Raw genomic sequence first — 105,552 nt, 5'->3', positions numbered from 1 at the left:
GAAGGGGGGAAGGGGGTAAGGCATGGAGGGAGGAAGCATGGATGGAGAACATGCTGGGTCGGGTGATTGAGTTGTCTGACCTTTTTGTTGACCATGTGACCAAGAAGAGGAGGCACCAGGGATTAAAGATCGAAGGATAAAAGAGCAGGACGGACACCCATCGTCACAAGGTTCTACTAAGAAGCACCAAGCAGCTCGGAGGAAGAGACCAGGAACAGTCCTTTTGAGCATCTGTGAAGACAGGTGAGGAAAAACTGCTTACTTATTTCAGTGCTATTACTACTACTATTACTATTACTACTACTACTACTACTGCTGCTACTACTGCTGCTGCTGCTGCTGCTACAACAGCTACCTAGTATTGCAACTGCTGGCACTAACTTCAAATGCAATAGTTGTACAGTAGTAGAACTGAATATGGTGCTTGGATTGGTAAAGTGCTTAAAGTAATAGTATGCATGGATGAATCTAATTAAATCGAAATTTCTGCAGAGACTAACATTTTAACAGTTGGTGAAACTTAATTGGAAGAAATTAGGGAACCCTACTCTGTGTATTCATCTTATGCTGGTAGATCAGTATTTTCAACAGATAGTAAAATTGCTCGGTAAACCGGTTAAATGGAGCATTTAATTGTCAGTGTAAATGCTGAACTGCGAATGTAAAATGGTTCAGGAATTGAACTCTGCACACTGAGAAAAGGCTGATACAAAGAACCATCGAGAAGAGAACAGGTGCTGGCATTTACTAAAGCTTGGAGAAAAGAGGATTGACTTGAGGGGCAAAAAATCACGGGAGCAGATGGCTAATTATTTGTTGGCTGCCCTCTGGCTGTGCCCTGGCGCTGTTCCACAGATCTATATACAATACATCAGTGTGATAGATTACTTATAGGAGAGTCATTTTAAGTCTACCCATGTGACTGTTGGATCTGCTATGAGACACAGGTGGGGCTAATACTTGAGCAACATAACGTGACCTGCAAGATTGCTTTCAGACTCCCTGATTCCCCTAATGGGATTACTATGGTCACTGGTCAGGAAAGGATAGAGACAGAGTAGAGCTTAGGAAAGATACTCTTTAAGAAGATGAAGAAAGAAGAAGGTGGACAGACAATGATGTGATCTATTGGTCACCCATGCACTTACGACTGCCTGCTCTCAATACCATGACATGATGTTGAGACCTGGCCATCGGGGTCTAACCTCATACAGTAGCTAGATTCACACCTGTGGGACCAAAACTAAACTTAACTAAACTAATGAAAATATAATTAGAATAGTGCATAATATAGACTGATAGACAGCATTATAATGAGCAGAAGAATATCTTGGATTGTTGTACCATGCTATTTATACATATTGGCCTCCAACAAAAAACAACTTACCAGCATCACACATACTGCCTCCGAATTCATTAGCCTTCCTACACCCAAACTCTCAGACTTGAACGACAGAGCCATCACGCTTAACACCCACAATATCAAATGACACTGATCACCCCCCCAATCATCACTTCACAACAATCACCTTCTGGATGGAAATATAGAACTTTGAGATGGGACATTTCTCGCTTTAGCAGGAGGTTTGTGCACTCAGCCATTGCAGCATTAAACAAACTGCTTTACGGACATGTTGCTGTGTGTTAGGAAGGAAGTATGGATGTATTTAGGAGATTCTATTTATTGTCTTTACTGTATGTTGTGTTGGAAAGAGTTGTCCAAGAGAGTTTGAAATTATTTGGTGTGGAAAAGGTTGAGGGACATAGCCTACTTACTATAAACAACGGAGGTTAATCCCTCATTACACGGGGCATCTCCGGTGTCTAAAAGTAGCAATTAATCTGCCATGAATTAAAATGGCATTAGAGCTAGCATAATCTGTCTGTTAAACCTAATCTGCATCATCCTCACTGATTAGCAGTGCCAGTGGGGACTGGAAGGAGACAGTTAGGGATTAACAGAAGGCTTTACAGAGATGGACAGAAAAAAAACCCAGATGTAATAATAATAATGATAATAATAATAATACCTCTCCTGTGTCTTTTAGGAACTAGCAACAGAAATGAACACCGCAAACCCAGCAGGAAGCGCACTGGCCGCTACTGGTTCCGCTGCTCCCACCACACCCAAGAAGGGACCACCCAAGTTCAAGCAGAGAGCAGCTCGTACATTCAAGAGCAAGGCCCCCAAGCCTGGCCAGAAGGGGTAAGCCAGCCACTGACTCTGCCTCTCTCTGTCTGTGAAACCACATGCCTCTCACTCTTTAATACATTCACCGTTCCTCATATAAGACACCAATAGATAGACTGAGGCCAATTCCCACAGAGGTCTAATTCTCATCACAATCATCATCGCTGACCCTTCTCTTCCTTTTTGCTCTGTTCAGCTTTGGCGACGACATTCCCGGCATGGAGGGTCTTGGCACAGACATCACAGTGGTCTGCCCATGGGAGGCCTTCGGCGACATGGAGCTCAGCGACCTGGCCAAATATGGAATCATCTAAAGCTGCTGGCTCCTGCCTTGCCCGCACCTCTCCTTTCCCTAACCCCCCTCTCTCTCTCAGTCCGGCATGCTACGATAAGGCTGCCGGCCAACCCACTAATGCCCCTCTCGTCTATCTACTTTGCACTCCACTGAAGTGGATGAAATGCATAAGAATATTCTTATGTTTATATTATTATTATTATATAATACTGTTTACAGTGTATAATATATACTTTGAAGTCATATGGCGAGAAGAAAAACCTTGCTCCCCACTCCTTTTCCTGCACCTGCTCCTCTCCTCATCACCTCCCTTCTTCCATCGATACCACTGGACGCAAGCAAAACACTAGCTACTACTAGCCTGTATTTGCTTCTAGCTGTCTGTGAAACTGTAAATATTTTTGTTTTCCGCATTTAATAAGAAAAATGTTTTACCTTTTATATTCCCCTCGTTCGTTCCTTTAAACATGGTTCTGTCTATTTTTATGCAGTGTTTTTTATTACTTGTTGATGAAAATTGTTTTGAACAGACAGGGAAACAAAGGGACACAAGAGTGTGTGATGTATCGTGACAACCAACGCTACAATGCATTTCCAGATCATTATGGCTGAGGAATTCCCTCTCTGTTGCAAACACAAAACTCACTTGAGCCACTGAATGTGTAGCCTTCTGTGAATTGGTCATGTCATCTTTAGCCAAAATAAATGGTGTCAATTTTTAGTACTCATATTGTCCGGTGTCTTTATCTGGAATCTATACAAAGCTGGAATGGATCACATCCAAGAAGGCCTGAACTTAAAATGTACAATTTCAATTTGATGAAACAACCAAATGGAATCACAAAACCAGAACCATTACACACCAATTCACCTCGCTATACAAAGGGTAACCCCACATACTGCAGCACAGCTGCAGTTTCTGATATGATACAATGCATTGCCCGCCTAGATAATGTACCATCACACTCTGCTGCATAAACACTCATCCATGCCTTCATTACATCGTTACTTGATTACTGTACTGTAACAGCCTTCTGTATATCACCACCACCAAAGTCCACAACAAACTACGAAACTCCACTGCCCATCTTCAGACCACATCAACGAAATGACAAAGACTACATATTTCCATCTAAGTAATATTGCCAGGATCCGCCCCATTCTGTCAATGACTGATGTTGAAACACTCATCCATGCTTTTGTATCATCTAGGCGGGTAGACTACTGTAACACTCTTCTCTCTGGACTACCTAAATCAACCACCAACAAATTACAACTCATTCAAAACACTGCTGCCAGGATATTAACCAGGACATGAATATTTGATCACATCACCCCTGTACTCATCTCTCTCTACAATGGCTCCCTATACACGCCAGATCTGATTTTAAGATTTTACTATTAACCTTCAAAATAATACACAACCTAGCACCACCCTATCTATCATACTGTACCAAGTTAATCCCTATATTCCAGTTAGATCCCTAAGATCAAGCAATGCTGGTCTGTTAACTGTCCCAAAAATAGATAAAACGCCAGTAGGTGGCAGAGCCTTCTCTTATCAAGCCCCTTGACTCTGGAGTCCTCTCCCCGTCCACATCCGACAGTCTAGCTCAGTCATCATATTCAAGAATAAACACACCCTTTTGCTTCAGCCTTTGACATCACCTAGTCTAAACCAAGCACTACATCCAGCTTAAATTGTTTACCTTGTTTTTATGTGTGTGCACTGTGCACACCACCCCTGGCTGCCACAGCAGAACCTCTGCCCCGAATTTTCCAGATCAGCCTGTTAGGAGACCAATTTTTGCTAAACAATTCAATCCTACAGATGTTGTCCAAACTTCACGCCAATCGGTACACAGTATCTCTATAGTCTTGTGATCAAGACGGATCTGTCCGATTTTTCATATTCTATCCTGATTGGCTAACATTGGCTTCCAAAGTTTGCAGGAATGATCCGTTTTGAACAAAATGCCTCAAACCGTGAATTCAGCGTGCGATTGCCGTGAAACTTTGCACACACATTCCCACTAGGCCAAGGATGAAATGCCACCCTAAATGTTTCAAATTGGCTTCATGGTGGCACTATAACAGGCTGATTCGTGTTTTTACCTATAAGTGCACCGATCCCTGTAAAACTTTGCACGCACACTCCCTAGAGGCCAAGGAAAAACCTCTGCCCTGCATTTTTCACATCTGCCTTTAATAGCGCCACCAGGAGGCCAACCTTTGCTAAACAAATGACAAATGACTCCTACAGATTTTGTCCAAACATCACACAAATCGGTACGCGTTATCTCTATGGTCATGTGATCAACACGGATCCATCCGTCTGATTTTTCATATTCCATCCTGATTGAAAGATATGCATCTCAAGTTTGCAGGAGTCGTTCGCTTTGAACATAATGCCTCAAATCATGAACGCAGCGTCCGATTGACGTATAACTTTGCACACACATTCCCACTAGGCCGAGGAAGAAATGCCACCCTTTTCACATTGGCCTATTAAATAGCGCCACCAGCAGGCCTATTTTTGCAAACATTTTTTTTAATATTACTCCTACAGATTTTGTCCAACATTCATATTCCATCCTGATTGGTAATAACTTCATTAACATTGAACCTCAACTTCAGCTTCTACAGATTCCACTCACCTCTATAATGTCTGAATTCAGAACATTGCTGGCCCGGCGGAGACCTGTGCTCCAAGGAGCCCTTTTTCTAGTTACTGCTTGTTTTTATGTACAGCCGTTTGGACATGTTTTGTGATAATGGGCTACAATAAAATTCGACTTGACTTGACCAGACCAGTATCTACCCTCTCCAGAGACCACATCACACCAGTCCTCTATGACCTTCACCAGCTTCTAGTCAAACACAGAATAGACTCCAAAATTCTAAAACAAGACCCTCAACAACCTACCATAGCTCCCCCCGAACCACTCTGACCTCCTACAACATCCTGTAGGACCTGGGGAGTTTGACGTATTATTATTAATAGCAAAACAAGTTCAACATACACAAATAGCAGCAATCAACTGGAAAGCGGCACTCCGCAGAGCATATGTGATATAAGGCAACCTGGTATAGCTCGGCCATGAGATCAATTGGAAGTGGAGTGTCTTCCAGACAGACAGACAGACAGACAGACAGACAGGTCACACACATCCAGACTCACACGCACACGCACGCACACACACACACACACACACACACACCCACACACCCACACACACACAGGCGAAAACATAATCTCTGCCTCCCAGGCTTCCTGCGTAGCAGAGGTGTGCTCCTCAGAGGGGACACAGGTCCCAGGTTGGACATTCACTTCACATATATTCACTGATGGGGACATTCAGTTCCAAATCTGTCGACTCAGTCAGCAAATTGAATCACTCCCAAATAAATACATGAAAAACAAATCAAAACTGGTTGCTAGGGTTATTCCCACAAATAACACTGATGATCTAATATCAACTCAGAGACACCCATTGGCTGTGCAGCTACACAAAGACTCCTCTATTTTCTTTCCCCAGTTTAATACCCAGCAAACATTGTGTGAATGAATACAGTTTGTAACACCTCCGGGTTTTCTTAAATCATGACACCATGCTTGAATTCTCACTAATGTTAAGCATCGCACACGCTCTAGGCTTTAATGCCCTTGACATACTTTACAGACTCAGAATACATGATGGCACATAACATTACACTCCCCTCCAGGCTCCAAGCAAGCTTGTTGTTAATTATTTAGTTGAAAGGCATACCCCCACTGTTATTCTCTATCACAGATAAAGCTACAGTGATTCTCCACCATTCCCAACCCTTCTGACGGAATAAACACACCCTGTAAACTCCCAAATGCCTGTACAGACATGAGCTGAAGTGTTGCGTACAGACTTGCAGGGATGATCAGTGGAAGGTATTCTCTATTCCTGATGCAATGCTCCCTAGGGCTCCTCACTATTTCCATGGGCTGTTGCAAACAGCTCACCAGTAAACTATTATGACTACTGGTTTGTCTACTGACTTGTAGTGTTGGTGACAATAGGCTGAGTCAGGTCTTCTAATCTCCACTCCCTATTCTCCGATTCACCTCTGAGGGCCTCTAATATGGGGCTGAACAGTCACCTTAACAGTGATTTGAAGTATAGCTTTACAGATTTAGTTCAGTTTCTGTGTTTACAGTTTAAATTTCAACCAATCTCAAAATGACTGGTTGTCAAAATGTGTTTTGATGCTTTAGAAGGTCACTATGATACTGAAGATTATGATGTGCAGTGATTGTGGGAGGTTATGGGAAATGGGAGTCAAATATATCAGGGCGTGGAGTTTCTCCTTCCCTTTCTCTCAAGCCCCCCCACACCTGCGTGTGTGTGCCATTGCCTCCAGGTCTTTGAGCCCCACCTATACCTTCCGAGAACCTTCTAAGAGAAAAAGAGAAAGGGAGAGAGAGACACAGAAACACACAGAGAGAGAGAGAGAGAGAGAGAGAGAGAGAGAGAGAGAGAGAGAGAGAGAGAGAGAGAGAGAGAGAGAGACAGACAGACAGACAGAGAGACAGAGACAGAGAGAGAGAGAGAGAGAGAGAGAGAGAGAGACACAGAGAGACAGGCAGACAGACGGGGTGAGGGACTGAAAGTAGAAGCGTAGCCAGGGGGAGGGGAGGGGGGTGCAGTAGTCGCCGCTCTCACCTGTTGATGTAAATCTGAGAGAAGTGAAAACAATCCTCTCCTCTCGCATCAACACCCATTGGCTCAAATCTCTGCACTGTTTCTTTTCCTCCTCATACGGTCTTCCGCTTACCTCGGAGCTCACAGAGATATGGGCACATCCTGGAGACAGAAGGCACATGGCTGGCTACACTCTCACATGAGTGGCCTCTGATGCCTCAACACTTTAGAGTTTATCGTGAGACTACTTTGTAAAACTTCAAGACGAGTTCTGAAGAAAGCAAGTGGAAGGAGTGGAAACGGGGCCGTGTGTTGACTTACATCCCTCAGGACAGAAGGTATGTCATCTTTTATACACAAGCTTAAGTCGGAATTATACTTGGTTGCACGCAAGTGCCACGCACCAAAAATAGCCAATCTACAAACTTACAATGTGTCGCAGCGTGACATGTTGTGAGCTTGTAGATCTGCTATTTTTGATCTGCGACACCCGCATGCAACTAAGTATAAATCAGGCCTTGATTTTTTGGGGAGAAATCCATCTCCCAAGTCTGGGAGATGGATTTCATGGCTTGAACTACACAGTAACTAGTTTAAAAGCTGTATTGACTACGGGACTGTAATATAAGTTGTGTAATGCTTGTGGTCTTTACTACTGTAATCATTTGGGCACGAACCATAATGGGTATGTGGTTTGGGCTTGCTGTGTCAGCTATTGCTAGTAAAGCTAATATAATTCCGCTGAACCTCACCAACAATCAAATTCGGAACCTTACTGACAATCAAAGTCCAAGATTTAAGTTAAAAACACAAACATGAATATGTAAATAAAGCACTCTAGCTGAACATTTTTCAGTCAGTCATGTTTTTATAACTCCTGTATCTACTATGCTCTCCTGACCTACTATTTAAACACACGACTGGCCCAAGGGTTAATTTCTGGGCCTGGGCCATATTTACCCATTGATAAGCCTCTTAAATGTCATCTTTGGATCTCTGACACAGAAACAAGGGCTCTGTTATGAGCTAGAGGAAGTGACAATCAGCTATCAGGAGTGCATATCTGTGGCCTCTCTCTCTCTCTCTCTCTCTCTCTCTCTCACTCTCTCTCACTCTCTCTCTCTCTCTCCCTCCACCCCCCCCCCCCCCCCCCACACTTCCAATCTGTGTACAGGCCACAACCTCCATACAGTATGTTACTGCCAGGGTCACTCTCTATCTGTTCATCTGCCTCTTTCCTGGTGTGACCACAGCTTTATGATCTCATGTAACAGGGACAGTTAAGTTGTCCTTCATGGCTGTTTACACTGCCTGTGTCCCAAATTCACCTTGTTACTTGTTATTCCTTCCTTGTTAGCTCTTGCTCACGCTGTTCTCTCCCTTGTTCTGGCTTGTTCACACACTCTCTCCTCTCCTCCCTGCTGTCTCACTCTCACTGTCTATTGGCTCAAATCCTCTCTCTGTCTCTTTCTCTCTCTCTACGTCCCTGCCTTTGTCTCCATGCTACAGTATATGTTCTTAGTCTGTCTCTAGTGAGCCTGTCAGTATCTCTCTCCCTCTCTCTCTCTCTCTCTCTCTCTCTCTCCTGCCTCGTGACCTTCTTGCGATCCCATCGGTCAAAGTGACACATTAACATATTTTGGGAAACTTGCACTTGTGACACACAACTCAAAGGATTCATTAGCCAAGCAAAGCTGTCAAAGATACATGTGAGACATGTGTTCCATTATGCTGCTTGTTTCAGGCAACGAGGACCCGCCACGTCAAAGGACCAGCTTTAAGAGGACACTTGAAAAGGCTGAACTTACTCCTAAAGCGGATTACCAAAACAAGGATGGCCTTCTCATCCCAAAAGCACAAATGCCTTCCCCTCTTCCTCCTCCTCTTACGTATAGTTTGCTACCAGACACAGACTACCAACAGTACCACTAACAGCACCATCATCCCCACCACTGCAGCCTCACCTACAGACACGCCCACTGCCATCAACACTTCCTCAAACTTTTCCCAGGATGCAGTGCCAGGCTGCGGGGCGGAGCTGGACCCTGCCTTCACCTACCTGTGTGACCGGCAGGCAGCATGGGGCATCGTACTGGAGAGCCTGGCCTCTCTGGGCTTCCTGGTCAGCGCTGGTCTCCTGGTGGGCCTTCTCTTCTGGACCCTGTGGGTCTGCGTGTCGACGCGGTACCAACGCGGGGGCTTCGGTGGCACAGTGGCTTCCATGTGCCTGTTCCTGTTTGCCACGGCGGGGATCTTCGCCATCACCTTTGCCTTCATCATCCGTCTCACACCTGCGACCTGCCCCACCCGGCTATTCCTGTTCGGGGTGTTGTTCTCCCTGGCGTTTTCCTGCATGGTGTCGCGCAGCCTGGCCCTGCTGGGCTTCGCCATGGCGCGGGGCTGGGGGGAGCCTGCTCTGGCCCTGGGGCTCTTCGTCGTGCAGGTGGTCATCGCCGTCGAGTGGCTGATCATCGTGTTGGTCCGGGACGGCAAGCCCTGTGCGTACAGCCAGGGGGAGTTTGTGATGCTGCTGATCTACGTGCTCTTCCTCCTGGCCCTCGGCGTGCTCCTCTCCCTCCGCAACCTGTGCCACTCGTGTTTCACCTACAGCTACAGCTACACGGGCGGCTCCCACCGGCAGGGCCAGGTGCAGGCCACGCTGCTCTGCCTCACCCTGCTACTCTCCGCCGGCATCTGGGTGGTGTGGATCGCCCTGCTTACCAGGGGGAATGCAGAGATGGGCCACCAGCCGCAGTGGGACGACCCTGTGCTGAGCGTGGCTCTGGTGGCCAACGGCTGGGTGCTGCTGCTGGGGTACGGCGTGGCCCAGGTTGCCTTCCTCTGCCGGGGCGAGCGCAAGAGCAAGGAAGGTCCCCTGAGTTTCGCCGGCTGGACGAGCCCTGATGCTGAAATCCCGGGAATGGCCAGCCAGAAGGAAGGCAGGGAGAACGGAAGCTTTGAGAACGACGCCGACCCCAGGAGAGGTGAGAACACTGAGGGAGAGAACCAGGAGATTTCATTAGCTTACCACCCTATAGTGTGTGTGTGTGTGTGTGTGTGTGTGTGTGTGTGTGTGTGTGTGTGTGTGTGTGTGTGTGTGTGTGTGTGTGTGTGTGTGTGTGTGTGTGTGTGTGTGTGTGCGTGTGGGGTAATTTTATTATCAATATTTAATTTAGTGTTAATTTAACTTACGTTAACGTTAGAATTGAATTAACACTCAGGATTTTACAGTGTAGTGCCTAAAAGGAGCCAGTTTCATCAGAGAGACAGAAGGAAATGAGAACAGTGATCAGTCGGCCAGTAAAAAGGACACTAGAGACCAAATTGACAGTGATTCATCCTCTGGGCCAGGATCATCCTTTACGCTGAATGATAGCTCTGCAAAGCCTAAATGAATGAGCTGAATTCCACTCAGTCAGCTCAGCTCTCACAGTGGGCCTTTCTGATGAACGCTATATAATGAACAAATAATTAACTGACTACATCATGCCAGCAGGCAGGAGAACCGAGCCAGTACTACGATCACCATATGAGTCGGGATTCTCCATGACAGTGAGTAATAAGCCATTACAATTAACAATCTAACTCCATACACTCAGTAATTAAAAACTATGACCTTTTTTTTTACAACTGGAGGCAATTATGGCTAAGGCATATTGGAAGGTTAATGAAAATGCAACATATCACTGTGTTAATTGCACTAACATGATAAATGTGTGTGTGTGTGTATATTTGTGTTTGCCTCTGTGTGTTTGCGTGCTTGTGTTTAGGAAATAGACCCGGACAAAGATTACACCATTCCTCGCCCCCAGACCACCAACATCAGAGAACCTTATGATGAATACTATGGACGCCCTATCTCTGATTAAGATCACACATATTTTCCTATCTGCTCTCGCTCTCCCTCTCTCTCTCTCTCACACACACACACACACACACACACACACACACACACACACACACACACACACACACACACACACACACACACACACACACACAGTACTGAATGATAACACGATACCAAATAATAAGATACCAAAGACAAACAAGAGGCAGAACCAACTCATGCACTATAATGTACATAATGTACTTGGCACAACATTTTTAAGCTCTCTTACGTTCGTTCTTGTACAAATATAAATATATGTTTGTGTCGTCCTCTAATGAGAGGCTGAAGAGGGGGAAACATGTAGTCTACTGTACTTACACAAATAAAGGCATCCTGTACTTGAGGATGTATCATCACAGATAGACTATATGAGCCTAACATTTGCCTGTCAGAATCCAGATTAGTCCAACGTTGGCCTATCAGAATCCACATTAGTCCAACGTTGGCCTATCAGAATCCAGATTAGTCCAACGTTGGCCTGTCAGAATCCAGATTAGTCCAACGTTGGCCTGTCAGAATCCAGTTAGTCCAACGTTGGCCTATCAGAATCCAGATCTGCTGCACTCTGTCGAAGAGACAGTCAATGTGTGTGCACACGCGCGCTATAGCTGCATGTTGCACTGAGGAGTATAATGGTGCCTGGGGTGAGAGAGGAAGCATGAAGCTGTCACTCTGAAGGTGCCAAACTGCTGGGAAGGGCAGAGGCATGTATGAAGGGTGACGAGAGGAAAGTAATATAAATGAAGGTTGGACAGAAGGGGAGAGGAGGAGAGAAGACAAGAGGAGATTGGAGAGGAGAGGAGATGGGGTAAATCTTGACTTCTTACTTATAGACGGATTTCCGCGCGACGTCATCACAGAGCAGAATGCGCAATCTGCGCATGCCCGGGTGAAGGCGCGTTCGAAAATACAGCCCTGAGCGGCAGTGAGCGCACTGGCCAATACAAACTAATAGGCGAGTGTGCTCCGGTGCGTAATTTCCAAACGCACCCATAGGCTTCCCCCCGCAGCTGCGCGGTCATATTCCTCTCATGTTTACTAACAGGAAACCTCTCTATACTCCAGCGTACGACCGGTTCGTAAATAACAGATCAATAAGTTAAGAGCTTGTAGATCTGTTCTCCTGGTCAAGTGACACTGTCATACTACGGAGTATAAATTAGGCTTAAAGGGCAAGAAGCAGAAAGAGGAGAGCAAAGTAACGGAGGGAAGGAGAAGAGGAAAGTGGAGGATAGGAGACAATGAGATATTATGTCATCTCTGTGGGGCTCCAGTCATTGTTGCTTAATGTCTTCATAAAGAAAGTTACAATGCAGTTGTCATGCTTTTACAGCAAGACAAGTCTCATTAACAAGGCAAACTGTACCCAAATGGAATGGGTTTTCTTTACGCACCTATTTTAAATGATACATTTCATTTTTCTAATGGATTTTTGTACTACATGTGGCTTTAACAAGTGTTATTAATAAAATGTTCATAAATGAAAGTGCATATTTGCTTGTTATCCTTACAAAGCGATGCCTAAGCACCTACCATACACAAAGACCACAGATGGCTCAGCATGGGCCAATTATTGTTTCTCAGCCTGAGCAGGTGTTATGCCTCCTGGCATTCATTGCAAATTATGGGTCGCATTATAATGGGCGCTATGTGATAGTACACCACAATACCCACTAGGTGGCAATGCTGAGGCATTTTAAACTGCTACTGTGCAGTTCAGTCACAGAAATGGAGAAGCAAATTTCCCAGGATTGAGTGAAGGAAGGGAATGAAATCCTTTCGATTTCAGATGGAGATTTCTGCTGTAATGCATTTATGAAGTTAGCTATTTATTTTTAACTAAGACGCCGTGTTTGAGATCATATACAATCAATCATGCAACTATGCCATCCTCATTAATACAATGAATGAACAGAATACTTTGACATTAGTTTCGTGACAAACACCAAAATGATGACGCTGTTTTGCCCCATAATGATAACTTTACCCTCACTCACCGACTGAAGGTGGTGAGTGAGGGTATGACCATTCATTTGAGATTGTAGAATCTTTGACCAAGATGCAATCCTTCTTCCCACTTATCTGATGGTATTCAACCAATTCTTTCAATCAGTCCTACTTCAATTACTCTGACAAAGCACACGCCATCAAATTGGCAATTGGCCTCTTGTGCATTGGAGCAAGCAATTAACAGGGATATGAGGTTTCCGCCACATTTAAACCATTTACGGCCATTAAGTTCAGACGCAATTAAAGATAGTTCCAGATTTCTCCCTCAGTAACAATTAGAAAAGTTGTAGTGGTCTTACCTCCGTCATTGTGGGACCTTGCAGTAGACTGGGAGGCATGCGTTACAGACCTTTTCTCCGACTATGTGGCATCCGCTTGCGGTTAGGGTTAGGGTGCGGGTTTGGTTCGGGTTTACTGTTTAATGTCGGAGCACTGCGCTGTCGGAGGAATGCGCTGTCGGACTAACGTATTGCACCCGATTAGACTTAACTTCACTAGAGCCAAGTTAACTACACCAGCAATGTCGCCAGGCGATGTGGCGTTAATTGTGTGCAATTGTTGCCATTTCACAAGCTTGTGCTTTCACAGATTTTATATAAGAGAGAGAGAGAGAGAGCGAGCGAGCGAGCGAGAGAGAGAGAGAGAGAGAGAGAGAGAGAGAGAGAGAGAGAGAGAGAGAGAGAGAGAGAGAGAGAGAGAGAGAGAGAGAGAGAGAGAGAGAGAGAGAGAGAGAGAGAGAGAGAGAGAGAGAGAGAGAGAGAGAGAGAGAGAGAGAGAGAGAGAGAGAGAGAGAGAGAGAGAGAGAGAGAGAGAGAGAGATCTCGTTTAGGCCTATATGGCCATTAAGAAATGGCTCTGCCAATGATAGGCAACCAAAAACAACTTTCCTACCACTTGCCCGAATGGACAACAGTGAAGGGAAAAAAAGACAACAAGACAATCATGTGAATGAAAAACTGTAGGCGAATACACAACTGCCAACTCAAACGTTTATCTGAGAATGCTCTATCACTCCCTGATAAGCACTAGTTAGGTGTGCTTTTGGCCTACATTGTAGCCTACAACACACAATACTTGAGAAAAGCACCAAACTGTAGATAAGTTAATAACCAGGCAGTCACATACCAATATAAAAACCAAACAGTTTATTATATACATTCAATAATAACAATGACAGAACAAAAAGGCAGACACAAGGATGGCAAAAAGGGAAAACAAAAATGGTGAGAAAATACACATCACTTTTCATAAAGACATAAAAGAAATAATCAATAATCACTTGGATAAATGAGCTTTTTCTTATAGCAATGATGAGCATGTGAAATCATATAAAAATCCACATGCAATTGAAACCCATCTATTAAGTCCCTGTACAAAAACTTCCACTGGATTGACTTGAGCACAGTGCAGGGAGTTTAGGAGGCAGGACTAAACTGAACTCAACTATTTTGCTTCCTCCTGATGTAACAGGAAGCTGTCAGCCATTTTTGGAAAACATTTTGCAACCGTTTTTGGAAGCAAAATGTTGCAAATTAAGGAGAAAACGGGGACATAATGTTCTCTTAAAGACCAATTTATACTTAATCGTATGACGTCACAGGCCGAAAATAGCCGATCTACATGCTCACAATGCGTTGGCAACGCGTTGTGAGCTTGTAGATCACTGAGAAAGGGCTGCCAGAGAGATGTTGCGCTTTCTAAAGCGTATAGCTATCCAGCATCCATTTACAACGCCCTGCTATCAGTACAGAACCAATTCACACAATTTCAGCTGAGCTGTCATCGGGGTGGCCCACTACCTCCATCAGCTACTTTGATCTTTATTTTCATAATAAAAGTAAACACCAAGGGGCCAGGGGGTCCAACGTTCCAAATTAAACTCTGAGCATTTGATATGATGACTGGTGATTACAGCGACCACAGAGGAGAGATAACCTGCATTATTAAATTGAGCTAAATAGGCTGTGGCTTTATGTAATGTGGCTGCAGGATACTGTCTCCCACCCCCACCACCCATCTACCCACCCAGACACGCACATTCTCTGGTGGACCATTACTGAGCTCCACTGTCTCCCCTGCCACCTCACATCACATAACCTCCTCCGCTGACTTGTCATCTTTCTGGTCCTCATCCTCCAATCCCATCCCCTCCATCCTAAACCTCCGTCACCCCACTACCCCCACCCCCCTCCAGCACTATGATTTGAGTTCATGCACCAATGATACATTTCTGTCACGACGCCCTGCCTTTCTCACACAAAAACATGCATACTGATACTTCTGATAATACTTGTTAAGAGGAAAAACAAAACAAACGAAAATATAAAATATATATATATATCAAAACAAATATTTTTGAGTCCTCATGATCTCATCATAGACACTCACTGGGACATCCTCTGCAGAACATACTTGATCATATGAAATAAGCATAGCCTTCATCATTAGTGCTACACCTCACCCAGGGCCTGTAGTGGCCACTGTGTCCTGTACTGCAGAAGGTAACATTGTTATCCTGTCAGCTCATGATTAATGGCTCTGCTTGTCACCTTCTGCAATGTCCCTCGACGGAACCACCCACGCACTACTGCTCCATTGTAAAAAAAAGAAAAAAGTAAAGGTGGCCACAGCTGGACTTGAGGATACATTTTTTTTTGACATTATGTGGAGGGACAGTATGTAGTCTTCAATTCGAACTGTGGCTTGGGCCCTATACGGAAATGCTCGTCAAAGTATTGTCCACACTCGGTCTCAATGTCCACCACAAACGCATTACAAGGTCACGCAGTCTGTTCATCCTCAATCATTGACAAGTTCGTTCTCTTTAGCATGGGGGGTTGGGTGGTTCCTATAAATATGTTAAGTGGGTTTTACAAAAATGAAATCTAGGACTTGCTTTGCTTGCGGTTCAGGACTCCAATATGTTGCTACAAAGAATAAAGCCTTTTTCCTCCGTCATCTTTAGATCCTGTTCCTATGACATTTCCCAGGGCGCTTTTTGAAAAACACCTTGCTGACGCGATCTGAAATAATACAGCTTTAACCCACAAGTTAAAACCAACAACATAAAAGCTAAAATAACAACTAGAAACAACCATGAAAAAAGTGTAATAAATGTTGACCAAAAATGTGCTTTTTCCAGAGAATCTTTGGAACCAAAAGACAAATGATAGCAATAATAACATACTGAGAGTATATGGATATATAATACATAGGACAGAGACTCCTATACATGGTTTGCTTACCACTTCCTTTACTGTACCTTTGAGCAGAACAGTAAGGATGAGTTTGAAACTACCTGGACCGCCTAAAACATTCCTACAAGTGTTTCTGAATAAGGAGGGAGTCAGGTCAAGATTGCAATGCAATGTAGAGAGTATACCCTTAAAACTAGTTCCAAGGGGGTAAGTAGTGTCCTATTGGCATACAAAATAAACTAAAATGAGAAAAACACAAGAAATTGTTGTAAATTGTCTTAGTTCTGCTTAGTTCTGTTGGACGGAGAATCCAGTTCCCCTTCCTTGAGAATAGTACTTCAACTAGAAGATTGTGTCTCCTAGTTTTAAAGGGCTCCATTGCATTCTAATCTAACTTACTCTATTGGGATCTACCATTTTGGAGAATTCAATTCAGTCAACTCGGTAGCTCTGCCTGAAGCTTGTAGGCCTAAACATCTAAATTCACCAACAGGGATACCCGTTTAGCTGACTGGCTGACGATTTCCAATGCATCCGTTGCTAAATTTAATTAATGTACATTTTATGGTTATTAGACATCCAGCTGAACCTGAACTGAACCTTAATTGCTATGTTACTCCCTACATTTGGAATGTGTGACAGTCTGGTAGAATCTTTGACCGAGTGTTAATAAAAAATAAAAAGAGAAAAATAAAGTAGATAAGGAGCACCTGATAATCTCTTGTGGGTTGAGGTGTACTGAATTCTAAGGGGGAGAACTAAATACTATTCAGATTAGAAATGCAGACAGACCAATTTGAAGGCTCCAATGTCTAAGTGTTGTCATTGTATTCGCAATAACAGCAATGAAATAACTGTAATACCTAAACCAGCAGTTAAGTGGACTATATGAAAAAGGACAGATAAGACAGTTTTGTTGCGTCCGCCTGATCACATAATGACATTGCTAAGCAAATTCTTCTCAATGGCAGCAGAATAAAAACAAATAACAAAAGAAAAGAGAAAAACTGAGGTAATGCAGAAAAACTTCTCACTGGTTTCTTTTTTTCCCATGTCGTTTTCACATACTTTTTTTTCCTTATTTTTTAATTTGTTTACAGTCAGGAAAGTTGTGTAGTGTCAGAAAAAGGACAGAAAAGGACTTCTCATTTCTCATGTAGTTGATGATCTCCTGTTGTCCTGGCAACACAGCACTTTCTTTCAGTTACTTGTCAGTTGTTAAGCGGAGAGGAAATGTCTCCTGTAGAGTCGGCCGAATGTTCTCACTCCAACGCTCCAAAAAACAGTAATAAAAAGAAAAGCATTCGTCTGTCTCCGTGTTGAGCAGTCCAAAATGTACTTGTTTCGCATCATTATTTTTTAACACAGGTGGGAGGTCTCTACTGTAGGAGGGATAGATTTTGTTTACTTGTTGTTTTTTTCAATCAATGCAATTTGTGTAAATAAAAAGTACCTTATATTTCAGGGTAGTAATTCTGTGTAGTGTCTATCAATCTGTGCAGTTCAAGGGTTACGGGAAAATGATGAGGAAATGGAAGGTCGGGGCGCTATGACGTATGCGTGTGCGTATATTAGGTCTGATTAGGTTAACATAGGGGCAGTGGATATAACTGCGTAGAATTCCTAAGAGGAAAAAAAGGTTTGTAGTGTGAAGGGCCACAAAGGCAAACAGCAGTCTCTCTCCCTCTCGTATGTCCGGTAGTGTTTCTAAATAGAACCATTTTAGATTGTGTCCCGTACTGTAGTTGAGCGTCTTCAAAAATAGCCTCATTCAGCTTTCTATGTGGGAGATCCACTGGCAGTTTTCATTGTAATTCCTTGTCACCGATAGACAGAACAGTACAGAAACTGAGTTCGAGTTGATGATGTGGCAATGACCTCTCTCTCTTTCCAAAAACACATGGTTTGTCACTACCGCCAGTCCACAGAAAAATGGAGGGTAGCTCTTGCCAAACAAAGAGCTTGGAAAGGGGGAAAGAGCAATGTAGAATTCCTTGGGTGTGATGTGTGGTTTAGTATGGAGCGAACCTACTGTATCCCGCCCGGTATAAACTAGCCTGGAAGAGACAGAGGAAACGATATGAGAAAACTTTAGGGGTTATAATATCTGCTGTGCCATCAAGTGAAAACCTTTTGAGTGAAAAGTGTACTTTCAGTAAATCCTCGGATTTAAATTATAGTTATGTGGGTCGTTCCAAGTTGAATGATCGCGGGTCTTGTACCATCTTATACCGCAACACTAAAACATCTTAACTCATTCCCTGCCTAGAACGACTAAAACGACTTCTGTCCCATAAGCCATGCCTGCCTAGAACGACTAAAACGACTTTTAATTATTATTCTTTTTTTTATCTCTTTTTTTTTACATTTTTTTTTATTTGACCTTAAGACCAAGGAGATGTGTTTTTTCGAAGATCTAGACTCCCATCCACTTCCTTGTTAACTTTAAACTTAAAAATTCTGTATCTCGGCTCCTGAGTACTTTTTTTTTTCAATGAAAAATCTTGGCAGTGGGCAAACGTGGCCAGAAATAATTCAGGCAGTGAATGAGTTAATGGACTAATCCAAAAGTCAAATGTTGAGTTGTTAGACAACTGATTTTCATCGAACAATGGGATACCATGGTATTACGTATGTCTGGCATTTACATTTTTTACTGAAATACTGTACAGTAAGTGGGAGTTATGTCACAACCTTCCCCATACTAAAATAACAAATCGATATGTACACGTACAAACACACAAAGCGGTATGTATGATTAACTTAAAGCTCTATTTTGGTATACAAACTGAATATTACTTGGTTCCTTTGAGGCAACCAGGTATAATTAATGAACTCTCCAAATGTGTAGATACAGCAAACTCAGGCCCATGACTCCCCACTTCTACACAGCACTTACAGCTTCATCTTGGTTGTTGTGCATAAAGGTGTTAAGCAGTTGTAGTTTTCTCACCATGGCTCCTACTCCGTAAGCAGCTGCAGCTGGGGTTAAACCCATCTGGTAGGGGTCTGTGGTGTACACCCGCCCATAACTAACAACACAAGAACCACAAACACATTTGACCATTATTATTGTCATTACAACCAAAATGATAGAATCCCATCGCCAGAGATCAATGCAACCATGCAATCAGAGGCCTGTCAAGACAAACTGACATAACAGATTTTCACTGTATACAGATTGTTGTATAATTCTCTCTCTCCCTTTTTCTCCCCAATTTAGTTATTTAGCCCCCACTGGGAGGATGTCTTACTCCTCCTGCCCAACACTCACCGCTGATAGGTGTCGCCCCAGCCTGTAGGAGTACATGTAGTGAAAAGTAACCCCCTCCCCTGAACACGGGCAAATCGTGTTCGTATAAGACACTCAACACAGCCAGAGGCACTGTGGTGGATTTGAACGCCCAGACACCGTGGTGGTGGGCAGTTACTTTTACCACTGCGCCACCCGTTCTGTTTGATTTTGAGGAAAGCACTGGATTCATTTCATTTCAGTATCGTATAAAAGTCAAGAGACTTTAAACTTGCTTGGGATAGGTAACCTAACACGCTAAAATAGAGCTGTGTGTTTTTTTTTTATTCGTTGTCATCGTTGCATTGTAATGTGTGGATTGAGTTAATGAGTTAATGAGTTAATATAGCATCAAAATCTGTTTCACCACTTCAACCCCATTATACTCTACATCGAAGGATCTACGGCTCTACATTGGCCATTGACAGATGTACAAGCTCACAATGCATCGCGTCGTGAGCTTGTAGGAAAAAAAGTGATTTTTTTTTTTGGTAACATTTTAACAACACAAATCTTACCAGGGGTCCCTGGCACAAAATATTAATTTGGTCATCCCTGACATGAAAACTTTTGAGAACGACTGCTGTAATGAGTCCATGTTTCTGTATAATATGGCCAAAGTATGGCCCTAACTTTTAAACTTCAATGTAAAACAGAAACCATCTGGCCATTTCCAATCACAGTGAGTGCCTATCAATCACACTGCCTTGCCGTGTTTATGGGTGTGTGTGTGTGTGTGTTGGTAAAATTACTTCCATCACTTTATGTTTTCAAGTTGTGTGTCCTGAGGTGAACTCACCTGTCACTGTAAGCGGCTGCGGCCGCAGTTGCCTGGGTTACGGCGGCCGGCTGGGCATAGCGATAGGCAGCTGCAGCAGCCGCGGCAGCAGGGTAGCCTCCCTGGAGATGCACACACACACAAACACAAACACACACAGACTGATTACAGAGCTGACTTAACGGCGTAACTGACAGAGTGAGCCTCCCTCTGAGGTGACAGACACCAGGCCTATCTCTACGCAGTAAAATACTCACTGTTCACTTAGCTCCAACACTTAACAAATGTAACCAAATGGACCCCAATCTCGGAACTAAATGAACACTGAGGATGTTACTGCGTATCACTGAACAGAGATATAGTTTACGGACATCTATAAAATGGAAGTTAATTCATTAACTGAATGGAGTTTTAATTTAACCGTGGATTCTTACAGGTCAATTTTTACTTTAAAAATGAAACATTTTTTTCCTTCTTCTTTTCTTTTTGTTTTGGTGAAATCCTAACTATCTTCTTGACTTTAAATAGATTAATGAAGTTAGTACGGTTAAGGAAATGTGCTAATTAAATGTTAAATAACAAGATGCATCAGAGTATTAACATCTCGTTACCGGCATAATTGGGTGGGAGGGACGAGGATTGTATCTACAATGGATACTAGAGAATACCATACTAAATAGGATAGAAATAGCAGGTGGGGCATTTTTCACCATGAAAACGTGTTAGGGTGCAATATTATTACCATTATTAATTATTTATTCAGTTCTGTCACATGTTTTTAGAAGACAGACAAAAGGAAAGGGTGAGAGAGGGAGAGGGAGAGAAGGGGGATCATACACTCAGACAAACACACAACAAGCTCACTGTGACTGACACTCCAATCACTGTCCTTGCATTAAGATTGCATGCATGCCCCGGGTTATAATGCAGACCTATCAAAACGCAACACCTCCGAGTTTGGAATGGACGTGATCAGATCAGAACAGGACATAACCTAACATAACATAGCATCCCAGCATTCTCCTAGACACATCTGCAGGATAGGGAGAGGAGGGTGGGACGAATGAGGTAAGGAGATAAGGAAAGGAGAGAGAGAGAGAAAGAAAGAAAGAGAGAGAGTGTGTAAGGGGGTAGATGAGTGAAATAACTTGGATCCAAGTCGAGTGGAGGATTTGGAGAGAGAGGAGAGAGAGAGCAAGAGTTGTTGGAGAGAATAGAGAGAGAGAGTAGAGAGTAAAGGGGTGGAAAGATAGCACAGTAGTAGGATGCCCGCATGCAGCAGTGGATCGACATGCTTCAATACCCATTCTGGGAGGGCAGTGAAAGTTTGGGAGAGACAGAGAGGATGAGGGTTATGTCATTCAGGAAGAGACCATGTTCTCCATTCTTAACACCAGCGCCTTAGGGCACAGAAGTACAGAACATAATCTCACCCGGGGCTATGATCGATTGGACCTCGTAGTCCATGTTGAAAAACTCCAATTTTGAGAGAGAATGATGTGAGAAACTTGGGGGTTCTGGTACAGTATGTAGTCTATCATTGCCATAATAGCCTCCAACTTGAATGAGATGATGCCTGGAAATTATACTTTATAATTTAAGACCACCACCGCAGTGTTTTTCGTGTGTGGGTTTTAATGCCATCCTTAGCAAATCAATAAACAGGATGGGCATAACATTAGGATGACTATAACAAAATACCCAGCCGAATTTGAGAGACCAGGTTCTCTTTTGAACTAGAACTGGTGGGATAAGCAACCACAAACACTCCATTTAGCAGTTTAGTCAAAAAACAAACAAGCAAAAAAAGAAAAGCCTTCGCCACAATTAAAAAAAGAGTGCAGATTTCAGTGAGTTAGTAAGAAATATGAGAACTAAATGATTTTTTTTTTAAACAAAAATCAAAGCAGTTGTCATTTTTCAACCAACTAAAAAGAATGTGTTCCAGATCAGACCAGAAGATGATTCAAAAGACCAGAGGGAGAGTAGCAGAGTAAAACAATGCACACTGTGGGTTTTGGATGTTGAGATGACCCTACCTGAGGCAATCTGGGGCTAAGGACTGAGTCCTGAAACACTAGTCTATAGAGAGAACAGAAACAGCCGTTGTCAACCTGAATACACATACACACACACACAAGCACACACATATTCATACACCCACACTGACGCACACTGTCACATCTGCCCATAGAGCAGCCTTTGTATTGGCGGTTGAGACCATACCCTTGTCTCCCATCATTATCATCAAGTGTTCAAACTCTTGATGAGTTTCCTTTTTTTCACTCTCTAAAAATCTAAAACAGCCTATTTGGTCCGCTTGGCTGTGATCAATCTGTGTGATCAGGGATGTGAGTGTGATTGGTGCAAAAGTCGAATGTAATGAGGGGAATATGTTGTGTGCCCAAATAGCCAGAAATTCGGAATAAAAATAAATAAATATATTATAAAGAATTGGACAAAACCTAATTCCTGGGTCTTGATAATCGACTACCGCTTGCTTTTGAATGGTTGCTTTATCACAGGAGGGGAGGGGTGGGGGAGGGAGGTTCTCAACCGCCTGTAAGGTGGGCAGCTCTGTGCAGCACATGACCGGACGCACATGCAGATATAAACCTCCCCAAAGGGAAAAACAAGGGGAGGAGGACAAGGAGAAGGAGGAAGACACAGAGAGAGAGAGTGATGCTGACAAAGAGGAGGTGGTGGTGGTTTACTCACGTATAATTCTGCCGCTCCATAAAAGCCACCATCCTGATACACCACACTGAGAGAGGAGGTCACACAGAAACAGAGGGAAGAGAGAAGAGCAATGGAAAGGAAGGCACAGTTGAAAGAGGGGGTCGGAGTGATGTGGGGGTTGAAACAGATGGAGAAGGATGGGGGTGGTGGGGGGTGGAGGAGTGCATCGTCCCAAACCAGAGTGGATGAAGGTGACATCACAGCAAGAGGACAAAACAGAGCAAAAGAGAAAGAAGGAAACAAAAGAAAGAAAGAGTTATTTCACACCCATGCAGCATGCAGAAGAAGTACAATTTCCATCCATGTTCCACTATTGCAAACAACAATCAAAGGCCATTATACAGGGCGAGAATGGACCCCTGGGGCTTATAAATAAAGTACATTGACCAGCATTAAACTGAATTGAAACCATACACTGCTATTGTTCCCCTGCCACAGGGAAATCTAGCCGGTGAAGGCCACTTCAAATAGATTTCTTTTTCATGAGGAAATGGTCCTTCAGAAGCGAAGCTGTGGATTTACTGGGCATGTTGAAGCCAATAGTGGAGCAGACACGGAGATGGTAATTCCTGCAGCACCCATCATTTCATAATTGCTTAGCTTTATCTGAATATAATAACAGTACGCAGTCACAATCTCATTAACCAATCAACATCTGTTTCGATTTGAATATCACAGCAGTCACAACCAGCCCAACCCGGCAGCAATGGCATGAACAGTACACACAGTGACAGTGGAAAAAAACAAACCAAAACAAGATCACAGTAATATGAATAATTTGTGACAAATCCGCGGGTGAGGTGCCTGGTGCTTATGCATAATGACCGAGTGCAGTTTGTGTGTTCATGGGTATTGTGCTTTCTGCGTGATTATGGAAATCGGCAATCCACAGTGCAATCCTGTCAATAGGGTACATTCCACAGGAAAATATCTTGACCTGACTGTTAAAACTGTGGTTTGGATGAGATTGATAATACCTCAAGTGCAAACAGCATTTCAGCGGTATGAGCTACAACCGTACCGAGACCTGGTTAAATAGGAATTGGAAAACGGTTTTGAAAAATGGCTTTTCAAGGCGGGCTGCACTTCAACCATATAAATAAATAAAAAATAAATAAATGAATACATAAATAATCCACAAAATGACGTACAACATCTCATCTTTTTTTCCCCACTTGGGAAAACTGCTGGCGACCTCTATATCTTGTTTTCAAACATTGATTCAGGTTTTCTTTTTGGCAACTACAGATAACACACGCACATTTGTTTACTATTCTGACCAGGTCTGTTGTGCTTATCAACTCAAGCTCTGAGAAATGATGAAGTAATGTGTGTGTGCGTGAGTGCCGTGCGTGCGTGGGTCCCTATGAAAGGCTAATAACATATCTCTCTCTCTCTCTCTCTCTTACCCGGGGTAAGCAGGGAGGGCTGGCTGGGGCACGGCAGCACGCACCGCGCTGTAGACAGGCCGCCCCCGGCCCCTGAGGTGGGCCCCACGGAACGCTGCAGCTGCTGTAGTGGCTGCCGCTGCAGCAGAGGGGTAAGGAAACCCTGGAACTGGAAGAGGAGAATAGGTGGAGGGGAATGGAAGGAAGGAAGGAAGGAAGGGGGGAGAAGTGTGGAAGAGGTATGGAGATGGGAGGAGAGGTTTGAATGGAAGGAGGTAAGGAGGTGATAAAGGAGGGAAGGGAGGAAAGAAAGAAAGAAAGAGGAAGAGTTAAGGAGGGGGGGATAAGGAAGGAGGGAAGAAAGACGGAAAGGATAGATGGGAGTTGGATTACCAGTTTGGGGAAGAGGAAGATGGAGGTAGGAGAGATATGAAGGTATGTAGAGAGGGGGGTACAGAAGAAGAGACAGCAGGAATAAAGTAAAGGAGAGCAGAAGGAAGCAGACAGGATATATTAATATAATATGGCCTTGAGGCTATAACAAAGGATATCAATAACAATGTGCTGGTGGGGAAAAACACTGGATAATACAGCACATTCATATAAATTAAAGCTTTGAGTGTGAGCATGATTTAAAATCGAGCATTTTTTGAGACAGAATGAAAGGACAGATCTGTGTGAGTACAGCAGTGGCTCCCAACAATGGTCCTCAGGGCTCTGCTGCTGCTTTTCTATGCTTCAAGGAAGTGAATTGCATGCGTTACACCAGGTGAATGTTTGTTAGAAAACCAGCAGTACCAGCAGCAGCAGCACTGGTGCCCAAGAACCAGGGTTGGGACAAAAAATGTGGGAAATATAGGAGGGAGAAGAGGCAGCCCGATTTTACCTGCATAGAGTTCTGGTCCGTACATGGCCTGCACCATAGGGCTCAACTTCCACCCCGCTGACAGGCACAGAGAGACAGGAGGGAGGGGAGTGACAGTTAGTAAGCCTGGGTTATAGGGAATGTAAGGATACTAGAACAGTATCCAGTATACCTGGACAAAGCCCGCTTTTCCTTTCATTCATGGTTACATCTCATGGCAACGTTGACGTTGCCATTCATAGTTATTGCATCTGTTACAGGGAAGCTACACGGGAGAATGGTAGCAGCGTGTTTGGCGTTAGCGTCAGAACTGGAGCACCAAGGAATGTTTGTTTTAATAACCTGCTTGAAGCACCAGATGCGTGAAGTTTACCTCGCCAGACGTGGGGTTTAGTAGTTCACACATTCCGACAGTTTACAGTTAAGATAACATTAAGGGTCAGATAAGTTGTCACCCACTGAGTTGATTTTGAAACAGTTCACAGAAAGTTTGCTTTAGAATAGTTCACATGTCACATGCCCACATATGAGATTGGTTGACAATCATTGTAAATCATGAATTCCAATTTTGGGGGAGATGGTTGAGGGGTGCCCTGTGTGTCTAAGTATGGTACAGTATATCTCTAGTGTGTGCACTACTGCTAAAGCCTAACCACCTGGCATCCCTATTTTGGACAAATAAAAGAACATGTCACAATTATTATAATACGTTTGTTTAAAGATTTTCAAAAATAGCAGATCTACTAGCTCACAATGCATTGGCTATTTGTTGTAAAACACAATAAATACGGCTGAAGTGGCAAATGTATTCTTCAACTATGGTCGTTTTGTTGAACATATATTATTTCTGACAAGCAACAGTCACACAATGACAGTGTCGTCTTCTATGTAAAAGCCTACCTCCTACTCCAAGCAGGCTACAGCTTAAATAATAATGCTAAGCATTATTTTAAGATAATGTTTGAAACGAGGAATGAGCAAAGTAAAATTTCATCAGCTACACAAACCTTTGACATTTTAAATGGAACAGTTGTTTTTCCAATGTTCTTTTTTATAATGTGCAAGCTGTAAAGACGAAATGGCACATCGTGCCCTAAGAGCTGAATCTTTGCAAATGTCTGACTCTAGTCACTCCTGGGATGTTGTCACTATGATGTGACATCAGCCAAGTGGCAGGTTTCCAACTATATTACACAGTTTTCATTCAGAGGATGATGCTTGGCGACACTGCCAATGTCCAAAGGCTCCAGTGAAATTTGTTCTTTATATGACTGTTTGCCATCTGCTTCTCTGCATGCATAAGGTTTTGGATGAAAGTGCAAATTTCACCCGCTACAAGCCAGGACCTGAAATGGGTTGCAGTGTTCGATTCTCTCGGGTTTGCTCTTATTGAAATAAGTAAATGTCTCTTCGAGTTTGAATTAGAGAAGATCAACAAACCTGAAGCCGTCAGTTCTTAGCATGTTAGCTTCGCAGAGCTACATTTCCCATCCAAATTAGACAACAATATCTATAATTTACTAACTTAACCCCAAATAACCAAAAGTCAGTTTTTTTGGCATAGTGTTGATTTAACTCCAATCTGGGAACCCATTCGGTAAAACAAAATAATTATCATAACAACAACAATAATAATAATAAGAGTTCAACATATTTCAATCAACACAGGATTATACTGTGCGAGTTAACCGTTTTTTAAGCTGTATCTGAGACTGGACACCTTGGCAGACCTATAGTTATTGTTAACTCATTCAGTGCCATTGACGTGTACCGTGCATTTTTTCCAAAGCCCAGAGTGCCAAAGACCCAAACCGTGTTTTCAGTGTTTATGCTAGATGGCACTGTCCCCCAACCTATGAATGATCCTATGACTTCTGGAGAAGAGTAGATCGGGAAATAATGTTATCACTACAAACCCAGCCCGCCCCAATCTAATGTTAAAGAATTTAGAATAAAACAAAAGTCTTTGTTTTTTTCTGCGTTTTTGGCGAGAACAAGCTACTGCATATTCACAGGCAATAACTAAAGAACGGAGGGTCGCAGTGACACGCTTTCTTTCCCCGATGGAAGTAGAGACACTCATCTTTCGCGACACTCATGTGTCGATCGTCCTGGAACAAAATATTATGTGGCTCTTGAAAGATTAGTAAAATGCTCAAAAACACTGGCACTGGCTGACTTAATTAATAAATTAGTTCTGGCACTCAATGAGTTAAGTGCGTCAGTGTTGTTAATGCTGGTGTTTTTACCATAAGGCAGAGTGCTGAGGGCCTCTCCGTTAGGGTAGGGGCTGACCATCTTCTTGTTGGTCATAACCCTGGCCGTGGCATTTATTCACCTGGGGACAGACAGGCAGAGAGTCAACCGTACAGACAAAAAGTAGTGCTTAATGGAGGAGAGGCAGCCATAATGCATACTCATATCAACATACGTCAACAGTCATAAATCTTAACTTGACGTTTCCCCACTTTACATAATCAAAGCCTACCAATATATGGCTGTGAGATGGTGGTTGAGTGGTAGTCTATGTATAGTATCTCTATGTGTGGTGTAGACCTGCATATCCAAGATGTGCACAGATTGAGATGTCTCTCTAAGGCCTGCATTTACTGCAGTTGGATCATTAACAGAGAAATCAATATGTCTGAAACTTCACAGTTTACCAGTACCACGCATACAACTCCCTCTACACTTTTGTGATTGCGTGTGTGTGTGTGTGTGTGTGTGTGTGTGTGTGTGTGCGTGCGTGCGAGTGTGAGAGTGAGTGTTTAAGTGTGTGCCTATACACATGAGTGGGAGGGTGGGTGGGGTGGGGGGTCGTTAGGGGGATCTTAGTCATCATGCAATTAAAAAACGGTGAGCTACCCCAATAGAGATTTGATGATTCATTCTAGTGAGACATGAAGGGCACCATGGGTGACATTGTTTATAACCCTGCTGTAACTCAAAGGGTGGAGGGGCAGGGACAGAGAGAGAGAGAGAGAGAGAGAGAGAGAGAGAGAGAGAGAGAGAGAGAGAGAGAGAGAGAGAGGAGAGAGAGAGAGAGAGAGAGAGAGAGAAGAGAGAGAGAGAGAGAGAGAGAGAGAGAGAGAGAGAAATAGATACACAGAGAGGTAGAGAGACAAATAGAGATGGATGAAGCTGGGATGAGGAAAGTTGAGGTAAACTTGGGTACACAGGCATGTTACAGCAGGGAGAAACTGAACTGTACTTATTTTTTTTGTGTATGGCATGCACAGGTAGAGGTATTGAGTGTTTGAGGTTGAGTTTTGAGTGCACAGGCAGGCTCATATTGTAGCCGTAATGCTCCAGCTTTTCAATCCAAGATGGCTGATAATCTCTTCTCCGAGCTTCAAAGGCTCATACTCAGGTCCCTTGATCTATCCCCTATCTCCCTTTGATGGGCTTTATGGGAGGGAGATTGGGGCTCTCCGTAATAACCCACACTGTCTAAGTGTGCTGTTGAAGCCTCATATCTGACTGTGTGGCAAGCTAAAGATTAATGACCTTTTGGTTAGCGAGAGCCAGGAGAATGAATGAGAGTGAGAGTGTGTGAGAGAGAGAGGGAGAGGGAGAGAGAGAGAGAGAGAGAGAGAGAGAGAGAGAGAGAGAGAGAGAGAGAGAGAGAGAGAGAGAGAGAGAGAGAGAGAGAGAAGAGAGCGAGAGGAGAGCGAGAGAGAGAGAGAGAGAGAGATGGAAAGAGAAGAGTTTAGGGAGAGAGAGGAGAGGTGGAAAGAGAAGAGTTTAGGGAGAGAGAGGAGAGGTGGAAAGAGAAGAGTTTAGGGGGTGTGTGTGTGTGTGTGTGAAAGGGAGAGTGAGAAAAAGAGAAATGCAGAGAATTTGGGTGAATAAGTGAAAGCGAGAACACCATATTTGTGTGTGTGTGTGTGTGTGTGTGTGTGTGTGTGTGTGTGTGTGTGTGTGTGTGTGGTGTGTGTGCGAGAGAGAGATATAGTTGCATTTAGATAACCATTGTGAACGAGGCTGAGGTTTGTTGTATTGGCCCCGGCTGGGATCTGTATTGGCCCTCTCTGTGAGTCATGTTCTTTAATGGGCCGGGCTTCATTCAAATGGAAATGAGATTTACCTCATTCCTCCTTCATTGCAAATGAGAAGTTCACTGGAAAATGATTCAATTAACCCTAGCCCGTCTAGATAGCTGATGCAACTGTCCACGGGTGTCTCCACGGGTGTCTGAGTGAAGCCATCTTGAAATATAAAAATTAAGTTAACAAATTCAATTAATGCCAATGAGGTTTTCAATATCGCTGCAGGACTCGTTCATGTCTTTTGTTTCATCTTTGGTCTGAAAAGCCAGTGTTTTTTTCTAATGTGTGGGTCATGAAAAATTATTGCAATTAGATCTTTCTGAGAGGCAGGCATGCAAATCAAACAGAGACACTTATGTAATAGGCAAATATTTTAAAAAGAATATAACATTGCATTTTTCCCATTCCACCTTTGATCCCATCCCAAATCCAGCTTGACCCTGGACAAAATGAAATCTAACTCCCATATGAAACCAGACTTGTGGGGTTTACGTACCTAAAAAAAAAATCACGAATAAAACCAAAAGGAAAGGGAGAGAAAGGGGTGCTAAAACATTTGTTTCATAAAATTAATAATCGTTTAACACAGAAATTACACTCAGCCAAATGGGCGCATCACATGACCAAGAGTGAGAGTAAAAAAAGAAAAAGAGAAAATAGAAAACAAAAGTTCAGCCAATCAGCAAGCGTCGGATGCAGCATAGAGACCAATCAAAACAATCGCAGCACTCCCATATCAAACACATAAGAGACGGAAAGGGGACAGTTCAGATGCAGGTGAGAAATAGAGACAGACAGAGCCAGTCCACATACAAAAAAACAGGGAAACAAAAGAAAATGGAGTGAAGAGTGAGAGAGAGAAAGGAGAAACATTTTGTCTACATAAGCAACACCAAAGAAACAACCAATAAAAAGTAATTATTCACAAAATAAACAAAATGAAATCAATCAATCAAGAAATAATACCAAGGTGCGTCATTCATATAAAGCAATTAGATTTGGTGACCATTCTCCTAAAAATGTATTTCATGTGGAGGGGGTTGGGAGACAGAGCACCAAAGAAAGGATGAAGTTAAGAAAAGACAAAGAGATATTGAGAAAAGATAAAGAGCAAACCTCATTCCCCCAAAAAGTAAAGAAATCAAATAAACACGAGACACTCTGCCAGGCATTAATACTGTGTCACAACAATTCACAACTAAGACTAGTACACAACTACTACTGCAACTACTACTAGTACTACTGCAGCTACAAATACACACACAATCCATGACAGGGAAACAAAATCAAGTCAACAAATAAAGAAATGAAACAAGATAATAAAAGAAAGAGAGAGACCCAAAAGAAGATCAATGTAAACCCCATATCGGTTTAAAGATGCATATGGTTAACACAGCTATGACATTTCTGAGCCCATTTGGAACGGCCTAAACTGATTTGCCAATAGTTGCATGGTGTTCCATAAATCAACGCGTAAATAGTGAGGCAAATGCACGCTATAATTATGTGTTATCTGTTCTATAATAAGGGCAAGATCTCAAAATGTGTAGTTTGGACATACTCTAGACTGTCTTGATATCCCATAACTACCGCACGATAATATAAGCGAGGCTGATGCAGGCTAGCCAAGCGTTAAACATTTAGTTCACAAGCCTCGACTCATTCCCTTCCTGAGTTTGAGAGCCACTCAGCTATCATTAAACATTAGCTCACAGGCCTGCCCCGGACACATTCCCATCCCAAGTTTGAAGCCCACTTAGCTAACATTTTTTGACCCATTAAAACCGGGAACGCATCTGTGTATCAATTTAAACCATTCTTTTATACTTTGGCTGTACAAAAATAGCAGATATGCAAGCTCATAGAGTGCCGTGCTATGAGCTTGTAGATCTGCTATTCTTTTTATTTAAATCTTAAACACTTGCACAAATATTTGAATATATATTTTTTTCAAGTGAACATTTGTACATTTTTGCTTCTGGGAAGTCCCTGGAACAAAATATTTTACAAATGTTTGCTTTAAAAAAAAAATCACGATTAAAAACAAAAAGCAGATCTACAAGCTCATACCGCGGCACCGAGTGCCGCGCTATTCCGCGCTATGATCTTGTATATCTGCTATTTTTTGAATAGCCAAAGAAATCTTAAAATGACAGATGCGTTCCCAGTCTGAATGGATTAATGTACACTGTAGCCGGTCGGCTGACATTTGCCCCAACCCATCGAGTGGCACGGCATGCTGAATGTAAACAGCTCAATGACACAAAGGAACTCTAGATCAGAGAAGCGTGATTTGCCCTGCAGCTTGGGGTCCGCATTCAAGTCAAAGCAACGGCAGGCATTACAACTCAGCGCCAGAACCGAAAGCTCAATATCATCATTCCTGCAGATTATTGTTATTAATTAGGAAAATAAATACTTATATCGACTCCGATGAAGAATTAATGAGAGGGATTGCGGACAGCCGTGTCATTGCAGAGACGAGGGTGATTACATTTTGTTCATTCCCAGTGAGGTGTTAATGAGATGGGAGGGGAGGGGGGGGGGGGGGCATGGGGAAAAATATTATTACTAAAAGATACAAGCTTGTCGTTGATGTTTTGTCCATCTGTGTGTCTCTGCTATACCAAATGTACAATACAAGATATCATTAGCTCTAAAGTGCATGTATAGGTAGGGCAAAATGTGCACCTACACACTCGTTACTTGTTAGGATGTAATCTATATGTAAATTATAACAACAATGGACAAAACAATCTAAATCGCTACTGTGTTAACCTTAAAATATGTTACAATATGATATATGATTGTATTGTGCCTAAAGCCCATTGCAAGGGGGTGGGGTGGAGGTGGGTTCAATTCAGTGATTGATATTTTTTGTGCAGTACACAACTTACCGTTGCCGTAGAAACAGCGAGTGGTTACCGTGGAGACTGACAACAACACACAGAAGTCGTCAGGGAAACAGAAAAAAATATATAATAAATAAAAGGAACAAATAACCCCAAAATAAAGTAAGGTCCCCCAACCCGCCCACCAACGTGAAATAAGAGTTGACAGCAGCAGTGTAACAGTTTCAGAATAGGAGAGCGAAAGGCAGAAAGAAAATGGGAGTGATAATTTTTTAAATGGTAGACAGAGCTTAGGGTCACTGGTTCTGCTCTTTACTACTGATGAAGCTTGAACCAAGTGCTGTTTAGACCAGGGCGTCTTTACTTTTACTCAATAAAACACAATATCCCTCAAAAAAAGGAAAGGAGTGGGAGTCAGATACCCACCAGGTTACCCTCTGTCATAACCGTAGAAAAGGTTGTTTGGGTTTTTTCTACACTGTCTGGAAATAGCCCTAGGTTTACCTCAGCCTGGCGGTCTGAGTGCTTTGGTTAAATGGAGCAAGACAAGATTCTTAGGTGGTGAAGTTACGCCACAAGAGAACAGTGTTTATTTGGCAAAGGGTCATGGATAGAAACACGTCACTTCCCACTGGTTTCACAAGTCACCACAAAGGAACATACTGTAACTTGAAAAATAAATCAAAGTAAAATAAATAAATAACACAAAAAAGACCAGAGGCAGATAGAAACAAAAGTGAGGATGGCGGTTAAAGGTAGGAAATATAGGTAGGTTTAGGGTAACATGAAAATTACAAACTTACAACTATAATAATTTAACAGTGGGTCACAAGACAAAACACAAGGCAAGGACTGTGAAAGAGGTGTGAGAAGAAGGTAGCGTGGACCAAGAGTGGTGAAAGAAAGACAAACTTGACTGGCATGAAGAGAATGGAGGGACAGGAAAAACAGACTGAAGTTTTCTGGGAGGAATAAAGACAAGAGGGTTGGAAAGGGCAAAGTACAAACCCTTTACCCTTTACCGTCAACCGCTCACACTGAAACACACATTGTGCGCACGCACACACCCGCACACTCAGACTGACACCATTTCATTCATGGATCAACCTTTACTGTAGAAAAGTCATGCAAGCTACAAGGAACCACGACTTCAGCCCGATCCAAAGCTAGGCCCAGTACATGACATACAGCCCAGATTAAGACAGTCATCCTCCACAGGACCGGGAGGGACACATCGCATCAAACAAGCCTTCACCGCAGCACATCTCAAAATCTGATAGAATCTAAATTCTCATCAATTTCAAACATGCTCTCAACTCAAATTGCAAGATGACATGCTTATTTGTTGTTGTGTGAAAATGATGGATGTATAAGGGCCAGGGCCAATGCTGATGAAGGCTGAGATGAAGGCTCCTTTTGAACGCTGGGAAAAAGTGTCTCCCTGTTGTGTGGAGTGACTGACTATAGTGACGGTGGGTGACAACGTCCACAGTCAAACATGCAGGTGAATCGTGCCGAGAGACTTCCTCAGTCAGACTCAACTTCAGTCTCACCCCTCGTGTCACGCGCGCACGTCCATGCAGTGGTGGGAAACACACGTGGCTTCATGACAAGGTCTTTTCCCTCTAAACAGCGCCCCCAGCAGATGAGACAAAATGCATGCAGAGCTGTGCTGTGAGGCACTCGCCTGACTTGTGTTGTGCTTTTATTTTGAACAGGTCTGACTAAAACTCTGCGCCGCGGAGGAGCCATCACTTCCCATAACACTCCAACCACAAACACACACCGACCACAAACACAGAGTTACAGAGCCAGGAGGTTAGTTGGACGACTTGACGGGGAGCCTGCAAGCCTGTCAATATTGCTAAAGGGATGAAAGATGCGACTATGCAAGACACACAAAATGAAGTTGAAGGCATTTTCCATCGTCGGATTTTGAAGTATCCCGCAGTCCAAGAGTCTGAGGTCAATGACAGACGAAATGTTAATGTCAATGACAGACAAAATGTTAAGCCTAGCATTGCTTGACCATTATTATTATTATTATTATTATTTTTAAATCATTGTTTCTACCACGGTTGACGTCAGGACACAAAAAACACAGAGAGACGATGGGGTAAAGATGCATGGAGGTGTGCATATCTGCACGAGCACAGATCATCATCATATCTATATATAGGCCTACAGGACTCTATATATGGAAGCATTGGAGATGAGATGATGTCACAGACAGCAGGAAGACATATAGTGAATTTGAGTTGGGCCACTTACATGGAGACATTGGAAGCGACACAGGAAACTGACTTCTTCAAAGCGCAGAGTTTTACTCCAGACAAAAAGAAGTACAATGTAACTTTAAAAAGACAACAATTCTCTTTTTTCGGTTCTACAGGCTACATCCATGCATACTTGAGGTTAGTGAAACTATGAGAAACCACCAAGTCCCAATGGCATGCGCTACCCAAAATAGTCAGCCAAGAATTAGAAATAACACTCAAGTTAAGTAGTCGGCATTGTAGGACTAAATTAAACATTAGTTTTTTTAAGTTAATAAAAAACAACAACAACTATGCAATCATCATTGCTGTAGAACTGTATCAAGGACAACCAGGTTCAACAGACTTCATGCTAGTTTAAGAACAAAATGTTTTAACATTACCATCACCAAAAATAAATACGAATAAAATAAAATTGAACAATAGACATGCAATAAAAAACAAATTGTCTGACAACAGGACCGTAGTTATCTTAAGTATCCATACTAAAATACCAACCATGCATAGCTATTTCAACTAAACCCCATGCCAGTGGATAGCAAAATAAAAATGAAAAATAGAAAGACTCACTCATTACTAGTAAAACAAGAGGCATACAGTAGGCCTATATTTCAGAGTTTCTGAATTATAATACAGTGATGTGATCTCAGCAGCTGTTTTTTTTCTTTGTCCCCGACACCATAGTTCAATAAACTCTGAAATTATATGACCGGTAAAGCCAGAGCTACAACAGCAACATCTACCAGAGAAAGGGATAATTGCCAGGTAGCGTTGCCTCAAAAAGAAAGACATTCTAGTCGTTTTTCCCCCTCCATTAAAACAACGTAAGAATTAACACATAAAACTCCATCAGCCCTTTGTCTCGACCAGCTCATGCACTGATACGCACGCACAGAGAAAAAGAGAAAGAGAGAGATGGACCTGGCAGATCGCCACAGGCCCCACCATGCAGATGATGCATGACTGGCCTAACACGACTACTTGAGTACAACAGTACATGCAGCAGTGACAAACAACAGGAAAGGAAAAACTGCCCCACTTTATTATTGTAAAAGTAACTGATGTCATGCAGAACAACTTAGTTTGTAGACAAACAGAGAGATAGAAAGTCAGAGGTTATAGCAGTACATTTGGTGTGGGCGGGTGAGGGGGGGGGGCAGTACAAGGTTGTTGATTCAATAAAGATGCGTGACTGATGCAGGTTAGATTGGCCCCATCAGTATTCATTTAGCTTGCTGATTGACTGAAGATGGAGGTGGCAGGGGGGGGGGGGGGGCGGGCTGGGTTATGTTGTACCACTGGATGCAGGTGGCTGTCATCCATTCGCTACCACACACACACACACACACACACACACGCACACAACCAAACAAGGGAGCCCAAGCCAGCCTCATCTCTCATGCAGGGACTGACCTAAGCATGCACACTGCACACGTGAACACGCACACGTCACCAGGAAATCGACACACAGCAAACCCATGCAGAACTGGTGTCTCAAGCTGCCTTGGCTATAGAAATCACAAGGCAGGAAGACGACCTCCCCCTCCGGAAAACCCCCCCCCCCAAAAAACAACATGCATTTCCTTCAAGACTTCATAAACGTGCTTCAGGAAAAAACAAAACAAAACAACAGAGATGAACATTATTATTATTATTTTTTACACAAGCTAGAGGGCACAGTTTCTCTGGTAAGAATCCAGAGTATAAAAGGAGAACATGCGTTGGTGTTGCTGTGATACCCAGCATGCTGCTGTTGTTGCACCAGGAGTCATATGCTGCTTGTCACAACCACTTAGCTTCATATCTATGGAGGAGATAGAAATCTGCCATGCACCCCCCTTTTTCGCCATGTTTGTCTCATGCCCTCCAGATCTAAATGCACAAACATCGTTTCAACTGGTTTTGGAAAAATGAAAAAGCTATAATATCGGTATGACTACAAGTAACACCGCAAAGAACAAAACAAAGAAAATAATAAAAAAGGTGATGATGATCAAGAGTTTAATGTCCAAAAATGGATGCAATTTTTTTAAAAAAATACCCAGCATGCCTTGCGTTGTGTGATTGCATACCCGACCTCTCCCACCACAAAATAAACAAAAAAATAAGGAGGGGGTCCCAAACAAGGCAAAAACAAAGAATAAATAAAAGTATACCGCAACAGACCAGGGAGGGGAATACCAGCGGGCTGCATCAGAGCATGTCAGTGAAGGGAGGATGGGAGCTAGCTAGCAGATTTCAGGCAGAATTACTTTGGGACAAGACAGAGCGCAAGACAGACAACAGAGAGAGAGAGAGGCAGAGAGAGAGAATGGAAAATTACCTCAATCTTACGACCTTCCACTAGTGTGCCATGGAGCCTTTCCCGGGCTTTCTCTGCATCTGCGCTGGTCTCAAATGTCACAAAGCCGAAGCCCTGTGGTGTGCGGCAGAGGGTAGAGGTTGACAGTGAGAGCAGGGCACACCAGAGGGTGTACGCAGATACCGAGGGGATGTGCTTCTTAGCAGTTTTTTTTTGTGTGTTTTTTTTTTTATACCTAGTTAAAACATTAAGGCCAGAGGCCAATTTTACAAATGTCTTTTTTTTTTAAACTTATGTTGCTATAATATCAGTGGTTCTCAAACCTCTTCATATCCATGAAGAGGTTTTTCTTCATGGATATGAAGAAAAACCTTCATATCCCCCCATCTTAACATTTTCCAGGAACCCCCAGAAGCAAAGATTTGACTTAAAACTGTTCGGTTCAAAATAATATATATATATTCATTCCGCGCTATGCGCTTGTATATCTGCTATATCTGCTATTTTTGAATAGCCAAAGTGTAAAATAATTCTTTTTAGCTCAAATCTAAAAATGACACAGATGCATTCCTGGTCTTAATGGGTTAAGTCCACAATGTAATCTCAATATCCACACTGTTTGCTTTATATCTGATACGGTGGGGATTGTGAGGGGCAGTAAAATGATTCCCCCTGTGGCACGTGGTGTAAGCAACAGTCCAAGACAACAGTGTTATTGGCAAGGAGCAGGGGAGAAAAACAATGGACTCACCTTGGAGCCTCTCTCATTGAATATGATCTCCACGTCCAGGATTTTCCCAAATTGCTGAAAATGCAGACAAGAAAAAAAGACATTAGCCGACAATCAGTCACAGACGAGAAGTCGGCTTATGTAAAAGAGCTGTTTTCCTTTAATTTGTCATAATTCAAAGTGAATCTCACTGTGTGCAAGCTTCAGACACAGCAACATGAATTACAGCAATGCTGCACTAGGGGTCACTGCTATACAAAAACTAGAAGTCCCTTTCCATGCTAGTTTTCAACCTTTTCGTCTATGCCCCTCCTCCCTTTTTTCTATCCTTCCTCATCACTCTCAGCTTTGTCCTCTCTCTTTTTCCATTTTTCCTCTGGGTCACTTTAACACACATGTAGTTAACTGAGCCTCCGAGTACAGCCACAAGAATGTCCATGAGCGTGTATTTCCTTTGTTAGTTAGCTCTTTTTGTCCATTCCTACCCAGCCCCCCTTCCTATATGGTTCAGACTGCCACAGCAGTCTGGACCTCTGGTGTTCTACAATGATTTATTGATCCTGCTGGGGGAGGGAGAAAAATTAGGCCAGCAGCCGGGACGTTCCCAGCTCCGCCCTTACCCCAAACATCTGCCTGAGATCTGGGTCCCGGAAGCGGAATGGGATGTTGGACACGTGAAGGCGTTTGGGGGTCCCCTTGGCTTCGGAGGAGTCCCCCACAGAGTCTGGCCCTGCTACTGCCACGGTCCCTCCTGCACTGCATTGGCCCCCTGCCTCTCCTTGGGACGTCTCCTCTGCCTTTCCCTGGAGAGAGCGAGAGCGAGAGCGAGAGAGAGAGAGAGAGAGAGAGAGAGAGAGAGAGAGAGAGAGAGAGAGAGAGAGAGAGAGAGAGAGAGAGAGAGAGAGAGAGATTAGCAGGGAGATTTGGCAGAGGAAGAACAGGAGAACGAGGGAGACAACAAATTTAAAGCGCGATCTAGAAGACATCTGCATCATCATTTGAACAAGAGGAAATGTACGTTTGTAACAAGCTAAATTAAACAATCTTACATTGAATATCCCATAAATGGATACTTACAAAATCAACCCCAACAGGTCTTTTAAGCATAGTTAGCATTGTGCTTACATTGTTGTTGTTGGTGGCGGTGGGTCCGTTAGCGCCCGCCACTGTCTCGGCCGCCCCCTGGGCCCCGGCAGTGAACAGGGTCCCAGGGACGAACTCTGTCCCCGGCAGCCCGTTCTGAGGAGGGGGTGGAGGGGGGAAGGCGGCAAAGGGTGGGGCCACCAGGCCCTCCTGTACCCCCGTCGAGTCCTGAGAACCCTGCAGGGAAGGAGGGGAGGGGAGAAGGAGAGAGGAAAGGAAAAGAGAAACGTCTTAATATGTTTATGGTAGGTGAACATAGAACGAAAGGGTTAAAACATAACTATTGAATTTCACTCTCTCTCTCTCTCTCTCTCTCCATCCATCACTACCTCCAAGGCTCCCTCCGTTCCTCTCTCTCTCTCCCTCAATATATCTGTCAAGCATGAGTTTTCAGTCAGCCAACCATGAAATATTTACGGCAAACACATCTATTATTCAGAGTCAGAAAATTTGATACACAGTTTGAGATACAAAGATGCGTGTAGGATGGATGAGCTGATAAATATCGGCCATGACACATGACGCTTTTCCACTGCACGGTACCGGCTCAACTTGACCTAAGGTCGAGGTTCCAATTGAGCCCATGGCAATACCAAAAGGGGACGTGAAAACACTGCAGAATACTCTGATTTGTCAAGAGAGAATCCTCATTTAGTGTCATTGCGCTCCCCTATACTGCATGGATGCTACTGAATATTGTTAAAACTTTTAAACTCGCCATTGTAAGTGTGCAATGAATCAATATTGAGCAACTGCATGGCCCGTTTCTCACCTATAATGTCTCACCAGAAACGTTTTGTTGAGAATGTACAGGTGAAATAGATGTAGTTTAGTTTAAAGACAGCATTAAGGGTTGCTTTAACTTTAACTTGTTTACACAGAGGGTTGGATGCTGCTAGATTGAATGGGTTCTATCTGATTCTGCAGTAGAAAAATAAAGTGAGCCAAGCCGTTACCACACAGGTGGAAAAGTGACTTTTCATGGCCCTGGTCCATATACACTGTGAGAGCAGGTGTTGCAGGGCTTTGGCACTTCTTTCAGACATCATTTATATTTCAAATGCATTGTGGGTCAGTTGGTTACTCGCTGCGGGCCATTTCCTGTGCTTTGTTACAATCATATCAGCAGCAGTTGTACCCTCCTACTTGTTATACTGTAAAGACGTCTCAAACCTTACTCTATTGTGCAGTGACTCTGCAATATTGCATGCTTCAATCATTTTTGAACACTCAAGGGCATCGTGTGGGATGAGTTCCACAAAATCCCTTTACAGCAGCGAGAAAGAGAGAGAGACAGAATAAAAGAGGGATGGCTCAGGAGAAATGACAAAAGTGGCTCCTCCAAAAAAGCCACAGACATCCAAAAGAGTGCTTTTTATGGTTTTGTTTTGCTTCAGGGGAAGGGGTCGGTCCATCCAGAGGGCCACCAAGCCAGGCACAACAACACACCATTAACCATTAGTCTGGTGCTGTCGTGGGCTGGTTGTGAGCTGGGTGAGGCCAGGAGGAGACACTCCCGTCTCCAGACAGCCTTTTTAATTAGCCAGAGTAAAAGATGTGGAACCACAGAGCAAATGAGCTCTCTCTCTCTCTCTCTCTCTCTCTCTCTCTCTCTCTCTCTCTCTCTCTCACCCACTCCCTTTCTAATCCTATAGCTCCAACTGCATACAGCTCTCAGGCTGCAGTAACCCACAGACACTAACTGTACTGCAAAAGCCAGCTTGGGTCTAAGCCCTATCCGCTTGCAGACAGGCAGACAGATGGATGGAGAGAGGCCTCTGGGTCTGGGCCCGAGAGATAGAGAGAGCATCAGAAAAGTCTGCCTGATCCCAAAAAAGTAAAAACTGGAGGGGGAAAAAAAAGAAACCCACACAAAACTCCAGGATGGAAAAATCTAGAAGCCTGCTGCCACACTCCACCGTGGAAATGCTGAACGTATGATAGGAAAGAATGCGTGACAGATGATGGTGTTTCACATTTGCTACAGTATCTGTTGCCCTGGTGATAAATGGGTAACCATCAAAAAGACTGTATAAAAAGAAGATGATAGGGCCGTGTAAAATGCATTTGGAGGGACTCTCCCCCCCCTCGCTCGCTCGCTGAAGCTTCAATCAAAGGACTGAGCCAACGTGTCAGGACATGTGACACTATAAACATGCAGTAGCCTGCGTTTAGCCACAAAAGGGTGTGTTCTCTAGGCCTATTCCAGCCCAAGGCTGAGTCACACGTACCGTATCTGTTATGGAGCGAGGGAGAACATATGAGAGAGGAAGAGAAGGGAAAGAGGAAAAGTAACAGAGAAAGAAAGGCCAGGATTAACCACTTTAACCCTGGCATCCCATTTTTGGGAATGTCATTATAGGTGAAAATAGCTGATCTAGTTAGCTTACATGCACTGCATTGTGAGCTTGTAGATTGACTATTTTCAATAACAGTATGTAGGGCTTAAGTGGTTAAAGAGGAGGATGTGCAAATAGAGATGGATAATTGTACTTATTTCCCATATCAATTTTATGCGAGGGCCCTTGCTAACACATTAAGGATTGTTTCCTCCCCTCTGCAATTCTTTTTATTTTTATGTAGCCTATTTTGTTTACTTTGTGTCTTATTATTGCGCAATAAAATCAAATTAAAACAAAATCAAATCAAGTGATGGAAAACAAAGGAAGAGAGAGTGAGACGGAGAAGCAGGGGGGGAGCAACAACACTAGGAGAGAGATTAAATATCTGGCGATTACAAAGAGCAGGTATTAGAACTTAATCATGAATCATTTGCTACTCATCCTACTCATCCACAGTTCACATGAAAAGGTACTGTAGAAGCAGTGCTTCTGCCTTTCAGGTCATTCTGAATAGGAATGTCAAGGAGACCTAGTCAGTGATACACGGTCAGTAGTGATGTGCGGGTCGACTCACAACCCGCAGGCCCTGCGGGTTGACCCGTGGGTCGGGTGGGTCCTACACACACACACACACACACACACACACACACACACACAAACACATGCATGTGTTTTTTTTACGGGTACGTCTGGTGGGTGGGGTAGGTCTCTCATAATCGGCTGGGAGGGTTGGAATTAAGTTTTAAAAACCCTAGACCCGAGCAACAGTCAACATTCCTACTTTCACAGGCTCTCATCAATTTGGCTTCTCGTCTGTGGCTGTAACCTGCCATGTGCATGCTGAGCGATTGCACAGCGATTGACCACAGAATGGAGAGTCGGTGCGCACTGTGTTGTCCTACGCTGTAGAGTGCCATTGTGGCACACGGTGTGAGGTCCTTCTGACACCGACTCAATGGAGACTAACCCCTGTGTCGCTAACGTTGGTAAATAAAATATAACTCAAATGGATATTGCAGCCTGATTGCCTTGTGTATTTCACAGGCATCTTGGGAGATCCCCTCTGTTGCATGCTGGGAAGATTAGAGCAATCGCCCCATTTTATTTTTTACTTTTTACTTGAACTTCATACTGTAAAGCTACTAGTTTCTCCTGTCGAAGCACTTCCTGGCTGCTGTAATTATGCTTCCTCAGCTGAAGAAAACGCTGTAGGGCAGGGGTAGGCAACTGAGATAAGCCTAGGGCCAATATCACTCCCAGACATTCCATCGCGGGCCGGGGCTCCCCGCGAACATGCACGCGCGTGCATGTTCGTGCATGTGCGTGCACAACACGCGCCCGCGCGCAAAGCGCGCGGGCGCAAAATTTTTCGGGTCTAATTCGGGTCTAACTCGGTCTAATTCGGGTCTAATTTGGGTCTAATTCGGTTCTGTTTGACCAATATAAATCAACATTTTTTCCGGTTTAAATATTAGCACAGGCGATTTTTCTGGTGATTTTTTTTTTCTTCTCCATTTTCCTCTAATCTAGCTATAAAATGTTATAAATCCTTTAAAATGCATCGTGTTTATGAGTGCATGATTTCAAAAGTGGGTTCAAAATCAAAAAATATTTTTCTAAAAAAAAAAAAAAAAAATTTTTCAAAAAATTTTTTTTCTCAAAATTATCTCACGGGCCAGATATTATTTCTGGGGGGCCAATTTCGGCCCGCGGGCCGCCTGTTGCCGACCCCTGCTGTAGGGCAAGTTAGTCAGGTCAAAGCATAGAAAGAAAATAAATAAATAAATGTTGTCAGATAAGCGGACACAATGACCCACACAAATCGGTCCAGTGAAGCATTATTGTAGATATTGAGTCCCAATAGAGGTAGCTACAAAAACACTGACCTACTGAGTGACTGTGTACAGCACTGTGTGCACTATGTGAGATCATGTGATAGCCTCATATCATGGAGCAAGGCAGAATAAAGGGAGGGATGGATGGATGGATGGATGGATGAAGCATGGCTATAAGGATGGGTAGGTAGAGAGAGAGGCTGTTTAATGGGGGCACTACTGCTGCTGCGTGCAGGCCGGCAGCAGAGCACATCCATTAGTCAACAGAGGCATTCCTGACACACTGAGTAAAGGAGTTGCACTGCCCTAAATGGTAGCATCATATAGTCTAAACGAGAGAGAGAGACTAGGAGAACAGAGAGAGAGAGAGAGAGAGAAGGGGGAGGTTTAACAAGAGGAAAAAGGGAAGGGTGGAAAATCATGTTACGCTCTATTAGAGTTGTGTTTGGTCTATTCTTATCGCTTAACTTTCCAGACCAGATTTCTCTACATAGACAGATAAGAAAGAGAGTTGGTTTGTATCTGTTGTAAATTCAATTAGCCCGGGCATTATGAAGCATAAAAAAAGACATGATAATCTAGGGCTGAGCAATATGACTTTTGCCTCAATTATGATTAATGAACAATATTATTTTTTTAAAGTGAAAAGTGATAGTGAAAAGATCCACAAGCCAAACACGTCACGATGCGACACGTTGTGAGCTTGTAGATCAGCAATTCTGGCTGTTTTTGTACGCCACCATTGCACAACAAAGTATAATACCGGGTAAAGGGAAATTTGGTTTTTTTTTCACGTCGATTTGTTGATATAAGAAGAAAAACAAAACCTGCTTCTCGATCATTCGATTAACCTACAAGATCAAGCTGGTTATTGGATCTAAATGTTGGTTTCGGTATATTTTCGGTTAATTGCTCAGCTCTATGATAAACTCAACAATTTATCATAGAGCTGAAGCATGGCAAATCAAAACATGAAATTGTTGAAATCAACAGTAAGAGGTATAAATTAGCCAAAAAAGGACCATCTGGTGAAAGGAAGGATACATTCATGTATCCTGTTTCGAGCTCACTATGTCCACACACACACATACAAATTTAGACACAGCCACACGTCACATGCACGTGCACAGAGACTGTCACACAAAAAAACACACACACACACACACACACACACACACACACACACACACACACACACACACACACACACACACACACACACAGAGTTTGGTTACCTGAGACACCATATGCTTTTCCATACACCAAGTGGATGAGGTCGGGGGGTGAGGGGGGGGGGTTTCACTGCAACCCTTTCAAGCGCGTGTCTGTGTGTGTCACTGCCAGCGGCCCCCTACAGCCCAGCCAACTAGGTGGAGCCCACATCAGCAACACAATACACACACACAGTGGATGGATCGGAGAGGAGAGCTGCTGGTCACACTATACTGTAACTCAGCGATGACACCAGACCTAGTCACAATCATAACAACTCATAACAATGAGACTGTTGAGTAATCCACCTATTGCCTGAGAGGCTGCTGCTGTTCAAAAGACAAAACACTGCATTCAGCTTCTTCTGCGTATCCCTATGGTCTCTGCGATATTTCTCTTCCTTTTCTGTGGTTGGAGAAGTAAGTATGCCTCCCTTCATCCATCCACCCCCTCCTACTTTTTTCCTCCCCTCTTCGCTTTGGCCTGCCACGCTTGATGAAAGCCAGAAGGAGATTTTATTTTTTTCATTTTTTACTGCCGACACCCGCCCCTTTAGTCACTCAAAGCTTCCACTGCTGCTCTGTCAGTCAAACAGCACAAGTCACCGCCCCAACTCCTTATATGGTTTCCGTTGTGCCGAACCCCAAATCTCCACTTCCTTGCTGCTGACCAATGAGACAGGATAGTTGTGTAGAAAGACTGTCCCTCTGAGGTACATCAGCAGATAACTGGCTGAGACACAGAAGGCAGCGTAGCTAGCAGAAAAACACATGGTCATTTATGTTAAAGGAAAAGGCTACCAGTTTACTGAGAGCTGTTGGTAAGCTTCAGCTTCAGTGAGGCTTTGGCATCATTTGTAGGTTTTGCCAATGCAACAGTAGCACAAAAAAAAAAACAGATGAGGAACATTTTTAACAATGCCAGGGCAAATTGCAATGCACTAATTTGAGCAGCCTAGCAGACGTCTATAGATCCAGATCCCTTAGCAAAGCATAGAAAATGTCCTCAGATCAATGACAACCACTTTTCACCGCATTTCAGATGCTACCTTCTAGCTGGAAGTTCTGGTCTCCAGACTTCTTTTCAAAACAGGTAAACGCTTCAGTTCATAGCACTTTCATTTCCCTTTTTATAGTTCTGTACTTCTTGTTTTTTAAGGTAAGAGGGGTCTCCTTGTCTCTCCGGCTCTTTAATAAACAGAAAATTGGCAACCAGGTGGGTTGAAAATAGGCAACCAGTGGGTTGCCAATTTGATTCAATCAGAGTACCAATGTTCCGGTTTCAATAGTGTCTGCTCATTTCTTTGCCTCATCACTTCCAATTTAATTAGTTTATCCTGGAGTTCTCTCTCCTGATTGAATAGAATTGCTATCCCAACCTGAAAATGCATTTTCTGTTTACTAAAGAGCTGGAGAACCCCGCTACTGAAGAAACACTATAGCAATGATAACTATCAGAATATAGAGCTAATGACACAATGTGAATGACGAGTGTCACCCACAAAAGATGTCCCGCGAATGCAAGGCGTCGCTTGTGAATGATGGGTACTGCACTACTCTGATAACAGAAACGGACATAGTACCCATTGACAATGAATACTGCTTAGTACTACAAAGGCTTAGACTACCAGGTTTCTGGAAATAACTTCTATATTTGGTTTATGGTGAATTACATAAAATACAAGTAAAAGCAATGGGCACTCACTCCAACATCAAAAGTCAATATATAAGGGCATTTCTTTCCCCATATTCCCCAAATTAAACAAACTATGCCATAATTTGTGAGAGCCAAAAATTATCTCTCTCAACCAGGCTGTATATGATTTCTCACCTGCCAATACAAGCCCAAGAAGAACAAGGCTTTAGTGATGTGTCTGTCAAAGCCATCAGCTGTGTTGTCCTGCTGAGACCTGTGACATGCTTGTCTGCATTTGACAGCTCCAATCACAGTCATCATAATCATACTGACAGTGTTTTCTCTCAGGATCACTATCAACTTCAGTTGCAAAGTACACTATGTCTATGAATTTGTCTCTGTGATAAACCTCATTTGGATATTTAACTGGTGGCCCACGGCTAGTCATTTGTCATTTGTTCCACACTGGCTTGTGGCATGCTGTTCTCAGTAGAGTTAACTAAATGGAAAATCCTTTAACTTGTCATATTTTCCCTTTCATCTACATCTTTTCAAGAGTGAAGATAATAATAATGTAATAGGCAAGATCAATAAGAGATCACAGCTTTGCCCTGGATTCACTTTGTCAGGAAAAGACAGGTGGACCTATTCATGCCGGGGTCAGTTTTCTCTCTCTGATTTACTTACCGGTAAGTGTAAATCAGACCTTTTCATTAGGGATACAACATATTTTGGGCCGATATCCGATTAACATTATTTCCATGTCATATCAACAAATATTGCAATACCAATTTCCACCATTCCACCTCCTATTATACTGCAACTGTCATGCTGGGTCCAGAAGCAGATTTCTAAAGCACTGCTTTCTATGACCAGATTTATTAGGCCCAATGAACATAACACATTTTCAAGGGCCAGACTTAGGTAGGGTAAGTGATTTTCTTTGGTCAAAATCAGTGTTAAATAGCTCTATATAATGATAGCACTCATTGCATAGAGTGCTTGATCAGTAACAGGAGTCTCCATGTCTCTCCAGCTCTTTATTAACTCATTGAGTGCCACAATCCGTCAAATCCGTCACGTGGCCTGACGCCCAGAGCGCCACCATCCGTCAAATCCGTCAGAAAAAAAAATTCAAAATAAAAAAAAAAATTCAAAATAAAAGTTTTTTTTTTTTTTTTTTTTTTTGGGGGAAAAACATGTTCAGAACCCAAGATATGATGATTTGAAGATTTGCTGCTCCATCCACTCTTTGTTTAACCTATAACTTAAAAAGGCTGTATCTCGCTTCCTAAGCACTTTTTTTTTACAATGAATTTTGGCTGTGGCACTCAGAACCAAAATTCCATTAACATGAATAAATAAGCGTGGCACTGAATGAGTTAAACAGAAAATTCATTTTTAGGTCGGGATACCAATGTCCTCCAATCAGGATAGAAAACTCAATGAGTGAGATACAGATTAAACAAGTGAAATTGAAAGTGATGACACAAAGAAATGAGCAGACAAACACTCTATAGCAATGATTACTATCACAATATAGTGCTTTAACCTTTTAATAAACGTTTTGTTTGAACCAAAAAAATATCACTTACCCTACCTTTAAATGAGCTGTAATATATATGAATGAACACAGTTATGATCACAACTATGCTTTTGCGTCATTCTCTCATAAATATAGCACTCCTCAATGCTACATTTCGGGATGTTGGATCATCAGGTGGCTTATTAAGTTTGGTATTAAATGATTGTGTACATCATTTGAACAGCAGACATTGTCTCCTGTGTAGGTGGATTAACAACAACGCATCATTGTTAATGTTGGCACATAATTAATGTCAATGTGTCATCCTCTAGGTGTGACATATCGGGAATAACCGTCTTATCTGCCAATAATGCATTTTTAAGTCAACTTTGTATATTATTTTGTAATTGACAACTCATTTGAATTGCCGTTGATTCGATCAACCCACCCATCTCTCATTTGAACTATTATTTGACCCACCCAATACTAATTTAGTTGTACTTGGCGCACAATGTGTTTTACAAATCCTGAATCTCAAGTTCTATCTTTGAAAGAAAACGTCTGGCAAACAGTTGATGATGACTCAACATGGACACTGTCTGTTTAAATGAGGTGAGATGTCTGGCCTCTTCCTGGTAAATGATGACCAAGTTACAACTCAGTCCAAACACACCGTAACCCTATGTTTGCTTCTCTGGCTGACCTTGCCTTGAGGTACAGTTTCTCAAGTGTGGCCTAGCATCCCGCTAAACATTATTCAACTGTCCATCGTCTAGTCTCCAGGTCTTTATGATGTATTTTCTCCTTTGTTACATTTACACCATCTGAAGCAAACACTGAAACTTTCATATTTTAGTGATGTAGTTGACGGTCTTAACCAAACTGACCGATCAACCACCAGCTTAAAGCTTCAACAAGAGTGCCACAATTACAAGCAACCCAACAGTAAACAGGAGCGCAAGGCTAAAGCCACAACAGTAGATGTAACAAATATTCCTGTGACCCAGCGTATAAAGGGCAGCTATTGTACAAATCCTAGTAATCTGGTGCGAGCAGGCGACAAGTTGATCCACATAATCTTGGGTTTGATGTCCACCTCAGGACTCCGTGTAGAATTTCATCTCTCCTCTCAGCCCTCCCTTTCACTGTTCGGTCTTGCTGAAGAGAGAATCAAATAAGAAGTCCCGGGCTTCTACATGCTCGCTGCACTTTAGCTTCATTCATTATATATAAATGCAGGGTAGTAACTTACAATTGGCAACCAGTATGCCATAATCACACAGTGCAGCAAATAGACAACAGTGAGTCCATTCAAACAGAGTGCTGGTTAGGACCAGTGACTTTGTGCTGCAGTGTAGGTGGCGGTACAGCGCATGCAGATTTACCAGAGCCACCAGTGCTGCTTCCATAATGGGAGGGTAAGAGCACACACATTACAAGACTGCACTGCAGCAAAATTGTATACCGCGTCATTTGGGACCTATGTTTTTGAGTGTGCACATTTGTACGTGTGCGCGCGCGCGTGTGTGTGCATAAATTCTTTTGTTGACACCTCAGCACCATGCGCAGTGGCAGTAACAGCAGTATTAGGTTGGAGCTAGTGTCAATACTGCAGCAGCCTTCAGAGGGAGAAGAGTTAATCCTGAGGCAGAGCGCTTGTCACACAGTGCATTAGACCAGTAATACTGCCAGCTCTGCACATTAGGTTACTGCTAAATGTGCAGGTAAATGGCTGTGTGCAACTGTGCATGTTTTTTTTATTATTCTATAAAAAAGGAACAGAAAGTACTAGGCAAGCTATTGTCTCTTATTCTTATGTATGCATCTAAACACTCTTTTATACCAAATAAGAGAAGAGAAGTTAAGAAGATGAAACTTTATTGATGCCTGGGGGGAATTCAGGAGTCATAGCAACAACAGCAGCCTATGCTTGCCACTCTGGCTTAGTGCTAAATGTGCAATAACAAGTTAGGCTGAGCGAATACGTGCGCGCGCACCTGTGTGTGTGTGTGTGTGTGTGTGTGTGTGTGTGTGTGTGTGTGTGTGTGTGTGTGTGTGTGTGTGTGTGTGTGTGTGTGTGTGTGTGTGTGTGTGTGTGTGGTGTACTGCATGTTGTCTGTCACACGTGTGTGGCTGCACTATACAAACGCAGACGCATATCCTCTCTGCTTGGCACCTTTGGTTGAGGCTAAATGTGTGGGGAAAGACTTAGTGTGTGCATGCATGTGTGCTTGCCTTCAATGCATGTATGAGGGTAGGTCTGTGTTCTCCCTGTATCGTGACACTACAGCCACTGCATTTTACATGCATAAAGCCCATCTCCTACCTCTCTCTTTATTGATTTGCCTTAAGCTGGTGTTATTCGCAAGCCTGTTTCCAATCAAAAATATGGAAACATGGAAGGTAAAGTGTAAAGACAATATGATACAATGTATCAAATATCAACATCAGGCGGTGAAATGACACTTTCAAGTTGCCCAGCACGTGCTATTGAAATCTGAGTTTCAGTCATTATCTCATCAGTGACTTAGAAAACAGTCACACACAGTCTGATGACCCATTCTAGTTTGACACTTGGCATCTAGCTCGAGACTAAGAAGGGGTGTCAAAAGTCTGAGTGGAGAGCTACGAGGTAAAGTGAAGAAATAAATGCTAATGAGTGACACACTTATCCCTCTGCCTGTCGATTCACATCCAAATGATACTTTAATGTCAGTAAAGAAAACTGGAACATCAATTTTGAATTTCTTCAAGCCTAATAAAACATGTCAGTTGTGACATCTTTGTTGTCACAGACTTTAACAAATTAAATGATAGTTTATGGATTGTTTACAGATAATGGGTGTATAAGACCCTCTTTTTTAATACATAACAATGTTATCTCGTCAATGGCGGCCAGCTCTTATCTACTAGCCTGGTATGGCCAGACTAATATCACTGCGTAGATATTAGTCTGGAATCTCTGTGTAGTACCTGCATTTCCGAGGGGCAAATAAAAAAAAATTCCTCTGGTGATAAACCCGCCCCATATTTGGATACTGGGCCCTGATTGGTCCCTCACAACTTCGGAGGCAGAAGAATCCAGTCTCTATTGAGAGGGACCAGACCTAATCTGCCATGGGCAATTTTGTTTTTGCAATGGCAGATTCGTCTGGAACCAGGTGTTATCTACACCTGGGTAATAACCCAGGGTGTTGCACTGACACACACCAACACACAGCAGTGCTAACCACTTCAGCCCTCAGTACTTTATTGTACGGCAAATAGAGAAAATAGCATCAAGAAGATCTTGAAGATCACTTGTAGGTGGTCTATTTTTGCTATTTCTGATTACATGACCAAAATAGGGATTAGGGATGCCAAGTGTTTAACTTCTACGTGACCCCTGACATGGTAGTGTGCCACATCCTAAATACAATCCTGTGTGAATCTGCCCACGTTCCTAGATTTTACAGCCTGCCCATCCACCTTTCAGGTTTTAAGACCATCTCTGAAGAGGAAAAGCGTGTTCGGTGAACAGCTGCCACAGCCTCCAAAGGTGGAGAGGAAAAATAGAGGGCCAAGCAGAGCGGGGAGACCGCTCACGAGAGGGAGACGGATAGAGAGAGAAAGGGGGAGAGTGAAAGAAACAGTCAAACAGAGTAATAAGAGAGAGACAGGCAGACCAAAGAGAGAGAATAGTTTTGTAGCTTTATGAGGACTTGGGGGAGATTCCGTCCGTTTTCAAAGGTAATCCAAGAATACAGACGCTCAAAACCCTCAACACCTTAAATGTGCATGTGCTTACAGTTTTCTAGGTCTGTGTGTGTGTGTGTGTGTGTGTGTGTGTGTGTGTGTGTGTGTGTGTGTGTGTGTGTGTGTGTGTGTGTGTGTGTGTGTGTGTGTGTATGTGTGTGTTTGTTGTTAGCATGAAGAGTTCTAGCCCACTGCAAGTGGGACCGAACAAATGTCTATTGGCACCCGTCTCTCTCAATCCAGGGACGGATGGGGACTAAACTGTGGAGACAGCTGAGGCGGCAACAGAGAAAAAATGTAACAAAATCAAACCCATCATCCATCCCCCATATCAACATACACAAAATGTGACTTGACATTCTGTGCAGTCAGCATGACAGCAGCATGCACGGTCTGCCCTACACACACACACACACACACACACACACACACACACACACACACACACACACACACACACACACACACACACACACACACACACACACACACACACACACACACACACACACACACACACCCCTCAACTTAGCTAACCCAAGTCGATGTGTGCAGCAGTTGCTACCTAGCGTCTGCATGTTAACCTCCAAATTCTCTCTCTCACTAACACACACGCACATCACACACACACACACACACACTGTGACAGGCACACAAAAAGGCCAGAGGAACCCAGAACCACAGAAGAGGACATGTCAGAACACAACGGAGCACAAGAACAGCTCTAACCTCCTCAGGCTGTCTCTCAAGCAGTGCAAACTCATCAGCCCTTATACTAACAGCAGCCTAGCTTAGTAGGTTCACTGTATAAACAGTCAATGCTAATTTTCTTAAGCAACTACAACTGTATTACAACCACATTTGACATGATGTTGTTTGTGCATGTATGGTGTGTTTGTAAGCAGTATGTTACCTGAAACTCTTGGAGTTGTCCATATATTACGACACAGCACCAATTTTACAATTTAGGCATGTGCAATATAGCAGGCGCTCTTATCCGGAGTGTCTTGCAAAGCGCACGGTCATAAGCAACCATTAAACCTAGTCAACCAACTACAGGGTTGAGTAATTAAGAGTTCTAAAACATACACATTCCTTGTACATTTTGTCTTGTACATTGAGTCTTCTGTGATTGCCTGAGTGAATTTAGTTAACCACACAGATCCTAGCGTCCCTATTCTGGGACGAACATTCAGCGAAAATTGCAGTAAATTGTTTTTTTTTTCAGAGTAGAGATTTAGTGTAGACGAAAAAAAAGGAGGGGGCCTAGTGTAGACCCCTGGGGGACTCTGGTCAAAGAAATATAATGGTTTTGAGAGGTTAAAAGTGGAGCTGCAGGGACACGCCCCGCTACAAGGCCCCCCGATGCCCTGCCAATTCTGATACAGGCCTCAGCTGAGCCACCATACAAACACACCATCAAAACAAACAGCGTGCTGATCACATGCATGCTCTCATGCAAGCCAATATGAAAGGCTGAAAAAAAAAGAGAGAAAATAATTCATTATTAATCCCTTCGTTCAAGGTTTTTATTTTTCCTCCCCCACTCAGTTCTGAACTTGCAAGTCAGGACCTGCTCAGAAAGGTTGTTCCTACAAAATAATTGGTGACACGTTACACTGACCTTATTGGTCTGTATTACGTTTGTATATTAGCAGTGTGGAGCTCCTGTGGCTCTATAATGGTGTTACTACTAAAAGATGAATTACCTACTCCGCTTCAAAAAGTATGAGAGATGTTAGCCAAAGCATAAGGAAATAACCGTCGAGTTTTACAGACACATCTGCATTGCCTTTAATAGAATGGAAAAAAGTGAACATACAATGGAATGAGGCCACTGTGTAGAAACTCTGAGACGTGAACTCACCGGCAGCGCTGCGGGGCAGTACAGCCCCATCATGGTCTATCCTAGAGGAACTGTTGACCGCCTCGCCTCCTCTTCTCTCTCAAATTCTCCCTCTGACTGTCTTTCTCCTCTCCTACTCCTCCTCTCCGTCTGTGCTCAGGGACCATAAGCTGTTGGCCACTTCTCTCCAAGCCTTTCTCGCTCTCTCTTACACACACACGCAGACGCATTCAAATTCTCCCTCGTTCACTCGTCTTCCTCCGCCAGCGTCCCAACTTCCACTGCCTCTTCGGCGCTACGTGAGCCTTGTGATTCCGTCACTCTGCCGTCTTTTTTTCCTTTCCGCTTTCTTCCCCTCTCTCCCTTCACTGCCCCCCCCCAACACTAGGGCCTCTCTGTCTCTCCTCCTCCTGTCAGCTCGAGTCTCTTCTCTTCTCTCGCTCCGCGTCTGTCATTCACACGCTCGCGTTACCCGTCCCGGCTACCTCCCTGGCTTCTTCATGTTCCCTCCCTCTTTCAAAAAAAACTTTCCCTCCCTCTCAGCTGCAGTCCCTCCTATACAAACTGTCCCTCCTTCAAATCTATCAGTCTATCTACCCATTGATCTATCCATCCATCATCCACAGTGGACGGGAGTCAGAAAGCGGTTGATGTTGCCGTCTTTGCTGGTTTCTAAGCCACTGTGGAGAAGCGAGAGGGAGAAGATGCTGTCTCCTGTCCAAGCGAGGCTGACTGGAACTAACGGACCGCCAACGCTACCTCCCCCCCCCACCGCACTGCAGCTTTTTATTCCTTTTTGATCATTTATTTATTGCGTGGCATCTTGTCAACTCCAGGAAGAAGCGCTCGGGTATGTAGGTAGGCCGGATGGTAGACAGCTGGCTAGCTGGGTTAAGTATTAGACTCCAACATCAGCGTCTTGCTGCCATCATGTCACAGATGGAGAACTCTCTTACAACAAAGGAGAACCAGCTCTTGATTCTGATAACCCCCAACTCAGTGTGAACATAAATCAGATTTACACTGCATTGCGCTGTATTTTATCGGCTCTGGCTCGGGAATTCTCCAACTCCCTGTCTTGTTAGGCTTGGAGAGTGTGTGAGTGTGTGTGTGTGTGTGCACAGGGGGGAGGGTTAATTGGGCGAGATGAGAGTGCAGTTCCTCACACTGCATTTTTTTACAGGATGAGTGAGGACGACGACTCTGCGGAAAAAGCTCTGATGCCAAGATTGCAGACATCTGCTGAGCGTGGCTAGAAGTGGAGGGAGGGATGGGTACACGGATGGAGGGAAGGAGGGTGGGAGGGAAGGACAGAGAGGTGATGGTAGGTGGTGGGAAAGGGGTTGAAAGCAGGGGCAGTTGTTGGGGGGGGGGGGGGGCTGGAGTGGACGGTCAGTGGATGTGAGCGAGAGATAACGGGATAGAGAGATAAAAGGATAAAGGGCTGGGGGGAAAGAAAAAAGAGTGAGGGATGACGGGATTAGTGTGTAAGTGAGGAGGATGAGAGGATGAATAGCGGATGATCTGGGGATTAAGCGCACAGACTGAACACACTGATAAACACACACATACACAGATGTAGCATGACTACAATCGCGCTGCACACTGGCAGGCAGACCGACACACACATGAAGTCAAACAAAGGGCTATTTCCATCCTATAGGCGCATTAGCCAATTCAAACAAAGACCTCTTTTCTATCAAACAAACACACAAACAAAGAAGGTAAAGATAATCAATAGCCCAGTCATACATATTATATAGTAATGATCCAAGAGTGGTTGCCAAAGAAATGCGATTATTCATGAGGAGGGTATGGTCCTCTATTGGATTTAAATCCAATACGGCTAAATGTCACTGACACAAAGGACACTAAGATAGATGGCCTCTATGACTTGCCTGTGTGTGCGTGTCCGACCCTGATGTTCTCTGTGGCCTAAACATTAGGAGGTTGACAGGGACTGCCTTATAGGTGAGGCTAGTAAGGTGTGTGTGTGTGTGTGTGTGTGTGTGTGTGTGTGTGTGTGTGTGTGTGTGTGTGTGTGTGTGTGTGTGTGTGTGTGTGTGTGTGTGTGTGTGTGTGTGTGTGTGTGTGTGTGTGTGTGTGTGTGTGTGTGTGTGTGTGTGTGTGTGTGTGTGTGGCTAGCAAGGTGTGTGTGGCAATGGCAACTCGCACACAATCATACATACTGTACACACACACAGAGTCCCTGGCTGCATGCAGCAGAGACCCACATGAGCCCACCATCCATAAACATGGTGATATTGACACAGGCAGACCTAGAGGCAGTTCAAACATGCATACATAACACAAGACAGGAACATTACCAAGACAAATGCACTGCAGCGATGAACAAGTCAGCCAGCACGGCTTGCTCCATTTGCATCTTAACCAGCAGCTAACATGCCTGAGACTCCTAATGCACGCTCAAGGGCAGAATACATTTCCAGAGAGACGACTGTTAAATCATTTATGAAACAAATGCAGTGGTGCTACGTGTGAGTAGTAAGACTGAACCATACACATGAGGAATGAGGTTCAAAAGCACTGAGGTTCATCAAGGTTCTCCGCATGGCCAGGTATTAGTTCAACAACTATGTGGACCAGAAGCAGGCCTGTCCCCCGAGGTTTGGACTTTTGTGCGGTCATGTAACTGAACTCAACGATTTAAGTACAACATTTGGTCTCCATCCCCGCCTCAGATCTCAATTCTTTCAGGATGCAAAGCAGGCCAATCGATTGTAATTGTTTCGGAAACAAAGGAATATACCACTGCTCTGCATCTCTAAATGTTCTCTCTCTCTGCACTTTAAGCTCTTGCCTCTGCTACCCCATGCCCCCCTCTCTTTCTGTATTCCCAAGAAAGGAGAAACTGAAGGCAGAGCAGGATCGGAGGATCAGTGGGAGAGAAGAGAGAGAGGGAAAACACAAAAGTAGGAGAGAGAAAAGAGGGATGGGACCTTTTGTGATGTTGAGAGGAACGCACACAGACCAACATCTCCCTCCTGTGGCACTGCCAGAGAGCTGCACATCTCAACAGCGACAAACACAGGCTGGAAATACACGCACGCACGCATACACATACACACAGGCATAAGCATACACAATGCTCTCAAGTGGCAGACACTCACATGACACACAATATTCTCTCTTTCGCTCTCATACACAAACAAATGCACGTGCACACACACTCGCGTGCACTCACACACACTGGTGGTGCTGGTCTGAGAATCTCTCTATAGTGCTGCTGTTTGGAGGTAGATAAGAGAACCATCAGCCACCCCACCGCTACATTGCACACATAAGGTTCTCATTACGGAGAGCGATACGCAGGGAGAGACACTTGGAATGAGAAAGAAAGAAAACGAGAGAAACAGACAGAGAGAGAGAGAGAGACAGAGAGATAGAAAATGAGAGTGCTAGGGGAGGGGATAGGGAGGGTGCACAAAAGTGAGAGGAGACGAAAGATACACTTTTATGAAACGTTTGGCGTACAGAGAGTGCGATGCTGTGATTGGACAAGGTGTTCACATAATTTCTCTCCTCCTCACGATGGGGGTCAAGCCTTTGAAACCCAAGATCAATCACTAGCACTTCCTCTTTTATCAATCCCTCTAACAGGCCTCATTTATCAGCTACCGAAGGCTGCAGCATGGAGGGGGGCTCTTACAGCACTTAATAATGGTCACTGTAATGATGTTGTAGTACAACAGGGTCCAGACTGCTGTAGCGGGAGCAGTCATAAGGCGATGGCCAACGACAACACTAGAGGACAAACACCAAAATGAGTTACTGAATGGGTTTACTCTAAAAAGGGTTTATTGACAAATGCTACACATCTATGCATTTTATGCGTGATGGTAAAATTGCCCAAAATCATTTCATTAATCGAGGACTTAAATGATCTATTATCCTTTAAAAAGAAAAAGCTCTTTCTTTGAAAGTTTTCTGTGGGTCGTGAAGCACTGAAGTGTTGGACACTTTCACGTCAGGTTGCTCGAGTGGCTCGATCATGTCTCAAGTCATTCCTGTATTGCATTGCTTGCCTTTTACATGTATTTTCATATAGGATTGTGAGCTGTAACTAATCTCTTACCTGACTGAGAGCCGGGTATCCATGGAAACCAGGGTTTAAAGGCTCATTGTTCTGCAAAAGACGAGGACAGAGAGGGAAAGAGTGTAAATTCATAAAATGACAGGATGCAAAGTGACAAGTTCACAACTTTTTGTTACAGTTCAGTTGCAATGTGTTCTTTTTGGCTGGCATGGCGTCAACATTAATCCCCAAAGCCTTAACAAGAGAGCAATGCAGCGAGTGAAGGACCCAACTGTGTGACAATGAGCAGTGGATTGAAACAGGAGGAGACACAGCATCTTCTTTTCAGTTCTTTATTGGCTGTTTTTATTCTGGGGAGGAAAACTAAACAAAAAAAACAATCACACACACACAATGCTAAAAATAATGCAGAGGAAGGGAACCAAGTTCACTGGGTGATAGGATATGTTGCCCCCAAAATGGAACGAGTGAGGATAGCTTAACGCGTCTCTCGACAGGCGCGTGCCTGGCTAGCGCCATGACTGATGAGCACCTCCTCGCCCTACCCCCATACCCACCCAGACTACTAATCGCACCCCATACACGGAGAGCCAACCCTCCCCACCCCTGCCCCAGAAACCAGTGTTGTGGTTAATTGCTCCATAATTACTTTTAATTAGATTATTTCTGCCCCCCTCCCTCCCTCCCCTCTCCCTCTTTCAAACCCCCCACCCCTCTCTTTTCTTCTCCTCTCCCTATCATTTTCCTCCAGTAGAAGAGTCATTGTTTACCACAGAGCTCGGTAAGGAGGAGAAGAGAAGAGATACAGAGATGGGGGGGGGGGGCACTGGAACAATGGGAAAAGTTAACCAAACGATGATATTTTGACAGCGGTGAGTGGAGATGACACCAGCACGGTCTAGCCTGCTGGCACGCCGTGCAGAGAAAACAGGACTGCATATAGGGAGGCTCAGGACTATATCCACTATCACACACAAGAGAGGGGAGGGGAGGGGGGGTTCTGGAGAGAGCAGATGGAGACGTGCGGAGGAGAGGCAGGCAGTGGACGAGGTAGGTGTTGCACTGTGAGTGTTTCCACTGCATTTGATGTTCGAGACTGGGGAGGTTTTTCCTTTTCTTGACACAACGTTTCAAAGCGCTACGAAGCCACTCAGCTTCCTGTACCCCCCGCCACCCCCCCGCCCCCACACACACACACACACACACACACACACACACACACACAATTCAGAGGACAGCTTGATTTTGGGTGAATGCTGGATTGAAGGGGAGGTCCGCACTGCCTTCTGAACAGAGTCAACAGAGTTAACCTCCTGGCCCTGACCTCTGGCTGCCTGCTTGGCGGCCGCCGGGACCACTTCCTGCTTTCATTCACCCTCTCCCATCCAATCAAGAGGAAGTGTCTCTGGCCCAGCTGAGGAAGGAAGCACTAGATTTGACCCGACTGACACACAGACCACTTGTACAGGTGACTGTAGAGAGCAGGTACAGAAAGGCATATGTGATACACATTTTAACCACTTAAAACCTCTAGTCTTAGTGAAACAGACCTGAACTGCAACTGTACTTGGACCGTTTTCTTCCCTCTTTGCCAAAAGTAGCCGATCTACAAGCTCACAACACACCACATTCTGAGCTTGTAGATCTGCTGTTTTTGGCTAATGTTCCCCGAGAACAGGAATGCTGGGGTTCGGTTCAAGTGGTTAAGACTAGCACTTTGTGGAACTATGGGATAAGCCCCAAAAACAGATGTGAAGATCATGGCAGAGTAGACAGCTGGATGAAGAGGGGCGACTAGACAGAGCAAGAGGGGACACGGAAGGAAGGCTGGAACGGCGGGGTATGAAGTCACTAACAAAGAAGATAAAGACAACATTGGCAGAACGTAAGAAAAGCGCAGACTGTTTTCCTTTGACTAATACAGTCTGTCTGACGTTTGATGCATGGGCAATAAATGTGGTGACACTGTATGTGTGTACATCTAGGCTATATTTGTGTGTGTATGTGTGTGCGCGCTCATGTGTGTTATTATATGCCCTCAGATTCAGGCCCCGTTCTCCCGCCTGAAACAGCCCTCTCTTTGTCTTCCCCCACTCCACTTCCTGTTTCATCTGGAACCAATTTCCCCCTCGTGCCTCGTCTCCAGGGGGAGCGCTCTCCTCTGCGCGCATTTTACAGGGGGAATGGAGCAGGCTATATTCAGCAACACGCCGACTGGGTGAAATGTACTGGTGGTGCTCATCATGGAACAGATGGAAATGGAGTATAATGAACCGCTAGGAGAAGCCTCCTGAATCTACAATGCCTTTGGCAATGTCAGCCAGAATGAGAAAGCTCTTTAAATATGCCAGAGCTCAGCTCAGACAGGGATACAGGTTAGCCGTCAACTGCAAACTCTCTGCTCTGCACCTCAAAGAAGACGACCAACTCCGTGATTTCAAAACATAATTAGCTTGAGCATGTTTTCGGTTCGATGATACGTGATGAAAAACAAAAACAGGCACTAAAGAGTGTGACTGCTGTGACATTAAACTAAAAGAGCACGATTTGGCCCTATTGTACTCCAAAAACACCATCTACCAAAAAAGCATTTCTTAGACATGTTTAGAATTTTGCTTGTTTTAAAATAAGAGTATAAGTGTCTAAGTGAGAATGACATTAGTGCATTTGAACATAAACAACACCAAATGTATCCCCAACTCAAAGAAATTATAGGGTTATACACTATAATTTCAGTACAGTATAGTAGGAGAGTCGGTGTGGTAGGAGAAAGAGAGCAAAAGAGCCAGACAGAAAGAGAGAAGGGAGGAGTTTAGAAGAACAGGAGGAGGGAGAAGGGAAGAATTTAGCAACATCTGGAATCAATCTGTCTAGAAGGAGGGGAGTGGAGGGAAGGCCAGGGTGGACGAATGGGGGATGGAAGGAGAGAGCAGAGAAGAAAAGAAAAGAACAACAGACAACGATGAAAATAAGGACAGAGTGAGACACACAGGAGGAGGAATGTGGGGGGATTAAGAAAAGACGAAAGCAAAGAGAGAAAAAGAGGAATGAAAATGCATGGCATTAGAAGACAGAGACCAGCAACCAAAAATGGACACACAATGAGTCATAAGAGAAGAATGCCATGTGACTTATATTTTCTTAAGGGGCCATGGGGGATGGGAGCAGAATCTGATACCTAGTTTTCAAAACACACTCAAGTTGATTCACACCAATTCGACAGAGACGCTTAAAAGTCACACACACCCGGTCTTTGTCATATGGCGCTATGGTTGAATATACAGTACAATAAGTCTGTCTGCGTTTTAAGTAAACATTTCTGCACCAACACTTATATCAGCTATGCATTTCAAAAAAACACAGAGCTCTAACCTATGTCAGGGCAGATACGCCCGGAGCACTGTGTGCTGCGTTTTCATTCTGTAATTTAACACGTTTCTATTGACTTAATTCTATACATTTAGTAAGTGGGGTTGGGCCAGGGTCTAGTCACCTTTGAAGGAACCGGCTGTTTGGCTGGCTGCTTGTTGGGGGGGCTGCACTAACAGAGTCACACAAACGCATACACAAAAACTAGTTTTATCCACGGAGGGCCAAACTAAAAGGGCGTCTCTCAGTTTATTTATTTTCTTCTCTCTCTCTCTCTATCTCTCCATTTCGCTATTTTAGGAAAAGCAAAGAAGTTGGTGTAGATGGGGAGGTGGGGGGGTAGCTTCAGAGAGGGAAGGCAGAATGACATGAGGTCAACAGATGGTGAGAGGGGAGGGGTAATGGTGGGGGGTGGGGGTGCCGGTAGGGGGTGGCCTATATGGTGTGGATGAAAAAAGGGGCTGAGAGAACCAAAAGGGTGAGCAGGATGGAGGAGTGACATTTCACTCACTCTCCACTCCACATTTCTGCTTGCGCGCGTGCGTGTGTGTGTGTGTGTTGAGATTGGAGTACATGTGACAGTTTGGGGCCAGCCTTGGGGCGGAGCAGGGCAAGAGGCGTGGGTCAAGGGGAAGACAAGATGACAACACGGCGTGTATGCAGGGGACCCTGTTAATACCAATGTCATGTTAAAGAGGCAAGACCCGGGTCTGATTAAAGAGAGATACTAGAGAGATACTAGAGCCTGACAGTCAGATAGACTGGCTGACTGACAGAGGAGAAAAGTTTAGCAACTTCTCCAGGAGAACTTTAAGCTTATCACTGCCGGTTCAAAAGGTCAAGGGTGACTCTGCTGCGTTCCAGCTCAAAGTTCACCAGCAATCATTAAACAGCAGCAGAAAACGTGGTGGGATGCATCGTGTACCAGCCCACTACAACACACACACACACACACACACACACACACACACACACACACACACACACACACACGCACACGCACACGCACACGCACACCTCAACAACCTGGCCATAGACCATTTAAAAAGTACTACTACTGATAATGATAATTATGGCTAAAGATACAAATCACCACCCAGGGTGCTAGTAAGGTAGGCTATAGTCTGACCAGGCTTTCTTTAAGCCTCTTAGCATTACAAAGGATTTTCACAGTTTTAGCAGTCTGTTAACAGCCACCCTAGACAGACAGCCAAATACATAAAAAGATGTTTATTTATTTTTATAATCAATTACAATATTTTGATGTGCTGTGACCTGGTGTTTCCCCCTCATCGGAATATAGGATCTATAAGAATGAGTCTTCTCCACACTTCAAATCAAATCTCTTTTGTACAACAATTATTTTTTCTAATTTTTATCTATTCTAGCCCAGACTGCCAATACAACATAAATGTCTCATTTGGGTGAAGAGCTGAACAGAGCTGGGTATTATTATTATTATGATTATCTTATGATTATCATTATCTTGCCACAATACTTGGGATTCTATACCAATACCTTACTTTGCTGAGTGAAAACATTTTTCACAATAAGACATCCCCTCCCCCTGTTTAACAAAAGAAGCCAAAACTTCTCAAATGCTGAACTGTTGAATATTATCTCACACTCTCACCTCCATTGTGTAAAATACAGGATATAAAGGGGAACAAAATATTGAAACCAAGCCGTATCTGGTAAGGAAAACAATATTTAAATCAAGCAGTATCTGGTAAGGAGATGCCAGCCTGTCAAGTACATACAATTGCCACCAAATGCTTGGCCATTTATTGATACAGATGTGTCCTTGCTCAAAACAATATCAGCTGCGATACCCAGCTATAGAACTGAAAATGTACTCTCTCAGGGTGGCTAAATGTTTCAAAAAATGTTCTTAAATACAATTTAAGAAATGTTTAATAACTACAAGAATTAAAGAATAGATCAATTTCACCAGTGAAATGAGAGTCTGTGTGCAAATCCTTGAGGGTTCAAAATAGGGATTCAGACACTGTGGCAAGAATAACTTTATAAATAAATAATTTTTCGAAGGCTTTGAGGCTGAAATGAAGGCTTAGGCACTACATCTAAATGTAATTTATTTTTAAGGCCTGGAAACCAGAAAACACAGCTTAAGTCATTTCAGAACCTGCAGGCACCCTGTCTGGTAATGCAGAAGCAAGCATAGAACCAACCATTGGTTTTGAATGCAACTCAATCCAAAACTAGAAACTTGTTGTGTACTGGTTATGCCCTATCTGGATGATCTGTCCGCTCGCATCATTATCCCCTCCCTCCCCTCCCCTCCCCCCCCCCCTCCCTCTTGCTCCAGGCCGTTAAAGCGATCAGTCTGGTTAATGCCCTCTCCTAAATGAGCTTTGATCTCGTTAGCGCGACACAAAGCCTCTTTACTGCCAACGATAGGACAAATCGGCTCTCCCATAGAGAGAGAGAGGAAAGGGAGAGAGACGGAGAAAGGCGAGAGTTCTCTCTCTCTCTCTTGCACTGCATCGGAGAGTGGACCACTGCCTGGATTGGAGGGGTGGCATCAATACTGCCAACAGAGTGGGGGGAGTGGGTGAAAGAAAGGGGGATGAGAGTGAGAGATGAGAAATGAGGAGGAAAACACACACATGCGAGTCAGCATCTCGAGATTAAAGCAGGGCCACAGTGGATGGGGCTAAAGTACGCAATATACATTAAGAGAGATTTGAGTGGTGCGAGTCAGTGACAGAGGGAGATGGAGTAAAAGATGACAGAGAGAGATGGGACATCAGAGAGAGAGAGAGTGATGGGGGAGGGGCGATGCGCCTCACTGGCACACTGAGTGCTTGTGAACCAGGAGTCAATTAGCAATCTGGAAATATGCCTTCGGGTGGGGTGGGGGGGGGGTTAGAGGACAGCTACAGGGATTCGGGGGCGGGGGGGGTGTATGAAGCTTAGCTCGGAGGGAAAGGAGGGCAGGGGGAGGAGGTCAGGCACAATAAAAGTGAGGATGGAGGAAGAAGGGACTGCAGTCGGTCCTGCACTCTCATTTATTATTACAGCCCCTGATTTACAGTCAACAGGGAAGGTCGGCTCCCCTCCACCTTGGATCTCTGCCTCTCAATGGTAAAACTATGGTAATCACATACAAGAGGAGCTCAGCCCCCCCCCCCCCCCCCCCCCCCCCCCCCCCCAAACTCAGCATGATGGCAGAGCAGATTGACGGTCCTTCGCAACTCCCCCACCCACCCACCCCAATGTCATTTAATTTACCCTATGCATAAAGTACCACTTCATGTACCATTCTCATGCGTAAACCTATTCTCTCTCAACATCTCTCATTCTGCAGTTCAACACATCTGTCCGTTTGTCCATCGATCACTTCTCCTTCATTCTCCTTTATGGTTCCTTCCTAATGTCACTGAAGTCTTTGCTTCGTTCTCTTTCCTTTTTTCTGCTTTTAATTGTCCCCCCATGTCTAACAGTCCCCCCTACCACTCCCATTTGCTTTCTACCTCCTATCAAACTCCCATCTCCCTTACTCCCGACATCAATCCCCTTTCTTTTTTTTCTCTTCTTTCACCCCTCAGCCTCCCATCGCTCCTTCCTTCAATCCACCCACCAATCCATTCTTTCGCCCTCCCTCCAATCCATGTGTGCTTTCCTACGGTGACCCATGGTGCCCTGCAATCGATACAGCTGATGCACGGTGAGAGTCCCCCTAATGCAGCCCTGCTCATTGTCACATCATCTGCGCCACCGGCATAACCTTTCCCCATCATCATCATGAACAGAATCCATCCTGCTCTGAGGCTGGCCAAACACTGTGGCATTACACTGGCCCTATTTGTCATTGCACTAGGTCAGCTGTGAGGCCATTCCGGCCAACTGAAGTATTTTACTCATTCCAAGGGATTCAATTACCCACAGATGACCCGGAACCATGTTCGCCTGCCCTCTGCCCACTGCTGCCTGCCTGCCTCTGACTAAAACACTGGACGTCAGCTAAAATATCCTCCTGTGCTTCCATTGGATTAAGGATACTTCAAAGTGTGTGCAGGGGTGGTGTGTTAGTGTGCACGACAGAGAAATTCAGAGGGAGAGAGATCAGAGAGCACGGGGAGAGCGAGACATAGCTTATTGTTATTGTAATGCCCTGGTTTACTGTAATACACATTACACATAGATTTGCCCAGCAGGGAGGTGAGCGGCAGCCGCTCCTTTGCTGCCTCAGCAGTCAAGTCATAAGAGAGGGCCCTCCTGATAGGGTCTCCCCCCAAAGCCCCCTTCCTCCTCTAGGCTACACCAAAAGGCTGTTCTTTGTCTTTCCTTGTGACCCCTCCCCCAATGCCTGTCTGCATCTCTCCTCTTTTAACACCTAGTGAGTGACAATCACACAGAGTGGGGGTGGTGGGCAGGAGAGAAATGAATGCCACATACAGTCTGTAGTATTGGATTTGATACGGTGCCTCGTGGCAAATTATCAACATGGGTCAGACTAATTTTATCCGTGTGTGCATTTAAAAAAAAAAGGATTGCATGCATTGCTGTGTGTGATAGAACGCCAGTGTGTTTCCCACAAGAGGGGTATGATGAATGGGTCTGATCTCTGCTGTCTGTCATTGCAGCAATGCCTGTATCACATTACCTTTGTCTCGCCTGAAATGAATGGTCATGCTCTCTCACCATGCAGTGCCACGGGCATGGCCACAAGGATTTCAACATTTCACACTCCCTATCAGTCTGTTTACCTGGGTTCACTGTTAACATTATGCTGGTACTGAGTGGTTTCCCCATTTGCTGCAATGATGCATGATTATGTTGTTGATGAGACAAACGGCCCGTCAAAACATCATCATGTCCCACTGATGCTCTTGTAACAAAAGCTTTTGGAGGAGGGGAAACATGGGACTTTGCTACAATGTTGCAAACAAAAACGTGGAGATGAAATACGCATAGCGATAGCACACAACGATGAACACATACTCAATTTGTTTACATTCTTATCCATACCTGTCCAATTTCACCAACAACACCCTCGGTCCCGTCTATCCGTGGCCGCTTGCACTCCGCCCCGGCTAGGTCGATCAGAACTGCCGCCGTCTGAGCGTCTGGTTCTGGGTCTCCTCGTTTCATCCCTCGGACTGTCGCCGGACCTCCGGTCGCGATCGCGTGGGGTCCGGTTGCTGTATCAATGTCTATTTCTCGATCCATTATTCCCCGAGTAACGGGTAGCATGATGGATGCAACGTCGGTCGACATTAACATTGGACGGCAGACAGTCTCCACTCGAAAAGTCCCTATTTTTTGTATTTTCACCTTTTCCTCGAGCTTTGGTCAGTCCCCGGCTCAGAGAACACAATGAAAATGTGGAAATTATTAATATTGTACTGATCTTTAACAAATGTATCAATACAAGTCGCGTGCAATGTTTATTGTTTAACTTAACGTTCGCTATTCAAGACAGAACGTCATGGCCGTGCGAGGCTGCTCCACAAAAACACGTTGAAATATGTCTCTCTTTTTTTTTGGAAAATAAAACAACGTGTGGCTGAATATCAATGACGAGCACAGGTCTAAATCTTGGGTGCCTGACGAGCTAATTAGCTAGCTATCGTTAGCTAGCTCGCTAGCAACACATTCCGCTAGCCCTCTTATAAATGTGGCTCTGCGAGCAGCACACTGTCTGCCAATAATAGACAATGTTGGGAATGAGAAACGGGATCAGCGCTCCTTGGCGTCGGGTTCGAGTCTATCCTTCCTCCACTAGAGCTTTAGCATTCAATCTCTCTGGTGTTCTTACCACCCGTCTCTTGGATTTAGCTCCTTCTTCTTATCACCGTCCTTTCCCTCCTCGCTGTGTTGTATGGATCCGTCTTGGCGTGTGTGTGTGCGTGTGTGTACCTCTGGCTGGCTGGCGGAGAACACGGTTTCCTCTAGTCTACGTCCCAGTCAGTGTAGCGTGGAAAAGGCCTGGACGCACTGATCTGCAGTCAGATTTGCCTACAGTGGCCACACAGAGGAGTAGGAATGCACTGGCCCAGGGTCTGCGTTTCCTCTGGTCTCTCTACCCCTGACCCTCCTCTCTTCTCACACGCCCCCCATGCTCCTACTGTACCTTCCTTCAGATCAGTGGTTTTCAACCCTTTCATATATATGCGAGGCCATTATTTATTCGGCATTTGAGCAACGGATTTCACCGTTTGATGAGATTTTAGACTCTCAGACCCAAGACTTCAAATATTTTGTTATCGTTATCGATAAGATTTTGACATTTTGTCCACAATTCCATGCTGTATTGATGTTGGTACCAATAGGAGAGATAACAGGCAAACGTTGATCAAAATAACAATTATGTAATTAAGTAATGCAGATGTTTAACATTAATTGAACGTAAAATGATACGCTAATATGATAATATATAATATATATAATAAGAATTAGGCCTATTATGGAGCAGAAATAGTGGAAACAGAATAGAGTTAATCCACGATTAGAATTAAACTAATACGCACTACTTCTTCTGACTACGCATTAGAAACCCACTTTGTAACCACAAATACCGTGAACGGGCATAATAAACAGCTGACAACAATAAAGCAAGAGGGAAGGCTCTGAGGTGGGTCTTTTTTTAGGGGGGTGGGGGGGGGGGGCTTTACAGTATAGTCATGTTTCTAATGGCATTGCGACCCCTGGTGGATATTGAAGTGCAGAGCTCTCTCCGCTTCTATGAGTCTCACCTTGAGAGAAACATCGACAGTATTTCTATTTCAAAAGTAATGCTAATCGAATATGATTGGCACGACTCTGAGTTTAAAAGTTGCAATAACAGTAACACACACGCACGCACGCACGCACGTACGCACACACAAACACACACACACACACACACACACACACACACACACACACACACACACACACACACACACACACAATTGGCAGCCAGCCTAAAGTGGCAGTAATCTGTTGAGAGGCAGCCAAGCTGAAGTGAAAAATCAGTGTTATCACACACAGTGTGTGTGTGTGTGTGTGTGTGTGTGTGTGTGTGTGTGTGTGTGTGTGTGTGTGTGTGTGTGTGTGTGTGTGTGTGTGTGTGTGTGTGTGTGTGTGTGTGTGTGTGTGTGTGTGCCTGCCTGTGCCTCAGTGTGAGTCACTCTATCAAAACCCAGTGTGCGTCCTGTTACCTGTACACCTGCCACCCACCGAACCTGCAATGACAAGCCAACATGGAGGTTGCCATCACACTCCTGCCTGTTTCACTGACATGAGAGCACACAACAGCTAGGCTGCCTGTTAAAATGGACACAACTCTCATGGGTCATGGAATATATTGATTACTGTTGAAGAGCCAATAATCCATTTACATCTGGCTGGGAGGAACAGGGGTGAAAATGCATGTCATGTAATCATCGTAAAGCTCCTATGTGGTTGTTCAATGTTCAATAGAGTGTGAAACATTACGAATCATGAATTGGAATTAGTATTTTGCCTCAGTCTTGATACTAAAGCTCAAAGATGTTATTATGAGACTTTTCAAATTGTTGTGCACAAGCAGCATTTTGAGAATTATTGCATGACTTTTGACTTTAGGGTTGAGTTAGTTCTTTGCACTGTGCACTTTAGTTACATTTAATAATTATTTTGTACTTTGGATGATTATTTTGCCACTTTTTTGTCCATTCACACACAAAAATATTGGTTCTTTGCGGTGGTTGAGGTGCTGTAAGCAACACTGATGTATGTAGAACCTGTCCCATTGTGACACGTTGTGTGATTGGCTATTGTATTGGCTATTTTTGAATAACTGGAGTATAAAATATAGGGCTTAAAGTGGTAAAACTCCCCTAAGGACCTCCTCTGAGTCTGACCCCATTTAGGAGGTTCTCTGCTGTTTCTTCAGCTTATAGGTACCAATAATGGTTCCACAGTAGGCTATATAGCACAATTTTACAAAGGTGCTATAGGCCTATAGCACCTTCAAGTTAGGTGCTATATAGTACCTAAAGAGGTTACCATATGATAGGAGCCAAAGAACCACTTACAGTGGATGGTAAAATTGACACTTCTGTAGCTTAGTGCCTTATTAGTCATACTTCTCTGACTCTCTGATTTTATTTTTTTGTCATCAATTTACATCTCAGTGTGACAAAATGCAAGTAGTGTCAATATGAGATAGGGCTAGTTTCATAAGCCTCTGCAGTAAATATGATATGAACCTCCTCATCCTGTTCCGTTTTCCACACATTGTAACAAACTGTAGAAAGGAAAACAGCAAATGTCTTGAATAAGTTAAATACCATCAGAAGTATCTTACACTGAGTCTCAAAATGAATTTGATTAAAAATGTGTCTTCATGTATGACAATGCTATTTACAAATTCCAGGAAAGTCTTTATGCATGGCTGTCTGTCTTTCATATATCTCCAGAACTGTGATTGGCTTCACACTTGTATGCACCTATTATTCTTTAACCACATGAACCCTAGCGTCTTGTAAAATTGACCGCATCTGTTGCCTATCTCGGTCATACTTTTCTCTTTTCCCCCCCGTTTCCTACCATAGAGTGAAAAAAGCAATAGTGTCAAAATATGAGATAGTTTCATAAGCCTGCAGTAGGCTACAATATGGTCTGGTTTCATAGACGATATATCACACTGGGGCCCCTGTGTTTATTTGATAGACTGACTGATCAGCTGGTTGATTCCCTTCACTACATTTTTTTTTATATACAGTAGCTATAGGGCCTATATAACAATAACACATATGAGGACCTCTGTGTTTTAAATTCAAGTTTGGCTATATTCAAGTTTACTTGTGTGTTCAAATCATTTTCAATTACAATGCTGTAAATTGTAACTGTTAATCTACATTTCACACTGCTTGTCATTAAAGCATATTAGGCAATCAGATGTCCGGTAAACTGTGATAATTCCGGTTATTGTGAGGCAGGTTGAAATCCTGACCTCTGCTGCATATCTGCTCTATCTAGCCACTGTTGTCTGTCTGTCTGACTGTCAATCAATCGATCCAAAGAAGATGACAACAATAAGATATTAAAGTGATTTGATATTATATTAAATCACTTTAAACAAAGCTCTTGTTCTCTTTTGGAATTGCAACAAGTAGCCTATAATCTGAAGAGCGTATTGAGCATTAAGTTACTTCAGCAACATGATATGGGCCAAGTTATTGTGGAACACCTTGTTTCATTAGCATAATACTATAACCTATAATGTATGGTGTGAACTTGCTACTATAACGTAAAGGTCCTCAAAAAAATCCCGAAAGGCTGTCCTAAAAGGAAAAAATAAACCAGCTGCATAACCCCCCTCCAAATATCGTTGCCTACGGGTCCCCCAACACAGTAGGTTTGCCCCCCCCCCCCCCCCCCTCTCTCTCTCTCTCTCTCTCTCTGTGTGTGTGTGTGTGTGTGTGTGTGTGTGTGTGTGTGTGTGTGTGTGTGTGTGTGTGTGTGTGTGTGTGTGTGTGTGTGTGTGTGTGTGTGTGTGTGTGTGTGTGTGTGTGTGTGTGTGTGTGTGTGTGTGTGTGTGTGTGTGTGTGTGTGTGTGCGTGCGTGCGTGCGTGCGTGCGTGCGTGTGTGTTTTTTACTTTCCAGTCATATCATTTCAGAATGAGAAGAGACACTAAATTACAGTATGTCCACATAATAATTGACATAATAATAAACTCATCTATTCAATATAAATATAATAGGATAATTAGGCTATGAATAAATAATTCACCTATAATCTGTTCAACTGCAAATACCATAAGGACAACACACATCCTATTATGGCAGACTAGCCTACTACCATAATGGGATTCCTATTATGGTAGTAGTCTACGTTTCATTTTACGAAATCTCTAAAAGTCTTCAGTTTCATTTATCCTCTTTTTCTTTCTCCCCAGTCAAGAATCCACTTGAACGCTCCTTCTTTTCTCATTGGTGTGTCCTCCTATCAATCAAGCCGTTGAGCAGTGTTGCCATGTCCGTTTATTATAAGCGACTTTGGGATTATCTTTCTGTAAAGTTGCTTGTAAATATTTGTGTTTTTTGGGGCTTGTTTCTAAAGTGTAGTTGTTTATTTTGGCTTGTTTCCTAATGTTCTTTAAATCAGTGGTTCTAAAACATTTTCAAGTCTGCGGACCCCCCCATCTGAAAACATTTGATGCCAGGGACCCCCATTCAAGATTTGTGTTGTTAAAATGTCAAATAGTTTTCAAGATGTTTTTGAAAATAGCAGATTTACAAGCTCACAATGCGTCGCACCGCAACATGTTGTGAGCTTGTAGATCTGCTATTTTGAAATAGCCAATCAATGTATATGTTTAAAGGGCTTTGTGGGCTTGTTTTACCTGGTTGATTGTTTCTCTCTCAAAACCTGGCAACACCGCAGCTGAGCCAATGTAATTTTATTGGGACTAAGGGGGTTGCCACATCGTGATCCTATTTAGGACTTCCGTCGCAACAAAGCTTATTATCCTACCTACATGTTGTTTAATCTTTCTCTTGTCTGTGATAGTGCGACGGATCAGACCCAACAGGACACTTAAAGGAGCGTTCGCCCATAGAGGTATGTCATTTTGTTCAATTTATCTGCATTGAAATGTATGCTATAAACGATGCAATCTTGATTAATCCAATGCTATGGTAGCGTTGCATGTCTGCATTACTGAAGATGACTTAATTAAAACATGTTGGTGGTCTTGGCGTTACTGCTTAATAATGTAGGGTAAGATAAAAAAAAATCAAATGAGCATGTCGCGATAAACTGTTAATACAATCCAGGGATCGCAGATGTGTATTTGTTGGTCGTGACTCGCAGCACAGGCCTATATACTGAAGTGGTAACGCGACTGTTTCACATCCCGCATACTTTGCAAGTGTCTTCTTGTGTACCGCAGGAAGGGGAAAAAAAGAAGGCAAAGGTTTTTATCATCATGGCACTGGACGGATGCGGCCAGCTATGCAAATATGTCCTCATCATTTTCAACATCTTTTTCGCTGTAAGTATAGCCTACAGTTGATCTGGTGTAATTGAATTACAGGCCTACACCGTGTTTGATTTGGAACGTATAGTATGGGGAGGATTTTTCTTTTTTCTTTCTCGGTTAAGTTCATGCTGAGTCCAACCAGAGACATTCCATCGCCCCAGGCGTTGTTGTCGTTTTTGCTTTAATGTGGATTTCTAAAAACACTGCAATGTTGAAGATACCGTCCATAAGTTATCCTTGTAAGCACCGGTAGGCTATTATTGGGGGGGGGGGGGCAAAATCATGTTTTCAGCACATTCAGCACCTTGGACAGCGACCAGGGGTCATCCTTCAGTAGTGGGGTTGAGCGCACCCACGCATAGTTAGGCACTAGGCCAGGAGACCTGCATTCCATCTGGAAACATTGTTCCACTTCCCCTTTCCGCTTACATTTAACATTGTAATAGTTCTAGGCAATGAAATCCTCTGTTAGTTTGTAAACTTTCTCTACGACTACAATTTACATTTGTTGCAGTACATGACAGCCTATTTAAGTGTCTGTATGGCACAATTGTTTAATATGGACGTTTTAATTTCTTCTCACCTTTGTTTTGATGTTCGTAACACGAATGTGGTTTCATGTCCTGTTTGGCAGGTGGTGGGGTTTGCTATGTTGGCTCTTGGCTTGTGGCTGAGATTCAGCAATGACACCAGAGGCTTTTTTGAAATAGATATGCTCAACACAAGTGCATTTGTCATTGGTGAGTTCATCTTTGCTATCATTAAGATTTAATTTCATGGGATATTATCTCCTGTCTCCAGAAAATGAAACAAACTGACACTTCTCAGCTCAAGGCATTGACCAATTGTCTCTTTCTTTTGCTGTCTTCATATAACAGGTGTGACTGTACTGATTTCACTGGGTTCGGTGATGCTGGTTGTGGTTGCCTTCGGAGACTTTGGTGCCTGTAATGAGAATCGATGTGCCCTCCAAGTGGTGAGAGAGAAATTATCCTCTTCCTATAGTAACACTCTGTTGTGAATTAAAAGTAATCCTCTATTAAGAGTGGGAAGTGGACATTCAGTTGAATTACTTGTCTGTAAGCCAGCAGTGATCTCAGACAACAAGATCACATGATGAGTTCTAAAGTGTATTAAGCACATACAGAGCATGTGTACATTTGCAGAGGTGGCTGGAAGAATTGAAATGACTGATAGATTTAGACAAGGATTGGACAGGAACTGACTGTGTACTGCATACAGTCCTGTGAGTAAGGGAAAGCTTACCTTATATATTTGATGTTCTAATAAGCAGATGGGTTCTACTTCAAGAGTGAGAGATCCTGTATGTTTGGGTGTGCAGTATCTTTGATAAAGTGGAGTGCATGGCATTACCAGAATATATTTTGCAGTATATACTCATGCAGCTACTATAATTAATCAGTATAGCTCTACAGATACTGGGGTGCAGGTCAAACCTCCAAAATATTACACAGTTTTGATGTATGTTCTTCTGCACAATTGCTACATATACATTGGTTTATAGTTAAATTAGTGACTGTTTCACCTGAAGATAAATGGTGTTTTTTGAGCTAATGTCGTTTAGCTCTCCTCTGTCCATTCCACTATCTCTCATCCCTCTGTACTCAGCCATTTTAATGTATGTTTGCAGGTTATTCAAAGAAATACTGACAATAGCGAATTTGACATGTTTTACATTATAATGAAGTATGGTTTTCCAAGGAGTTAGAGCGGTATGATAATTATGTGCTACATTTCCTGCTAGTCTTCAGACAAATCCTGTCTTCACCTGCATGGGATATCTCACTAGATAAGCTCCTCTGCTCTATTCCACCTCCACACAAAACAAATCAGTCAGGGGTATCAGAGAGTAATGGTTGCAATGTTCACTGGTGTTTCTGTGAGGTGAAGTGATGTGTAGCAGTGATTTAAAGACGTGAATGGTTGACCTGGGTAAATGTAGTGGGTCTGGAATGGATCAGGGCCCTTCGAAAGTCTAAAACACAACACTGTTATAAAGCCAGCCAGTAAAACACAATACCAAAAATATAGCTGCAAGCAGCGATAATACGGGGCCAGTGAATAGAGAGAGAGAGAGACATGGAAACGGAATAGATTGGAGAGAGAGAGAGAGTGACATGGAAACAATAGATTGATGAGAGAGAGAGATGGAAACATAATGGTTTGATTGGACATCTCAACCTACTGCCATTAACAGGATTCGAACTCTCAACCTTCAGACTAATAGGCTGCAACACTACCTATAGTGCTATAGCTTTGTACAGGCTGATATTGTCTGTTGAAGATCATAAACTCTTGCCTTCTTTCATGAACCAAGCCCCTGTTTCACTAACACTAAGATCACTCGTTCACAAACCATTTACCAATGAAGAAATTGTACATCTCCTCAGAACCAAAACTAGTGAAAGTAGCCGATCTACAAGCTCACAAACCATGAAAAGTTGTGAGATTGTAGATCAGCTATTTTCAGAATGAAGTATGTCATACGTTGAAAAAACGTACTCTCAAATAAGCATTTCAGGTTATCTTTACCATTTGCACATGTATTCATTGATACAGTCATGTTGTTTGCAATTCAACTTAATTTAAGTCTGCATCAAGTGAGGCTTGAACTGGCGACCTCGAGATTGTGAGGCATTCATTTAAGGGAGACGCCATTGGCCCAACAGACAAGTAACTGTGAAAAAGGAGATCACACAGATGATACAGTTTCACGCAAATAGCTGAAAAATCCTGGGTTTAAGTGTTTTTCAAACTGCTCAAAATTGCGGACAATCTAAGGGCGGAGCTTAATGGTCAAATCGATACGTGTGTTCCTCATGAGTCAAGGCACATGTGTAAGCAAGTTTCACGACTTTCGGCCAAACGAGGCATGACTTATGCCTGTTTAAAGTCTGCCTTTTCAAAAAATTGCTATAGCGCCCCCTTTTGGCCAATTGGAGTGAGATTGGTTTCAGTGATATTTGGAATGACCCTGTACATTTCTGCAAAGTTTCAAAGAAATGTGAGTCTGCATGTATGTTTTAGGCACAGATGAATAATTTTCATAAAACTCTAATAGTTAAAATCTATCTCCTCCTGGGATTTTTGAGCAATCTGCACGAAACGTTTAACACTTGAACTTTGGACCACTGCCTACAAAAATTTCCAACGGATTTTCCATAAGTGAAAAAATGCAGAAGTTAGGAGCCAATGACTGTTTTACATATAATTCAAAATGGTGGGCGATCTAAAGGTCAGAGGTCAAAAGTCAGACCACAAAAGTTGTCGGGCATGAAGAGACGCATGTGTATATCGAAGTTTCATGGTTGTAGGTCAAACAGGGCATGAGTTGTACCTGTTCAAAGTTGGCATTTTCAATTGAGTGCTATAGCGCCACCTTTTGACGAAAGATTGTGAGATTTATTTCTTGACAGTTTTTCATGACCATCTATCATATGGCCGAGTTTCGTAAAAAGCGACAGCACGGTTAAGCCAGAGCTAAGATTAGCCTTCAATTGAGAGGGAGCGAAAAACAATTATCAATATAGCTGCAAGCAGCGATAATACGGGGCCAGTGAATAGAGAGAGAGAGAGACATGGAAACGGAATAGATTGAAGAGAGAGAGAGTGACATGGAAACAATAGATTGATGAGAGAGAGAGATGGAAACATAATGGTTTGATTGGAAATCTCAACCTACTGCCATTAACAGGATTTGAACTCTCAACCTTCAGACTAATAGGCTGCAACACTACCTATAGTGCTATAGCTTTGTCCAGGCTGATATTGTCTGTTGAAGATCATAAACTCTTGCCTTCTTTCATGAACCAAGCCCCTGTTTCACTAACACTAAGATCACTCGTTCACAAACCATTTACCAATGAAGAAATTGTACATCTCCTCAGAACCAAAACTAGTGAAAGTAGCCGATCTACAAGCTCACAAACCACGAAAAGTTGTGAGATTGTAGATCAGCTATTTTCAGAATGAAGTATGTCATACGTTGAAAAAACGTACTCTCAAATAAGCATTTCAGGTTATCTTTACCATTTGCACATGTATTCATTGATACAGTCATGTTGTTTGCAATTCAACTTAAATGAAGTCTGCATCAAGTGAGGCTTGAACTGACGACCTTGAGATTGTGAGGCATTCATTTAAGGGAGACGCCATTGGCCCAACAGACAAGTAAAGTGAAAAAGGAGATCACACAGATGATACAGTTTCACGCAAATAGCTGAAAAATCCTGGGTTTAAGTGTTTTTCAAACTGCTCAAAATTGCGGACAATCTAAGGGCGGAGCTTAATGGTCAAAGTGATAGATGTGTTCCTCATGAGTCAAGGCACATGTGTAAGCAAGTTTCACGACTTTCGGCCAAACGAGGCATGACTTATGCCTGTTTAAAGTCTGCCTTTTCAAAAAATTGCTATAGCGCCCCCTTTTGGCCAATTGGAGTGAGATTGGTTTCAGTGATATTTGGAATGACCCTGTACATTTCTGCAAAGTTTCAAAGAAATGTGAGTCTGCATGTATGTTTTAGGCACAGATGAATAATTTTCATAAAACTGTAATAGTTAAAATCTATCTCCTCCTGGGATTTTTGAGCAATCTGCACGAAACGTTTAACACTTGAACTTTGGACCACTGCCTACAAAAATTTCCAACGGATTTTCCATAAGTGAAAAAATGCAGAAGTTAGGAGCCAATGACTGTTTTACATATAATTCAAAATGGTGGGCGATCTAAAGGTCAGAGGTCAAAAGTCAGACCACAAAAGTTGTCGGGCATGAAGAGACGCATGTGTGTATCGAAGTTTCATGGTTGTAGGTCAAACAGGGCATGAGTTGTACCTGTTCAAAGTTGGCACTTTCAATTGAGTGCTATAGCGCCACCCTTTGACGAATGAGTGTGAGAATAATTTCTTGGTAGTTTTTCATGAGCATCTACCATATGGCCGAGTTTCGTAAAAAGCGCATGCACGGTTAAGCCAGAACTGGCAAAAACAAGTATTTTTCAAACTGCTCAAAATTGCGGAAAATCTAAGGGCGGAGCTTAATGGTCAAATCGATACGTGTGTTCCTCATGAGTCAAGGCACATGTGTAAGCAAGTTTCACGACTTTCGGCCAAACGAGGCATGACTTATGCCTGTTTAAAGTCTGCCTTTTCAAAAAATTGCTATAGCGCCCCCTTTTGGCCAATTGGAGTAAGATTGGTTTCAGTGATATTTGGAATGACCCTGTACATTTCTGCAAAGTTTCAAAGAAATGTGAGTCTGCATGTATGTTTTAGGCACAGATGAATAATTTTCATAAAACTGTAATAGTTAAAATCTATCTCCTCCTGGGATTTTTGAGCAATCTGCACGAAACGTTTAACACTTGAACTTTGGACCACTGCCTACAAAAATTTCCAACGGATTTTCCATAAGTGAAAAAATGCAGAAGTTAGGAGCCAATGACTGTTTTTCATATAATTCAAAATGGTGGGAGATCTAAAGGTCAGAGGTCAAAAGTCAGAGGGTGAAAGTTGTTCAGCATGAGGAGACGCATATGTGTATCCAAATTTCATGGCTCTAGGTCAAACAGGGCATGAGTTGTACCTGTTCAAAGTTGGCATTTTCAATTGAGTGCTATAGCGCCACCTTTTGACGAAAGATTGTGAGAATTATTTCTTGATAGTTTTTCATGACCATCTACCATATGGCCGAGTTTCGTAAAAAGCGACAGCGCGGTTAAGCCAGAACAAAGATTAGCTTTGAATTGAGAGGGAGCGAAAAACAATTCGTAATATAGCTGCAAGCAGCGATAATACGGGGCCAGTGAGAGAGAGACAGACAGACATGGAAACTGGAGAGAGAGAGAGAGAGAGAGAGAGAGAGAGAGAGAGAGAGAGAGAGAGAGAGAGATGGAAACTGGAGAGAGAGAGAGAGAGAGAGAGAGAGAGAGAGAGAGAGAGAGAGAGAGAGAGAGCCATGGAAACGGAATAGATTGAAGAGAGACATGGAAACGGAATAGATTGATGAGAGAGAGAGAGATGGAAACAGAATGGATAGATTGGATATCTCAACCTATTGCCATTAACAGGAATCGAACTCTCAACCTTCGGACTAGGATAAGGATAATTCCTTTTAACAGGTCATTCATGAAAGTCCTTGTGGTCTTGTTTCCAATGAGAACCTGTGAGCAATTAGGGATTAAGAGCCTTGCTCAGGGACAAATTTCATTTCATCGACGCATATGCTGGGATGGCCTGGAATCGAACCTGGGGCAACCAGGGCCTCTGGTTCCCTAGGCGTGCTCACTAACCACCCAGCTATGGCCGCCCCATGATAGGCTAATAGGCTGCAACACTACCTATAGTGCTATAGCTTTGTCCAGGCTGATGTTGTCTGTTGAAGATCATAAACTCTTGCCTTCTGTCATGAACCAAGCCAACACTAAGATCACTCGTTCACAAACCATTTACCAATAGAGAAATTGTATGTCTCCTCGCTACCGAAAACAGTGAAAGCAGCCGATCTACAAGCTCAGAAACACGTTGCTATCTGAAAAGTTTTGAGATTGTAGATCGGCTATTTTCAGAATGAAGTATGTCATACATTGAGAAATCGTACTCTCAAATAAGCATTTCAGGTTATCTTTACCATTTGCACATGTATTCAATGATACAGTCATGTTGTTTGCAATTCAACTTAAATTAAGTCTGCATCAAGTGAGGCTTGAACTGGCGACCCTGAGATTGTGAGGCCTTCATTTAAGGGAGACGCCATTGGCCCAACAGATAAGTAACTGTGAAAAAGGAGATCACACAGATGATACAGTTTCACGCAAATAGCTGAAAAATCGGGTTTAAGTGTTTTTCAAACTGCTCAAAATTGCGGACAATCTAAGGGCGGAGCTTACTGGTCAAAGAGATAGATGTGTTCCTCATGAGTCAAGGCACATGTGTAAGCAAGTTTCACGACTTTCGGCCAAACGAGGCATGACTTATGCCTGTTTAAAGTCTGCCTTTTCAAAAAATTGCTATAGCGCCCCCTTTTGGCCAATTGGAGTGAGATTGGTTTCAGTGATATTTGGAATGACCCTGTACATTTCTGCCAAGTTTCAAAGAAATGTGAGTCTGCATGTATGTTTTAGGCACAGATGAATAATTTTCATAAAACTGTAATAGTTAAAATCTATCTCCTCCTGGGATTTTTGAGCAATCTGCACGAAACATTTTACACATGAACTTTGGACCACTGCCTACAAAAATTTCCAACGGATTTTCCATAAGTGAAAAAATGCAGAAGTTAGGAGCCAATGACTGTTTTTCATATAATTCAAAATGGTGGGCGATCTAAAGGTCAGAGGTCAAAAGTCAGACCACGAAAGTTGTCGGGCATGAAGAGACGCATGTGTGTATCGAAGTTTCATGGTTGTAGGTCAAACAGGGCATGAGTTGTACCTGTTCAAAGTTGGCACTTTCAATTGAGTGCTATAGCGCCACCCTTTGACGAATGAGTGTGAGAATTATTTCTTGGTAGTTTTTCATGAGCATCTACCATATGGCCGAGTTTCGTAAAAAGCGTATGCACGGTTAAGCCAGAACTGGCAAAAACAAGTATTTTTCAAACTGCTCAAAATTGCGGAAAATCTAAGGGCGGAGCTTAATGGTCAAATCGATACGTGTGTTCCTCATGAGTCAAGGCACATGTGTAAGCAAGTTTCACGACTTTCGGCCAAACGAGGCATGACTTATGCCTGTTTAAAGTCTGCCTTTTCAAAAAATTGCTATAGCGCCCCCTTTTGGCCAATTGGAGTAAGATTGGTTTCAGTGATATTTGGAATGACCCTGTACATTTCTGCAAAGTTTCAAAGAAATGTGAGTCTGCATGTATGTTTTAGGCACAGATGAATAATTTTCATAAAACTGTAATAGTTAAAATCTATCTCCTCCTGGGATTTTTGAGCAATCTGCACGAAACGTTTCGTACTTGAACTTTGGACCACTTTCTACAAAAATTTCCAACGGATTTTCCATAAGTGAAAAAATGCAGAAGTTAGGAGCCAATGACTGTTTTTCATATAATTCAAAAATGGTGGGAGATCTAAAGGTCAGAGGTCAAAAGTCAGAGTGTGAAAGTTGTTCAGCATGAGGAGACGCATATGTGTATCCAAGTTTCATGGCTGTAGGTCAAACAGGGCATGAATTGTACCTGGTCAAAGTTGGCATTTTCAATTGAGTGCTATAGCGCCACCTTTGGACGAAAGATTGTGAGAATTATTTTTTGATCATTTTTCATGACCATCTACCATATGGACGAGTTTCGTAAAAACCGACAGCGCGGTTCAGCCAGAACTGCGAAAAGTGGCAGAAGAAGAAGTGACAGAATAATGCGAATAACAATACGTGTCCAGAGCAGAGCTCTGGCCCCGTAAATATAGCTGCAAGCAGCGATAATACGGGGCCAGTGAATAGAGAGAGAGAGGGAGACATGGAAACGGAATAGATTGAAGAGAGAGAGAGTGACATGGAAACAATAGATTGATGAGAGAGAGAGAGATGGAAACATAATGGTTTGATTGGACATCTCAACCTACTGTCATTAACAGGATTCGAACTCTCAACCTTCAGACTAATAGGCTGCAACACTACCTATAGTGCTATAGCTTTGTCCAGGCTGATATTGTCTGTTGAAGATCATAAACTCTTGCCTTCTTTCATGAACCAAGCCCCTGTTTCACTAACACTAAGATCACTCGTTCACAAACCATTTACCAATGAAGAAATTGTACATCTCCTCAGAACCAAAACTAGTGAAAGTAGCCGATCTACAAGCTCACAAACCATGAAAAGTTGTGAGATTGTAGATCAGCTATTTTCAGATAAAGTATGTCATACGTTGAAAAAACGTATTCTCAAATAAGCTATTTCAGATTATCTTTACCATTTGCACATGTATTCATTGATACAGTCATGTTGTTTGCAATTCAACTTGAATTAAGTCTGCATCAAGTGAGGCTTGAACTGGTGACCTTGAGATTGTGAGGCATTCATTTAAGGGACACGCCATTGGCCCAACAGATAAGTAACTGTGAAAAAGGAGATCACACAGATGATACAGTTTCACGCAAATAGCTGAAAAATCCTGGGTTTAAGTGTTTTTCAAACTGCTCAAAATTGCGGACAATCTAAGGGCGGAGCTTAATGGTCAAATCGATACGTGTGTTCCTCATGAGTCAAGGCACATGTGTAAGCAAGTTTCACGACTTTCGGCCAAACCAGGCATGACTTATGCCTTTTTAAAGTCTGCCTTTTCAAAAAATTGCTATAGCGCCCCCTTTTGGCCAATTGGAGTGAGATTGGTTTCAGTGATATTTGGAATGACCCTGTACATTTCTGCAAAGTTTCAAAGAAATGTGAGTCTGCATGTATGTTTTAGGCACAGATGAATAATTTTCATAAAACTGTAATAGTTCAAATCTATCTCCTCCTGGGATTTTTGAGCAATCTGCACGAAACGTTTAACACTTGAACTTTGGACCACTGCCTACAAAAATTTCCAACGGATTTTCCATAAGTGAAAAAATGCAGAAGTTAGGAGCCAATGACTGTTTTTCATATAATTCAAAATGGTGGGAGATCTAAAGGTCAGAGGTCAAAAGTCAGAGTGTGAAAGTTGTTCATCATGAGGAGACGCATGTGTGTATTGAAGTTTCATGGCTGTAGGTCAAACAGGGCATGAGTTGTACCTGTTCAAAGTTTGCATTTTCAATTGAGTGCTATAGCGCCACCTTTTGACGAAAGATTGTGAGAATTATTTCTTGATAGTTTTTCATGACAATCTACCATATGGCCGGGTTTCGTAAAAAGCGACAGCACGGTTAAGCCAGAACTAAGATTAGCCTTGAATTGAGAGGGAGCGAAAAACAATTCGTAATATAGCTGCAAGCAGCGATAATACGGGGCCAGTGAGAGAGAGAGAGACAGACAGACAGACATGGAAACTGGAGAGAGAGAGAGAGAGAGAGAGAGAGATGGAAACTGGAGAGAGAGAGAGAGAGAGAGAGAGAGAGAGAGAGCCATGGAAACGGAATAGATTGAAGAGAGACATGGAAACGGAATAGATTGATGAGAGAGAGAGAGATGGAAACAGAATGGATAGATTGGACATCTCAACCTATTGCCATTAACAGGAATCGAACTCTCAACCTTCGGACTAGGATAAGGATAATTCCTTTTAACAGGTCGTTCATGAAAGTCCTTGTGGTCTTGTTTCCAATGAGAACCTGTGAGCAATTAGGGGTTAAGAGTCTTGCTCAGGGACAAATTTAATTTCATCGACGCATATGCTGGGATGGCCTGGAATCGAACCTGGGGCAACCAGGGCCTCTGGTTCCCTAGGCGTGCTCACTAACCACCCAGCTATGGCCGCCCCATGATAGGCTAATAGGCTGCAACACTACCTATAGTGCTATAGCTCTGTCCAGGCTGATGTTGTCTGTTGAAGATCATAAACTCTTGCCTTCTGTCATGAACCAAGCCAACACTAAGATCACTCGTTCACAAACCATTTACCAATAGAGAAATTGTATGTCTCCTCGCTACCGAAAACAGTGAAAGCAGCCGATCTACAAGCTCAGAAACATGTTGCTATCTGAAAAGTTTTGAGATTGTAGATCGGTTATTTTCACAATGAAGTTTGTCATACATTAAAAAAACATACTCTCTCCAAGAAGCATTTCATCATTACCTTTAACAGTTGCACATGTATTCAATGATACAGTCATGTTGTTTGCAATTCAACTTAAATTAAGTCTGCATCAAGTGAGGCTTGAACTGGCGACCCTGAGATTGTGAGGCCTTCATTTAAGGGAGACGCCATTGGCCCAACAGATAAGTAACTGTGAAAAAGGAGATCACACAGATGATACAGTTTCACGCAAATAGCTGAAAAATCCTGGGTTTAAGTGTTTTTCAAACTGCTCAAAATTGCGGACAATCTAAGGGCGGAGCTTACTGGTCAAAGAGATAGATGTGTTCCTCATGAGTCAAGGCACATGTGTAAGCAAGTTTCACGACTTTCGGCCAAACGAGGCATGACTTATGCCTGTTTAAAGTCTGCCTTTTCAAAAAATTGCTATAGCGCCCCATTTTGGCCAATTGGAGTGAGATTGGTTTCGGTGATATTTGGAATGACCCTGTACATTTCTGCCAAGTTTCAAAGAAATGTGAGTCTGCATGTATGTTTTAGGCACAGATGAATAATTTTCATAAAACTGTAATAGTTAAAATCTATCTCCTCCTGGGATTTTTGAGCAATCTGCACGAAACATTTTACACATGAACTTTGGACCACTGCCTACAAAAATTTCCAACGGATTTTCCATAAGTGAAAAAATGCAGAAGTTAGGAGCCAATGACTGTTTTTCATATAATTCAAAATGGTGGGCGATCTAAAGGTCAGAGGTCAAAAGTCAGACCACGAAAGTTGTCGGGCATGAAGAGACGCATGTGTGTATCGAAGTTTCATGGTTGTAGGTCAAACAGGGCATGAGTTGTACCTGTTCAAAGTTGGCACTTTCAATTGAGTGCTATAGCGCCACCCTTTGACGAATGAGTGTGAGAATTATTTCTTGGTAGTTTTTCATGAGCATCTACCATATGGCTGAGTTTCGTAAAAAGCGTATGCACGGTTAAGCCAGAACTGGCAAAAACAAGTATTTTTCAAACTGCTCAAAATTGCGGAAAATCTAAGGGCGGAGCTTAATGGTCAAATCGATACGTGTGTTCCTCATGAGTCAAGGCACATGTGTAAGCAAGTTTCACGACTTTCGGCCAAACGAAGCATGACTTATGCCTGTTTAAAGTCTGCCTTTTCAAAAAATTGCTATAGCGCCCCCTTTTGGCCAATTGGAGTAAGATTGGTTTCAGTGATATTTGGAATGACCCTGTACATTTCTGCAAAGTTTCAAAGAAATGTGAGTCTGCATGTATGTTTTAGGCACAGATGAATAATTTTCATAAAACTGTAATAGTTAAAATCTATCTCCTCCTGGGATTTTTGAGCAATCTGCACGAAACGTTTCGTACTTGAACTGTGGACCACTTTCTACAAAAATTTCCAACGGATTTTCCATAAGTGAAAAAATGCAGAAGTTAGGAGCCAATGACTGTTTTTCATATAATTCAAAATGGTGGGAGATCTAAAGGTCAGAGGTCAAAAGTCAGAGTGTGAAAGTTGTTCAGCATGAGGAGACGCATATGTGTATCCAAGTTTCATGGCTGTAGGTCAAACAGGGCATGAATTGTACCTGGTCAAAGTTGGCATTTTCAATTGAGTGCTATAGCGCCACCTTTGGACGAAAGATTGTGAGAATTATTTTTTGATCGTTTTTCATGACCATCTACCATATGGCCGAGTTTCGTAAAAACCGACAGCGCGGTTCAGCCAGAACTGCGAAAAGTGGCAGAAGAAGAAGTGACAGAATAATGCGAATAACAATACGTGTCCAGAGCAGAGCTCTGGCCCCGTAATAAGTTACCTTGACTAAACACCACATTTGATTTTCAAGAGTCGTAGTCCTAAATAATCAGAATTCACCTGAGAAATGTTCAGTTAATTCTTAAGAATAGTTTCAAAGGGCTTAAAACGTTTAGGTGAATGACATAAATCTAAATGGACAAATGTTTTGTTAGCTATTGTTGTTTTCATATAATCTCTTTAATTAATCAGTAATAAGCAATTACTCACTAAATGGTCTTAAAATCAGGAGGTAAAAGGTTTACTTGTTTTGCAGTAAGTTACAGTAACTGTAACTTCTGGAAACATGCAGACACCCTGTGATTTGATCCTCTTGTGGCTCTGTAACCCACTGAAACGCAGCAGTGGAAACCTGATCTATGTCAGGAGATGGTGTGGAATGCAGGGTGATCCTGCTTTTGGCTCTGTAGTTCTACCTCTGCTCAGGTCCCCATATCCCTAACATTCATGCACTCTGACCCTTTCTCTTCATTTGAGGCATGGTGTGCTTATGTTTTATTCAACCAGTGTTTGTATAGGCCTACGTATTGCTGATGTTTTTCTCTTATAAAAGGAAAAATGCAAGTTTTGTGACAACAAAGCCAAAATTAGTGTGAATGAAAGGGGTTGCCGCTGCTCACAGAGCTTACTTTTCAAAAATAGCATTTCCGCATAGCATTAGTCTCACGTTTCTTGGTGTTACATTGTTTTGCCGTCATACCTCTCATGTCCTAGAGGGGTTTCAGGCAGTGCCCACTCAGTCTTTGTGGGGACTCACTCCCGTATAGACATCCCTAAAGAGTTTGGTTGCACATTATTTGTAAGGGGTTGTATATTTGATGGCAGCTTTAATAAATCATCAGACCTGGAGATTGATCCAGTGAGCCAGTTTTCCCCTGATTAATAGTTTAGAATTCCAGCATTTATTCCACTACATGCACAGGGATTTCATGTTCCTGGCTATATTGTACCAATCCAATCATCTAATAAAGCAGCGCAATGTTTTTCAGTTAATAAAATAGAAACAAGGCCATTTTCTCTTATAGAAATATAATGCAGGCAAGTCCATTTTGTATTTGCAACACAGCAATACATTTGCACTTTGTGTACAACACAATCCACTATGTGCTGATGGAAGCCACATAGGACCTCAATAAATGTCATAAATCTATCCCTAGTCCATTAGCTGGTCCCATTACTTCTTCTAAGACATGGCAGCCTTATTGAGAATCTGAAACTGCCTTCAGGCTGAGCTGGTATGACTCACAGAAATGGACTGGGAAAGTACCTAGCAGCCCCACCACAACAACCATCTCTCTCACCTTCCATGGTTTATGAGGTGCTTCACTCCCATAACATCACTTTCTCTTATTCAATTTAGCAACAGTTTAAGCAGTCAAAACTACATTTAGGGACTACATGATGAACTACTACATGATGAACCCTAGTCAACAAACAACAAAATGGTCACGTAAATAGAGTGCAAAGAAAAACTAGAATCTAGGATACCAGGTAAACATCAAACCTAGCATCTGTCTAAACAAGTATCTTAGCATTTGTGGTCAAGCAAACAGTATATGTCTATCTAAATTACATATGTAAACAAGTAACCAACATATATCTGCCTAGTATAAACAAGCATGAATCAAATCAATTAGGCTGAAAGAAGGGATGCAAGGATAGAGGAGTGCAAGGGGGTGAGGTAGAGTCTAAAGAGGTGGGTTTTCAGACTGTGACTGAAAACGGGGAGTGAGTCTGCAGTCCTGCCTGAGAGGGAAAGGTCATTCCACTGCCTGGAAGCCAGGAGGGAGATGAGTCCAGGACATTTGGAGTATTGGCCAGGGTGTTCTGGGAAGGGAACGAACAGAGACAGAACAGTGAGCACCGGTAAAAGGGCGTGGGGGTGGATTATGTCCTGAAGGTAAGGGGGTGCCATGCCCTTGATTGCCTTGTAGGTCATCACCAGTGTTTTGAACTGCGGCCAATATCCGGAAGCCAGTGAAGGGAACACAAAAGGGAGGTGAAGTGAACATTTTTGGAGGTTAAAGACCAGCGTTTAATAACATGGGAAATTATGAAACACATCACCTGGTTGCACATTTTGTGAGTGAGGATGACATGTGAACACTTGCTCATTATTTAATGCTTGTTTACCACTACCTTTCAGTTTGCTGTTCTCCTGGGCCTCATGGCTGGGATTGAGGTAGCACTTGGGGTGCTCGCCTACTCCAGAAGTGACGAGGTGAGAAAGAACAAAAGAAAAGTTGGCAAAAGGATGAACAATAACAAAAAATGTCAACTACTAGTACCAGAGAAATCTACCATTGATCTTATTTATCTTCTCATTATATTTATCATAATCTTCACTGTGTAGGTTGGGGCACAGCTGTCAGAGTTCTACAGCAGCATGTATACTCTGTACGTGGCCAACAAAGACCCAGCCAGTGCTGTCACGCTCACGCTCTTCCACAACGCGGTATATACAGCTTACAGTCATCATGCCCTTTTCATGTTTTGCAACTATGAAATTCCCTGGAATTGAAGCTGTTCAACAGACAGTGAACTGACAAAGCGTCTTTGGGAGTTTCCTTGGAGGAACATGCCTAATCTCCCTCCATTTCTCCTCTTTCTCCAGTTCCATTGCTGTGGTGTGGTGGGAGTCATGTTGGATGTGGTAAAACAGACATGCCCCAAACCAAGTGGGATCTGGGAGACTTTCACTATGCCTGTAAGTTCAGACAAGATGCATGCTGATCAAAGCATGCTGCAATAATTTAAGACTAAGTATTTAGTAGTCACAAATCATTGTTACTTGCATTCACAAATCTCAGTTGAAAGCTCAACCAAACCAGTAAGAGATGTGATTTTGCGCAAAGAATAAATAAATTAACAGGTCAGAGGAATAATGCTACATCAGCATTCCTCCTTTGGGCCATTGTGTGAATGTAGGCCTAGATGCAGTGGAGTTCCTGCATCTTGGAGACATTTGGCTTGCTACATTATGGAATTGTCCTACATTTCCCCATATCCAAGGGCCCTGACAAACCCTTCTGTCTCTGTCACCCTACAGGCCTGCCCTGCAGTCATTGCAAGTGCCTTCAAGAGTAAAGCGCCAGTGATCTTGGCCATCTTCCTCATAACTGGAGCTCTTCTGGTAGGCAGTGGAAACGTACAGAGCACTACAAAACATTATTCTACACATAGCAGTACTTTAATACAATTCTATATACGGTATGTACTGTATATACTGTATGAAAATACACAGTATGCAACTCCACTATAGTTTGCAACATATTAACATAAGGGCAACATCCACATTTTTATTTGCATACACTATCACACAACTATCAATGCAACTGTAGTGTCTATGAAAGGCTGCAATTATGCTGCAGTATAATAGACTCATTCCATTGGCATTTTCATGGCTGCATACAATCTTGTCCCATTCCACCCTGAAGGACGGAAGTCCCGCTGTAACAGCCCAAAATATCCCCCCGCCACATTATATCACTCAGTTAATCTGGGGTAGCCTTTTTATATCCCAGGGTATATTCCAGGCTAGCCCAGTTTATACCCTGGGGTATAAAACGGACTATCCCAGAAATTACCACTCTAGTCCAGATTATACCCCCCTTGTATTTTTCATGAATAATGTTTTCAATATAATTATTTTAGTAATAGCTGGTTAATACCTCTTTAGTCCAGATTATTATTAGTTTATGCTGTCACAATAGGGTAGTTATTACAGCAATAATACAGAAATGCTCCCTGGTAGTATTTTGAAATGTAGAATATAAGCAAAAATATAGCTGCAAGCAGCGATAATACGGGGCCAGTGAATAGAGAGAGAGAGAGAGACATGGAAACGGAATAGATTGAAGAGAGAGAGAGTGACATGGAAACAATAGATTGATGAGAGAGAGAGAGATGGAAACATAATGGTTTGATTGGACATCTCAACCTACTGCCATTAACAGGATTCGAACTCTCAACCTTCAGACTAATAGGCTGCAACACTACCTATAGTGCTATAGCTTTGTCCAGGCTGATATTGTCTGTTGAAGATCATAAACTCTTGCCTTCTTTCATGAACCAAGCCCCTGTTTCACTAACACTAAGATCACTCGTTCACAAGCCATTTACCAATGAAGAAATTGTACATCTCCTCAGAACCAAAACTAGTGAAAGTAGCCGATCTACAAGCTCACAAACCATGAAAAGTTGTGAGATTGTAGATCAGCTATTTTCAGAATGAAGTATGTCATACGTAAAAAACTTACTCTCAAATAAGCATTTCAGGTTATCTTTACCATTTGCACATGTATTCATTGATACAGTCATGTTGTTTGCAATTCAACTTAAATTAAGTCTACATCAAGTGAGGCTTGAACTGGCGACCTTGAGATTGTGAGGCATTCATTTAAGGGAGACGCCATTGGCCCAACAGACAAGTAACTGTGAAAAAGGAGATCACACAGATGATACAGTTTCACGCAAATAGCTGAAAAATCCTGGGTTTAAGTGTTTTTCAAACTGCTCAAAATTGCGGACAATCTAAGGGCGGAGCTTAATGGTCAAATCGATACGTGTGTTCCTCATGAGTCAAGGCACATGTGTAAGCAAGTTTCACGACTTTCGGCCAAACGAGGCATGACTTATGCCTGTTTAAAGTCTGCATTTTCAAAAAATTGCTATAGCGCCCCCTTTTGGCCAATTGGAGTAAGATTGGTTTCAGTGATATTTGGAATGACCCTGTACATTTCTGCAAAGTTTCAAAGAAATGTGAGTCTGCATGTATGTTTTAGGCACAGATGAATAATTTTCATAAAACTGTAATAGTTAAAATCTATCTCCTCCTGGGATTTTTGAGCAATCTGCACGAAACGTTTACCACTTGAACTTTGGACCTCTGCCTACAAAAATTTCCAACGGATTTTCCATAAGTGAAAAAATGCAGAAGTTAGGAGCCAATGACTGTTTTTCATATAATTCAAAATGGTGGGAGATCTAAAGGTCAGAGGTCAAAAGTCAGACCACGAAAGTTGTCGGGCATGAAGAGACGCATGTGTGTATCGAAGTTTCATGGTTGTAGGTCAAACAGGGCATGAGTTGTACCTGTTCAAAGTTGGCACTTTCAATTGAGTGCTATAGCGCCACCCTTTGACGAATGAGTGTGAGAATTATTTCTTGGTAGTTTTTCATGAGCATCTACCATATGGCCGAGTTTCGTAAAAAGCGTATGCACGGTTAAGCCAGAACTGGCAAAAACAAGTATTTTTCAAACTGCTCAAAATTGCGGAAAATCTAAGGGCGGAGCTTAATGGTCAAATCGATACGTGTGTTCCTCATGAGTCAAGGCACATGTGTAAGCAAGTTTCACGACTTTCGGCCAAACGAGGCATGACTTATGCCTGTTTAAAGTCTGCCTTTTCAAAAAATTGCTATAGCGCCCCCTTTTGGCCAATTGGAGTAAGATTGGTTTCAGTGATATTTGGAATGACCCTGTACATTTCTGCAAAGTTTCAAAGAAATGTGAGTCTGCATGTATGTTTTAGGCACAGATGAATAATTTTCATAAAACTGTAATAGTTCAAATCTATCTCCTCCTGGGATTTTTGAGCAATCTGCACGAAACGTTTACCACTTGAACTTTGGACCTCTGCCTACAAAAATTTCCAACGGATTTTCCATAAGTGAAAAAATGCAGAAGTTAGGAGCCAATGACTGTTTTTCATATAATTCAAAATGGTGGGAGATCTAAAGGTCAGAGGTCAAAAGTCAGACCACGAAAGTTGTCGGGCATGAAGAGACGCATGTGTGTATCGAAGTTTCATGGTTGTAGGTCAAACAGGGCATGAGTTGTACCTGTTCAAAGTTGGCACTTTCAATTGAGTGCTATAGCGCCACCCTTTGACGAATGAGTGTGAGAATTATTTCTTGGTAGTTTTTCATGAGCATCTACCATATGGCCGAGTTTCGTAAAAAGCGTATGCACGGTTAAGCCAGAACTGGCAAAAACAAGTATTTTTCAAACTGCTCAAAATTGCGGAAAATCTAAGGGCGGAGCTTAATGGTCAAATCGATACGTGTGTTCCTCATGAGTCAAGGCACATGTGTAAGCAAGTTTCACGACTTTCGGCCAAACGAGGCATGACTTATGCCTGTTTAAAGTCTGCCTTTTCAAAAAATTGCTATAGCGCCCCCTTTTGGCCAATTGGAGTAAGATTGGTTTCAGTGATATTTGGAATGACCCTGTACATTTCTGCAAAGTTTCAAAGAAATGTGAGTCTGCATGTATGTTTTAGGCACAGATGAATAATTTTCTTTAAACTGTAATAGTTAAAATCTATCTCCTCCTGGGATTTTTGAGCAATCTGCACGAAACGTTTAGCACTTGAACCTTGGACCACTGCCTACAAAAATTTCCAACGGATTTTCCATAAGTGAAAAAATGCAGAAGTTAGGAGCCAATGACTGTTTTTCATATAATTCAAAATGGTGGGAGATCTAAAGGTCAGAGGTCAAAAGTCAGAGGGTGAAAGTTGTTCAGCATGAGGAGACGCATATGTGTATCCAAGTTTCATGGCTGTAGGTCAAACAGGGCATGAGTTGTACCTGGTCAAAGTTGGCATTTTCAATTGAGTGCTATAGCGCCACCTTTGGACGAAAGATTGTGAGAATTATTTTTTGATCGTTTTTCATGACCATCTACCATATGGCCGAGTTTCGTAAAAAGCGACAGCGCGGTTCAGCCAGAACTGCGAAAAGTGGCAGAAGAAGAAGTGACAGAATAATGCGAATAACAATACGTGTCCAGAGCAGAGCTCTGGCCCCGTAATTATGAAGCCTGTATGAAGCCAAAGATGCTTTCAGTATGTATACAGTGTTTCGCCTTGATTGCGTCTAAACCCTAACATTTAACTTCATTAAAACTATGCCTAAACCTAGCCCTAACTCACAAACACTTTGCCTAACCTTAACCCTAACCTCACAGAAATAATGCCTAAACCTAACCTCAAAACCCTGTCCGCCTGGGCCAAACACCGGGAAGAGAGACTCTCCCGTATGTATACTGCACTTTTAAACAATGCCAACTGGATTATAAATCAATGGAATGGGTCTGTATTGTAGCAGAAAACAAACACTAATATAGAATGATTGATACAGTATGGGGCAGAGCTGCTCTGAGGACAGGAGGGAAAAAAGCACCATAATGTCGACAGGAACAGTAGAGTATGAGCTGCTGCAATACTGTTGTAACTGTGGTTAGAAGGAAGAAGGGCTAGGACAGGATATAGCTGAAATAGGACACCACTGCTAGAACTATAATAGGACACCACTGCTTTCATTTAATGTCTATCACTTAAGTTGATTTTTATAACTCATACCTCCGTCCATGTTTTCTTTTGTACACCCTCCCACTTTTCTCACCCCTCTCCTCCTCCTCCTCCTCATTTCAAATCTGTCCATCCGTCTATACCTCCTTTTAGATGGTTGCTCTGATATGTAGTTTAATCCTCAACTGCAAAATCCGTCGTTCTCTCTCCGCTCCTCAGTACATCATCCTGTCTCATTCCACTCCCGCCAACCCACAACCCCTCTTCCAGCCGACCATGGTTTCCACCTCTTACCCCTCCTATGACCAAGACCCTGTGGTCTTTGCCCCTCTCACTCTGGCTAATATCCCAGTGGTTGAGGCACAGCAATAATTCCCCTCACGCCTCCCAATCTGTATACTCAGTTCTTGTCATCACAGTTTCTGCTGTTGACTCCCATTCAGTCTTCGTTCTTCCATTACTGACATAGAGAATAGCATTTTCTCGTTGCTGAACACATTCAGAGGAGAATAGCATCTTATCTTAACAAATTGTATAACAAGTTAAGGGGATTTGAATCTGGTTACTGCATGGTGGTCTCTCTCTCTCCCATTGCCGTCCTCCACGTTTTTTCTACATTCTCTCTCCGGTTTCATGCATGCTTCTTATACTGTAGGTGGCAGGAAATAATTGCTTTGATAGTGGGTGCAGGGAGACAACACGCATAAACCTTTCTCGCTTCCCCTTACATACTTTCTCACACTGCAGCTGGATTAAACCCGGGAGGTGATAAAAAGGGAGAGTGTTGTTTACTACCACCACACACACACACACCACTTTTACTGCATCCCATTTTCCGCTTAACCCTTTGCTTTGCATCCTTCTCTTTCCCCCCTTGCTGTCCCCATGATAGATCACAGCCCTGCTGTGCACGGCTATACTCATCAGACGGATCAAGAGAGTCCAGCAGCCAGTCACTGCATACTACACTGCAGTGTACTGAAACGGGAAGAGGACATAAAAAGGAGGATGAGCGATGATTTCCCCGAGACCCTAACGTGCCCCTCCCCCCCATCCCTGCCCCCATCGTCACGACTGCTGGACCTCGAGCTGAGCCGGCATAGATATGTTTACAGATTCAATTTTTTTCCATATGCAAACTACTGATAGGTTTATTTTTACCTAGTTATTCTATTTACATGATTTGCTTTGAAACCAGTCTGTGGTTCTGCCACAGATATGTGTAAGATACGTTTATTTTTTACCTTGGTGTTATTTGTTATCGTTGACATTTTTATTTCTTTCAAATCATTCTGTGGTTCTGCCACTAATTTGTGTGGACCCCCCCCCTCCAAAGTATATCAGGTCATTTCTGCAGTGCGGGTTTGACTGAACTGAGGTCCAGAAACATGTTATATCCAGACTTGTCAGCAACGATCACCTCCATCAATCTCTTTTTGTTTTATTTTTAATCATGCTGTGTGGCTGGTGAGATGGATGCCATTCTTAATTAGCCATTATTCTTCTTGCTTGGGAAATGTCACTGTCAGGCAGGATTTGCATACTATCCTGACAGGCCTGTATCTCATGGGGCATGCCATTAGCGATATCTCGAGGATGACAGCAGTCCATCCAGTCTATGATCTATCTCAGCAGGGCAGAATACTGAGATGATGACCTGATGGGCCGCTGTCAAGTTTCCAGCTCCTAAAGACGTCATGAAATGATAAATATGTTATTCACACTTTTAGAGCATATCTGTGGTCATAATGGAGATATAATTAACAATAGATGATTATTTTTTTTTGGAAAGAAAAATATATTTTTATGTATTTTTATGTCAAAAGTCCCTAAAAGTCCAATCTTAATTACTTCCTGACAAACGAAAACGTAGTGCGTGATAACATCAGCAAGCCCTTCATGATTTCATTCACCTGTGTGATTCCCATAGCCAGGCCTGGAATTTCGTCATTTTAGGGGCAAGGCCACTTGGCCTTTGGTGTTGTCAAGGGCACAAAGGCCAATACCAGGGCAGGAAGGCCATCAAATAAAACAATGATTTATAAATAAATAATTTAACTTAAAATGGTTACGGATGATTTGATTTAATTTTAATATAGTACAAGTATCAGTGAAATATAACCTGTTTATTTCACAAAAAGATAATCGCATAATCGTCATAATCATTTCCATGTTGAAAAATGTGGATGGAAATGGAATGGAAATAGCAGATCTACAAGCTTGTAGATCTGCTATTCATGTTTTAAAGTATAAAGTTATTAAATATGCAAGTTATTTGTCATATCTGCCTTGTGCAATTTTAGTTTACGAAGCCTAAAAAGCCAAACAGCAATGTACTTTCTATTCATAATGTTCCAATGTTCAACAACAGAAACACTCATTAATCGCAACAATTAATCATCAAGTAAAATCCTGACAGCTGTTTGTGGTGGATACAAATCACATAATTGTTTAGCAAAGCCAAGCTACTGGACATAATGTCGCTCGCTCCCCCTCGAACATAATGTTGCTCTCGTGACACCCACAATATAAAAAGGTTTATTTTAACGTTAAACAAACAAACAGCAGCTATCTCTCGGTCTCGTGTTTCTCTTTCTCGTCAAAAGTGTCACTTGACTTCGGCTGCATATTAAGCTGCACAAGATTCCCATCGGGCTCGAAATCAAACGTACCACTGGTTGTATGCGAAGTGTTTCACTTGATGTTGTCCAATAAATATGTAGAATCTCAACCACAGACCAACGCGTGTCTAAAGAACGTATTGACAGGAAGATGGCGCAGATGAGAAACCGGTGTAATCAGCCGGGACAGTGCAGGCGGGGCAACAAGGCCTCTGATATTCTGAGGGGCTCACGGCCAGATAGAGGGGCAACGAGGGGCCATGGCTGCCGTGAAATCCCTGCACTGCCCATAGTATATGTTCCTCCACACGCAGCTGTTTCTCGTTTTGGAGACACTGTTGTGAATCTTATTCAAGATGATGGTGCATTGCAAATGTTACCGTTTTAAACTTAAAACAGTATGATATAAAATATGTATCTGAAAACATTTGAGGTGGCATTAACATAAACGGGCTTCGCACTGCCTCCTCTCTCTGCCTCGCAGTGCACTACTGTGGACACTAGGCAGACAGGCAGTGTCGTTTTACATCCCATAACCCGAGGGGACAGTAGACTGCGACTGGCTGAGACACAAGCAGCCACTGTTTGACAAGGATTTTCACAATAAAAGGGTCACAAAAAAGCCATTTCATGACGTCTTTAAGCATGGAATTGGCTTGTTTTACTTTCTTTTTTATAAAGTGAACTTAATCTGTATCATATTCTTCAAACGCAATTTGATCACTTCGAGTTTAACCACATGAACCGTAGCATCCATATTCTGGGATATGCAAAAATAGCATATCTACAAGCTCACAATGTGTCGCAGTGCGACGCATCGAGAGCTTGTAGATCGGCTATTTTTGAGGAAGAGATTTGGCGTAGAGGGAAATACTAGCAAATCTAGTATAGAGCCTGGGGGACCCCGGTCAACTAAATACTGTGTGTATATATATAGGGTTTAAGTGGTTAAACCCCATTTATATAGTTTAGTGAACATTTTTTGTTGCTGCTTTGCATAACGGCGGAATGCTATTTGCACATGCAAAAGGGACCATTTTTACATTTATAATTAGCTATACTATTTAGTATTTGTGTATTATAGGCTTGATATCTGACCTTAGGTCAAATTACTGTCTTGACAGCATGCCTTTGTGTTGGCTGAAATGCTATCTCTCTCATTAGTAGTGCTCAAGTGTTCAGTGGCAGGCAGTTGGCTTTCACATTACACGGCTGGTGTTATATCTGACTGGTGTATTACCGGTATGTTAACTTTTCTTTTGTTCATTGCTCCAGTTGTTTTCTACAGAAAGTGCACCTTTATAATTTTGCTGTTGTGCCATAATTTCAGCTTTAATTTCAGCTATAATTTTGCAACTTGCATTGCGCGAGACAATTGACATTTAAATACCATGTTTCAGATTTGAGTCTATCAGTAAGACCCAGGCCATATGCACAAGCCATGAGGATCAAGGGCCTCCTTGGTTCTTAAGAGTCATTTTCCCATATTCTTTCCACCATCAAGTAGTTACAAGTGAGACTGTTGAACATTGATTGTATAAACACTTCACAAGAAGTGCTTTACAGCTGTGAAGCCAAAATGTTGCCTTCCGACTTCCTAGAAAAGCCAGCATCTAACAAGAGAATCCGTTAGTCTTGTGTGAGAGAGTCAACTGTCACTAAATCACGAATGTTGTGAGATACGTCATATGTCTTGGAGAACCTCCTTGTTTTGAAATGTATACATTGCTTGTCTTCTTGCAAATGTTATGCTACCAACTGGATGACTAATTATAGCATTGCATCTATGGAGTTTATTGTCAAAGAAATAAATATACAAGAGCTTTTTTCACCCTCACCAAGATCTATATGTTCACTTATTTTCAGAAAATGGCTGAGAAAAGCAAAACAAGGACACAATTTTATGAGTTAGAGCACCTTTATTTCATTGCTCAGGTGTCATTATTGGGCCCTAAATAAAAAGGGAAAACATGTGTTACTATACTGTTGAATTCACAGTGAAATCATGAAGACTATAGTATTGTGATAGCGATTAGGTCTTTTCTATCTAGGATTCGACTACTCTTTCTTCTGTATAATCAGTACATTTTTCCAAATTGTAATTTATTATCTATTTTTAGTTTAGTTATTTTAAGCATTTTATTGTCTTATTGTGCTTTACAGACTGGCCTATCTGTATGTAACCACATTTGAAAAGTGCTACATAAAACGTAATTATTGTGGAGTAAAGGGAATGTACAATGCACTAGAAGTTAAATGACATTGGTGTTGGGTTGAACCCACTCACCACTGATGCAGCCAACAGAACAGAGACCATCAGCAGTATCAGCATCAGAGCACACATCCGTTGAGCACAGGAAGTAGATCTGAGAGCAAGAAAACCACAGGTGAGCAGATGGCTGCACTCCACAGGTACAATGACGGAACTCAACCCCCTGCCACCACAATTCATGTTTTTTAAGTCCCGACTTCAAAAGGAAGACTCTCCCAACTTAAACCAGCCTTATCTTGTAAACCTGCGTTATTATGTCACATCAAAGCAAGGAAAAGACATTCACTGGACAGGACATGTTTATTAAGTGGGACATACCTCTAGCTCCCCCAGGTGAGAGTGGTTTACAGTATCCAGGTAAGAGGGACTTCCTGTGGGTGGCGATGGGAAATGGGTGACAGTGAGTCTGAAGATGTGGTTGAGGTGTGTGGGTGGAGGAAGAAGAGTTTGGGAGTCATCATGGCTAGGGCAGCTGACAAAATACAGGGTGAGAGTGCAAGGTTAATTGATTTAAACATACAGTACAGGTGTCCTGCACTGAAAGCAGCAGATCTACAAGCTCACAACGCATTGTGAAATTAGGCATAAGAAATCAAATGAGCTTGACAATTCCTTGAGAGCACTTATGAGGCTGAGAAAGATAGCCTTGTATAATCTGGGCAATGACGTTTAATTCAACCACAGTGAGTGTCTGTGGTTGACAAGTCAGTGGTTTCATTCCAAATTGCTAGTACAATACCTCATTTTGGAGTCAAATTTACCTGGATTTTATCACTCAATATCTCTAATTTAGAGCACACAGTCTGTAAACATGTGCCATTTTAGCAACCAATGTCCTTTTCCAAGTGCCATAATTTGGTTTAATTTTGTTATAAATGTATTGCTATAAATGCTGTTTTCAAATAGATGCTCTAAAGTAACTATTTAAGTCTTAATACAAAATTAAAAAAGCTCTACAGTTTATCCATTATCCATTATATAACATGACCTACCCATCATATATGAGCATCCAGTTGGGATATGGAGTATAAATGTAAGCCAGGCAGTAATCAACCAGGAGTACCAGGTCTGTCTCTGGGGGGTTCAGCAGGCCCACCTCTATGTAGACAGGTCTACCTTGTACAAGGCTCAGTGGCAGATGAGCCTCTGGATGGTAACTGGTATAAGACTCATCTAATAGGACAAACTGATTAGTGTAAGATTATATCATGTCAAATCTGTTCAGCAAGAAAAGAACATTGCAACAACATGGACTGATTATTGAGTTGTCTTTTACATTTGTTATGGTTGAATGCAAATCAACCATGCTCAATGCCTTTGTTGGGGAAGTAATAGTAGTAGAAGGGGTAAAATATAAACTGTGTTGGCTCTACAGCTGAAGTGGCTGAAACCTGAGCTGGAGGGTACGAATGAAAGTTCATTATTCAGATCTAATTTCTATGGGATCATTGAAAGTCAGACTGGACACAATAGCAAATAAAATCATAACGGTACAGACTCACTTCTGTCCAATATTGTCATTTTATTATTTTATTAAACTACTATACCGGTGCCCATCCGATACCCGTTGCACAATACTCTTGTTATCTGATGTACTCGTGGTACCCACTGTCAGCTCCACCACACGCATCGTGTTTTGCTTCACGCCGCCGTTTCGTTTTCTACAGCTTCCTTCACCCATGAGCACCGATGTCGTGCTATTTATTCCATTGCTGCCACTTATATCGGCTAAGCGGCACAAACGTGACAAAGCTCAACCTATCAGTGAAGCCGACAGCTCGGGCTGGCCACAACCCCCAAAACACAGATTAGGTGTGTCCTCCGCAGGACACACCGGACAGACAGATACGGATATCACCTCCCCCACCCCATATTCTAAAAGTTTCTGTTGAACTTCAAACTCTTCTATAACCTGTTCGATTCTGTACCGTATTTCTTCCTGCTGTGCTGTGATGATCTACTTTCCCCACAGAGATCAATAAAGTGCATCGTATCTTAGGGCCACTTTCTCACCTGTAGCAAGTCTCAGCTGGACAGACATAGCAGCAGACGTAGTCTGGACGGGTGGTGGTGGTGGAGAAGGACACATCACCTGGAACCTGACGTTACCTGGAGAACCCGGGGAGGACCTACACTCTACCATCAACCTAGGCACGGACACAGCCAACTTTATTAGTAATCTATTGCTGTACATAATGCATTGAACAACAACAATGCATAACTTCATCATGGAGAGGAAGAGATGAAGTGAAACATAAACCCATTATTGATTTTTATTCCTTCACCAGTCCTCCACGGGGGAGGGGGGTGCGTGACTATAGGTTTGCCCTCTGCACATCCATCTGTCTGAGATCTTGTCTGGAGCATACATCCTATACAATGAAGCCTATTATATGATGAACAAACATGGTATATGGTTACAGCTGAAGGTTTGTCGCCTATCGCATGTCCATTTGTAATTCCCTCTGCCATTTTGCCTGGCTGAGATATTTTTCGGTGCATATCTTCTACACCATAGGATGACTTGGTATATGGTTACAGGGAAACAGTGTGTCACCTAACAAAAGTAGGTCACTGTGACCCTAAAAAAACAATCACAATCATCATTTGTCTAGGGACCCCATTAGATGAAGTAGACACATACCTGAGTGCCCTGAAATACTTATTTTCTATACATGTTTTCAACTCAAAGGCTAATTCACACTTATTCACATGACCCTTTTGACAATAATGGCCTATGCATTATGATGTTTTAACTATGTAGTTTTACAGTTGCACAAATCACCTACTTGCTGTTATGATCCCATGCTATGATCATCTGATTTGAAATGTATTTGCAAAAAGGCACAGAGGAACTACTTTCTCTTATACAGTACACATCCAGAGCACTGTACCTTACAGGGGTTCCTTCATGCATGGTGCTGTGGTCTTGTTGGAGATACAGGATACCTTGGACTTCCAACAAATAAACCACTGTCTGTCCGGCCATCTACCAGGCACACAGGGCAGGGAAAATTGCCAAGTGAGTGAGACAGGATGATTGATTTCGTTCAATAACATTAACACTGCAATTGAGAGAGTCACACCACTATAGAGTACACTAATAATTCAATGCGAAAGCTGCAGTAATGTTATCGATTACCCATTCATCTATTTAGACGTATCAAACCTCATGTAATAAACCCTGTACAAGGCAATGTGACCCAGTCAAATAAAGTCATCTGAGTAGAGTGTAATTTCTATGTGCGCCATATAATGCACAGAAACATCTGAGATGTATGGTGGTCCATGTTAAACTATACAGTATATAATATTAATATGAGGCATTTAGCTGACAAGCCACAGTGAATTAGAACATTTGCAACAGTAGTCAGATGCCATTTCCCAAGATCACCCTCATTATAATCTAACAAATAATGTGCAAATGTCAGAGCCAATTTTCCTGTTATCATGGAAGATCAAGTGAAGTGCCAGAATTGGAACAGGCACAAGAGCTAAGAGGAGAGTACGATGAGGATGTGTTTGTAATGTTGTCTTAATTTGGATCACTATAAATGAAGATAAATAAAATAAACACAGGGACAGAATGAAGGGGGTAAGAGGGGCTTACATGTGTGTGTATTCCACAGCCTTCCAGAGGCACCATGTAGAGGTCAGGGTTAGAGGTCAGTCTGTGAGGCATGCAGGACCCATCATGGACCTGACCAAACAAATGATCAGGAGGAGCTACTGTAAGGTCCATCACAGAGTCAGGGACTACAAAGACCAAGTGCTGCCCCACTGTACAATCTGTGGGTTTGGACACACACACACACACACACACACACACACACACACACACAAGCCTTTTAGCCTAAAAGCTACGGTCCCCCAGCAATCTTTCAAAATATTTTCTATGGTGAATTTTGGACATGTTGTCAGGTTAGTTATAGGGAGTGACTCACCATTCACAGTGCAAGAACTGCAGCCCAGAGAGTTGCTGCAGTCAGGCCCAAGGCCACAGGGTGATGCAGTGGGAACAAATGCACTTGCCTTGAAGAGATCTGAGGGAAGAAAAAACGAAATGGGACCCAGAGACCAGCCAGCCAGATAGGTTTTATGGCACAACTCTTAAAAATGTAACACCGTTTATATATATATATATATATATATATATATATATCAGACAGGTGAGATGAGGCCGCACACTCCAATGATGAGATGGACTTTTTGCATTCTGAGAGAATGCACCTGACGAAGCCAGAAGGCGAAACGCGTTGTGCACAAATAAAAGCAATGAAAATATAAAAGTCCATCTCATCATTGGAGTGTGCGGCCTCATCTCACCTGTCTGATACATTACCTGCTTACCCGGGCCAGCACCTCCTCCATTCCAGAAGTGCACAGGAATTGCTCATTTGTGTGTATGTGTATATATATATATATATATATATATATATATATATATACACACACACACACACACACACACACACACAAAGCCTTCCTAAATACCTAGTATCTCATCAAGAAAATATATGAAGCCCTTCTGCCCCCTTGTGGTGGTTTATCATACAGGCAACAACAAAATATTCAGCTTTAAGAACTCACGGGGATTTGAAAATGTACAGCATACTACAGAGGCCTCTCAAAACTTGAGCAGTTTTAACACCAAATCATTTAAAGATTATATTTTTTATATATAAAAGAGTAGCATATACTCTAGCTAGTATATGCTACTCTATAGCTAGACATTTAGCAGATGCCCTTCTCCACAGAGACTTATATGATGAGTAAGTTCCATCTGTCTTTTCTCAAGGTTGAGAAATAAAGAATGCTCGGTGAAAAAAAGATGTGCTACAAATAATAAACGTAAAGTAAGCAACATGCCTCTAAAGCTCATGTGAGGTTCTGATCTCTCCTCAGATTCTTCACTGTCAGGCTGCAGAAGCTGATCTTGTGGCTGTTGATGGATATGATGGATCGAAGGGTTATGGAATGGTTTGGATTGTGGCTGGTGCATGCTGGGAGTTCCTTCCTCCTCAGCAGTTTGGACAGGGGAACCCATTGTGCAGAACACAGGATCAGAGGGCAACTCAACTTCATTCTTTAATGCCACCTTTTCTGAATGACTCCCATCTGCAGGGTGTGGTTCTTGGTTGCTTTGGGACACAACTGGCTGGTAGTAGTGGTGGTAGTAATAGTAGTATGGGTGATGGGGAATGTTTTGGTCATTGTAAGTTGATTCCGCATTCAGAGTTTGGATTTGAGGTTCATTACCGTCACCATGATCCCCAGCAGGCTCCATGTCTTTGTTGGGGTAGTAATAGTAGTAGAATGGGTAAAATGGAAACTCTGTTGGTTCTACAGCTGAAGAGGCAGAAACCTGAGCTGGAGGGTATGAAGGTGGAGGTTTGGGTAAAATCTCAGGTCCATGGTACATATGACGATGATAATAATAATAATAGCTGGGGTGAAAGTAGTATGGGAAAGGATAAGGGTCAGGATTGGGTGACTGCATAGTGGAGGAGAGTTGAATAGGGTTTGGTCCTTGCTGATGGTTGCTCTTAAGTGGTTTGGGAAGAGGGTCATAATGGTAACTGGCAGGGAGAAGAGGATGGCTTGCAGAAAACACAGATGTTGGGTTTCTCTCTTTATTGTCTCCCTCTTCCTCCATATTTTCTTCTATGGACAAAAGCAGAGCAGGTGTCTGCTGCTTCAGTTGAGGCTTGCCTGGATGTTCAGGCATGGCTTGTGATATTACTCTGTGAGAGGATTGATCCACATGCATTTCAAGATGAGAGGGTTCATCTGGGTTTGGCTGGGGTACATATGAAAGGAAGCGATAGTAGGTCAGAGGCTGTGGCAAGATAGGAAGTGTGTGACTGCTCACAACGGGTTCCACAGTTAGAGGGTCAACAGGTGAGGTTGTAGTGGTGACAGTCACATGATCAGCATGGCGTGACCTCTCGAACTCAGCCTGAAAGAGATGTGGATGGTGGTAGAAGTAGTGGTAGGGATAGGGCTGAGGAGGAAAAGTTGCAGGAATAGGATCAGTGGCCATAAGGGGAGTTGATCCAAATGGAGCTTCAGCTCTAGGAGGAGATGTATGGGCAGGTTGCTCATCTTTAGGATGCCTTTCATCATTGACGGCCTCATTGCCGGGATCGGGGTCTTGACGAAGGTCAGGGGGAGGGACAGGGATTTTAGGGTGATGGTAGTAGTGGTAGTACTGGTCAAAGGTGTAGCTTGAAGGCTGGAGTGAAGGAGGTTGAGCATGAACCGGGAATTCTGCGGCAGACGAAGGAGAATGTGAGCCGTGGTGACTTTCAAGGTGACTTAATTCAGGAATTGCTTTATCGTTTCTTGTACCTGTGTGTGGTCCATTTGAATCTTTTGATCCACCTGTTGGTGGTAAGGGGGAACTGGAAATGGTGAACTCCTTGTACCCCTCACCAGAAAGCATGTCGTGGGGGTAGTAATACTGGGACTCTGGCCCAGAACCAGTATGTAGAGGAGACTGCGAGTGAACTGTGGGAGTTGGAGTGGATGGATTGCTCCAATCATAATTGTCAGCACTACTATACTTCTGCGGATAAGTAGGGTGGGGGTAGTAAAGTGGTGCTAGGTAGAAAGGTGGACCCCACGATATCGGACGCAGGGTTTCAAAGGCTGGCTCCATGGGTCCTTTGGTTGAATAATGGGTGCCATAAGTCGCAGATTGATCGGCGAGTTCCTCAGGTGGAGAGATCGGACAGGCCAGTGTGACCGCCTTCTCTCCTATCTGAAGGTAAAGAGTATATTTTCCATCCTAGAAACCAACAAGGGATATTTTAGTGAAAATGTAATAATTCAAATGTTTTATATCAAATTAAAATTGTTAAGAATAAAATATATTTGATTGAAGGTATATGCAGTGGAAATAAACCTAGCAAACCTTTAAAAAAAAAAGGGGGGGACATAAAATGCTTGTGCTAAGAATTTACTTACATCACGATCAAATTAAATAAATGTGGCCTCTGTAGCCTCTGACCTTTACAGTGATGCCACATGCGATGAAAGGAGCAGCCATCTGAAGCTCTCCTGGTTGTTTGATCAAAGTGTAGCCACATTGTTGGGCCAATGATACCAGAGGGGTCCACTCTCCTCTCACTGTAGGGAATTAAATAAGGATTCAATTCTTCCATAAAATCATTGAATGGATACAGTATTCTAAAACATGATATGGAAACAGTGGAAATATTATCAAAAATGTTGACCATGTAAATTCTGCCCATATACACAAATCTATTTTAATAAACATGGCCAAATGCTGAATATCAGTTAGTAATAATCAGTATGAAAATGCACTAAAATGTCTAGACAATACACAGTAATACTGTTAAATCATCATAATGATAGTATGATGATGATCATCATTCTGTCCCTGAGGGCTAGAGGCATTGATTCATTTATTTTACCTTTCACTGTGAGTTCCTCTTCAGCTGACTGCCCCTGCAGTGTGACAGTCATATCATGGGTAGAGCAGCAGAGGGAGGAAGGGTCCAATACTGGAGGATGGGACTGAGGAACAGGGCAGGACATCTTCACTGGAGTCCCTCTCCACAGCAATGGCAAAACATAGACATCATCCTGGGAAGAAGGAAAAAAAGAATAACCTCATCTTCATAAAGGAAGGCTGAATTGGACTGAGGGGGTAAGATTCAGTTGCTGAAATGCAAGTGTACTTCTGTCCATATAAGTTAAATATCATCAATCTGCATGTATCTATATGTTGATATGGTTCCAGTATGAACCTGTGAAATAGGCTTCACCCCCCCCCCCCTGCCCTCCAATGAATGTGCGGTCCACATATGGGTATATATAAAGTCATTATTTTGTCTGTAAGCTGCAACACAAATGACAATTTACCTCAACTTGTGAGAAGCTCAACACATAAATCTGCTAAAACAACAACAAACAGACAGGCACTCCCATGTGAACGAGAAAAAAACCCAAATTACAGTACTATAATAAAAAACATGACTAGCATATGTCTGACCTAGATCATACTGATATAAATCTGCTTTATATTGACATAGATCGGCATTATCAGCCGCAGCACATTTAGTAATAAGGGATGCACCCGATATCTGACCAATGGCAAAGTTATTTTGGTACCAAAAAGTGTACCAATATCACAGGCTCTCCCCATTATGATTGTCAACAATGAGTCATGTGTACTGCAGGATGTGATAAATTAAAAGAAAACAAATACTAAAAAGGCAAAACTTCACACAAAGACATTAATTTCTCTGGACTATTCGATAACACTCCAAAAGTTAAAAGAGGGCTGTTAAATTAATATTGTGCTTTGTTACAGTGGTATGGCTAAAATACATGTTCTCATACAGTACTGTACCGTTAGTGTGATGTAGCAGGCATTATAATGAGCCACCAGAAGCAGGTCCTTCCATGTGGTGTTGACAGAGTAACCACAATCAGAGGACAGCTGGGACAGGGGAAGAGCTGAGGAATTCACTGAGACAGAAGGAGAGAACAATGCTACAAAAATGTGATTGACACAATGTCAGCTACTGTTGCATAACACAACCTGATACAATCATTTTATGTACTTTTGAGAATTCACTATGAACAGGATAGGACGTTTTCACAGAACAATCGACCTTGGCATAAAGAAACACAGTTATACACACATGAAATCTAAAGTTATTTTTGTGAACTGATTCAAAAGTTAAGTGACACGGTGACGGCCATGCGATGGAGTATAGATTCATCAATCGTATCATTCCTTGCCAGAGAGCAACATAATAGCTTCACCTCTGTCCAACAGTAGCTGAGCAGATCGTCTCCTCCGGACAGTGAGGAACATGGCATCATCTCCACACTCCACCACTGGCTCCAGCCTCTTCCAACTCACTTCTGGACTGTTAACCAGCTGGCCTCTGATCTTTACGAGGCCTCTCATGGTCAGTGCTGCAAACAATAATTCATGATATGATGTATCTGTTGTAAATATGTTTTCAGGAGTAACATTCAAATGACTAGCCCTTGTCCTTTTTTCTTGAATATCATAAATGTACATTATCCAACTGTTTTTCAATCATCCAACTGCTGCAGTGCTGGGGGGAAAAACTACTGTAAAAAAAAGCCCTGCCTTTGTCTGTCTGATTAGCCTACCTCAAAAGGACAAGCTATGGGCAATGTTGTATGTCTGGGAGTTGTATAATGTGTTTTTTGTCAATACTGTCAATGATATACACTCCATTTGACAAATGCATGCAATGGGTTAGTGCAGTGGTTCTCAACCTTTTCAGGCTGTGAGTGATCATATTTGAACAGTTCAAAACAGTTCATATTTGAACTGGGGACCCCCCACCCTGATAAGCACTTGGAATGTAGGAGTTGAGGTATTACATTCAGTTTAACTCGGTTCCACAGATAAATATTGTGAAAATAGCAGATCTACAAGCTCACAACGCCTCGCAATGTGAGCTTGTAGATCTGCTATTTTCACAAGTGTTGCCTCTTTCTTCTATTATTTGACAATTTTCTTGTTTTATATAGTATCGCTTGTTGGCTACTTTTGATGCAGATATGCTCTTTATTTTATTTATTTCTAT

At 42.8% G+C, this 105,552-nt stretch overlaps 3 protein-coding genes and 1 pseudogene across 7 annotated transcripts; 3 read left to right on the top strand and 1 right to left on the bottom strand.

Annotated features, from left to right (window-relative positions):
* Positions 1-211: 211 nt before the first annotated feature.
* On the top strand, positions 212-2,751 carry pde6hb (phosphodiesterase 6H, cGMP-specific, cone, gamma, paralog b). Its single transcript, XM_084072133.1, has 3 exons — positions 212-243; positions 2,049-2,206; positions 2,388-2,751. The coding sequence occupies exons 2-3, from the start codon at positions 2,064-2,066 to the stop codon at positions 2,503-2,505; spliced, it is 261 nt and encodes an 86-aa protein (XP_083928259.1). The 5' UTR covers positions 212-243; positions 2,049-2,063; the 3' UTR covers positions 2,506-2,751.
* A 4,175-nt stretch (positions 2,752-6,926) lies between these two features.
* Positions 6,927-12,540, top strand: LOC311055976 (G-protein coupled receptor family C group 5 member D). 2 transcript variants are annotated; one of them, XM_084072293.1, is made up of 4 exons: positions 6,927-7,500; positions 8,907-10,146; positions 10,659-10,714; positions 10,933-12,540. In XM_084072293.1, the coding sequence occupies exons 2-4, from the start codon at positions 8,997-8,999 to the stop codon at positions 11,029-11,031; spliced, it is 1,305 nt and encodes a 434-aa protein (XP_083928419.1). In that variant the 5' UTR covers positions 6,927-7,500; positions 8,907-8,996; the 3' UTR covers positions 11,032-12,540. The 2 variants fall into 2 exon arrangements, with proteins under 2 accessions (XP_083928419.1, XP_083928418.1); XM_084072292.1 differs by having other exon boundaries at positions 10,656-10,714.
* Positions 12,541-14,194: 1,654 nt separating this feature from the next.
* On the bottom strand, positions 14,195-66,237 carry LOC311056277 (RNA binding protein fox-1 homolog 2-like; annotated as a pseudogene). Its single transcript, XR_014602902.1, has 13 exons — positions 65,227-66,237; positions 56,902-56,952; positions 38,658-38,852; positions 38,153-38,335; positions 37,554-37,607; positions 36,824-36,916; positions 27,573-27,661; positions 25,345-25,401; positions 24,480-24,627; positions 23,050-23,095; positions 20,353-20,453; positions 19,215-19,293; positions 14,195-18,318 (listed from the first exon to the last, which is right to left on the bottom strand). The product of XR_014602902.1 is annotated as an RNA binding protein fox-1 homolog 2-like (transcript).
* Positions 66,238-70,643: 4,406 nt separating this feature from the next.
* cd9r (CD9 molecule related) lies at positions 70,644-95,515 on the top strand. Of its 3 annotated transcripts, none has more exons than XM_084073067.1 (9): positions 70,644-70,789; positions 71,121-71,222; positions 71,845-71,950; positions 72,089-72,186; positions 85,888-85,962; positions 86,095-86,196; positions 86,356-86,448; positions 86,791-86,874; positions 91,950-95,515. In XM_084073067.1, the coding sequence occupies exons 2-9, from the start codon at positions 71,157-71,159 to the stop codon at positions 92,037-92,039; spliced, it is 714 nt and encodes a 237-aa protein (XP_083929193.1). In that variant the 5' UTR covers positions 70,644-70,789; positions 71,121-71,156; the 3' UTR covers positions 92,040-95,515. The 3 variants fall into 3 exon arrangements, with proteins under 3 accessions (XP_083929193.1, XP_083929191.1, XP_083929192.1); XM_084073065.1 differs by having other exon boundaries at positions 91,211-95,515; XM_084073066.1 differs by having other exon boundaries at positions 71,101-71,222; positions 91,211-95,515.
* The last annotated feature ends 10,037 nt before the right edge of the window (positions 95,516-105,552 follow it).

The sequence above is a fragment of the Gymnoscopelus microlampas genome (genome assembly GCF_963454915.1).
Source record: "Gymnoscopelus microlampas genome assembly, chromosome: 11".
NCBI lineage: Eukaryota > Metazoa > Chordata > Actinopteri > Myctophiformes > Myctophidae > Gymnoscopelus > Gymnoscopelus microlampas.
Note: the sequence above shows the minus strand (reverse complement) of the source record. Positions and strands in the feature narration are given on the sequence as shown.

What these genes read in the sequence shown, in the direction of transcription:
- cd9r (XM_084073065.1), top strand. Translation starts at nt 71,157, where the DNA reads ATGGCACTGGACGGATGCGGCCAGCTATGCAAATATGTCCTCATCATT. An exon ending in CACAAGTGCATTTGTCATTG is followed by an intron (nt 71,951 to 72,088) that starts GTGAGTTCATCT and finishes TTCATATAACAG; the next exon opens with GTGTGACTGTACTGATTTCA. An exon ending in ATCGATGTGCCCTCCAAGTG is followed by an intron (nt 72,187 to 85,887) that starts GTGAGAGAGAAA and finishes ACTACCTTTCAG; the next exon opens with TTTGCTGTTCTCCTGGGCCT.
- pde6hb (XM_084072133.1), top strand. Translation starts at nt 2,064, where the DNA reads ATGAACACCGCAAACCCAGCAGGAAGCGCACTGGCCGCTACTGGTTCC. An exon ending in CCCAAGCCTGGCCAGAAGGG is followed by an intron (nt 2,207 to 2,387) that starts GTAAGCCAGCCA and finishes TGCTCTGTTCAG; the next exon opens with CTTTGGCGACGACATTCCCG.
- LOC311055976 (XM_084072292.1), top strand. Translation starts at nt 8,997, where the DNA reads ATGGCCTTCTCATCCCAAAAGCACAAATGCCTTCCCCTCTTCCTCCTC. An exon ending in CGACGCCGACCCCAGGAGAG is followed by an intron (nt 10,147 to 10,655) that starts GTGAGAACACTG and finishes ACATCATGCCAG; the next exon opens with CAGGCAGGAGAACCGAGCCA. An exon ending in AGTCGGGATTCTCCATGACA is followed by an intron (nt 10,715 to 10,932) that starts GTGAGTAATAAG and finishes GCTTGTGTTTAG; the next exon opens with GAAATAGACCCGGACAAAGA.